This window comes from Coffea arabica, chromosome 3c (assembly GCF_036785885.1).
Source record: "Coffea arabica cultivar ET-39 chromosome 3c, Coffea Arabica ET-39 HiFi, whole genome shotgun sequence".
In the NCBI taxonomy this organism is placed as follows: Eukaryota; Viridiplantae; Streptophyta; class Magnoliopsida; order Gentianales; family Rubiaceae; genus Coffea; species Coffea arabica.
In genome coordinates, this window is record NC_092314.1 from 41162961 (window position 1) to 41307139 (window position 144179).

Consider the following 144179-nt stretch of genomic DNA (forward strand, 5'->3'; position numbering starts at 1 on the left):
GATTTTCTTCACAACGAATTTATTCAACATTACCAAGAACAGAATAGACAATTATCTAACGAACTCAAAGATGTTGTTTATTAATTTTGCAGGAACATGGATTCAAAAGCAGGAAGTTCCAGGCCAAAGACTCCTCAAGATTATGAGATGAGTCTAACACCTGTTACTCAAAATAGATTTCAACTTTTATCAGATTTTCCAGCATTGACTTATAGTCAAGCTGCTACTCCAATTGCTTCTCAAATTAGACCCATTCAACAACTACCAAAATCCCCAGAAAAATCCTCAGCAAATGCTTATTTCACTAAACCATTCACTCAACATATTACTCTAACCAGATTTCAAGAAATACCCATATACTCTACTCTTAATCAAGTTACCCAAAGGATCTTTCCTCCAAAATGTTATTGGCAACCAGATGATCCTTCAAAAAATTTAGATTATTATGAATTAATCCTTACAGATACTCAATCTGTAGAAATTTACCCTATTCCAGATAGAAAAAATCCAAATATTATTAGCCATTCAAAATGCATCATAAAGAAAGTTTGTTCACCAAATGAATGGACTTCTCTTTATTCCAAAAAAGCCTTTTCAGTAAATTTTATTCCAGATGGATTTATATATCAAGATTACAAAATGGCATGGTATCGTGCTTTCCTTTTTAGACCATTCAACCATTCCTGGTTCTTCACATTCAAAGAAAGTTGCAGTAAAGAAGTTCCAATTTGGTTCAATCACTGGTGGAAATGGTTTGGATCACAACCAGAGATTTTACCTCCAAATGTTCTCATGGGATTTCAAACCTATCTAAAAAGAGCAAAGGGGGAAGAGTACACAAGACCAATTTTATTTCATATGGAATTCAAAGTACCATGGATATTCTGTTGGAGTTTCAAAATTCATCAAGAACTAGAAAAGCCTCTTCCAATGTCTTTGGTAAGAGAATTCAAAATAAAATGGTGGACCGGATTCAATCAAGAGTTCGGTGATCAGACAAATGTGATAAGATTCCTGACTACTGGAGATAAATTAAAATGGACAGCTACTACCACTACTCAAAAGGAGACAAGACAGCCAATGATTACCAAAATTTTGGTAATCTTTCATGAAATTCTTAATGTTATTGGCAACCAGATGATCCCTCAAAAAATTTGAATTATTATGAATTAATTCTTACAGATACCCAATCTGTAGAAATATTCCCTATTCCAGATAAAAAGAATCCCAATATTATTAGCCATTCAAAGTGTATAATAAAGAAAGTTTGTTCTCCCAATGAATGGACTTCTCTTTATTCAAAGAAATCCTTCTCAGCCAGATTTATTCCAGATGGATTTACCTATCAAGACTATAAAATGGCATGGTATCGTGCTTTTTTGTATAGACCATTCAATTATTCATGATTTTTTACATTCAAAAAAAGTTGCAGCAAAGAATTTTCAATTTGGTTCAACCACTGGTGGAAATGGTTTGGTCCTCAACCAGAAATCCTACCTCCTAATGTTCTGATGGGATTTCAAACCTATCTCAAAAAAGCAAGGGGGGAGGAATATACAAGGCCAATATTATTCCATATGGAGTTCAAAGTACCATGGATATTTTGCTGGAGTTTCAAAATTCATCAAGATCTAGAAAAACCACTTCCAATGTCACTAGTCAGAGAATTCAAGATTAAATGGTGGACAGGATTCAATCAAGAATATGGAGACCAAGCAAATGTGATAAGATTCCTAACAACTGGGGACAAGCTTAAATGGACAAAACAGCCAGCTACTACTCCAACAACTATGTCACCTACTCCAACAAACATGCCACCAACTTCAACCACTATTCTACCCAATCCAACCACTCCAAAAAGAAGAGATAAAAAAAAAGTTACCAGTATAGCATCCGAGGCAACTACAAACGATTTTTTGATGAAAAAGATGATGCAAAATCCCGAGATGCTCAGAGAATATTTAGATTATTTACAAAGCAAGATAAGGATGAAGAAACTGACAAAATTGAAGAGTCAGCAGGATCATCCGAATCCAATTTTGATCCGTTTGGTGGACCATGCGGACAAGACCCAAATGACTTTTGAAAAAGATATCAACTACTTACTCAAGGATGTCGGCCACATTGCAAAGAAAGCAAATGAAATTCAAATGCAGATGAAATGCACAAATGAGACGAGTCTATAAATAGATTCAATCTCTGATAGCAAAGATATAGGTGAATTAGCAGAACAAAAACTTTGTTCTATAGAAAATTCCTTAGCAAAATCCCAAACTTCCCCTACCTACTCATGTATTCAACCTTCTTGTACACTTCTCCAAATATTTTAATAAGAAGATCAAGGATTACAACATTCAACAAGCTTCCGTTATCAAAGGCTACTCTAAATTTTCAGTAAGTCCAATTTTATACTAAATTTCTATGAACATTTCAATAGAAAGAAGTAGCCTGGGATTTCAAACCTATTTCAAAAAAGCAAGGGGGGGGGAATATACAAGGCCAATATTATTCCATATGGAGTTTAAAGTACCATGGATATTTTGCTGGAGTTTCAAAATTCATCAAGATCTAGAAAAATCACTTCCAATGTCACTAGTCAGAGAATTCAAGATTAAATGGTGGACAGGATTCAATCAAGAATATGGAGACCAAGCAAATGTGATAAGAAATCTCATCAAAACATTTGGAGGTAGGATTTCTGGTTGAGAACCAAACCATTTCCACCAGTGGTTGAACCAAATTGGAAATTCTTTGCTGCAACTTTCTTTGAATGTAAAAAATCATGAATGATTGAATTGTCTATACTAAAAATATAAGGGAATTATATATAAATTATTAAATTATAGGGAGATTATATAATAAAGCATCAAAATTTCGGAGAATAAGTGGCCGTCTATATTTACCAAAACTTTCTTTGGTGACATGACAGGTAACGCGTTTTAGCTACGGACAAGTTGTGGAAAAATCCCTCAGGTGGAGTGGTAAATGGCAACGCGTTTGACTGTGATTCATCTTTGATGTTGTAAGAACTAAAGCAACAGCCTTTTCAGATCTTATATTGTGTACTAGTTGGATTCCTCTGAAAGTTCAAAGCAGCTTCCATCACATGCTCAAAAATGGTGTATTATGGTGTACAAGTTGGCTTCCTCTGAAAGTTCAGAGCAACTTCTTGAAGTATTTCAAATAAGTAATAGATTCACCATTCAATAGACGAATTAGAGGCATTTCAATTTCGCTAAAAATCTTGTGCAGTAGGTAGAGCAATCTACGTATGTTTTTCTAGCGGACATCCGCGTGTTAGTAACAATTTGACAAGTTAATCACTAGCTTCTTTTGTTTCCTAAAGAAAATCTTGTGTTTGGATTGCATTTTTTAGGATTTTTTGTAGAAAAATTATTGTAACAATTTGATGTATATGAAAAAAAAAGATAATAGAGAAATGTGATTACGAAAAATAACGCAATTTTTCGACGGAAAATAGCTGTCCAAACAAGGCTAGGCTGATGAAGTTCCACACAATAATGATGAGGCATTTGACTATTTTATGGATTTTCATGTTTACATCCATCCTTTTGTCAAGTCGTGATTTTCAATCACTTTTTATAGACATATTTTTCCTTCTATAGTTAATCTCTCGTGTTTTCACCTTTTGCTATTGTCTTAACAAGGAGGCATCATCTCAAAGCCAATCTATAATAAAAGCAACTTGATAATTTTTCTTATTTAAAAAGGTAACGATTTACAAATCCTATTGCTTATTTAACTTTGCTGTAATTTTGTGCTTTACTATATGAACCCCATGTTTTAAAAATATGTTTCTCTGGACAATTTTATTTTCAAAATCTGTTTCAATCTCCTCCATGTCCAAGATTTTTTGTAGTTTTAGATAAATTTATATTGTCTGAAATTCGTTACATTTGCTGTAAGGGAGTAGTACTTCTTTATCATTGCTTTATCTAATGTAATGGAGGGTAGGTACATGTCCCTCTCCTCTCTTTTTTTTTTCTCAAATTCTTTAATAAAATAAAGGGTTAGCATCCCTCCGCAATGAATGAGGTCTGCTAAAAAAAAAAAAATGCACCCCCTTCCTCCAAAATTGTTTAATAAACTATATATAACCCTCTTATGGTTTGGATTAAAGTGTTACCTTTAGCTTCTCGTTAAAATTAATGGTCAATATTAAAAAGTCAAAGTCAAATTAATATTTTGATAAATTCACCCTTTAACTACCTTTTATATTTCCAAATACAAAAAAGTGAAAATAAAGATTGACAATTAGAAATAAAAAAATACCAAACCTTTAACATTTTAGTTTTCAATCAAATCTTTAATGACTGCATATCTATAGTGGTATTTCCTATTTCTTATTTATCTATTTTTTTCCCTTTCTTCTTCTTTGTATTTGTGGAAAATTATATTTTTTAGGGTTTAGTTGGGCAAAGTATAGTTTTCGAAAATCATCTATTTTCTATCCAATGGAAGGAAGAAGTGAAAGAAAAGGAAAAGATAAAAGGAAAAAAGTTGTAGTGAGAGGATGAATCTGTCAATTTATTAGTTTGACTCCGACTTTTTAATATTAACTACCTTTTATTTTGACACGACAAATCTAACTATATAACATTTTAGCCCAAAACATGAGGGAATTATGTATAAATTATTAAATTATAGGGAGATTACTAGATAATAAAGCATCAAACTTTAGGAGAATAAAATGTAATTTACCCTTAATTTTAACCAAACATTAGTATCTATTCCTTAGTATAGAATCCACTTACCAATAAGCCTTCAGCTGCAAATAGTGCATGTAAGGAACATTTATGGTCTATCGAGTTGGCCAATTCACATGGTACCAAGTCTGATAAGTAACGCGTTTTTGCCAGGGACAACTGGACAAGCTGAGAGTGAGACTCTGAGACCCCTTGCGTGGAAATGGATGTCTTTTGACAGTGGTTTATCTTGAAGTTATTGAGAAATAAAAAAGCTAAAGCTTTCTCCGATATTCTACGATTGCAACAGCGAAGTCTCACCAAACTACTCTACCACTTGCAGATTTCCACATCTAGAAAATGATGGATTGTTGTGTAGTAATTATTGGCTTCCTCTGAAAGTTCAGAGGAGCTTCCTCAAGTATTTCAAACAATAGATTCACTATGCAATAGACGAAGTAAAATCTTGAGTAGCAGGTAGAGCAGTCTATGCATGTTTTTCCAGCGGACATCCGCGTTAGCAACAATTTAACAAGTTAAGCACTAGCTTCTTTCATTTCGTAAAGAAAATGTTTATGATACTGATGAAGTTCCATGTCAAGTAGTTTGCCCTCGGCATCCACCGAAGAGGTACTTGACTATTAAGTACTTCTTACGTTCCATTGAAAGTGTCATATTTTTTATTTTAAAATATTTTAAAATATTTGTCATGTTGAAAAAGTCAAAATACCTTTTAGTCTTTGTTTTTTCAATATAATCCTTCTTTTTAATCATATACATGTTACCATTTAAATTTAAAATTTGAATTTGTACGGGTTGAATTGAAAAAAAAAGTACAACCATCATAATCAAACTACTATTCTTAAAAAGATGGATTCTCCGAACATGACTAAATAATTGAAACAGAGGGAATATCCAATATTTCCATCTCGGAAAATACTTGTTTGGTTTGTTTGGATAGTGAACTTATCCCAAATAATATTTCGCTTGCATCATAAACACATTTTTCAATCCATCTTTTTATCTCACATACATCACATCATAAAAAGTGCTACAGTAATTATTCCGAATAATATTTTAAATAATACCCTATCAAATAATACTATAGTAATGCCAGCGTGGGAGAGAGATTGGAAAGTGGAAAAAGACGGTAGACTGTTGAAGCGGAAATTTGCAAAGGTTTTGGAATCAAGTGGCATTGATGGACGAATGGGATAAAAAGCAACTAATATTGGACTGTTTTCCCTATTGTCTTTTCGACACTTATTCGCTTGGAAATTTCTTATTTTCATACTTTATCCCCACCCCACATGAGAAAAGATGTTAATAGCAAAGGATGTCCAAAAAATGAAAGAAAAGCGGAATGTAGAATATAAAATGAAAATGGCTTTCTTACTCTTAATGTAAGATATGAGACAAATAAATAAGTAAACATTAAATTCCTATTTTAAAAAATAATTAATTACAAAATCCAAAGAATAAGCGTATCATATTTATTTAGATTTACATGTTTGGATTGCAAATTTTCTCAAAAAATTATTACGTTTTTCGTGATCACATTTTTCAATCACTTTTCTACCTCGTATATATAAAAAATTGTGTCTCACTTTGGTCTTTCTTTAAATGTACAAAATCTGTCATTTTAATTCCTAAATTATAAAATCTATTCCAATTTAATCTCTAAAAAATGATATTTGTCTCACTTAAATATAAATTCTGTCTCACTTTTGTCATCAATTTTACCTAAGTGGGACATAATTTTTATTCTAAGGATTAAAATGTCTCATTTTAAAGTTTAGGAATCAAAGTAAAAATCTGAGCATGGGTAAAAGGTGAAAAGTGGAATTAACCCTACACGAACGGGCGAGATGTGTTTTATTTTATATTAATACTAGAGGTACTTGAGCTATGCAAAGCACAGCTTGGGCCCCCTAGAAATTTAGTCAAACACATAACATCAAATTATTTTGGCACATGATAAATCAATAGAAATATAGGAGAAAATTGGACCTCAAAACAATTAAAATTAACAAATGTTATTTGAACTCTCATTTTTGTTAATCACATTTTCACTATTATTTTTATCATATAGTTTTTATTTATTGTAGGAATAAAATATGGAGTATAAATAAAATTTCCTTCAAAATTTGTTGTGAAGAGAAATTCCATCTATGAAGTTAATACTCCTATTTATTGTGATTTGAATAAAGATTTTTGAACTATTATTATGATAATACCCAAAAAAGAGAGAAAATCAATACACTACAAGTGCATTGCTGTATTAATTAGCAGCATAGTCTTAGTTGTAACTAAATCAAAAGCAGTCATAATGCTTCCAGTATTTTAATAATGAGAAAAAGTTTAGAAAGCCACTAAGACATGTCACAATCTTCAACATCAATATAACTTACTCTAAAGTTTCACATTTTTCTTTCTTTATTTATTTAAATCCCGTTTAAAGGTGACAACATTATCCTGCAGCTCCAGAATATAAATAGCAAAGTTAGATAAAAAAAAAAATGAATTGCTACGCTTCCAGATCTACATATACAAATTAGAATTGAACCATTTTTTTATTGCAAAAACATCTTCCTAATCAAAATTGAATTTTCTAACAATTTTTAATTGTGACTTCTACCACCAACTACAATTTTTATATGCCAACCCAATTGATACTACAGAACCTGAATAATTAAAAAACAAACAAAAATTAACGTTAGTTTAAATATATACAAAATCTTATAGAACACAGAGGTAGAAGAATGTCTAGCTAGATTTATCTTGGTGGAAGCATCACATAATATATCTTTTCTCTTTAAAAAATACACAAAATTGTAGATAATTACAAAATGTAACCAAAAAACAAAGAAAAAGAAAAAAAAGTGAAGTAAGAAATCAAATCGTGGGAGGAGAAAAGAAAAGAAAGAATTATTGTTCTATTCTTCATAGAAAATGATCATTGGTATAAAATGAATTCTAAGATCTTTTTACATATTTTAATATTTCACCTTTTATCCATGAAAAATACCAAATAATAGCATCATCCTATAAATTTAACAAACAAATGCCAGTTGACTATAACATTATGATCAAAGAATAGATCAAGAACCACTTCAATCATTAGTCAGAGAATTCAAAATTAAATGGTGGACGGGATTCAATCAAGAATTCGGAGATCAACAAAATGTTATCAGATTCCTAACTACCGGAGATAAACTCAAATGGACGAACCCATCATCCACTGCACCAACTTCAACCACTACTCCAAAGATGACAAGACAAGCAACCACTATTCCAACAACTACGTCTTGTCCAACCACTCCAAAGAAAGATAAAGAGAAAGTGACGGAAATGGCATCCGAAGAAATTGCCAGTAACTTTCTGATAAAGCAAATGATGCAAAATCCCGAGATGTTAAAAGAATATCTGAACTATTTACAAAAGCAAGATAAAAAGGAGGAAACTGACAAAATTGAGGAGTCAGCTGGATCATCCGAATCCACCTTTGATCCTTTTGGTGGACCACGCGGACAAGACCCAAATGACTTTTGAAAAAGATGTCGGCCACAATGCAAATTCAGATGAAAAGCAAATTCAAATTCAGATGCAAACTCAGATGAAATGAAAGACAGACTGCTCTATAAATAAATTCAATTGCAAAGGATAGAGCATCGGCGAATAGATCAGAGATAATTTTAGCTTTCATCTAAAAACTCCTACCTACTCTCAAACCTACTCCTACCTACTCCAACCTACCTCTGTATTCTAGCTATTGTCAAGTGTATTCAATAAGAAATCAAGAAGTCTCCATTTCTCAAAAGCTTCCGTTGTTTACTCAATATTATCTGTAAGTCCAAATCTTTAAGTTAATTACAAGTTTATATTTCCTTAGTTTTATGCTTATCAAAAGAATTGCAAGCCTACTAGTTTTCACTCTCACAAGGTGGTTATGTGGTGGTGCAAGAAAAAGCTACCTAACTATGTTGTTCCAGATTTGATAGGCTTTAAGCTAGAACCATATATATCTCAGTGCCCAATTGAAGTTGGAACTATTGAGTGTCCTAATTCATCTAAATGATTTATAGAGTACATGCTATTGCACTTGGAATGTTAATGCAATAGGTTGCCTTATATATTATATATTTTTATCTTTTCTGCACTGTTGGGCATAGGATTTTGCCATGCGTTTGATTGATGAAGCCTATAGTTTTACAAATAAAAAAAAGTGTAACTTGATCACAGTCTGCCTTTAGCTTCTCTTATTCCTCCTGCGTAAATTCCTCTTTTGTGGGTTTAGTTAGTACAAAAACACAGCAAGCTGGCTGCTTGTTTGTTCCGACATTGGCTAGATCTTCTTCGGATATATTTCTTTCTCTAAAACACACAGCGGTGGGAAGAATTTGTGAGGACTATTTAGCATTAAAAATTAAATTTGTATGGAAGTAATGTGGCTTATTTATGTTCTAATGGTCCACAATCTTGCCGGTGGCCAAGCCTATGTAAGTTTTTGTCATATTCTAATTCTTTAATATAGACAGTGTAATGTAATGAGACAAATTTACTCCTAACTGATTGCACTAAATACGTAAATGTGGTAGCATTGCCGTAGAAGTCCTACATTGAAAAAAGGAAAAATAGTTTGAGGACTAAATTGGTTTTAAAAAATCATAAAAGATGAAATCGTTTTTAGTGTAAAAGTCTAGGGATCAAATTGGTGAATTTCCCTTAAGATTATCTTTAGATACATCAAACTCCAACATCTTAGTTTTATCTATTTCAATCAAAGCATGAAGGCCAATCACTAACACTAATACAAATTAGGATTTTCATAAATCAAAGATTTCAAGAATTTTTCTAATCAAATTTTTAAAGACAAAAAAAAAAAGGAATCAGTACATTTTATGCAAGTGTTAATCATACAGGTCTTATTCTGAATACATGAAAACATGTGATTACAACAATATATAACCTTATAAATTAGCACTTTTATAGGGATTAGAGTGAACAAAAGAGTTGATATATATTAGATACTAGACATTCAACAAAATCAAAATTTTTCATAAAATTAAGAATAGAAACTCTATTCTAACATGCCTTTCATTTTCTTTTATGTCATACAAAGAAAAAAAATATATTATGTTTATTAAAGCTAAATCAATTTCATGGGTTCTCTTCAAAGTCATTGATCGGAGCATTCTTTATAGCTATGGTTTCATCCACTGTACTAAGCTAAGTACTCAGCGTCAATGACAATATGAATCAATTTATAAGTTTAAATAATGGTCAATACGAATGATATACAATGATTTTATCATGATATGCTAATATTCATGAAGTTTAAATTGTCTGAACATGCAAATTATATTTTTGTGATAAAAGAGATGATGTGCATCTATGAATACAAAAATGAAGTTTTGAAATTATACATGTACTTATGCCCTTGTAAGTGAACAATTAGAATGGGTGGGTCTTAGAAAAAAGATCTAGGAAGAGCTCAGGAATGGAAGGACAAATTAGCACGAGCAAATGCAGATTGAGTAAAACCAATCTGCTTTATTCCAGATAGGCAAATCCTTGATAATGTGATCATTGCTCATGAATACCTACATTTTCTGAAAAACAAAAGGCAAGGAAAAGAGGGGTATACGGCTATCAAGTTAGACATGGTTAAAGCATATGATAGGGTGGAGTAGCACTTCCTTGAAGCAATGATGCAGAAAATGGATTTTTGTGAGAAGTGGATCAAATGAATTTCAAGCTATATGGAGATAGTCTCTTATTCCTTTAACTGCAATGGAGAAATCAAAGGTTTTGTAAGACCAGAAAGAGGGATAAGGCAGGGAGACCTACTCTCACCTAAACTCTTCTTGATTTGCTCAGAAGGTTTCTCTAATTTGCTTAAAAGGTCTGTAGAAAATAGAAGACTAAAAGATTTGAAATCAGTAGACCAGGTCCCAACATTACTCATCTTTTTTTTGCTAATGACTCTCTCATTTTTTGCAAAGTTGAGGAGTTCAAGTAGATTTCTGAAGATCTACGAAAAGGCTTCTGGTCAATTGATCAACTTAGACAAATCATCTATGTTTTTTAGCAAGAACCTGACAAACAGGTAGAAGCAAGAAATCTACACTACACTAGGGAATATGGAAGAAGTGAAACAAGGAAAATATCTAGGTCTCCCCATGGTTGTGTCAAGGACAAAGTATCAAATTTTTGGTTTCATCATAGACAACATAAAACGAAGGCTAGAAAGTTGGAAAAATAAGCTTCTTAGTTCCGTAGGAAAAGAAGTCATGCTAAAAGAAGTTACAATGGCTATGCCAACCTATGTGATGTCATGCTTCAAATTGCCTAGAAAACTTTACAAGGACCTTAGCTCTGCCATGGCAAATTATTGGTGGGGAGAAGCTAATGGGAAAAATAAAATGCATTGGATTTCTTAGAGAAAATTGGCCCAAGGAAGAAAGAAAGTTGGTTTGGTGTTTAAGGACTTGGAAGCTTTTAATAAAGCTCTGCTAGGGAAACAAATCTGGAGACTACTGATCAAACCAAATCTTTTGGTCAGCAAAGTGTTGAAAGCTAAGTATTTTCCCAAAAAGTCAACCTCACATGTAAAGCACAAAGCAATGCATCTTGGATCTGGAAAGGACTAATGGAAGCTAGGGGTCACATTGAAAAAGGATACTAAGAAGGATTGGTAATGGAAGAAGCACTAACATCTGGGAGCACAAGTGGATACCAGAATCTCCTTCCGGTACTCCCAGACCTCAAAACTGTGACTTTGAAACAATGCAGCAGCTCATCAACCACAGAAGATGGAACAGAAATACCATTTTCAGACTTTTCAACCAGGCTGATGCAGAGAGGATCCTTAACATCCCTATTAGCATGTTAGACATAGAAGATTCCAACCATTGGCAGTTTAGTGCATGAGGAAATTACACTGTAAGCTCCGGGTACAAGTGGATAATGGAAGACAGCTCAAAAATGAATGAAAGGAGGAAGGTTGCTGGAACAAGTTTTGAAGAAGACAGCTAACAAAGCAAGCAAATTTGGAGCACCCTGTGGAAGCTCAACATCAAACACAAAATCAAGATATTCATATGGCAATGTATAAATGGTACTCTCCCAGTCAGAGAAGCAATATATTGGAAAACATCAATTGGGGATCCAGTGTGTCAAGGATGTGGAGAGAAACCAAAAATAGTGAACACACACTGTTGCAATGTCCCTAAGCTAGAGAGATTTGGAAAACAGCCCTGATAACATGGGATGGAGCCAAAGATTAGTAAGGCAACTTTGGAAGATGATAGAGCACAATCACAAATGCAAGGAAAATATTGGATGGAAGAAATCCATTGGTTTCACTACAAATATTCTGTGGTAGCTATGGAAGGAAAGCAATAAAAGGGAATTGGAGAATCAGACCAGCCATCAACCATGCAGAGTCATTCAGAAAGCACATAAAGAATGGCTAGAATAGGAGGAAATAGTTTCAAACAGAACTAGACTGAGCATAGCAGAAGCAATGCTAGAACAGGATGAGCAATATCAGGAACATGAGGACCAGGAACTAACAACCTTGAGAGTGATAACAAGAAGTCAACAAAGGCCAGTATTACTTGGTATTGGAGTTATAGTCAAGTGATTGTCATGCCTAGGCACAGTTTTTTGGGCAATGAAAGAGAGAAGCTCAGGAAACAAGAACATTGATAATGCTATGGCAATCAAATTGGTCTTGTTAGAGCAGTGGAAAAATAGTGGAGCAAAATTAAGATACAAATGCATAACAAGGAACTTCTGAGGCAGCTCAAAAATAGAAGGACTGCTGATATCATAATGGCAACACTTCTTGAGGACATCTTAAGCCTAAAGACATTGTTTCGAATGTGCTCTTTTTGTTTAGTTAGTGATGATAACAATGATATTAGTGCAAACATTAGTTCATATGCTTTAGACATTCTTTTGGATGAGAAAGGTATCATTCCTCCATGCCTTTGAACACAACATGTACAGCTTATTGAGCCTTTGCTCAGATTGTAAAGTTCTATTTAAAGTTCAATGAAAGTGTTCTAACGTTTCGAAAAAAAGAATGTGGATTGAGTGGACCTAGCGGGTCCAACTAGCATGTTGATTAGGTGTCCTCTATAAGTTGGGCAGCGATACTAGAATTGGCAACTTGCATATGCCAAGTCGCACTAGGGACAAAGTAGATATAGCTATAGTTATTAAACTCGACTTGCTGATAGTTGAACCGTTCGACCTAATGAATTGATTATTAGGTCAGACTAGACCTATAGTTTGATTGGATAAGGAGTTTATCCAATCAAATCCATTGGACTCATTGGTTTAACTGGGAACCCGTTCGATTTTTCAGTTGACATTTTCTTTTCAATTGTTGGTCTATATTTTTGGAACAAAGTACATATATGCTTTTGACAAGATGTAAACATTGGATTTTTATTTCAATGTGCATAAAACTTTACCATGCACTTAGTTTTTATTTGATAATTAAATATTTCTTCAAATAAACTTGTTTAGTTTTTATTTGATAATTAAATGTTTCTTTAAATAAACTTTTTTACTTTTTTAACTATACTATTAATACTTTTAATTTTCAAACTAAAAATGTTATCATCATGTGACAACATTTGAGTAGTTAGAAAATTAACTTGGTTTTTAAAAATTAAAATAATAAAATAAAATGATATTATATCCTTGAAAATAAGTGACATAATTTTTATATTTGACTATATAATTTATTTGTATAAATGTAGAATAAAATGAAATTAAGTCTTCTATTAATATTTATATGTTCATTATATATCTTTCTAACTATAATAATTAGTATTTCAAAACACTTTATTAGATATTTTACGTATACTAAAATTACTTTTTGTATTTATAAATATTATTTTAGTGACCTATCGACTCAACTGTGATCCACAGATTGAACCTATGATCCATTGACCTAGTTTTTTTTATTGGGTTTCTTGTAAAGTGGAGTATAATAACCATGGATATAAAACCTTGCTAACAATGAAACTTGGCCTCCAAGAATGGTAATTGAAAGTATCTTGGTACGTGGGACTAGTGGAAGTAGGCCAATAAGAAAAGAAGTGAGAAATAGAAAGCACATGACATGACCTTAAGCTGACATTGGAGCGATGAAAAGGATTCATACTCTTGGATATTTTGACTTGCTTCATCTTCTCCAAGAATCCTGAGCTATCAGTGCTGCCCATCTTCATCCTTTTTTCATTGCTTCTTTTGTGCTTTTGATCTAGTATTATTGGACCCTTATGTTGTTAGATTTGTGCTAGATTGTAGTTCTATTATTTTGTTTTGGCCCTTTTAATTTCAAGTTTCCATCTCGAGACCCAACTTTTTAGTAGCTCACAAAAGAAATCCACAATATCATTTGAACCTTGTTTCTCTTAATTGTTTGCAAAGGTCCCTAATTTGTTAATTTTGTTGAGTCCTTTAGCTTACTAGAAATTTAACTTAAGTTCATAAGCTTTCTATATGGTTGCAGGTTGATCCTATTAATATACGGTTGGCTATGCTTATTTATGGATTTTGATGTTTGTTTCATAGTTATTTAAGAATGGTGAATATGTTTATTAGGTTATCTTTTAGCAATACTTAGTTTTTCCTTTTTTTTTCGTTTGATTTTATAATGAACTTATGTCTTTGTTTTTAAAGTCTAGCATCATTCTCTTAGTCATTTTGTGTGATATTGTATTAGATTAAATGTGCTAGTTTGATGATTTATTTGATAACTGTAAATAGATATGCTTTATTTTAGTTTGAAATATATGAAAATTCATTGCTATCACTAGATTTGATCATTTGGGAGATGGCTAAATGGAGGAGTTTCACCATGAATATTGGTGAGATTGAAATATAATGAGTCCATTGTCATGCCAAAATAAAATCATTTGATTTGATCAACATTGTAAGAGGTATAAAAAAATTGGTATGGACATATGAAACTTGAACATAAGGTGATAGTCAAGGGTAGTTTTATAAATTTAGTTTGCAGGGAAGCTATCAAAGCAAGATCAATTAATCTCTCAACCTAAATATTATTCACATTTCTCCATTTTATTTTTTTTTCTATAAGCATTTTACCACTATTTTAATTTTTTTTATGAAACTCCTCTCACTCTAAAAATATCTTGTCAATTTTTCCAACTCGATTTCTATTTGTCTTTTTTTTTAATTTTTCCTTTTCTTCTCTTCACTTGCTCATCAAACTATTGTCACCTCTCCTTCCATTAAACTTCTAGATTATTACTAGACTTTATTTGATACCTTTATCTTCTACTCATTTGAGTAGCCATAGTCTTCCTATCGTCTTTTTCCTACAAATCCTTATGTAAGTCAAGAAAATGTAAGGCATTTTGAAATCTCATTTTATAAAATTAATGAAAAGAAAAATACAGAAAAGAAAAGTCATTTTAGAATAGGGGTAATTTGTGAATTATAGAAAAAGAACGAACAAGAAAAATAAGGGAAAAAGAGATGGACGGGGAAAAAAGAAAAGAAAAGGCAAAAAAATGAAAAGAGCAGGGACAATTATAATAGCATTTCTATAATTGAAGTATCTTTCCTATGTAACACCTAAAATGCCCATAAGAAAAATAGGGGAAAAGTGAAACTATCCTAAAAGTCTAAGGAGTACAATGCAATTTGCCTGTCAAAATCTACGTAGGATATAAGTTGCAAAATAAAATCGATTCATTTCTAGAATTCAACCAACAGAATTCTTTTTCCTCGATTCATGCCCCAATAGAAAGGTCAGTCTCTTCTTCTACGTTTTCTTCTAAGTTATGCGTCGATTTTTTCTTGTTTACAATTTCAAGTGCTGAATTAGCTGAAATACTAAGTACTTTATAGATCTTTTAAGCTACCTATTATCATAGAGTATAATCTTATTCAACAAGTGTTGTATAATTGGATATGCAACTCAAATCTTGTGTAGACATTGGCGACTTGGGGATTTTTTTCGTGGGTTTCCTTGATTTTTTGCTGATAAAGTGATTTTTTTCAGTATTATTTATCGAAAATTCGTGAAAGGGTGAGAATCCCATTATCAGTGGCTTGATTTGGCATTCTGGATTGTAATTTTTTTTCAGTGGAAATAGGTGATCCAATGTGAATTATTCACAGAGCAGTGATTGATCGGTTATAGTGTCGAAAGAAGGTTGTCCTACTTATTTTAGCCGTTTCTGTAAATAATGCTGAAAATGGTCCACGCTTTTTGACAATATGGAACGAAATTAGGAGCTTTGTAATTGTGATCTTTTTTATTTTTATGTTTTGTTATGGAAGCTGAAGTAGTATGAAAATGATCGTAGCTGAAAAGGGATATGTTCTGACCATTTCTATGATATAATTTGTTGAATTGCCTTTGATCAGAAAGTTGGTTTTCTCGGTTGGAAAGTGTAGGCGCGAAGGCTCTGGACAGTGCCTGAATCAGTTCTCTGTGACATGGAATCACCTGGTGAGCTGCTGAGAATTGCTACTTCTTTTGTTATGATAATTCATATGAGGTTATTGTTATGGTTTAGCAGTAATAGTTAAACAGTTGTTGCCTGGGTTGACATTGGGTTTTCTGCCTAATACATGGTATGTTTTGTTACATGGAGCGATTTTACTCTGATTGCTAGGAATAATTTTGTCCTAACATCGTTAGCAATTTGGACATTTTTTTGGTAATGTAAACTGCAATTTATCATTTTTTGGGTTTTAGAATAAAGACATTTCCATGCCACATGAAGGATAATGAGAGAAAAGTAACTAGAATTTGAGAGATTGGATTGTGAAATAGCCTTTGTACATGGTGCTGCAGTTAGATGCAGGTACTATTTTTCTTGGTATCTCATGAATGTGTCCTGAATATTGGACTATATTAAGTTCCTTCTTGGTCCGAACGGCAGAGTTTGGGATTTTATATAGATGAGTAAGAATGGCCATAAAGTTCCTATTTATTTAGCAAATCACATGTATAGGAACATTTGCAACAACGTGATTTGGTTGATGACTTACCTTTTTTATTTGTAATCTGATCAATCATGGCAATCTTTTAGTTGAAAGCGAGACAACATCATGAGTTAACTGCTTGTTATATCATTTAAACCCCTATTAGTTTCTTATTTGTCTTCTCTATCTGTGCATTAATTATAAATCCTCAACTCAACATAGTAAAAAAAGTTACCCTCAGAAATCTAACAAGGTCCACTTGTTAAAAAGTAAGTTCTTGAATCCTACGTCCACTACCACTTTAGTCATGCGTTATTGATATAAGTGAGCTGTCCGGTTGGGATAGGCTGTGTCCTTATTCGCGTTAAAAAGATCATTTTCCTTGAACCTTACATAATGGAAATCATTTTGTTATCTTGCAAGGATAACCGGCAATAAGTTGCCCTTCAGAAAATATATGGTGCTTGTCTTTTTCCTCTGTCTCATTGTAAAGTCCCATAATTTTCTTTGTATTTTCAGAAAATTTTAGGATATGTATGGCTTTCTTCTGATGGATGTCATATATTTTGCCTCTTTCGTTTTCATGGTTTTCTGCCTGTTCATGCTCGTATGTCACAGTTGTTGCAGGTAATCATTTCCGGGATACATCTGTAGTTGTTGTCACTTTGGATTCAAGTGAAGTATATATTGTTGTCAGTTTGTCTTCCAGGACTGATACCCAGGTGATCTATGTTGACCCTACCACTGGTGCTCTTTGCTATAATGCAAAGCCAGGCTTTGATGTTTTCAGATCACAAAATGAAGCTTTAGATTACATAACCAATGGTACAAAATGGTTGTGTAAGAGCATAACTTATGCAAGGGCTTTATTGGGCTATGCAGCCCTTGGGAGTTTTGGTTTGCTGCTTGTTGCAACAAAGTTAACTGCCACCATTCCACGTTTGCCCGGTGGAGGGTGTGTACATACTGTTACTGAGAGCCAATGGATCAAAATTTCACTTCAGAATCCTCAACCCCAGGGAAAAGGAGAACTGAAAAATGTTCAAGAATTGACAGATCTTGACATTGATGGGAAGTATTACTTCTGCGAAACAAGGGACCTCACTCGGCCCTTTCCCAGTCGTATGGATTTGCAAAATCCTGATGAAGAATTTGTTTGGAATAAATGGTTCTCGAGCCCCTTCAAAAACATTGGACTTGCTCAGCACTGTGTCACTCTTCTGCAGGTTTTTCTTCACACTTGGTATTTTCACATAATGCTTCTTAGAATTTCCTTACTACTTTGGCATCTTTAACTTCAGTACCTGCATTTTTGAAAATTATAATAATTATGTCTACCAGAATTTTTAACTGTGCATGTTGTCAGTAATCTGGACTGATGACCCTATTGAAAGTTTTGATGTGGGGTATAAAAATGATATGGAAGGCGATGGTGGATTAAGTAGAGGGAAGTACTTGTTTTAGATACTTGTTTAAAGTAGAGGGAAGTACATTCTACTCTAGAATAATTTTCATTCTGTTCCAAGGGTGATTAAAGTTTTTAATTGACCAAGGAAGCTTTTGCAAAATGCTTGTTATCTTAGACCTCTATTAGTACATTTACCCAATTATGAAATGCTTAGTTCTGTCGTCCCTCACAATTACTGAGGAAAGTTGCCACGTAAATATCAGCATTTTAGTCCCTAGAGAATTTTAATCTAAAAAGACCACTTTTAGAAGTGGTTTTGTGTGCTTTGATACTTAATGGATAAAAGAAACTGAAGGAGGGGAACATAACGTCTTACCTCCATTAAAAGGTCTTGTTTGGCAAGATTCATAATGGATCAATAAAATTGGAGGGAAAAGTAATATCATACTCCATTAAAAGTTAAATGGTATTTTTAGACTCGACTTGGTTGCATCCCTGATGAGCTCAAAATTAGTTTCACTTTATAGCTGTCTGGACATTTTCCAACTTGATTCCAGTCCGTAAATTAAATATCTGTATGCTTTTGATTTTCATGCATCTTAGGATATGTTGACCCTTGTTAATTGAAAAGAATATTTGTGTCTAATTGACTCCAGTTTATAGGGCTTTGCAGATTGCCGCAGTTTTGGAAGCTTGGGCCAGCCGGAAGGAATAGTTGCTCTTCTTGCTCGTCGCAGTAGGCTGCATCCTGGTACTCGCTATTTGGCTAGGGGTATAAACTCATGTTATAGCACAGGTAGGTTGCTCTTCTTTGGCATAAGCAAACTATTCACTTAACTGTTCGGCTTGAAACCTGTGGACATTGATAGAATCTAAGTAAATCTAACTTGACAACTGGATATTTTTCCATAATTGGGACAAAATTTAAGTTGGTATAAGTTAAAAAATCTCTTTATTGGTACGGTTGTTTTGGGCATGGCAAAGAGGTGGCTTGGAGGTGGATGGTGGATTGTAGCTTGAGAGGAAAGATCAGTGCATGGCATGTTAACACTGATCCATCTCTATTCATCCCATCCCTTTCTACATTGTGACTATAGTTCCATGTCCTTTATATTGTATTTTCAACCCTTCCAGATTGTGACTCGTTCTTCCATTTTTGATGTACATTTACATGTTTGATGACTGTAGATGGACTTTAACATCTTTGGTGTGGATATTCTGTTCCATATTTTGTTATTCACATACTACCACTTATTTTAGTTTTATATTTTTATAACTTAACATGGTATGCACGCCTATCTTAGGATGGAATTCAAACCTGCTAGAGTGAATTTTGTTCTGTGCTCCTGAAGTATCCCAGACCATGCATGGTGCAGTAATCTTGTACCTTTGGTACCTTGTCAGTACTCAATGCACTGCACTATAAGGGTCATGCACCTTTGAGATACAGCCATCTACGATTTCTATAATTTTCCTTCTAAAAGAAAAAAATCGTTAATGTGGAAAACAGCTAATACTGAATAGGACAGGGAATCTTGAAGGAAATTGCCAAAAGTTGCATGGGAACTGCTCACTGATCTCTAACAAATTTAGTTGTGAGATTTAAGAAAATAAAATAAAATAAAACCCATGGTACAAAAGTTTGATAGTTGTCTACATAATAGGGATGATAGCTGGCTTTTGTGCTTGTATGTAGTTTGTTGTTAATGGGCTAGGATTGCCATACACTTTTTTTTAATGACAGGGAATGAAGTTGAGTGTGAGCAGCTTGTGTGGGTTCCTAGAAAAACTGGTCAAAGCATTCCTTTCAACACTTACATTTGGCGAAGAGGCACTATTCCTCTTTGGTGGGGTGCAGAGTTGAAGATCACAGCTGCCGAAGCAGAAATATATGTTTCAGATCGTGATCCTTATAAAGAAAGTCCTCAATATTTTGAAAGATTGACTAAGAGATATGATACAAGAAACCTAGACGTAGCTGTTGGTGGGAATCAGAAAAAAAGTGCTGTGGTTCCAATTGTATGTGTGAACTTGCTGCGATATGGGGAAGGAAAATCAGAATCCATTCTGGTTCAGCATTTTGAGGAATGTTTAAATTATATCAGATCGACAGAAAAACTTCCATATACTAGAGTTCATTTGATCAACTATGATTGGCATGCAAGTGTAAAATTGAAAGGAGAACAGCAAACGATTGAGGGACTTTGGTACCTTTTAAAAGCACCTACAGTAGCTATTGGCATTTCTGAAGGAGATTATCTTCCTTCACGTGAGCGGATTCATAATTGCAAAGGTGAAATCATTTGCAATGATGAATTTGATGGTGCATTCTGCTTAAGATCTCATCAGAATGGAGTAATACGTTTCAATTGTGCGGATTCGTTGGATAGAACAAATGCTGCTAGTTATTTTGGTTCTCTTCATGTGTTTGTGGAGCAATGCAGACGGTTAGGCATATCACTTGATAGCGACATAGCATATGCTTATCAATCAAATAATAGCTATGGTGGATATACTGCTCCATTGCCTCCTGGGTGGGAGAAAAGATCTGATGCTGTAACTGGAAAAACATATTATATTGATCATAATACGAGGACGACTACCTGGAATCATCCCTGTCCTGATAAACCGTGGAAGAGATTTGACATGACGTTTGAGGAGTTTAAGAGATCAACCATCTTATCACCTGTTTCTCAGCTAGCTGACCTTTTTCTGATTGCTGGAGATATTCATGCTACACTCTATACTGGTTCTAAAGCTATGCATAGCCAAATTCTTAGCATATTTAATGAAGATGCTGGAAAATTTAAACAGTTTTCTGCTGCACAGAATATGAAAATTACTCTACAAAGAAGATACAAAAATGCTGTTGTAGATAGCTCTCGCCAGAAACAGTTGGAGATTTTTCTTGGACTGAGGCTGTTTAAGCACCTTCCTTCAGTTGTACTCCGGCCTTTACATGTATGTCATTTCCAGTATTACATTGACGAGTTTATCGCTTGCAGAAACCTTACTTGTTGCATTTTGCACTTAAGCTATACCAAAATGTTTGTTTCTGAACCAAAGAATTTATTTACTGAATCTTGGTACACTTGGTGCCATTTGATGCTTATAGATTGTTTCTTGGTCGCTATTGACCTGTAAATAGTCTTATCGTTTTGCTTTTACCTTGGTGAAGTGACATCAATATCACCTATTCCAACAGGATAGATAAGTACTTGGATTTCTTGATATTAACTGTATAGTGTCTATTACTGGTTGACCCTACGAGCTTGAATAAGTCATTTGGCTATTTCCCATAAAAAGTAGTGCATGTTTTTAAGAAGTAAAATCTTTCAAAGTTTCTGAAATAGGAATCTTCTTCGGTATATGAAATAACAATATTCATCCTCCATCAAGGCTTTTTCTCAGCTACAGCTCTGCTTATGGTCATAGTGATTTTATATGTCAATACTTAAAAATCTGCAAGCGGAGATTCAAATGGATGAAGTTTTCTTTCCTCTTCATAAGTAGGTCTTAAATAGTAAATCTTTAGTTTTAGTACATTTCACTTCTTTTATCATTATTTCTCATATAGTAGATGGCTACCTGCTGGAGGGGAATCCTCCAAAGAATATCCCATCAAAGATTTAAAAGACTTGCACTTGGTGCTGCAGCATTCATGTCAAGAAGAGCTCTATTTTTTATGATATTCATTGTAATTTGACTCAAAATCAATACTTTAAACTGCATGTGAGGAGCTCAATGAATGCAATTTTCTTCCTCTTTATGACTGGTTCCAGCAAGGTAATCCCTTAGGTAGTGCATTTCACTTTATCTGTCTTAGTCCGTTATTTCTTGTGTACTAGTAGGCTATCAACTTGTGGAGAAACCTTCAAAGAAAATCCATCAAAGCTACAAAATTCTTGATACTCCAATTTTTTGGAGTTTATTCCATTGGTAGTTTTCTGAATTTAGTCTAAGTTTCTCTCTCAAGATTATTATTCAGCATTCAGATCCATGGAAAATGATATCATGACTCATGAAGTGCAAAAATGTACGCCACTGTGATATTAGTGTTTACTTGTATTGCATGTTTGTTATGTTTAAGTCCTTTTAAGTTGGAAGATGATATTAGTTTTTTGTGGTCCTATCATAAGTAAGTTCTATAAGTTTGTGGACTCAAAATTGATCTGTATTAGTCCAAACTGCAAACAAGTGTCTTTTAACTAATAAATCAATTGTGGTTGGATAAAGATGGTTGTGGACTTGTATTAACATAGAGCATATGTGACTGAACTGTCTATTAACATGGGATTTGAGTTTAGTCTATACGTATGGTTATTATTTGACATTTTTCTTGGTAGATGTAGAGTGATTTTTTGCTCTTTATAGTTTGATTCTTTAGCTGTCTCAGATGCCATTATAATTTGAATAATAGTCAAATAAGTTGTTTGCTTTTACCTACTTACTCTTTCTAATGGATAATGACTAAAAGGTCCAGTTTTTCAAGATGGACTTTTTGGGGGGGGGGGGTGTGGGAAAGCGATAAGTATGGCATTGATGGAAAGTAGGACAGTTGAAGAAGTATCCATAATGTTAGCCTTTATCCAAAATCTTGGTGTTGCACATGTAATCCCAATGAGATTTTGTCAACTGGCCTTGGTGAAACTTACTGTAGTCTCTTAAATGGTTGTACATGGTTATTGAAATAAGTTATGTTTTGCAACTGCAGATTTGGCTCTCAACTTTTGAGCCTGTTCATCATAATCATGGTTTAGATATTTTGGTGAGGTACTGTGATCCAGAAGATAAGCAAATGAAAAAAATTCCCTTTTGAGTAAAAATTTTGGGGTATAAACACGTAATATGAAAGGACGTAGCCTGAAGTAACACCTGATTATGTGATGTGCGAATTGCTCGACATCAGATTTTAACAGTCTATTGAGGCTTTGGGCCTAAAATGCCCATAATATATTTCTGTAATCATGTAGAGAAAGATGCCTTGTATTCATAATGACTCAATTACAACTTGTTTGTGAGCTGTTATTGGAGGTGAAATTATTGTTTTCTATCCATTGGTTGCCTTTACGATAGAATCTTTTGCATCCATGCTAAAACATTGTCTGCTTCTGTATGGTTATCATCATAGGTACCTTCGCGTCCATCTGGGTGCTTTCTTAAGCCTGTTGCAAGCATGATTCCAAGTTCTGATGGCGGAGCTGGCCTTCTTACCTTCAAAACAAAAGATCTCATATGGGTAACTATGGCATTTTTTATATTAATTTATCATGACAGGCTTCTTATCAAGTTTTCTTTAGTTTTCACATGGCCTTGCTCTCTCACTTTTTGTATAAGAAACTTGCTTGTGATATATAGGGTAAATTGCCTTAAAGCCCTTGAAGTTTTTCACAATATCCTACATATTCCACACTAGAAATTTTATAATTTTAAGTCCTTTTTAATATCGACTCAATTTAGTCCAAGTTTCTTGCACTTGTCAATTGATTCCTATACAAAACTGATACATTCATTTTACCCTTAAAATATCAAATAGACTATGTCAATTTTAATTAAAATATCATACAAATCCACTCTGGTTCACCTTAAGTAAGACTTGAACCTAAAAATTGTGACTTATTTAAGAGACAAATATGAGGTTAGGTATGATACACACGATATGACACATTCCTTTAAGTACGAATACTTTTACTGTGATGATTCCTGAAATACGTAGAGGTGATTAGATCTTCTAGACTTTGATTTCTAAGTTTTCAGAAATTCTTAGTAAGTTTTAGGGTCAGGTTGTTAAACCTAATCTTTTTGATTGCAGCCCAGAGACCAAACTGATGTATGAAATGAATTTTGAGGTCTAATAGTAGTAATAAAAGTTTAAAAGACTAAACGGAACCTTGTGAAATAATTCATGGACTTCCAAGATAATTAATGATGTTATTGAAACTACAACAACAACAACAACTACTACTATTATTATTGTTATTGTTATTGTTAGTTTCAGTTCCAGGGAGGCTCTAAGTGTTATAAGGGGGAAGGAGGGAAAATGGAGGGCTTGAGAGTCGAATTAGGGACCTGAAGGTTACATCCCTACTACCTAAGCTGGGTTGTTGGTTATAATTACTACTATTATTTTTTAGTTATCATTATCATGTGTTTGTAGGTTAATTCTAATGTAACATAATAGGGTAATTGTCTATATATCAAATGGAAATATTTATTGGGCTTTTTAGGTTGGATTGCTTTTATCATTACTTGGGTGAAAAGGCCTGCTACTGATACTTTTAATTTGTAGTTTTTTTTGTAAGAAAATAAATTTACAGAAGGTGTATGTATTTGACAGGTTTGTCCACTGGGGGCAGATGTGGTTGAGCTCTTTATTTATCTTGGTGAACCTTGTCATGTCAGTCAGCTTCTTCTCACAGTTTCACATGGAGCTGATGATTCAACTTTTCCATCGACTGTTGATGTGAGGACAGGGCGCTATCTAGATGGACTTAAACTTGTCGTTGAGGTCTGGTATATCTCTTTTTATGTTTATCTCCTTGAAGGGCCATACATGTGCTTCCACACTCGAGTGTTATGTGAGTTCTTGGATAGATAAATGGGATTTTGGAACCCAAAATCGTGCAATCTATGTAGTCCCTTGTATATCAATGGAAAAACAGCTCATGAAAAACAAAACTAAGGGAAAACAACAACGAACCAGCTGATACTATTTCCTCACCCACTTTTGGTCTCCCCTGCAGCTATGCTTCATCCTTTACTCAGTGTGAGAAAAACTGCTGATCTTCTGTTCCTTTCATGCATGACTTCTCTACTTCTTACCCCTTGTAACCATGTAGCACCCAAAAGCCTCTCTCTCTCAAGCCCCCAATACCAAGAAAACAGACCAAAAAAATGAAAAAACAAAAAATAAAAGATGAAGAAGGAACCAAGTTGTAAGAATAAAAAAGAATGAAAGCCAGCAATACCAGATAAATGTGGTTAACAAAGTAATCAACTGAAACACATGGGTTTGTTTGTGTTTGTGTGCACAAATAAATGATAATAGGTATTCACATAATCGTATGTTGGAGGCAGTTTTATGGATGCTGTTGAAGTACTCTTTTGAGAACATAAAAGTTGAACCAACCTTGTGCAGATGTGTTCTGTATTGGGCTTTATGTAAAAGAGCTTGATTTTTTTCTGGTCAATTCATGTGATTGATTTTTTAAATGAACAAAATGTGATCCTCAATCTTGAGTAAATCTTGGCCTTTTTGTCTCAAAAAAGCATGATGCCATGTTGGATGTTGACCTTTTAAGTTAACTCTTTGGAGACTTTTTATCATTCACTTTATCTGTTTCTCTTCTCCTAGACTCAGTCGCTGACTTTTCTAAGGAATTAGGTTCCTTGCTTGAGTTGATAGTCTCTTACAGGTGGTTGCTTTTCTTTATACAGGGAGCTTCTATTCCTCAATGCCCAAGTGGGACAAACATTTTGATACCCTTACCAGGATCTGTTAATGCAGAGGATATGGCTATTACCGGGGCTGGTGCTCGTTTACATACACAGGATACATCCTGCCTCTCTCTGTTGTATGACTTTGAAGAACTGGAAGGGGAATTGGATTTCCTTACTCGTGTTGTTGCACTTACATTTTACCCTGCTATGGGCGGAAGGAGCCCAATGACGCTTGGTGAGGTACAAAGAAATATGGTTTAACACTTACAGCTTCTAGCACCTTGTTCTTGACAATACCTAATAACCTATTGCCTGTGAAATCTCAGTAGGGTAAGTATGACCTTGACTTAGCTTAAAGTCTGCCTGGGGAGTGCAAATATTTCCCTTTGATGAGCTAATCAGATTGTCAAGTACTCTATTCTTTGCTCTTTCCTTGAAGTTGACATTGTAAATGTAATTCCAATTAGTAACCGATTTCTTGCACCGCTTGAAAGAAAATCCCTGAGTCTCTTAAATTTTTTTGCAAATACCAAAGAAGAATCATCATATTAAATCTCCAAGTTTTGCAGATAGAAATACTTGGAGTATCTCTGCCGTGGAGGTTTATATTTACTCGAGAAGGACCTGGTGCAAGGTTTTGTAAGCACGCCAATGCTAATCAAAAGGAAGTTAACCCGCTTCTCTCTGGAACGGACATGAATCCTTTTGCTGATGCTTTGTCTGATAATAAAGTGATGGCACATGTACAATCTGATAAATCTGCCAGCTCATGGATTGACCTTTTGACTGGAGAAGAAAGACATTCAGATTCCTTTTCAGAACCTGAAATAGAAAGTGCTATGCCCGAAGGAAGTGAGTTGCTTGACTTCTTGGATGATGCTACTATCCACAACCATAATGGTGTAAATAATGACGCAAAGGCCGTATCATATAATGAACCTTCAGATAGTAGCACGCAACAGTACATCAAGTGTTTCAAATTACTTTCAGGACCACAGATGGTACGTTACTAGTTTAGTAATGACCATAGGAGCACTTCAATTTTTTCCTTCTTTGAAAATTTTGCTTTTCCTTTGACAACTTATAGGTGTCTTAAGTTTTTTTTTTCCCTTTTTAACATCAAATATTCAACTTATTTTATTTAGATTATGGGTACCTTAAAGTTTGGAGGACATCCAAAAGTAACAATCTCTTGTCTATAAGTAGCTCTAAATTCACAATAATGTAGGCCTAGGATTTCTAAAGTGTCTGCAAGATTAAAATTCATTGATACTGTTTCATGTACTTGAAAAGGTCCTCCTGTGGCATTCATACCTGCTAGTAGCTTGTTGAACATTGCTTCTGCCATACTTGTTGGTTTCAGCTAAGTGGAAACATTAGCAAAATCTAGAACATGTAGTGACACTTTCTTTTTCAGTTGAAGAGATGACCTCTGCTTCGTCCAACATTTTATGCCATTGAATGCTTGTAGAAAGTCAAGACCCCTTTACTTTGTAGTGATGATTAATAACAGCAAAATGAATGGTGTTAAGAAGGCGTCTGATTGTTATTTGTGCTTTGAGGCAGCATGCTTTCTGTTTGGATACTTAAGGTTATAGGAACATCTGGTACTTCAGGGGGAAAAAAGAGTCGCTCATTCTCTGAGTTATGGTCATGCTGGTATAAGAAATTGTGCTAAAAGCGAGTAAGAGTATGTAGTTGAAGTAGTTAATGTTAAAGTCCTTAGATACTAAATTATTTTTATTTTGCAAAAATAGTTGATCTAGTGGTAAGGAAGTCAATAGACTTGACATGACGGCTGCTACACCTGGGGGAAGATTTTGTTTTGATTCATGTCTATAACAGTATGAAGCATCAACACTGAAGCTTATGTTTCTCTAACATGAGCACTGAAGCTTACATTATGAATTTGAAGTTACAGATACCATTAAGTTGGTGAATCACAATACTAGTGGCTGTTTCTTAAACTGCTGGGAAATTCGAGTGCTGAATGCATTATATTTTTTTGACAACCATACAACTAATTCTTGAAAAATGTTACTTTACAAGTTTGTGCTTTTGTTGGAATTAATAATAGGTATTCTTAAACATCTAAAGTTGATTTAATAGTAGAGACAGTTGTATATAATATCCAAAAAAAATTATAAACCATGTTAACCTGCAAATTGGAAAAGAAAATCTTATAGTAAAACTTCTTGTCAAGTTATTCAATTGCAGGTCATTTAACTTTCTTAATATTTGACATCTTCATTCCTAGGATGCTTCGAATTTTAAAGAAAAATCAACAATGTTGGAGCAGTTATGCGAACAAGGTCTTTAAAATTCTGAATTCCTGTTAACACCACCTTTTTAAATCATCAAACTTGACACTCATAACTTGTTCCCAGAAAATCATTAGTTGAATAACTATGCCAAATTTATTATTTGCTTGTTTCCTATCCAATCTTCTGAAAATCATTCTGGCACCATTGGAAAAGCTGTTTATGAACTTGGGTTGGGATGGGCATTCATTTGCAGTAGATAAGGGGTCTCTAGATTGTCATCTTTGAACTCATCCTCAATCAAGATTAACCATAGCCCAAAGAGCAAATAAAGTGATGACATAAGCTTATAAAGCTGTGGATTCCATAACTTGTGCAATTTTAGGTTGAACATTGGCTTTTCATTGCTGAAACCACTTTCAGGCAAATTCATCATTTTAAATGGGTATACTTTTTGGCATGTTAAATTGATTAATGTCTGACATATTGCACTTAAAGGGCTTATTTGCATTATCGGAACTTGAGTTATAAGGATCATCAATAGACATTAATCTAAGATGTTGATGACTGATGGTATTTTAAGGCCTAAATTGGTAAAGTGAGCTTCTAGTTGATACACGTGAGGATGTTTGCTTTGACATCTTACATTTGCTTGTTTGGAATGCTGAGTGCATCTACTGTCAAACTTTGGCCTTAAGATGATTATATTTGTATGTGGTATAACTTCATGAAGTAAACATACTAACCATCTCTTATAGACTTCAATCTTCTAATCATAGGGTGTTTGGTAAACTTTTTATTTTAGTTCAAGAAAAAAGGAAAATGGAAGATTAGAATCTTCAGATTAAGACATCACACAGGCAAGCCATTTCAGTCATTGAAATATTTTCCTTTTCTCCTAATGTTACAGGAAAGACAATTAGATTTTATGGAAGCTATGAAACTTGAAATTGAGCGGCTCCGTTTAAATCTTTCTGCAGCTCAGAGGGATAGAGCCTTATTAGCAGTTGGAGTGGATCCTGCAAGCATAAATCCTAATCTATTGCTTGAGGATTCTTATACAGGAAGATTATGCAGGGTGGTGCATACACTTGCATTGCTTGGGCATACGTCTCTTGAAGACAGAATTACTGCTGCCATTGGTCTTGAGATGATGGATAATGGTGTTGTAGACTTCTGGAACATAACGGGGATTGGTGAGAGCTGTTTGGGTGGCATCTGTCAGGTTCGGGCAGAAAGTGAATCATCTGCACAAGCATCCACCACCTCAACTTCTTCTAAAGGTTCTGAATCTTTCTTTCTGTGTTCTGAATGTGAAAGAAAGGTTTGTAAAGTTTGTTGTGCTGGGAAAGGCGCTCTCCTGCTTTCAAGCTATAACTCGCGGGATGCCTCAAATCCTGGTAGTGCAAGTGCACAGGGAGGATCAAGTCATGGAAGCATAAGTGATTCATCTTCAAACCGTTCAGTGTCACTAGATGGGATTATTTGTAAACTCTGCTGCCATGATATAGTGCTTGATGCATTGATTGTGGACTATGTTAGGGTCTTGATTAGCCAGCGAAGAGGATCACGTGCTGATGATGCAGCACATAAAGCCCTGGACCATATTGTGGGATTTTCTGCTGTGGATTGTGTTCCTCAAAGTAGTCAACATACAACAAAGGTTTTGAGACAGTTGACGAATGGAGAAGAATCACTTTCTGAGTTTCCTTATGCCAGCTTTCTCCACCCGGTAGAATTTTGGACCTTCTCCAGTTTTATTTACTCATATATGGATATACGCTTAATAGATGTATCCTTTTCCTGTATGCTCATGCTGATTCAGTTTTTGTGTCCTTTGCCTTTCCATCTCACTTCACTTTGGGATTACAAGACTACTTGGCAATTATCGTGATAGAAAGTGAATTTGTTTGTTTTTGTTTGTCTGATTGTAATATGTCCTATGTCCATCCTGCTGTTCAACCTTTTAAAATGGTAGCCCAATCTACAGATCTGTGGATCCCATACTGAATGTTGTAAAACATGGTTGTTGGGAGGCAACTCATATGGGCAGTTAAACGCAAGGAAAACGGAAACTTGCTTGGAAGAACTGCAGGATGCATCCCAAAAATGATCCTTGTAAAGATTTGGGACGTTAGAAATTCTGGGTAACCTTGGGATCTGTGTATATTGAAAAGGTTAATCTAGTTGACCAAGACAATAAACCTATAGTAAAGACAGTTTTCTGGATGACTGTTTCAATAACTGCTCCTGCATTACTAAATTTATCCCCTAAGACTGTTTGACTTCTGCTGAGAAAAGCAGTAGAAACTATAAACTACAACCGAGCAGCAGATGTCATGCTGGAGCTCAGATGTTGTGACGTTTATGATACTTCAGATTAGGAAATTAGCCTGCTGTTCTAGTAATTTCAACATTATGCAATTTCAACGCATGTATGGCACTTGAGATGTTCCTGATCATTTTCATCAATAGGTTGAGTTAGAGATGGTCAAAACCAACTTTTTCCTTGGAAAATAACCTCTTCCATCTAAAAAACCAAATTGTGCTTTTAAAATAATCTTACTTCATATTTGCGTTCTCAGATAGACGTACAAAAAACTGTTTTTCTTTCTACTCTGTAGGATATGGATATTTTGCCCTCGTAAAAGAGCAATGCTTCATAGTGATTTTTTTCCACAACTTTATCTGCACACAAATAGATATCTTTTTTTTTTGGGAGGGTACGAGTGGGAGGTCTTGAACCCAGGATATCCTATTTACAATCCCTTCTCCCTTGCCACTCAACCCAACCCTCCCCCCCACCCAAATATATATCTAAATATATGTTTATATTATATAGATGCTCTACCCTTTCTTTCATTCCTTGAATTCTCTAACGCCCACCGGTTTTTCACTCTCATTTGCAGTCCCCGTTTATTTTCTGTCACTTGAGAAATTGATTAATTTGGCAATATGAAACTCCATTAACAGTTATGTTTGTTGCAAATGTTTTTACATTTTTGTTCTCTAATGAGATTTTATGTCTCACATCTTGCTTGGTGGGGTTTACCTGGATCTGTTAAAATGTTTTGAGTAGCTGTAAGGACATGACCACTAGAAAGGATGTGCTATACCATATAAACCAGACAGTGGCATCTGGCTGGCAATATCTAGCGCCAGGTGATGCAGGACTGCTTTTGGGGTACCTCAAATTGAAAATTTCTTGCTAGTGAATTTTGGGAAATATGGTGTTATTTAACTGAAAAGGATGGGTACAGGTTGCCCTTTGGTTACGCATTACTAGCTTAAGGGGCATGGAATGTCCGAAAATTGGTCTCGTTTCTAACTACAGAATTTACATGGAAGACAGATAAGATCCACAGATAATGCTTGAGATTTGAGCAGTTTTAAAACCGATACTAGTTATTTTAAGGTGCTTAGCAAATTGGTTCCGCTCCTATGCTAATCTATTAGTGACCATGATATGACCAGCCCAAGAAATAATTAATATGCAGAAATGATGCAAATAACCAAAACATTGATTCCTCTCGAAATGTGTTTTCCAAGTGACAAAATTTGTATTTTTTGAAGTGCACCTGACAGTAATTGTTTGCGACTTTTGATATTGTGCATGTTATACTATTGAACCTTTTTGCTTGGCTGCATCTCAATTCAAACTCCGATTGACTTCTTTACGAAATTGTCTGTTGGTTATTATGTATTGAAGGTGGAAACAGCAGTAGGTTCGGCGCCTTGCTTGTCATTACTGGCACCACTGGATGCTGGTTCGCCTCATTCATACTGGAGAGCTCCGCCAAGTGCTTCATCTGTTGACTTTGTCATTGTCCTTAGCAATCTTTCTGATGTTTCGGCTGTGATCCTTCTAGTTAGTCCATGTGGCTATTCAATGTCTGATGCTCCTATTGTAAGTCTTCTCTGTGCAGCTTATTGTTCTATAATTGATGCAACTGCAGGCTATCCAATTATCTGCACAGATGATAATGTACAAAAAGGATGCTTAGTAGTGACACCATACAGCCGGAGCTGGCTTATGTGCAATTCTGTAGAGGATTTGCGATTAGGTATAGTTAGGGACATATAATCAACTGGATTCTGAGAAGGGGATGTGGGATAACTTGCTTATAGGTTCATTGTTGGAACAAAAATCGAAAGGCATGTATAGCTCAATTACTTGTGCTGATTTCTTTCAGTAGATACTAATAAAACCAAAAAAAAATTGTCCTTAAGACTTGATGTAGTGTTCTATAATTTTATATTTCTGTCTAACACTGTAAACTTGTGGATGAGAGAAGCTCCAAGGATTTGGAGACATAACTTAGTCGTCAATTTAAAAGTGCAAATCTTTCAGAAAGGGCCAAATGCTATTCATTTCTTTTTCTTTTCTTGACTGATTTTGTGATTGTGATCTAATTGCACAACACACTAATTGATATTCAGTAGTGATTCAAGTACATCATGTGCAAAACCCCCCTGGTCTGAGGAGCCATTTGCCTGTTTAACAGAAAGGGGAAAAGAGATTTTGGGGACTGATCGATTTTGTATGGAAAAACAAACTGCTCATAAAAGAGGAAGAGTAAAGTGTAGGACAGGGAAAAGACAAAGGTCCTAAATGACAGTATCTCCATTAAACTTTTAGTGGTGGGAGGAAGTCGAACATTTTCAGTTAATATTATATGCTTAATTTAGATCTTCCTTTATTTTGTTAAAGATGTTGAAGCCAAATTATGTGGAAGAAAATTCTTCAAAAGTTCTGAAGTCTGTTGGGTCTCTTTAACAATCTTCATTGTTCCAAAATTTTTGTAACATTGAAATGGTTCTCTTCATTAAGAGTAGTTCATGGATTGAGGACTTTGTCATATGATGGTTATTTAAGAAAAGTTCTGATCGACTTTGATCTAATGTCGTACGTGTTTACTTGACTTTTTTCTACTGTGAACCTTTTATACGCATGTAAAGAACAGTCAGTTATATTGATGAACTCCTCCATATGAAATTCCTTTGATTTTATGTTACTCTTCAGTCTTTGGTAATATCTCATTGCCAATTCCACGTGATTCACAACTCAGTCAATCAGCTTCTTTTATTGCTTATACAGGTCCAAATATGGGCAAGCAATAAGATCAACAAGGAAGAAAGATCATGTGTGGGTAAATGGGATGTGCACTCTCTGATTAAATCTTCTTCTGAACTTTGCGGACCAGAAAAATCTCAAGAGGAGAAAGTACCCAGACATGTAAAATTTGTCTTCAGGAACCCTGTTCGATGCCGCATCATTTGGATAACTCTACGCCTTCAGAGAATGGGTTCAAGTTCTGTTAGTTTGGAGAAAGATTTTAATCTGTTATCTTTCGATGAAAACCCCTTTTCTGAACCTAACAGACGTGCCTCTTTTGGTGGACTGGCTGAAAGTGATCCATGCCTTCACGCTAAAAGAGTTCTAGTAGTTGGAATCCCTACAAAAAAAGAAACTGAGGTATCATCTGGAGGTTTGGACCAAACAAGTGTACGAAATTGGTTGGACAAACCCCCAGCATTGAATAGATTCAAGGTGCATACACTGCCTGATTTTTAAAAAGAAAATATGAAATTTTACATGCAAGTGTAATGTTAAATTCCTATTTCGATTTCAGGTTCCTGTTGAGGCTGAGAGGTTAACTGATAATGATCTTGTTTTAGAGCAATATTTATCCCCAGCTTCACCTACATTGGCTGGTTTTCGATTGGATGGTTTTAGTGCAATAAAACCTCGGGTCACACATTCACCCTCATCGGATGTAAATATGTTGGATATGTCGTCGTACATTTTGGACGATAGATTGATATCCGCTGCTGTATTGTACATTCAAGTATCTGCTCTCCAGGTATGACCAAGAAATAAGTTATTGAGCTGCTATTTTTGGTGCTTTATTTGCACTGGATAGTTTTTTTTTTTTTGGCGGGGGGGGGGGGCAGTGATTGTGGTTTTTCCTGGTATTCCTCCGCCTATTCTGGTATTAGTTTTGAATCATTTCTTCAAAGCATTGGAACTACATTACTGTATTTTTGGCTTACATAGCATCAGACATCAGCAGGGGTGCAGAACCACAAGTTTTGTAAGCCAAATTTGATAGCAAAAAATTTGCTGGTATTTTAAATCAATAAAGTTGTAACACTTGTTGGGGAATCAAGCTATACTAGCTATCTCTACAAGGTTGATTATGATATCAACTTCTTAGGCAATAAAGTTGCCAGTTTTAGTTTCATTCTGTCCTCCAAGAATATGGCATATCCAAGGCTTGTAGAACGTTATCAAGATATGAAATCCATCTCCAGACAAAAGAAACTCAAATTTAACTACGTATTCAATCTGATGCAAAGCTAATTTGCTCAATCAACATACCAGGAGTCTTTCGGCCTTCTCTGTACAATTAGCCAGTCTGTCGCTTTCAAAGGTTTATATGTTTCCCGTGCTGTTATCCAAACCTCTTACCAGTTTTATATTGGAAATTCAGGTTACTAACCATGTTAAGCACCTGTACCCCTTGATGAAGTTACTGTTTTATTTTATTAGTAAAATCTAAAGGCCATGCCATTTCCTTAATCATTAAAATAGTGATGAGTGGTTCATACGTTTAGAGGTTATTTATTGATCCAATGCTGTAATTAAGTGCAATCAGAAAGGTTTAATGGGAGATTTAGCTGCTTTGATTTTAATTATTTGGTAACAAATCTCTATGTATCTCCATGCATCTTTTTGTTTCCTTCTTAAAGAGTTTGAGTTTTACAAGTGAACCTAGTTAGTGGTATGGTGGAGAGTCAAGCACGCTAGAAAAGAAAATATAGAGATGCTTGGAGGCGGTGTGTTTCCTCCTGTTGCTGACATAAATGATATGTATTATGCATGAGCACCATTTATAGTGCATACGAGTTGTAGATAAGTTCTCTCTACCAGTCTACCTTCAAATGATAAGATGTCGATGAGGAATGGGTCTTCATATATATCTTATTATGGACTCAAGGATTCCAAATTGAATACTTGATTTCGTGAAGCTGTGTTGACAGTGGTTTGTTTAGGTCTAGTATTGTCTGGTATTCTGTTGAGTCAGCTGCTACAAGCACCTCTTTGCCGAGAGACAACGCCTCTAATTTTTTGCATTTTTTCTTTATTAAATGACTTGTTTTTCCCTGTATTTTGTTTTCTTGGTCAAGCTAATAATGGCTGTTCTTGTAATCTTGTCACTGACTGTTCAACTGAGATTTTTTTTGTCACTTCTGTAGGAACCCCATAATATGGTGACAATTGCAGAGTTTCGGCTTCCAGAAGTGAAGGCATGGACGTCCATGTACTTTGATTTCCCTAGACAGATAAATACTCGCCGTATTTCATTTCGACTTCTTGGAGATATTGCTGCATATGCTGATGACCCAGCAGAACAGGATGACTCAGAGTACAGAGCTCGGCAACTTGCATCTGGGCTGTCTTTGTCAGGTAGGGTTAAACTTTATTATTATGGTGATCCATATGAACTTGGTAAATGGGCGAGCCTTTCAGCTGTCTAGTTAAGGAGAAGACATCAATTCAAATACTCAGAGTTGGTTTTTGGTAGGGTAACAAATTACATAATTCTTTCTTGTATTTTTGGGATCTGCTGTAGCAGTTATTAATTGATTGATGTTTACAGTGTATAAAAGGAGTAACTATATGCCCCTCTTGAAACATCAAGAAAAGCTAGAGGAGGAAAACAGGTTTCCCACAATATATGAAGATGATATTGTTTGTGTACTGTTTTAAGTTTAATGTGGAACCAAGTTGTGAATCTCTCCTTGAATAAACGTTAAAATTTGCATGCTAATCTCATGTTTCGATTAACACAAGATAAACAGATATTTGTTGTATGGCAACATTGGCAACAGACAGCCCAACTCGGGTCTGTTGCATGGAGAAAAAGAAGAATCATGAAATGTTTTGGAGGAATTCATGGCTCCACGAACTCTCAAGGGCAAGTAACAAACAAACAAACAAACAAACCAGACAGGCTTTTGTTTGGAAATCAGAAATTCAATTGAGCAAAAGAACGTTAATCCACAGAAATAATAGAGACTGAACTAATAGTTTTTTTTTTTTTTTTTTTTGTGGGAATGAGACTGAACTAATAGTTGAGTCAAGAATTTCACCGAAAAAGAAAAGCAAGAAAAAAAAAAAAGAGGTTTAATCCAGACAGTGTTCATGATAAGTTCAATCAAAGGTCAAAAATACACTTATTCTTGAGTCTTATCTTGGTATGGGAAAAATGCAAGGCAAATGATTTCCCATCATATGTCAAATTCCTTCCCGCAGTCCAGGATCCAAACAAGGCATTAAAGTCAAACCTCCGAAGGAAAAGGTGAACTCAAGCTCCGTTTGATAATTCAATTCAACACTTAAACTTAATAAATTCAAATCTTAACATATTCAAACTATTTGATAATCAAAGATTGAACATTTGAATTAATTAGGTGACACTGAATTTCTTAGACAAAACTTACTTCCAAAATTAAGTGATAAATTATTTACTTATCACTTAATGTGATATGCAATCAAATATATTGAATTTAATACTTAACAATTCAACAACTCAATGAATTCAAACTTCAGATTTCAGACTTCAGTTTTATCAAACGCACCCTAAATTAGCAAACGAACCCCAGGAATTAGAGATTTTAAATTCTAATCCTCCTGTCCCCTCTTTGGAAATTTTTTTTTTTTTAAAAAAAAAAGCTATCTAGCCTTTTTTGAATAGATATCTGCAATTCTAAGCCAAACTTCTATCATATTCTTGAAAAAAAAAATTACAAAGATGCCAAAAAAAAAAGTGTTACTTCAATCAACTATTGGTACTACCAAACTTTTGAATAGCCAAAATCATTTTGCCGGACAGGGCACAAGAATCATAAAGAGTCAAGGCTAACCAGGAAGCAGAACACAAAGGCAAATAACTGATTTTGCTGCTTGGGCATCATAACATCAAGCTATCTTGTAATCAGATGCAAAAGCGGACAAAATTTTGCTGTAAACTTCTATGATGTGCAAAGAATATCGAAACTAAGAAGCTCTGCTAAGTACAACACAGCCAACAACGTTCCAATGATGGTATACTTCTAATTCATATATGGAAAAGAAATTTCTAATTCATATACATCCACCAAAATTTTCCAATTTATTCCAACAGTGGTAACCTCCCTCATGCAATAGACTAAATGCCAAAATCTTTCAAGACTATGTGAGAAAGACCAGCACAAACAGAATGATAAACAAAACGAGAAGGAACAAAATCATCATAAATTGACCCTTGGCTCCAGCCTTCTTCATTACCATGCCAACCTTTTTCTGCAGGGAAGTGTAACTTCAATTAAACAAGATTCAGACCAAAAGAGAGAGAGAATTTGGGGGGGGGGGGGGGGGGGGGGGGTAATAATACTTGAGGCCAATAAGTGGAATATCAGCTCTTACATTCAACGATAGGAATGGAACAAACCAAAGTAAGATGCAGAAGTCATATGATGGCAATACTAACCTGAACAAAATCAAGGCGATTTGATGTTCCCTCCATCTCTGTACCCAAGTCATCTATAATCTTTTCCTGCACACCAACAAAACTGGATTTTAGGAGTGCTGTTTGATTTTCGTAATATTTGACTAAAGAAAATCTTTGGACAAAAGATAGGTAACTACACAACAGAGATGCAGCAAATTTCACTCTAATAGCAATTCTCCAGAATGGAAATGACAGTTCAAAAAGTGTCAAAAGAAGTACATGTGCAAGAAGTTCTTCATGTATTGTAAGGCCAACACCTCCAATTCTTTCTACACTAGCACTGAGCTCATCCAACTCTTCATCTTGTTGCCTGCATAAGCCACACTATTACACAATGGAAATGAATAAAACACCAAAAATACGACTATAGATTGAATGATCTAGTAGTTGATCAAGTAATCAGGCCATAATTTTGAAATCTTGAACATTCTAAAAAATTTTATTATTCTTGCAGTTTCACACTTAACAAGAATCAAGCTTACTTTCAATTTTTTTAAAACTCTTTTCAGTAATTATGTAAATCTGCATTCAATTCAATAATTTAGAAAAAATTATCAAAAAATATGAAATAAGGTCAATTAATGGACAAAATAAGTTTCCTTGAAATGCTGACAAGCAATTACTAAGGGTGCATTTGATCAGTCTTAAAACTGAAATCTGAAATCTGAATCCATTAAGTTACTGAATTGTTAAGTACTAAATTTGATACATTTGAGTGTATATTACATTAAGTGATAAATGAATAGCTTATCACTTATTTTTTGGAACAAGTTTTGCCTAGAAAATTCAGTGTCACTTAATTAATTCAGATATTCTACTTTTAGTTATCAAACGTATCTAAACATGTTAAGTTCCGAGCCTATTAAGTTTAAGTGCTGAATTAGACTATCAAACACGGCCTAAAGCATGTAGTATAATCACGTGATGCATAATTTAGCAATTACTTGCTAATTGATAAAAAATGTCCTAAAAACAAATTCTTAGAGCTCGGCCTATTGTTTTACCAAATAATCAAAGTATTAGATGCTTAATGGGGAATAACCTTCTAATGAAGTTGCCAAGTTATTTTTCAGATTCTTGTTGAGAGAGAGAATTAAAGATGTTAACCAAAATCACATTCAAATGTTGCGAAACCAAAACTTTAAATCCTGGGAAAACTAACCAGAAAAATTCTATATATTCACAAACAATCATTTGTATTGTAATTGTTGTTTGGTCAGGCATATTCATCACTTGAGGAAAGAAACAGGAACACAAACAGATCATGTTCAAGACAAGGAAAAAAAAAAACAAAGAATATAGCAAAAGAAAATAAATCAAACAGAATAAGCTGGGAAGAGGTTGATAATGAAACAAAAGACCATACTTTATGAGAAGTAGCTGTCTGTCTGATTCTGAGGAAATGAGATCATCATTAGCTTGTGTAACATACTGGTTGGATCTGTCCGTCTGTTGCGAATTGGGCATTCTCATGAGTTCCCTACGCATTCCATTTACATTTGAAGAGCTTATGCCATTAGACTCCTTCCCAGCTACTATTGCCTTCTTCATATTGCCGACCTAATTACCCAACACATAAGTCTGTTAACCTCAAGTGTCTGATAAATCCAAAGCAAATCCATCCAGTATATAAGTTATTCATTGGGTAGTATGTATTATGCCTAAACAGCAGAAGAAGATTCCTGTACAGTAACACAAGGAATAACAAGTTGCAATTATAGCAGCTATGGAACAACTTATAAACAAATACCTGACTTCGAGCATTGCCGGTCCATCTTCTTCTTTTCTCAAGCTCTGGTTCATTGATACCATACCATGAAGGATCTCTTGCTGCTACGGAAATTGTTTTATCCAATTCATCCACCTTCCTATCACAAAAACAGATCTTCAGTATTTATGAAAGATACATGTGTACCTTTATGCAACCCAAAACCTTCAGAGAAAATCTGGGGAAATAAACTGGCATTTAAAAAAAAAATCACACCATGACAAGAGGAAGTTACAAAATTTAACATTTATATAAGTTGTTGAATTCACAAAAAACCATGTAGTATAAGATGAAAGGAGTCATTAAGCATTACGAAATGCATCTTTCTGAGTTTCAAAGCAAAATCGTAACCATGCTACTTTCATGGACAATTACGAAGATATGTGATTGATTGTCATTTTAGGCACATCAAAAAAAAGAAAAGGAGAAATCCTAATTCAATGATTACAAACTGCAATGCATACCTGCCACTGAATGCTCTCACAACCAGCAAGAAGTTCCTTGGTCAGATTTAGTTGCTCTCCACTATCTGGAGCAAGACGCTCCCATTTGTGAAAGCTAGATAGCAACTTGTCAATCTGGCCAAGAAAGTAATTCACAAGTTAAATATCACATACAAGAAAATTTCAATGCATGACCACACAAACAGAACGCTCAACAAAATTTTTTTTCCAAGGGAGGTGGCTGAGACCCAAGAGCATTTGAAGATAAGACATCATCAACAATTAGTAGGACATGAAGTGATAGCTCTAATTGCAGCAAGTGAAGAATTAACTATCTTTGTGCTCCTTCAGACGTATACAAAAACCAAGTACATGTCTGTCTGCGTCTGCATGTATCCACCCAAGCAAATGTACTTATGTCAGCACAAATGACATCAAGGCATGGACAAGTGGGAAAGAGTAAGGTTTAGAAGTGTGTGTTAGAAGCAAATCAATTTTTGGTCTTGGTTCTTGAAATCCTTAAAACATCCTGTATGGGAGTATCAAAATCTTCTGTGGCAACTCTGCATCTTATTTACCTAATGTACTTCAGATCATACAAAAGGTAAAAAGTGGAAAATGCTAAAAGAGGTAGAAGTTACAGTTCGAATTCAGGAGAGAAATATCTAAAAGTTAAGAGACCCCTTGAACAAAAGGTCATGTTATTCTTCTATCCCGATTTTCAATGCCATGGAATACCTACTTATACAAATGACCTCCAAAAGGATTAAAAACAAGCACATTTTCTAACACTTTTATTGAATAAGTAGGAATTTTTCACTTTTAACCCAAGAAGCCACTTTCTCTGTCTTTTACTTCCCAGGCACTTTTAATTTTGGATATTACGACCAACATAAGTAGCTCATCATGCATACCCAGTCAAACATGCCCACGAAGCACAAACATGATCTCACAAATATGCTACTATTTTTAGATCTTTGCAGCTACGGAAAACCCTAAACAAACCCAAACCCAATTTACCCAATTTGAGCAGATTCAACAAGAAAGTTTCAATGATGACGTTCTACATTGGGGCCTCCCAAATTATCCTAGCAATAAAGCCAAATTACGATATCCAGCATCTTGGCCTGCAGTCTTCTAAAACATAATCATTCCAGATTTCAGGCAATCCCCATAGAACTTAATTAAGCAATAACCATGTCACTGTAATTAATCGTAATCATCCAAATATCTACAAAAAGAGAAGCATAAATGCCTCATTCTGCTTGATCTACATTGATAAGAGAAACATTAGAACAAAGTAATGGTAATTATCAGAATCATAAAGGAAAAACAATCATGGACTTTATAAAAAAAAAAATTGACAGCATAATTAACTAAACACTGATCCGAAAACGAAATATTAATTTCTGCAAGAAGAAATAAACTTACAGAATCTTGGATCTCTTCCTTAACAATGTAGAAAGGGTCCTGAGCTGAAGATGACATTCCTTTTCTTTTACTATTTGTACCCAAAAATTCAATCTTTACTCCGTATAAACTGTATTCAAGAAATCAACAAAAACCCATTTCAGATTTCAACTTTGAAGACCTGAATTCCTCAAAATCACACAGTAGACACCTCCCATCACACACAGTCACATACCTGGAAGTTCTATCTAATATTACTATCATTAGAAAAGTAATATTATAAATATTAAAGAGCTAACCTGAAAATTAAGGAAGAATTCTTCTTAGAAGAAATTGACAACAGACGGAAGACCAAAACTTACAGATTTGTTCCTTCACCAACAACTTGATGGGGGCCGTATATTTATTTATTTTTTCAACAAACGGATGGGGGCCGTATTCGTTATACAGCGTTTTTTAATGTGGATTATTTTATTTTATTTCCCTTCCCTTTAATCATATTTGTATCATTTTCTGATTACGGTTAAAGACTGGGCTTTATCATCCTTTCAATCAAACTAAAATGAATTGGGCTTTTATTTGTATCTGGGCCCTTGTGGTGAAAGCATAAATCGGGCTCTAACTCGTCTGCTTTTGTCCGAGTTTAGAGAGAGTAGGAAATTTTCTTGATTAGCAAATTGGAATAGTTTGAAAAATAGGCAATTTCATGCATAAAACTTTATTATCAGTGTTATCTGGCCAATTTGATTCTTGAACTCATTTTGTAATTCCAATTAAGAACCTTTGAGATGATAACACTATCTACAATTGATTTCATTCCTAATTAACTAATTAAAGAGGAGTATTATGGAAATGTCACGTACGAAATTGTAATAAAACGAATGAATCATGTAAAAAGTCACCATATAAAAATTTAAAATCCTATAAAAAAAAGATGAAATTTAAGAAAGTTTAATCATGTGATTTTTTATACAATTTACTTGATTTATTACAATCCCGTAAATAATATTCCTACAATAACCCTGTTTAGTTGGACAATTAGAAGTCAGATTGGTTTCAAGTAGGGGTGGCAATCGGGTCGGGTTCGAGTTGGCGGGTCGAGTTGAGGCTTAAGTATAACAAAGAATCTGTTGACCCGAACCCGACCCGTCAACCCGAAACGAGTCAGGGTACTTGACACGAACCCGAAAATTTCAGATTGGCGGGTTGGCGGATCGACCCGAAATGACCCGAAACTTAATTTTCATTTATTAATTTATCACTGTAATTTCTAATAAATTCAATTTTTCACAAAATTAATTACATCATCAAGTAATAAAAATTTAAATAAATAATTTCAAACCAAATCTAAAATAAATTAAACACCATAAAAGCGTTTTATCCCAAACCAAATATAAAATAAATTAAAACAGCATAAAATTAAAAAATAACATAATATATTATTTGTCCAAATATAATAATTTTAACTTCACACAAGTTAAATAAATTCATTTAGGATTAAGTAATTAATGCCTTTGGAAAAAAAGAATGATTTAGTTTAGTTAGATAAAATAATTTTTATGTTTATTAAATTAGTTTTAATTCGTAAACGGGTCACATCGGGTCATATCAGGTCATCACGGGTTGACCCGAAAATTGACCTGTTTTCTTTTCGGGTTCATCGGGTTCGACCCGATTTCGACCCGAACTCCCGAAACCTCAACCCAAACCCATTAATTTCGTATTAGATTCGTATCGTATTTTTGGGTCATGTCAGGAATTGCCACCCCTAGTTTCAAGTCGTCGTGCCACCAGAAGGTGCTTAATCAGACCACAAAATAAGTTTAGGTGTGAAAATAGCTACAAATAGAAGTTTATAACTAAATTGACCGAAATTGGTCATTTACCCTTTAAAGGTTGGCCATATTTTAATTTTCCCGCTTAAAACGTCGACGGTTTGCTGGTGCAAAAGTTGCTTGCGTGGTATCATCCCCACTGTCCACTGAGCACCGGTTCATCCTAGCCGTGAAATGGTTGGAAATGAACTTGCGAGTCCCCCTTCCCTTACCTCCAAACTAATAATCCTTCCCTTCTTCTTCTTACGATCTTCGTCGTACGTACTCCTCCGGTCCAGGCTAAACCCGTTCTCTAGCATTTTCCTCTAACATCTCAAGAAGCTTAAGTCTTCGGAAAATCCTCCTGATCCGTTTGTGTCTTTCGATTGAGACTTGATTAAACGAGATGGAAAGCCGAGGTGAGTAGCGAGAATCATGTTGTCCAGAATCCCACTGAAGAAGTGTGCCACTAGTGGCTCCGGCAGCGGCGGCTTTTCCAAATATATTTTTCAGAACAACTCCACTCTAACCTCTCCCCGAAGGTAACTCATTTTTTGTATCTCAATCTGTTGTCATTGGTTTTTTTTTTTTTTTTTGGCTGCAATTTTCTTGCTGAGGGTTGAAGTAAATTTTTCCTCTTACTTTTCATTTAGTTTGGCATATGCTTATTTATTTTCTTTTTTTGGTGAATTTTATTTGATATGTTTTGTGTGTGTGTGTGTGTTTCATGTGTTTAATTTATGATGTAGTAGTGTTGCAGTGGCTGCTTAAGATACAATGTGATGAAAAATCTAAAATTGTAGAAAGTAGTTCTTTTTTGCTCTTTTTTTCTTTTGAACAAATTTTCAAAATTCGGTTAAGCCGCTTCATTAACCATATATAATAGGTTGCAAAACTTCTCTTCCTGTATAAAAGAAGAAGCTATTATAGTGATAATCCAGCGCTTCAGCATCGTGGCTGTTGAAATCGGTTTAACTTTCATTAAGCAACTACATTCATTGGCATGAAATTCGAACTCCAATTTAACTTCAAGTAGTTTTAGCCTGGCACTACAGTGCGAGGTTTTGTGCAATGACTAGTCAAGCGAGGAGAACACAAATTGGATAGTTCAGGGAAGAAATTATGCAACATAAACAGCAAAAATAAATCTCTTTAGCAAAAATTGTATTGTATTTATTATTGCTGAATTAGGAATTACATTTGTTGATATGTTCTCTATGTCTTTCAAGTTAAGTTTCGATTAAAATTTTAACATGTTCTCGAGGTTTATAGCTGCAGAAATAGTTTTACACTTAGCTTTGTTGCTCTGAGACATATATGCTTGCCAATGCATATAAACACACCTTAAATCTATGCAATGCATATGACCCAAAGTTAAAGAAGCTTGTAGCTTTGAGGTAGTATAGCATTTGCTCATAAAGAAATGAGGATGGACAAATTTCTGTACACAGCCATGTGGCCAGGTACATATAGGCACGATAGCAACAGTATGTATACTTTGTCGGAATGTAATCAAAATTTCCCATCATCTTCCTTTGCAGGAAATTTTGGAACTCTATTCTTTGCTTTGTCTGTGTTAGCTGAATCTTCTTATTTCCTTCTACTCCAATTGTTGTCAACTCCTTGCCTTGTTTCTCTTTTCCTGAATTGGTTGAACCTGATGTCGATGTTTGTTTTTGTGCAGGGGATTGTTTCTTTGTGACTTCCTAGTCCAAAATATTTCTAGTTCTCCATGTTTTCCTGAAGCTACTTCATTTTCTCACTTTCACCGTCATTACACAAGCGCACACCAAGGAGATTGCTGGCTAGAAAAACCTTTTCCTGAATCTAAACCTTCTATGAAGAAAAGCTCATTATTAAGTAATAGATTGCTGGCTTTGCAGTCACATAATATCTCTTCAAAATCCATACAAGTTAGACACATCAGTAATCCTTCGATTGAGCTGAAGACAGATAAAGATGGTGTCAGGTTTAATTTTGGTAGTCCATCAGTCAATGGTGGGTCACAAAGAAAAGCAAAGAAGGCAGGCAAGCAGGTTAAAATGTCCAAAAAAGCAAAATTTAATGAGCTTAAGTTCTACAGGTTGAAGGCAAAAAAGAAAATGAATTCTCCAAACCCAGAAGTTAGGATAAGATATAAACTTGAAAAGGTTGGTGAGATTTTGATTTATACTTCTCTATGCCGTGCCTGTCTTTGCAATTGTTTTACCATTCTTTTAGGGCTATTTCAGTCAAACCTGTTCTTTTCTTTTCACAATTGTTGCCTTTCCATTTTAATCTTTATTGCGTTCAAAGGAGTGGGGATACATACAGAGATGTTGCCAATTATATGTATCAATGGTACCAGGAAAAAGATCTTACATTATTTATTTTCTCAAATTGTTCACCAAGTTTTTGTGGTTTTCTTCTTCTTCTTCTTTTTTCCCCCCTTTAACTTCTCGTTGATAGAATTTTAACATTTTAAACATGATAAAGGCTTAAGTACGTGGTGCACAAAGTTAGCAAACAAAGTCTCACTTAGTATTGTGTTTTTTGAAAATGAAAAGGAAAAGAAAATCTCCATGATAAATGGATTGTAGGCATTGATTGTGCCATTGAAGCTTCTTGATCAACTAAATGAGCAGAATTATGGACTCAAATGGTTAAATAGCCAATTCCATCTTTTGGTTTGTAATGTCTTAGTTCTTTTTTTCCCCTTTTTTATTAAGTAAACCTAGGCTAAACCCTCACCTCTACCCTGACACATGCACATGAAAAATATCCTTTGGGAGTGCACTGGGTGGAGGATTTTATTTATTTGGTGGGGGGATTTTTATATGGTTTGGTACTTATGGTAAGTTTCATTGAAATACTCCAGGCGAAAAGAAAGGAAGCTTGGCTGATTGAGAAATTGAGGAAATATGAGGTATCTAAAGTTCCTGTGGAAACATATGATCCTGAAATTTTAACTGAAGAAGAGAGGTTTTACCTGAAGCGTACTGGTGAGAAAAAGAAAAACTATGTTCCAGTTGGGAGACGAGGTGTATTTGGAGGTGTTGTTCTTAATATGCATCTCCATTGGAAGAAGCACGAGACGGTTAAGGTCATTTGCAAACCTTGCAAGCCTGGACAGGTTCATGAATATGCTGCAGAGCTAGCTCGATTAAGTAAGGGAACTGTTATTGACATTAAACCTAACAACATTATAATCTTCTATCGTGGGAAGAATTATGTTCAACCAGTTGTTATGTCACCTCCAGATACACTCTCTAAAGCTAAGGTAATCCCTACTTCTTTAATCTACATCTGATAATTTTTTAAAAAATTTTTGGAAATCAAGGGAACACAGAGGGTTACTCTTCCCCTTTTCTTTTTCTTCTTACATGTTCCTTCCTTTTTCTTCAACCTCTAAATTATCTTCTTCCATTTCCTATCTACTTCTCCAAAGTTTTTTTTCTGCCTTGCCCAAAATTTTTTGCCTTGTTATTCATCCATTCCTTGCTCTCCTTTCTTCTCTCTTCTTTCCCCATTCCAATTGCTTTCTACCATTTTCTTTGGGGGGACTGGGTCTGAGGATAGAAGAATGCAAGGAAATTGTATATGTTACTTATAACATTTTCTTAGGACTGGGTTCAGGAGAGTGTAATTATGAAAATAGGGGCCTAACTTGAAGTCTTGAATGCTGAATTGAAGAATCAAGCTAATTGGTTCCTCTAGTTGTGTCCTCATGCAGCCTACTTTTAGGTTGAAGGATTTTTTGGAGCATCAATCTAATTGGGTTCCGCTGATTGTGTTTCTCATAGTGCTTACCTGTCCTTCAGTTGGTGATCATTTGGTTTTTGCTCAAACCCTAGTACATCAGTTGCCACCTCCTACTCTCTTAGGAACTTAAGTTTAGGATGTTTCTTGACATGTATTGATTTTAACATGGTGACTCGTGGAAGATTAGACAGAACGGGATCCACATTGGTACCCCATTGGAGCTTTTTGCAAATTAAATTTGGGGTTTACCTAAGAACAAGCATGGAAATATTCTTTGCAACTTGCTTCTGTTTTGATATATTGTGTTGCATGAGATGAGTGGAGTAGTAGAATGTTGAACATGTTACTTGGTACTTACAACAGTGCCTATAATTATAATCTTGTTTTTTGCTTTGCTTTGAGGTGTGGCAATAGATGTTTGTTTATACATTTTATTGTCTGGTATTGCAGGACTATTAAAAGGTGATCCTATTGTAACTTGCTGGGTTTATCCTTTGGCAGTTTTTCTTTTTCTGATTCATAGCTGCTTCTTAAACATTCTTTCCTTGAAAGGAGATGATATTTGTTGATTTCCTTCAAATCAGCTATGTATAACTTTATGTTAGATGAAAATTTTGGGTTTTACAATGAGCTTAATTTTTCAAATCAGCCTCTTGATTTCTTTGCTGCAGGCCTTAGAAAAGTATAGATATGAGCAATCCCTGGAGCACACAAGTCAGTTTATCGAGAAATTGGAAAAAGAGCTTGAAGATTATCTTGAACACCTTGTTCATTACAAAAAAGAAAAGGAGAATATGCCTCCGAGTACAACTATTGATACTTGATTGTTTGCTGAAATATTTTCCTGTAAGAAAACAAATATTGCTTGGCCCCCTAAATTACTTATCCACGTGATCCACATTTATCTCAATTTTCTCTTTCTCTGGGATTATGTTTTGGATTTGCTGATGGGAAATGATGATTCATGTATTTTTTGTGGTAGAGGTGTCAATCTTGTTAACTCTTCTTTGCTGCTACAAGTGATTCTACTCCTACCTGAAACATCCACTCCCCTATAAAGTCCCCATGTCCAAAAAGATCCCCTGCCTGTCTAGCATTTCCTTGACTCTTATAATGACAGATTTCCCTAAAAAATTTCCAATGTTGGGTGAAAAGATAGCCCAAAGAAGCCAAATGGTACCAATTGCTCTAATAATTGCAGCATAAAAAGAAAAAGCAGAGAGATGATAGCAAGAGAAGATTGAGTATTGAACAAACTGTAGCATATAAATCCCAGTGAATGGGTCTTCTTGGACCATTCTGCTGGTTCTTCATCTACCGCTGAAATTATGATGACTTTGGGGGTGCACCGGAATGATCTGAAGAAGTTGGTCTTTTACCTTCATTTTCATTCGATTCACAGTGATGGGATATTATCACCTACCAAGCTTGTTGAGAGAGCCCACCAAAATGGGGTAAGATTTCTCCGAATTCAATTTTTGTCTATCCTAGTAATTCTTATATGTTAAATTTGGGAATTTGTGAAAAGCCATGTTATGAAAATTGTTCTGTTTGTGTTTTGAAGAATCTGATATTGGAATTGTTTATAATTTATGATTGCGTTCAGAGGATCATGTTTTGCTCTATAAAAAGTTGAAGTCTTTACATAGTTTAACAAGAGACTAATGCCTTTCCTTTTGTTCGGTCTTTTTTAGTGTATGCAGGTGGTTCGTAAGCATATTTTAATCAGAGAGAAAACAGGGAGAGTTTACTGTGATTACCAGTTTCTGATTTTGGAATCCATCAATGGGGCAAAACTGATTGGAAAGTTATCAAAACACTCTGAGAAGCATACTGCACAGCTTAGATTTTGTGAAATTTCAGTGGTTTACATTTGGACCGCTAGCACTGTCCACTAGAGATGTCTGTTTGGAAACTGTCCCCTGTGCTCGTTTAGAATCATTTTCCAATGTTTGCAATTCAGCATCACTGATAATACGTGTTATTTACCTTGATGGACTTATATGCCATGAATACTTTTCTTTGTCCCCTCTCATGGATTTTATAGTTCAATCCTTTATAAGATCTTTGCTCCACTATTGTTCTTCTAATATTATTAGCATGAGATATGCTAGTAGTCTGCGCCTTTTTAAAGAGTACGATGTGGTTAGACTATTACAACTTATTAGTATGTATATCCTGAACAGGTGAAAGTAATTGCGTTGACAGATGATGATACAATGTCTGGTATACCTGAAGCCCAGGAAGCAGCTTTCAGATTTGGGATCAAGATTATTCCAAGAGTTGAAGTTAGCACAGTTTTCTGTCCAAGTTAAAGTCGTCTCTTTGGCTTAATTATATCTAGCATTAAAAAACAGTAGCTAAAACACATGTTTTAGGGGTCTGGTAGTTCTCCTATTAACTTTACTGGCTGTCTTGTGGCACAGTTTCATTGATTGTTAATGGATTGCTGATTTATTTATTTCCTGTTTGCACATTTTATTTTCTTTCTGATATTCAACATAAATAAACAGAGGAGAGACGGGATCAGAAGAACCAGTTCATGTTCTCGCATACTATAGCGTGTGTCGACCATCAAGGATAGAGGAATCAGTGAAGCTGATACTTGGTACAAGGAATGGGTGTTTCCTAAGTGCAAAGAGCATAGTTTCAAAATTAAACAAACTGAAGCTATCTCTCAAGTGGGAGCATATGACCAAGATAGCAGGCACAGGTGTTGCTCCTGAGAGGCTGCATGTTGCTTGTGCTTTGGTTGAAGCAGGCCATGTAGAGAACCTAAGACTGGCCTTTTCAAGATATCTTTATGATGGTGGACCTGCTTATTCTAGGTAATTAGTGTGATATAGTTAAATTTTGTGCGTTTCTTAAGTTGGTCAATATGACTTCTGTATAGATTGATTGAGAGTTCTTGTTCAGGGAAAGTGAACAAAATGCAGAGGAAGCAGTTGAACTGATATTTGAAGCAGGTGGTGTTGCAGTTCTGGCACATCCCTGGGCGCTAAAACCCCAAGTTGCCGTGATCAGAAGGCTAACAAAACCAGGCTTGCATGGAATAGACACCTGCAGAAGTGATGGAAAACTGGCAGGTACTTCATTCATACTCTGTTGCCTTCATTTACTTTCTTTTTCATCTATTGGATTTCCTAAACTTATTGCTCACATCTGCAACTTCTTCAAAGAAGATTTTCATTTTGAGTATAACAATACAACGTATTCACTTTAATCATCTTTTGGCGCATGTGGGCTTTGTAATGGTATCTTGTATCACCTTTTGTTGATAAAATAGTGTACTGCGATTGTGCTGATGCATATGGTCTTGTGAAGCTTGGAGGATCAGATTACCGGGGGAGAGGTGGACAGCATGAGTCTGATGTTTGTGTTGGGAGGGGGGGGGGGGAGTGTGAGCCTTCCCATGTCATCGGTGCGTGAGTTTCTTAAGGTCGCCATACCAATTTGGTTCAAAGGCTATTGTAGATAGTCTTGGAAAAATGTCAAAGATCCCAATGATGTAAATTTACATTTTATAATCAATTGTAGCTGCAATCACGCAACGTATTGACAATCTGCATGTAATGTATTGACAAGTTTAGCCACAATGACGCAATGTATTGACAAATCTGCACGGAAATGCGCTCTATCTCTCTCTCTCTCAAAAATCTGGGAGGGAGAATGTTGAGGTCAAATTTGGAATACTAAAACTAATGTGCTAATTGCCTTTGTAATTTGTTTGGATAGTTTATGGGTTTTTCTAATTGTTCCTTGTAACACACCTGGAATTTACCCAAGTTATTATGTGTGTGTATGTATTTATATATACTTACTCTAATAAATATTTCATTTCAAATTTGATGCTTGAAATATATATTAACAAGTATCTAATGGGCACTTATAAGATACTTTTATAGTTTATTATTGAGTAAATTTTTTATATACTGACAGTGTATACATTCGCGGGTCTAGATATATGTTACATATATAAAATTTGGTGTTTAAATTCAAATTCAGATGATGTGACATTCATTCAATCCCATTAGTTTATACACTAATAGTGTATAAGAAAGATTAATCATTTATTATTTGTATAATTTTATTTGTTTATATCATAAATGTATTTTTTAATCACCTTTTGATTTCATATATATCACATAAAAAAGTGTTATAATATTTTTTTTAAAAAAAAACTTATCCTAAATAATCCTTTTTTCCAAACACAAATGAATCAGAACAACATGCAACGTTATCCATCAATCTGGGATTGTCTATATTGAAGTGCATTCAGTCTAAAACAATCGCCAACTCTCAAATGAAATACCTCATATTTTGAATTAAATTATAACTTAACAGAATTCGTTTAAACTTAACAGAATTCGATAAACTTAACAGAATCCGGTAAATTTAATAGTCGAGACCGTCATTTTCGTTAAATTTAACGAATTTTATTAATTTGTAATTTAGTTTATAACATGAGATATCGTTTTTTATGTTTTGAAATCATGGGGGATTTTTCTGTGTATTAGATATATCACAGGGGTTTTTTTTATTTTTAACCCATTTTTTTAAAGATAAATCTCTAATCCACATCGTCCAAATAGATGCCTTCAGTGTAATAGTTTTCTAGACAGTTTTTTGTTATTAAAAGAAACTGTAGTCGTTTGGATTAATTGCACAAGACTTCCTGCACCAGAGTACTGGAGAAACCGATCTAACCTTAGTAGGAGAAAGGTCATAAAATGTAGGAGAAAACCCCAGCAAGTGTACGAGAATGACCCAACAGAAGGGCCATAATTATGATATGTATATATATAAAAAAAAAAATTGTGCACTGAAACAAGATGTCATGGAAGAAATTAAACAAAGCTTATAGGCGAACAAAATCCATAAATTATGCTTTTAATTTTATGACCGCATGGTTGTTTGAATTATTTGACATGCTTATTCACTTATATATATATATAGAGAGAGAGAGAGAGAGAAATGACGGAATTTAAGAAATAAGAAGGGGGAATAGGAGGTTTAAATCCAAAACTTCTAAATTCTGGAGTTTCAGAATCAATCTTTAGACGAAGACTTTCTTGGCATTATTTGACATTTTCTTAATCTTTGTCAACGGGAAACTTGGGCAAAGGTTAATTGATGACACATGTTGACCTTAAAAAAAAAGGAGTTGCACAATTCAACATGAAAAAAATATCAAGTAAAGATGAGCTTTTAATTTTTTCCAAATACATTTCTTTCAATAATATTTGTCCTTAATAATAATATTGATGTTCTTTAGAACAATAAACGATGAAAAATATGTAAGACTTGGAGAAGCACGTGCACATAAGGATAAAAATTGCACCAAGTCATTCAAAAAAGGGAAAAAAAATAATGTTGCGATAATAACAAATAATGAATATCCTCATTCGTAATATGCTTTTTATTTTGAGTGTTTTTTTATAAACATCTGAGCAAAATACCATTTATAATATTTCATAATTTTTGATCCTCTATACATCTTTGCAATTGCAACTTCAAGTTTAAAATTTTGGCAATCGTAGTATTGGTTTTTTAATTGACCATCTATAAATTATATATTGGTTTAATTCTATCCAATTACATGGTTCTAGTAAATTAATAAAAGAATCTGTTGAAATCTGTTTAGTGAAAGGGCTTATTAGCTGAGTTGTTTTTTTTTTTATCTCTGCATCAAGAAACTGGTTGAACTGAGTTTCCTCCAGATCTGTTTTACATCCAAATTCATAAAACGAATACAACTTCTGAAATATTCTTTTGATAGTCATTGTTATATTAATGAGTTGATAAGTAGTAATGCAAATAGCAGGGGATAGAGATTAGTGTCAAAGTTACTACTTTTATTTTAATTTTTATTTTTCACAAGGGAACACAGGATTTAAAAAGCAGGGAAGTGACAGAGGGATTAGAACCCAGGACCTCTAATTCCTAGATCTCGAGTCAAAGTTACTAACTAATACACTTTTATCGAAAACGACATAAGACACACACACACCCAACTAATTAAATTTGACTGAGGGTTAAAGCTAAGAGGACCTAAGAGGTAAACCTAAGGGGGACCCCAAAACCTTACCTATCCAGCCAATTGGTAATTGGAAGGCAAACCTGTGGACCTTAAGTCTAGGTTAAAGAACCCACATCCTAGCGATGTGGGACGGATGCCCATCCCCCCCCCCCCCCCCCCCCCCCCGAGCCATTAAATTCTAAATCCAATCTCTTGGCTGAGATCACTTGTGACCAAATGAAAGGAACATTTTTACTAGTCATTTCAACATTGCAACTTGTCCAGCAATACCTGTCTTTCTACATACACCATTAAATTCTAAATCCAATCTCTTGGCTGAGATCACTTGTGACCAAATGAAAGGAACATTTTTACTAGTCATTTCAACATTGCAACTTGTCCAGCAATACCTGTCTTTCTACATAGAAGCATTAACAAATCAAAGAATCATTTTCCACCCCGTAAACTAATCTACAAAAAATGAGAAAGTACGTATTGGAAAATTTTTTTTAGCATCTGCAGTAGAATGAAACTTAAAATTATGGAAGATGCTAGAAAAGGTCCATGCAAAGAAGCAAAATCCAATTTGGATGGTAATTCACAAAAGTCCAAAGTCAAGATGTCCATCATGTTTTTTTTTTTTTTTTTTATTACTTGTCATCATCTACATCTACACTTACTCCTAATCCTAATCTAACCTATACTAGGGAATGAACGACGGGACTAAACTACCATCGAACCATACGAGTGCACAGCATTCATATGGATCTTAAGCAAAGCTACATTAAGTGGCACTTTTTTGATGGGAGGCCAAGGGTTCACCCACACTAAAGGTGGTGGCCAACTCCACTAAAGGGGGTTGGTTATTTGTCCATCATATCATTATCATATTTCTTGCCAAAATTCAAATTGATGACTTGTTCTTTTACAAGTTTATATATACCAGGGTCTATATACTTATTGCAACTTCCAAATTTCTCAAGTCTTCAGCTCTAAAATGGAAGAAACTGGTGGGGTAAAGCTCTTAGGATTCTGGGTAAGCCCATTTGCTCAAAGGGTGAAGTGGGCACTGAAGCTAAAAGGCGTTCAGTATGAATACATAGAAGAAGATATATACAATAAGAGCCCTTTGCTGTCAAAGTTGAATCCTGTTTACGGAATGGTTCCTGTTCTTGTTCACAATGGAAAACCAATTTCAGAATCCATAATCATTCTAGAATACATTGATGAGGTGTGGAAACAGGCTCCCCTGTTGCCTCAAGATCCTTATGAAAGAGCCCAAGCACGCTTTTGGGCTAAATTTGCCGAAGAGAAGGTATTGACTGCTTATTTATTACCGGCTACTTGATCCTTCTTGTGGCCTAAAATTGTGCTGTAGCATTAAAATCTGATCACCCTTTACTTTGGTTTCAAGCCTAATTTCATGGCTGTTCTTTGATTGATGTCCAGGTTAGACAATCCGTGTGGGAAGCTATGTGTTCTAGTGGTGAAGAGAAGCAGAAGGCAGTGAAATCAGCAGTGGAGGCGTTTGAAGAGTTTGAGAAGGAGCTAAAACGAAGAGGGACAAAGTTCTTTGGAGGGGAAACGATTGGTTTTGTGGATATCGTAGCTGGCTGTATTTCTTACCAGCTGGCCCTGCATGAGGAAGTTGGATCCATCAAGATTCTTGACTCATCAAAGTTCCCAGCCATTTCTGAGTGGATCAAGAATTTTCTCAATCATCCACTGATTAATGAAGGCTTACCACAGAAAGATCAGATGTTTGCTTATTTCTCCAAACGTAGCAAAGAAATAGCTTCTCAGAAAATGTCTCACAAGACTGCTTAGAAAAAAGTTGAATCATTGGAACAAGACAATGTCCTATAACATGTATGTGTTGGAACACATTACCCTACTACTAGATTAATGATGTGACGTCATATTATATTTTGCCTATTATTGTATTTTAATCTATATTTCATTGTTTTGTGTCATGCCTTGTTTGGATTGCTGTTTTCCGTCGAAAAATTGCGTCGTTTTCCGTGATCACATTTCCCTATTACCTTTTTTCCTCACATACATCAAATCGCTACAGTAATTTTTCCGTGAAAAATGACGAAAAATGCAATCTAAACACAATTGTGCAAATATATTAGTTAAAACTAGTATTGAACTCGTAATTAGTAGTTATTTTCTTCCTTTTCTTGTACAAAATATATTGGTCGGCGGTGCCAGAATACACTAGTAGTTTAATTGGCATACGCCTTCTTATTAACTAATATTCGAACATAACAATCAACTTTTTTTTTTTTTAAAAAAAGCTCAACAATAATTACGCAAATAATTATTCAACAATCAACTTCAACAATAATTATTCAAATATTAGATAACGTGCACATATACACACCAACAAGGCTCTAAAAAAAATTTCTGTACCTTGCACGGGTTAGCAACTAGTTTTAGGTTTTAAGGAAAATACCGGAAATGAAAATGCAAGGTGAAATGGAGCCCCTGAAAACTATTGAACCGGGTCAGAACAGTATAAAACGGATTCTTTTGTAAAATCCGGGTAAATAGTATAGTATATACTGGGAATGGGTCCCGACTCCCGACCCAGACCCTACTTATTTCCAGCCCTAGAATGAAGAAGATATTTAAGGAAACAGCGTCGTTTAGCAGACACCAAAATTATAACACTCTTTTGCAGAAACAGCGTCGTTTCGGAGCTCTCCCTGAGATCTCGTCTACTCTCTCCCTCTGTCTCTGTCTCTCTGGTCATCTCCCTCTTTCAGTTTTCAGGTCACTCGATAATATATATTCTTTCATATTTACTATTCATTTTTTCTATTCTCTTTTTTTTTTCCCTCTAAATTTAATATTTTTTTCCATAAACAAAATTATCTGGCTTCTTTCGGTTTCCAGTTTTGCCCTTCGCCGCCGCTCCCCAATTCGCCGGCACCGGAATCTGCACGCCACCGGTTTGTATTCCCCTCCTGTATATTTCTTGTTTATACGTTTGTGTTTGCATTTTGATAATTTGTCACATTTTCATTTTCATTTTCATTTTCTTTTTTTGCTCATTGAAAAGGAAAGATTTTTTTTTTTGGCTAAGAATTTTTGCTTAAGATTGAGATTATCATGCAGTTGGTGTTTAACGTTAGAATTGTCGAAAATTAGGCTTAGTTTGAGAAAAATGTGATTTTGGGATTAATAATTAGAGGTATTGAATTTGGAAATTGAGGAAAATTATCTGACAGAATTTGAGGGCTTTGATAGCTCAGTGGAGGAATATCATTAATTTTACGTTGGAAATTGAAGAAATTTAGATTTTTGTTCTGTTTGGAAGTGTTTAAGTTGAAGACTCACGTTTTCAGAAGTGACATGATTATCATGAGGAGGGCATGAGAAGCTGTATTTTCTCAGGTGGGACTGAAATTATAAATTTTGACTTGTTGGTTAACAAATTTGGAATTTTTAAGGTAGAGGAAGATTATTGTTCCATTTGATTGTGTCACATGGGTGCCAATACAATGCAGGTTTATAGACCTAATTTTAGATGGATTGGCTAGCTAATTATGTATAGAAAGTTAAAGTATCAGGTGGTGCATGATTAGGGCATGTTAAGAAGGAATTTGATACGTGGCTTGTAGAGATGTGGTTTAGACGTGGCTATGACTGGATGTAGATGCATTTATGTTACATGATATGGAAGATGGATGTGCTGCCAAATTTAGAAATAGAGATATGAAGGGCTAGGGCATTGAAATTTTTTAGAGGCAGAGAGTTTTGAAGTTTTAATAGACACATTACACTTATAAGGTTATAGTAATAAGTTGATTTAGTAGGTCGTTATTGGTGTATGGCGGATAATTGACGTGTGGGTTGTTTTGCATGTTGGCCAGCAACTTTTAGGTTTGTTGTGCTTGTAGATTGATGAGTGTGCTGTATTTGCACATAATCTTGTTTTAGTGTGCTGAAGTCAATACTTTTGCTATCTTGTGTATGAGTATGAATTGGTTGGTATGTCAAGTGTACAAAAATCATGTAATGTTCTTGGTCATTATTACAAGAAGTTGCGCTTGACTGTTGAATTCAATCACTGTATATGTCAACTATGGCAAGACAGCTGGACTGACTTTGAAGTTCTGTCAAACCATAAGTGTGGGTAAATGTCTTGACACGTGGTGGGATGTCAGATATTTTCTGTAACTGAGACATTTCGTACTTGCAGACAGAAATTTCAGAAGGCTTACAAATTGGAAAGAATTTATGTTTTTCAGTGTCCAAATATTTCTACGCTTGTAAAATGTTTTGATTGATGGATATGCATTTGGTGGCTTCTGAAGGAAGTCGGGCTATGACATGTATTGATAACTTTTTTTTTTTCTTTCTGGATCTTGGAAGTTGAAAGGAATTTTATCCCTGAGGTTCCTTATCATGTTGGGTTTAGTTTCTGAAGAATTCTAAAGTATTCCAACCTTGAAATTTCATAAATGAATGCATTCATGATTTTCTTCGTTAGCAAAGCATTTGTACTTTTTTTTCTTAGCAAAGCATCAATTTGTTGTCAACAATTTCAATTATTCCGATCGTCTTTGGCTTGTTTGTATCGGAATAGATGTAACTGGAAGCAGAAATGGATATGCATTCAAGCAACCCTGGTCCAATTGATGATTCTGTCCTTTATGATCAAGATAAGCATGTCTCAGCTGCTGTTTGGGAGGGGCAGGTGACACTGTATATGAATAGTTGTCCATCTTTGATTTCTTCTTTTGTCGAAATATATCTGCAGATTCTAATTTTAATATCAAACAGGAACGAGGTGCACTTAGGTGCCATGAACATACCTCAAAGCTGGATCGCTGGGTTCTTACTGATAAGCAAATTGAATTGGTAAAGAAGGCTGGATTTGGTTTCTTGAGATTGATACCTGCTATTAGTTTGGATAACCCACTTATCTCTGCGTTGGTTGAGAGATGGAGAAGAGAAACAAACACATTCCATTTCACTGTAGGAGAGATGACAGTGACTCTGGAAGATGTCGCATATTTGCTGGGGCTACCAATTGATGGTGAACCAGTTATAGGTGTTACATATACCACATGTGATGCAGTATGTGTCAAATATTTAGGAAAAGGACCAGATTCTGGGTACACGAGTGGTGGAATGGTGAAACTTAGCTGGTTGAAAGAGAGCTTCTCTCATTGTCCCGAGGATGCTTCAGATGAAGATGTTGAGTGTTACACCCGTGCCTATCTTCTTTATCTTGTTGGTAGCACAATATTTTCAACAACCACTGGTAACAAAGTCCCTGTGATGTACCTTCCGTTGTTTGAAGACTTTGAAGAAGCAGGGAAATATGCATGGGGTGCAGCAACATTATCTTTTTTGTATAGAGCGCTTGGTAATGCCTCATTGAAATCTCAGAGCACAATTAGTGGTTGCTTAACTCTGCTACAGGTCAGTTGAAGCTGACTAGCTCTCTTTCTTTTCTTGGCTTTTGGTACCTAGATATTAGGAAATTCAAGCCTTAGAGAGCAAGCATTGCTGTATTTCTATTAGTTATTTGATGTGGTATGTTGCTTTTCAAAAGATTTAGTTGACAGATTTACCTGTATCTGGAAATCACCTGTTGCAGTGCTGGAGCTACTATCATCTTAATGTTGGTAGACCTCGACTTAAGCATGATCCAATCCATGAATGTTTTCCATTTGTGCTCCGTTGGAAAGGTAAACAAAGTGGTCCAACATCAAATCGTGATGTAGCCTTCTACCGTAAAGCATTGGACTCCCTCAAGGCATCTGACGTAAGTTTGTTATGTGATGCATGTTATTTAATGTTAGAGATCCTTGTCTATTTTCTTGTTATGTGATGCTTGTTGTTTAATGTCACAGATCCTTGTCTATTTTCTTGTTTTGTGATGTAAGTTTGTTATGTGATGCATGTTGTTTGATGTTACAGACCCTTGTCTATTTTCTTGTTAATTGGTGTAACAAGTAACTTGTTCATGTACAGGTAAATTGGTCTCCTTATACAAATATCGGTCATACTGTTATACCAGTAAATATTATAAATAGTCTCATTCTTGGGAGATCAAAGACAATGTTGATATGCTTTGACAAAGCAGAGAGACACCTTCCAGACCGTTGCCTGAGGCAGTTTGACATGACTCAAACAATCCCAGAAGATGTACAAAAGTGGGAGAGGAAGAGCCGTGGAGTAGATGGCGGGGTAGACCTCTCTTTGAAAATGGAATCAGAGCTCAATGAATGGTCATATCGCCGTCTCCATATTGTTGAGGCTGAAGAAGATGTCGAGGAAAGTGAATACATGCACTGGTACTTGAGAATAACACGCAAGTTGGTTGGTAGGCCCATACCGATCTCATCGGAGTTTCAGAGAATGGTAAGCCTTGTAATTTTCTTATAATGCATGCAATATTAATAAAAACATCACTTACTGTCACTGGCAATTCAATTCTGTTAGTTCAGGATTTTTTGTCCACTTTTTTTTCTTTGAATTAGAGCTGTGTACGATGCTGACATGCATATATGTGGTAATACTATGTATGCATTGATTCTTTGTGCATCTTCTGATTTATTCTTTATCTGCTGATGCGGACTATAGAATGCAGCACTGAGGGACATTGCCCATGTGGCAGATACTCTTTCCACGCATGGGATGGATGACCAACAGATACAGGCAGTGTCAAGAATCAGGTATGTTGCACATGAGTGCTTGAGGGACCAGTTTGGGGTTTCATTGGTGGTGGCCTCCGTGCCAAATGAAGTTGGGAAAAGGACAAGAGGGAAGGAGAAGGTAAGGAGGAAGGGCATGGGAAAACGGAGAAAAAAAGAAGACACAGATCATCATAGTTTGTACCGCTTGAATCCCATGGCCAGTCAACTAGTTTCATATCCTGCAGAAAATGAGCTTGATCATGCGCTGCAGTGTCTTCCTCCAAGTGAGACAGAGAATGTACGGGCATCTCTTATGGTTCACAAAGTTGATGAAGTAGAGGTTTGTGATGATTCTAATGAGGTTGATGATTTGCACTTCCGCCATACAGCTGAAGAAGATGACGATGATCAACCTTCACAGGGAGCAAGTGAAAGTGCTGCAGAGTTGCCTTGTACAGCTACTGAGGTTGTTCAACAACCCTCTCTGGAAAGCACTGAGGATGTTGCTCGGCAAGTGGAGGCACATTAATCTGTGTGTCTTTTAATGTTGACTACAAGAGGTATATTCTTTTGAATTTTATCTACCGTCTTACTTATGGATTCTATAACCTCTTTTCTTCGTGGGTTAATGACTCTATCAATTACATTGTCATTTTTGCAGGCATTCTAGGATGATCATCTGCCATGATGAATTGCTCTTTCGTGGAGCCTCGAAATCTTTTAAGCCTCCAAATATCTTGTTATGCCAGGCTGTCTCTGATTAGTTAGGTAGACCGTAATAGTTTCTTCTGTTTACCTGTAGCCTTTCTGGTTGTAATTTAACACAGAAAGGAATGTGATTGTAATTCATTTTGACTTGTCATGTTTTATATTTAAATGATTAGGTATATTCTTAGTGATTAAGGAATTTTGGTAGCTATTTCTGGCCTTTAATTCATCAATCCCCAGAAGTGGTTTGATGGCATTGCTAAATTATGATAAACTGCTGTGATAACGATGTGATCACTTTCGTTGCTTACTCTCCTTTCACCTCTTCAAGTTGATAATATAATTTATACATGGCTCACAAAACAAGAATCTGTTCATCACTGGGTTCAAGGCTATTAACTCGATAGCCAACCATCGTAGCTGGTATCGTTGCCAATTTCGTCCTCTGCTCTTTTGAGACAGATTTTCTGTTCTTTCATCAGTTTAATAGTGCAGCCTTTTTGGGTCAACCTGGTTTCCTGAATGTCTAATGTACCATTGCGTAATTAGTCTTAATGAATCTCCAAGCTAATATGGACGTAGCTCCAAGGTCCCGATCCTCGAAATTCTCTTTAGCTTTTGACTTGAAATTTTCTTGTGCAAGTGTCATGGTTTTAGAAGCAATTTTCGTGTTAATGCTGTTTTAGAGTTCAAATGTCATTTGATATACAACACTAAGGGTATGGAAGTTTGAATGCTTGCGATCTGATAATTGTTGAAGGAACAGGCATTGTATGATATTTTTGTGTTCATGTAATTCCAGTGAAATGGAGCTGGAGCCCGGAAGGGAAGCTTATTTGTTGTTCATTAAACGATCTGCTAATGCAAATGGCAACACGTTCAAGATTATCTTGGTGTATTAACAGAAATCTGGTGAAATGGAGCTGAAAGGGAAGGTTATTTCTCGTTCACAGATCATCTGATAACTGCAAATGCCAACGTGTTGAAGGAACGTTTGCTGTCTTTGTATGTGAAATGGTGCTGGAAGGGAAGTTCAGAAATAAAAGGGATACCAGAATATGCCCAAGCAGGGGTCCACAAAATGAGACCTTATCAAAAATCAGCCAATCAACTTCATATCTGTGTTCCGCTCAGGGATCTGCTGTCCAAACAAGCACTATCCATTTTGTAGTTTTTTTTCGTTCTTCACAGAAGACTTTAAAAGAAAATGTCAATTCATCTGGATTCAAACATAATTAACAGGTGATTCAAAATTATGGCCCATTCATTTTTAACCCAAACAGCACCAGCAACTACAGCAACACCAATTTCAACGAGATCAAAGCAGAGTAATGCTACTCAGTCGTCTTTGAGTTTCCCTAGAGTTTCTGCATTTCATCGTGGTTCTGATCAAGCTCCAGGCCCCAACCTTCTCTACCGCAGGTTTGCTTAACAATGCAGTTTGGTTCTGTTTCTTGTATGTTGTATGCCTTAGCCTAGACAGTTATGAAAGCCAAATGTTCCTTCACTGCCAAAAGAAAATCCATTATAAAGTTCTTCTGTCCAAAATTAAAGATTTAGATAGTTAACGCATTCTTTAAAAGAAGAAAATAGAAGTAAAACCTAAGCACGAAATTCTCTAGGGAAATGAACTAACTTAACATGTTGGAAATGCCAAACTTTTCAACATTGTCAAATGGAGTTCAACCATTAAATGATTTTTCCAATTCTCAGTGGCACTTAGGCTTTGCCTTGGCTGGTTTGAGCAAAATTTGCTATCTTATCTAAGCGAAAATGATAGATTGACTCAGTTACCACGCCTAATAATAGTTAATCGATGTGTATAAGTTTCCAAGAATGCTTTACTTTCATCACTTCTCTGTAAAAAAAAAAGACACAGGAGCAGAAAAGAAGTACTATCAGTTTAGGGATATGGACATCTTCCTGAATCATGGGGCTTTTTTCTGTCATGCAGAAATCTGGCATTTGGTTTGGTTGGTGCAGTGCTAGGCTTGAACTCGGCTGAAAAAAAGGCAACTGCTGCTGCTAGAAGACCACCACCACCTCCGCCGGAGGAGAAAAAGGACCCCAATGTGAGCGGCCTAACGGCCAAAGTTCTAGCAAGTAAGAGGAGGAAGGAAGCCATGAAAGAAAATGTGGCCAAGCTGAGAAAGCAAGGGAAGCCTATTATTACTGAACCATCTGAATAGCTTTTTTTTTTTTTGGCATTTGAGGAATAATTTCTTGGTATAGATTTCAATCTTTCCTGTCCAATTTCAAGAATTGTCCTTTACAGAAGAACGAAAACTATTATCCAAATTGTCATGAATTAGAGAATGAATCCACTTTCACTCACTTTTGGAGAGATTAACAGTCAAGCCAAAATCCATAACTGAATTATCCAATCCGGCTAAAAGCTTGGTAAGTACCCCCTCCTCCACCTTGTAACCAAAACCTGGAAATTCAACGACAAACCTACTAATACACTATACATAATGAGCGAGAATAATCTTTGACTGCAAATGAGTTGTTGCACATTCTGAGAGTGAAAAATTATAATCAAGCGATTTCGTTCTGAAGCTCAGGGCAGCCAGACTCCTATGAATGAGATCAGCTGGGCTTGGTAATGGATAGAACAAATAAATGATGCTGATTCTAGACAGTTTTGAGTTGGTTTTGGCAGGAGAATAAGAGTCTTTGTTCCATGTCTGATAATTAGGATTCAAATGTCACTGTCTCTGCTTCCTCTTCTTCCTTCTTTCCTCCCTCTTTCCTTCCAAACAATTTAAGTTCAGGAACATAATTGGTTTCTCCTTTCGTTTAAAGAAGATATGCGAGATTATTCCCCAAGAAATTTGTTTCCCAGTCTTGTTTATCGCCAATATCCATCCCATTGAATTTTCTTCCTTGTGTGGTATATATTCTAACCTATAAACAAATTAGCGTGAGAGTACGTGCTATGCATGCGTAAGAAAGGAAGTTGCTGTAAAAAAAAATGGAGAAATGGTGAATTTCATCCTTAAACTTTTTCACTAGTGCCAATTTAATTTCTAATTTTTATTCCTAACCAATTTGATATATGAACTTATTTTGAAGTTTCAATTAAGGATGTCCGTGGTTGCAAGAACTTCCGTGGCGGCGCTACCACCTACAAGTGATTTTCATTAAATAGGGATAATTTGGAAACGTCACTGATTGTTAAAACTCTAGGGGATTTGGGGGGATGCTTGTCCACAGTTTGGAAGATCGGAACTAGCAAGGGAAGGGGAGGGACCACCGCTCCCCAAGTTCTAGATATTCATATTTTCTCCCTTTTAAATTTTGATAATTTTGAAAATAAATCTTATGTATCTAAATTCAAACTTATGTATTTAAAATTTTGATAATTTTGAAAATAATTTTGATAATGTGAATTCAAATTCAAATTCGAATTATGTGTTATGCATCTAACTGTGAAAATGTATACGCTTTCGGTTTATAGAAAATTAATTCATAAAGTTATTGTCCTTTCAGAAAGTTTCAAAACATAATATATTGTTTGGGTTTTATCACTTTACCCACTTAATATTTGGTTCCAATATCAATTTCTCCCTTAACATTATTTTTTTTTTATCACTTTACTCCTAAGACTAATGGTGAAACTTAATGGAGTTTGTTAATTTAAATGAAAAGATATGTTTAGCCTTTAAAATTATTATCACTTAACCCTTATAAATTATAGCTTTATTATCAACTTATCCTCTCGAGTCATTTTTTAAGATAATTTATCCTACCATTAAATGTTTCCTCACCCGCCTCGCCCCGTTGCCATCTCTAATCATAAGTTACCCAGAAAAGGATGATTTCTGGTAGCACTCATGCTATTCCTGGAAAAACATGTTTCATGAGCTCTGCCATGTTCTCTTCATTTGTTCAAACAGGCGTTGGCAATGAATAAATATGCACTAGAGATTGGAACTGGAAATTTTAATTTGTGGGGAGCAAAATACATATGCATATAAACCTTCGTATCAATATAACATGTTTTGAAAATTTCTTAGGATACATTAGTAGCTTAAACTATGTATGAGTTTTTCAAATTTGTCAAAATTTTAAAGGAAAAAATATGAATATTTGCAATTGCGGGCCGCTAGTTCCATCCTTGGGAACTTTCAAACAGAGGACAAGCATCCCCTCAAATGCCCTAGAGTTATGACTCTTGTTATGAGTTTTGGATGGCTATTGGACTATTATGGACGCTCAAGATGTTGGTTATAGAAATAAAATTTTATTAAACAAATCCTTCATTACGCTACGTGAATCGCACGTACTCTCATAGACTCGTACTAGTTTGTTTATAGAATAAAAGATATATCGCACAAGGAAGAAAATTCAATGGGATGGATATTGGCGACAAACAAGATTGGGAAACAAATTTCGTGAAGAATAATCTCGTGTGTCTAATTTAAATGAAGGAAAATGCACCTGTAACCAACGTTATCGAAACAAAATTTTTAGCTGATATTACAAGTTATCACAATTTTGATGACCGTTTGATTGATTGTTGGATCCATCCACCTAGAAAGGATAATACCTAAAAATTTGTTAGTAAGTTTCTCATCTAAAATAGTAAGTTAACGTTACAAATTAGTAACTTTTATGTTTCAAAAAACAAATTAGAAAAAATATGAAACTTACTTTTTTTTTGGAATGAATTACTACTTTATATCCCAAAATTACTTTTACTTTTTAGAGAGTAAGTTTGGTACAAATAATTGTAAAATTTTATAGATAAATAATAAATCTTATTGATAATATAGTAAATTTGATTAATGATCAAAACCTACTAGTTTGTGGCACAAAATTTAATATTTTACTTAAAAAAACTTATATCAAACTAGCATTAGGTTGTTTATCTAAAATAACGCTATGATTTTTTTTAATAAAAATTGAAACTTAGTATTATAGTTAGTAAGTACTCATAATATACTTGTATAATTCATGATTGTTTGTATCATTTAAAATCTTCTGCATTTTATTACATTTTAAAAATATTGTGAAAAATAATTTTACTTTTCACATAACCTTATAAAATATGCATTAAAATTTTGTTGTATTATAAATTCCAAGCTATTTTTCAATTTTTGAAAAGTTTGAAAGTTTGGATAACAATAATAACAAATTTTCCTAGTTATATATACAATAGCACTTGTTTATGTATCACAATTTCTATAATTTAATATCTATGAATATAATAAGATGATAAAGTTTTAATATATTTATTGTCTGGGACACAAGAATAAAATTTAAACGTGTATTAAGGTAGCATAGCCTTTGAAAATTATAGTAATTATACACATATATTAAGTTTCATAACTTTTAAATATATTTTGTAATATTTACATGGATTTGTATGCATTTTTTGCCAAACTCATATTTTTTGGGTTGAACTTTTAATTATATGTAATATAGACACATATTATATATTGTATTTTATGTGTTCCAGATTTTTAGTTAACTATGCTATTACTTTATTGCAAAAACTTAACATTATGGTTGTGAAGCTTACACTTAGCCAAAATTAGTAAGATTTATGAGAATAACCTTAAATTTTTTTGGATAAACGGTACGTAAACTTCTAAAATTGTCATTTTATAATAATCTTAACTTTTTATGGGTGAATGGTATGTAAACTGCTAAAATTGTCATTTCACAAATGACTAAAACTTACTACTTTATGGCTTACATTCCTTATATTAGTTTGATCGACCTAAAAATTTACTGTAGTCATGTGTACATTGATTATTGTTTTGAAATTTGCACCAATCTTACTATTGATATTATTATTGGTACAAGTACTACTAATTAAAGCACAATAAAATCAAGTCCTTTTGCCTTTTTAATGTTGCAGTTATTTTATCAGAAAATTATTAAATCATTCTTACAATACACAGTTTCCCCTAAAAGTAGTAACATTTTGTAAAAAATTGAAATAATTTCATAAAATTTTTTAAATTTTTAGAAAAAAATTTACATGAAATAATGCTTAAAAATTATTTTGATCTTGACAAAATGATACTCTATATTTGATATTATACAAAATCTAAATCAATTACCATTATTTTTTTTATAAATTACATGCCATAAAAAAGGGAAAAAAAAAGGCAAACTAACGTAACAAGTTTATCATTAAACCACAAAAATTAACAAGAAAGATATTATTATTTTATCATAATAAAATATCACATTATCAATTTCATATTATATGCATATAATTATATTATATTATATATTATATATATATAATACTAAATAACTTAAGCGAGCTGGGAATTCTAAGAGTTAATTTGATGGAGGCACGTATGGAGCCTATTTCCAAGTGGAAGTCGAATTCAGGGCAATTTTTGATGAAAGACTTTGAAAACTTTAATTTTCATTATTAATTCTTGTAGTGGATTAAGGAACTTGAAATATTATCTTCGTAGTTACCCTTTTCTATTTAGGAAACATACGGTGTTATTGGTAGTAGAGACCGATTAGGAAACAAAACGAAAAAGCAAAGTACGGACCATTTGATCACTAATTCGGCCAACAACAATTTCGGGTGGGGACTCTTGGAAGTACAACACACACGGGTGTCACTTGTTTTGGCTCTTCTTCTGGCTTTTTCGTTAGTTTTAGAGAAAAAAACCAAACAAAATTTAATCAATGGAGTCTTGCGAATTTCCCTTGAGGATGCGTGGTTAAATCTTTTTTTTAGTCAAGGGCTAACTTAAAGACGTGGTTCTAAATATCTATGAGATCAAATTATTTTTATTTATTTATTTTATTCATTGATATTCGCACGTTTCTGTTTAACTTCTTATGATTGTTTTGTTATTTGAATGTCAAGGATCCAATATTCGAATTAATCTAATAATCTACTGTCAAGTTAACCAATTAATTCCGTAATTATTTGATTGGTTAATACTAGTGGCAACTACTGTGATTGGTCTCATGTTAGAAAAACATATGATCTAATTTAAACAAACCCTTGTAGCGTATTTGTTAATTAGGGTTTGGCTTTTCTAATTCTTAAGGAATCGAAAAATGAAATTTTACGATCGTACCTAGGGTTATTTTTTTGTTAGAGAAATAGTTGACGGTCGTACATTGGTTATCGAAAAAGTAAGAAAAAGTTGGTTGTTTATCGCATGTATGACAACTATAACCAATCTATTAATGAATAATTGAATTATCTTTGCATCGATGATCAGTTGAACGGACCGTGTTTGAAAAGTTGTACATTTGGCTAGAGTCATATCTATTATTGATTCATTCATATTTAATTTCGTGCATTACTTTGATTTAGTTAATTGTTTATTTTATATTTTCCAAAAATTCCTCATACTCTGAAGTCTAGAAGAAACGAATTATCCCCAATCTTTGTGAATTCAACCCTACTCACCGCTATATATAGAAATTATATTTTTATCAGGTTGGTATTTATTATTGTATAGACTTGACACCTGTCAAACTCAAAGAACAAATGACTGATTTTCATTAAAATTGCTATGTCATATGGAAATATATACAATTGGAAAAAAAATATGGAAATATATACAAATGTATTAAAATTGCTACTTCATATGAAAAAAGATATAAATGTATTGCTTAAAACTTGGCAAAACTATTACATTAATTCCATCAATAAAGATATCTAATTTTTTCAATTGTAGTACACATTGACAAACTAAAAGTTTTTTTTTTTTTGGGGGTTTCATCTTCCAGCATATGTCCTCAATGATTACCTTTTTCCATGGCAATAGATGGAGCAGTGAGTTATCTCCGAATCGGAAAAATCATGAACAGGGATTTAAAGAACTTTTTCTTTACTTTTTGTTTCTCTACAAATCATATCTATGAATCTGAAGTCGAATTTCTTTGGTTGCCATAAGAAAAATCCCCATATGGGTTTTGGATAAGGGTGACAATTTTTGATATGACATGGCAACACGAATCGAACATGATTTGAAATAGAAGTGGCAAAATGGATTCATATCCACCAATCCATCCATATAAACCAACCTTAAATGGATTTGGATGATCCATATAAATTCAATGGTTTTAAATGGATAACCATTTAAATCCAATTATATTGGTGGATTTAAATGGATTATCCATCTTATCCATATACATCCATTTAACTTAAAAAATAGAAAACACATTTATAAAAATGTGAGATAAAATCTTGTGGAACCATCTATTCTTTTCTTCGTAACTTTCTCATATGTCAAATTAATTTTGTGGGACCACCTATTCTTTTTTTCATAACTTCCTCACATGCCAAGTTGTCAATAACATTAATTGCATTTTATTTGCTTCTAGTTCCTAGGCTTCTTCCATCCTTTTCAAAATTATATTTAAGTCTCTACTCTTGTTTTTTTTTTTTTAATTAAACTCTCATGTAGTAATGATTGCAAACATTTATATTCTTAAGTAAAGAAAAAGCGAGAATGCATCATGCAGTGTCAAAATATTTTTTATTTTTTTAATTCTTTTATTTATAAAAAGAATTTTTCTAACGAGTGTCCCCGCAACATTGGTTAAGATATGTAAATGACACCTTTTTTTTTTCCAAATCCTCATACTTGCAATCCCTCTCCCCTTATCACCCAACCCAAATATTCAAAAAAAAAAGACACCTAATTTACTAAGTGATATAAGGTAGCTTGTATATCAATGGTATAATAAGGAGTTTCATATATTTTTAGTTACTACGTGCACATGTGATGAAAATATTTTACTTGTCAAATAACATACTCAATTGGTTAGACTTACTCAAGTATTTAGACTTACTCAATTGGTTATGAGTAACTGAGAGGACAATGACAATTCATAGGTTGCTCAATGACCATAGTAAAACTTACTTCCACGCTATCCCAACTCGCCATCATTCCCACCAAAACATAGCATACCTCATTACCTTCCCTTACATACCATTTGTGGATCTTTTCTCCATAATCCACAATGCACTTCTACATGCATAAATGATATTTGTCAAACTTAAAAATGATCTTGTATTTTTTTAATAAATAAAACACGAGTCATTGATCGAGATGTGGATTGTCGAAAATGGATAGGGAATCCATTAGAGAGAATCCAAATCCATGGTGTTGTCTAATCAAACTTTTGTCCTTTTTTTTTTGTTTTTGAAATGTTTGGTACTATGAACCAAAACACTTAAGTCCTAAAATATAAAAAGCATTTTATTATTTTATCTTTAAAAGATTAAGAGCTTTTTTTTCTCCTAACCCAAAAATAGGAGTAAAGAAATGTGAATTACAAAAAGAAATGAGATTTTACATTTTCAGTAAAGTTAAAAATGAGGATAAAAGACAAAAAAAAATGAAAACGAATCTGTTGGGTGTGAAAATGAGCGAATGATTTGTGCAGGACGTATGGAGCGGTCCCAGTAATGAGGAGCCCCTTGTCCCAGTAATGAAGTGCATTGTAACAAATTCGACGCTGGCCGTTCGATTGGCTACGTGGAGTCGTACACAATCACAGTGCAATGACGACTTCACTCTTCAAGTTAATGAATACTACAAAGAAGATGAAGGAAGAATTGCAAAACTCAGCTCAGGTAAATAATGGGTTCATTTCATGTTATGGGTCTTGATTACCACCATGTTTGCTTGTTTGTGATCTTTACAGTTTTGTTTGAACATTCTTGTAAGATCTGTCATTCTACCTATGTCCAGAATTGATTGAGCAATAATATGCGCATTCTGAGCATGCATAGAAGACTTCTCTTCAGGTTTTTTTAGATCTGAGTTCTGACACACTCAGTCACACACATAAACACAAGCACTTAGTGTATATGCATGCTCTAGCTTCCAAGAAGTTAGATTATGGAAGAAAGGTTCTTAGGAGGTAGTAGTATTATTCTTGCAAAGCTTGTGGGTTTTTCTTTCTTTTCTTCTCTTTTTTGGGTAGGAGATAGACTTGAACTCTGGTGTTTAAACTTGCAAAAAGGGCTTAGCTTTAGTATTGAAAAGTTTACCAGTTGGTAGTACCTCTTGAAAAGCTAGCTAGGGAATTGGCAGATTAATCGCGGTGACAAATAGTTTTTTAAGTTTTATTACCTGCTCCTTTGATGATAGTAATTGCACTCTGATACTCAAACAATGATGTTCTAACAATGAAAAACATAATAAAACATTTAAATAGAAGTGTTCAATTTGCAGCATCCTCAAAAGTCATAGGGCTTGTGATGTTGCCCGGCCTTATAAACAGAAACTATTGGCGTGAGATTTAACCAATGAAATTAACCTGTTGTAGTGCCATTTTAGTTGAACAAGAAATCTAAATGATTTTCACTAGCACCTGATCCTTACAAATGGATGACGGAGTGCCCGAGAGGTTGTGGTTATGATGGTGTGTAACAAGATGGAAATTCAGCAAGGTACAGATTGCTAAATTGTTTGACTAATATAAATTAATATTTTCTGCAAATATCCTCTAGAAATAAGCGATAGTTATTTGGAAGTCGTCAAGGTGTCTTAAACACTTTCATTTGCCAGACATACTGAGGACAGACTTCATGCTAGACTAAGTGCTTGCAGAAACTGGTAATAGAGTTCTTACTGGTATTCAAAAACTTTTACTTGTAATAGTAACATCTAACAACCGAATTTCCTGTTTGTTTGCTCTTCGAGCTCTACAAGATACAATTAATTTAGAGAAATGCATGCATTTTTTTTTTCAGAAATCTCAAATTGGCATTTAATTTCATGTTGAAATTTGTCTTGACTTCCCTCCAGTTTCTCTGGGCTAGCTGGATTGATTTTATTAGAGAAGAAAGAAGGGAAAGAAGCAAAAAGAATACATGGCCTCCCTCATCCCTGACAGGGTAAAGAGGCTATGGGATGATTGGAATCTTCGTGCTGCAGTCCTTATTAGTCTTTTCTTCCAAATGGTGTTAATATCCTTAGCAACATCGCGGAAACGAACAGGAAACAGAATAGTGAATGCCATAATATGGTCTTTTTATCTGCTTGCCGATTGGCTTGCTGCTTTTGCTGTTGGACTTATCTCTAATGGCCAAACTAATGGCAATCCTGATAAATTCAGAGTCAATGAAGATCTTGCGGCATTTTGGGCTCCATTTTTATTGTTACATCTTGGTGGCCCTGATAACATCACTGCTTTCTCCCTTGAAGATAATGAGTTGTGGATCCGGCATCTGCTTGGGCTTGTCATTCAGCTTGTTGCTGTTGCTTACGTCTTTGCCCAGTCCATCGATAATGTACTCTCAGTTCCAATAATACTCTTGTTTTTGGCTGGAGCTATTAAATATGCTGAGCGAACTCGTGCTCTATATTTAGGTTGCTTGGGTAATTTTAAGGCTTCTATGCTTCCAATGCCAGATGCTGGACCAAATTATGTTCAGCTTATGGAGGAGTACTCATCTAGGAAAGCTGCTGATGTTCCGGTTAGGATAAAAATAGAGAACGAACCTGAGAGAGGCTCTCAGACTTCTGGAATTCCAGATTGGACTACTGAAGAAGAAATAACTCACCTAGAAGTTGTGCAGAAGGGGTATGAATTTTTCACCACTTTTAGGGGGCTGATTGTTGACCATATGTTTAGCTTCCATGAACGTAATCAAAGCAGAAGCTTCTTCTCCCGAAGATCTACCGATGATGCTTTCAGAGTGATGGAGGTGGAGCTCAATTTCATGTATGATTCTCTCTACACTAAGATGGCTGTGGTACACGGTTACATAGGTTTTGTTTTCCGTTTCATCTGCTCTGTACTTATAGTGCTTTCTTTTGTGGAATTTGAATCACATCGTAGTCCTGAGATCAACCATTTTGATGTTACTGTTACCTACATTTTGCTTTGTGGTGCTGTTGGCTTGGATCTTGTGGCTTTGATTAAGGTCATTTTCTCTGACTGGACTGTAGTTGTGCTTAAGAATGGCAGAGTTAAACGAATTGTATCTGCGGTCCGTGACAAGCTGTCATCTGTTCGAAGGTGGTCTAATACAATCTCGCAGCATAACTTGATCAATTTTTGCCTGAATCAGCGGTGGAGATGGTTAGATATTGCAGCTGAAACCGTTGGACTCAAGGCATTTCTTGACGAAATGAAATACAAAAAGGACTTTGTCATTCAGGATAATTTGAAAGAATTTATCTTTCGAGAGCTCAAGGGTAAAGCCAGCAAAGCAGAAACCAATAAAGTTGCTAAAGAAATATACTCGGCAAGAGGTCAACGGGCTCTGTCAGATTACATTCGCTGCAGATCTGAGAACATGTCATCAAGTGAGGAAGTTGATTATGAGACCATGTCATTAAGTGTAAGTGAGAAAGTTGATTATGATGAAAGCCTGCTGCTGTGGCATATTGCCACAGAGCTATGCTATTCCACAAGCCCTGTTGATAAAAATCCCAATCGTGAATTTTGCAAGCTTATATCTGATTATATGTTGTACCTCTTGGTTATGCGGCCTACAATGATGTCTGCAGTTGCTGGCATTGGACAGATTCGATTTCAGGACACGTGTGAAGAAGCTAAGAAGTTTTTCAGCAGGTGGAAGACAGAATCAAGGCCATCAATTTCAACAGCTTTGGATATCTGCTCGAAATTGAACATCTGCCGCATAGCCAAGAATACATCCCCTGCAAGAGAGTCAAGTTCAGCAACAACCCGACAAGGAGATGCATGTGAAAAGCTACTTCATGTAAATACAGAGGTTAAACCCATTGATGTGAAGGGTGACAGAAGCAAATCAGTGTTGTTTGATGCCTGTAGGCTCGCAAAGGAATTGGGAAAACTGAAGGATGATAAAAAAAGGTGGGAGATAATGAGCAAAGTGTGGGTGGAACTGTTGTCCTACGCTGCCAGTCACTGCCGACCAAATGCTCACGCTCAGGAGCTCAGTAAAGGGGGTGAGCTGATTACTTTCGTCTGGATACTGATGGCTCATTTTGGATTAGGAGAACAATTTCGGATTGAGGCTGGGCATGCAAGAGCAAAACTGATCGTGGAAAGCAGGGATTATAATCAAGTAAAGGCCAAATAAGAATTTTCTTGTTGACTGTGGAATCAGATAGAGTTCTTCAGCCAGGATTACTTCCCTGGCTTGGTGAGTGATTGTTCTTGTGGCAGAAAATTTTCATTTCAGCATGATAAGTCAAGCTAATATTTCCTTATTCATCGAAAGCTGTTTTGTAGATTCATCTTGTTTGACATTATGGCACTAGTGAAACTCAGCAAGTATGAACATTTATGAAGCATGTATGCAGATAACAATTGGTATGCGTTCCATTGCCTGTCACGGTCTACCATTCCCTTCCCTTTTGAAGGTATCAAAGAGTTTCATTGGGAGAAGACAAAAGATGCAAGACCACTAAAAGTTAGAGGTTTATATACACGGTAGAGACATTTTCAAAACACGATATTTGCAAAATATTTAAGAGTATGTAGTTCCTAAAAATGCATATACTTGGGATTAGCGCTTTTAATGAATCGAGTTGTCGGTGAACATCTTCATGTTCAACTCGTTTGAATGCAGAAAAACGTTTGATACGTAATAAACAAATCGAATTTGAATACAAAATTAGACTCATTTAATAATCAAGCTCAACATGAACCTATTTTGAACCATTCGAATAGATTCTTGAACACATATACTCCCTCCGTCCCGTTTTGTTAGTCTTGATTTTTTTTCCACACAGATTAAGAAAGTGCAATTAATTTGGTTGGAAACATAAATTTAGATTAATAATTTCCTAAAATACCCTTATGCTAATCACGAAGAGTGCCAATTAATATCAGTTACAGCTAATGGGTTAGTATTGGAAAAGCTCAATGTATTCAATGTAGTGGGTTAGTATTTAATAACAATGTATTAATAACAAGATATTTAATAAGGGTATTTTAGACAATTTGAGAGATTACTACATTTCTTAATGGGAAAGTGGATTACAATTTGGGACGGACGAAAAAGGAAAACAAGACTAACAAAGTGGGACGGAGGGAGTAATTACTAGTAATGGAGCACGTGCTTTGCACGCAAACATGATACTGAAAATCAATTATTTTGAAGGAATAAATATAATTGAGGGAAAAAATGTGATATGTAATATTTATATTATTTTATATTTTTCTGAACTTAGTTTGCCCTGACCAATACAAACATACAAGCAATAAATCATTCTTTGTTCCAAGAGCACTTTTATTTTGTAATAGTATTGATATTTTTGTCTTTTGGTTAAATTCCGTTGATCTAAATGCTCTTTTTTTATGCCATTTGAGTTTAAATTTTCAATTTTTTGAATAATTTATTGCTGCCCTTTAAGTCATTCTATGAATTGTTTATTAGTTTCAGTGAGTTTTTCTAATAATTATTATTTTTTTGCTAATGGTGGATTGTAAAATGATCTATAATGCTATTGTAATTATAATAGTATATAAACATATTAAAATTCCATAATTCAAATTTAAATAGCTTAACTTTGAAGAAAAATATTTTGATTTGGTGAAACTTATTTATATTTCTCACTGATGACATGCTTTATGATTATAAAGTTTATATGATTACAATTTGTAAGACTTTAAGATTATTTATCATGTAATAGTCAAAATGAACTTGGATATATTTTTATTCACTTGTAAAGTACTCCTTGAAATTGATATTTTATATAAAAAAAAAAAATTTAGCTTAATACATCATAACTCAAAGGGATGTTTCACCTTTGTAATTATTATTATGATTGCTATTGATGAGTATAATATTCATTAATTGTAGTTTAATACTGTTAGTTGTTACAAGAATATGATTGACAAAGTTCATTAAATTTAATCTTTATTGCAATTTAAATAAATAAATTTCCAACATTAAACTCTTTGCCTACTTGGTACTCTGTTTCCTATTATATTTTGCATTAAAGTTTTTTTACTCAAAACTAATAAACGCATATTAAAAGATGCTCTTAAGGCTTAATTTTTTTGTATCCCAAAAATAAAAAGACTCGTGGTACTTTTTAAGGGACTTATAGTACCAATTTATTATATTTTGCTTCATGTTTGAAGTACTCTCTAAACTTGGATTTTGTAAAAAAAAAAAAATTTTTGTTCTTTTTTCTTCTGGTAAATTAAAATGTAAGGAATCTTTCATTTTTATAACTGCTAGCATGTTAGATATTATTTGTTAATGATGAAATGCAACACAAGTTGTCCATTTATTAGAGAGGAATGTAATTTTGGCATCACAAAAACTAATATCATTTTTTGTTACACTATTAACCACTAAGATTCACCATTTTATTTTATAAATCATACATAAAATTTGTTCTTCTTTTTTCGATTCAATTCACTATAACTCGAGGGAATGTTCTTCATTCTTGTAATTGTTGGCATAATTGGTATTAATATTGATGAAATACAATGAATTCATTGTTCTTTTTTTTTTGTTTAATTCACCAAAATCATCACAATTCAAGGAATGTTTATTTGTAACTGTTAGCATAAATCTAATTAATTATTAAGAAAATGTAATGTAATTTTGTCCATTTATTAGTGTCAAGGACAATATTGGTATTACAAAAACTAAGATTGGTCTTGCTTACACTCGCACTAAAGATTCATCATGTTTTTTATATAGATAATAGATAAAGAATAAGTAAATACAAATATCTGCATTGTATATCTATTACCAGACAAAGTAATTATACACCGATATATATTACAAATATGGGTATACACACCCATATTTCCCCTTAACAAAGTAATTATCCAAAAATTAGTATTATTTATTTTCTAAACAAAACCAATATAATTATAATTATTCTAGATATGTATTTTAAAAATTAGAATTAAATCATTTTCAACCTCGAATTTGAGCTCAGTTCGACTCTATTTGACTTGTTAAAAGCTTTATAAGACAACTATAGCAGTTGTGCATGATTAATTATCAACTCAACCCTTCGTGTCTGAGTGAATTGTGAGAGACTGTTATGTGTCACAGACTTACAGGTAATATATCGGTAAACATGTGGATGTGTTCTCGTCAAGTTTGTTAGCAAAGAAAAATATTCCAACAATAATTGTGTCACCTCATCAGATAAACTTTTTGACTTTAGGGTCTATTAATTGGATGGTATATATTTTCTCTATTTTATAAAAATAAAATTTATTTAAAACAGCATCTACAGTCACAGTATAAAATACCCATAAGCTGTAGAATAGGATTATAATAGCATGAAGCTTTAGATAAGGTGATGGGTATCGAATTCTACCTACACGAATTAAAATTTGCTTTTGTGTATAGTGATCATAGGAATTGATTGATTTATTTCGTTGCAGCAACTATCAATAAGAGGAAGAGGGGTTTTGAGAACTTAAACTAAAGTGCCTTAAATAAAATAAAATAATAACAGAAATTCAAAATCATAGAGAATTGGATTAATAATATACAAACTTCTGGTCATAGGAATAATCTTGATTTCGGTTTATTCCGCCGATCATCGATGTAAGGATAAATTCATATATTAATGAATAAATTGGTTATGGTAATCAATAAGTTCTGACAACTGCTCACTTCTTAGTTTTTCAAATCCAAAATAAGTTTTTTGATTATTTCTCTTGTTAATAGACAACCCTAAACAAGTTCTGAAGATTTAATGTATCAACAACGTTAAGAACTAGAAAGTCCACCAATTCTAATCAACAAATTCACAAGTTAGGTTCATTGAAATTAGATCATATATTTTCATGACATATAAACAAATATGCCACTTGTCACAGATATCAAAACAATCAAACAATTATAGATTTTATGTTTCAATTGACAATAGACTATTTTGAATAATGAAATATTGACCACCTATCTAATCACACAAAATGCTCATCACGCAGGTAGTGCAGGAAGTATATAAATACTCATTAATAGGTTAATAAGTAACAAGACTCTATATCCAATCTATTGGAAGGTTGTAAGAGATGAACAAGTTATTGAAAACCTTATTCTTTTAATCATGTAATTTTGATAATTAGAAAAATAATAAAAGTGAATTGATATGTTAAATTGTTAATTGACTAGAAACACGTGAGAAATGAAGCATAGTAGTTATGCCTTGCACAGAGAAATCAATAAAGTAGATGGCGACTGAAGATCGTAGTAGGTAGTATTTAATAGTCAAATTTCGTATGGCCAAATAGTCAAATAGAAACCCAAATCCTTGGCCAGAACATATTTCTCAAATTCCAGAAAACCTTCCGGGCAAGTGTCGTTTTCCCTGATCCCCCATACCCCACAATTCCAAACCCCTTCAGTATGGTATTAGTGTCATCTTCACATCCCTCAACTACAAATTTCTCCACTCTTTCCGCTGCTGGATCCAATCCTACAAACCCACCTGAAAAGCCTGCTTCTTCATCATCATCATCATCATAAGCATCATCCTCGTCGTCCTCATTATTGCCAGCAATTGAGGCGGGATCTGCCCCTGTTGAAATCTTTAGACTGAGAACTTCTTTGAGTTTATTGTCTAGTTCATCCAACCGTCGATTCTTTTTAATAATGAACCACAAATGCTTGAATCGCAAGATCCTCTTCTCGTGCCCCACGGCCGCGGCCCTGCGATGCTGCTGGGCGAAAACACGGCACTCCGTCTCAAAATAAGTAAAAAATTTGTCATCATTTAGGGGATGAGATGAATGTGATATACATCTATAACATTAATTATTTCATAATAGTATCTTTTTTTAAGCCATACATATATGTATTTGGTCGACTTTCAGCTAAGTCAGGGCTTCCAGAGAAGAGGTATACAAATTTGAGGGAAAATGACGCCCAAATGTTGTCTTTTTTTTTTTAATCTAACAATAATAATCTACATTACTCCTACAACATGAGGAAATCTTTTTTTTTTTTTTTTTTAAATCTAATGGCGGCAATCTACAATACTACATTATGGGAGAAGGGGAACCCAATTGAGGTTGTATTGGGGTTGGAGGGTGAACCTCAAGATCAGGTAAATACACTGCTGCACTCTTGATTTTTCTTTTTTTTTTTTTCGGCCCAATGGTTAAATGTTGCCTTATCAAGTGGGATTGATAGTTTAACCAAAGCCTTTCTAGACTCTGAGAGCACAAGGATTCCAGCAAGATTTATCCTTCAGCATTAGAGAGCACTTATTAACCAGTAAAGACTTTTTGAAAAAGCAAACAAAGACGAGAAAAAAACATAGAAATTTCATTGGTTAAAGGGAAAAATTGCCTGAATTTACATCAATGGTTGGACGAAATCTGGACTCTCCAAGTCAAGATAGACAAAAAGCGAGAAAGTTTTGTCTATTCCAGCTCCACAACACACAAGTATGCTAGCTTCTATGAAATCACAACCACAACTAAATCGCAAGATCAAGTGCCATTAGAAACAAATTAGAATCTCATTAACATCATTTTTTCCCCAACAACAGAGGGATGGGACTTAAGGGATGGGAGAGGGGGATTATAAATTAGAATCTCTGATCACGTCCTGCTGAAAATCGAGCGTACTGTCATTCTCCCAGACCTCCCGCTCCCCGGCCTCCTCCTTTAGACGAGCCTCCTTTCCTCGCTTCTCGAGTCGATTGATTATAGTATCTAAAATTTCCCTTCGTCGCATGTCATGTGAACGAGCCTCCTCCTTTTGGATTTTTTCTGGAATTATCGTTGCTAAAGTCCTGGCAACTAAGGGAAGGCCAGCACATTCTTTGCTGATCATCTCCTTCATCTTTAACAGAGTGCTGTTATTCACAGCAACTCTTCGATTTTCACGGACATCCTCAGAAAACACTGACCAGCCAATCTCTTGGCTCAGCAGAGTATCAATTGGCATCAAGTTCTTCTCACCTATCATTTCTGTTGCAACACTCTTTCGCCTAGTTGTGACAATAATTCTCCCACCACTGTCTTTGGGCAATGCATGAGATATGCAGTCCCCGAATGATGCATCATCGCCTTTTGGCAGCTCAGAGCATAAATCCCCATACCAACCATTAACATGCCAGGCCTCATCCAACACAATAAGATACCTCTTGCACATCAGTCGACGGTAAAGCTTCTCAGTGAGATTGGGAATATCGCCAACATTAGCAGTCGGCATTTCCGAGACATCACCACCAGCCTGCTCCACCATTTTCCTTAAAATCTTCACTCTCAAGTCCCCGCTCACCGGCGCATCATAGAGGGTCCCAGACAAAGAAACCCAAATCCTTGGCCAGAACATATTTCTCAAATTCCGGAAAACCATCCGGGCAAGTGTGGTTTTCCCTGATCCCCCATACCCCACAATTCCAAACCCCTTCAGTATAGTATTAGTATCATCTTCACATCCCTCAAGTATCAATTTCTCCACTCTTTCCGCTGCTGGATCCAATCCTACATACCCACCTGAAAAGCCTGCTTCTTCGTCCTCATTATTACCAGCAATCGAGGCGGGATCTGCCCCTGTTGAAATCTCTCCACTGAAAATTTGTTTGAGCCTCTTGTCTAGGTCATCCAGCTTTCGATTCGTGCGACTAATGAACCACAAATGCTTGAATCGCAAGAAACCCTTCTTGTGCCCGACGGCCCCAAAACCACGGTGCTGTTGGGCAAAAACGCGGCACTCCGAGAGTTCAGAAATGAGGTCATAAATCAACTTCCGGATGTCAAGATCCGTACCAGAATTAGCACGGGTGGTTATTTTGCTATTATTGATAGCGTTGGCGTACTTGGATTTGATGCGGGTCTCTGCACTTCGCAAGCGAGAGATGCAAGAAAGTTTGCTGACATCTTTATCTCTTTCTGCTTCGTCAAGAAGGGCAGAGAACTTAGCTAAAAGATAATGGGATACTTCTCCAAAATCCACCGATCCCATTTTTTCTTTTTCCCCCACTCTCTGGAGTAAGAATCAATCCTAAAACTGGAAGAGAATCGGCAGATGGAACCGACGGAATACAGAGAGATGGAAGGAAGAAGACTCGAACACTCTTGAGGCTGAATTTAGATAGATGGAAGGAAGAAGACTAGAACGAGTGAGAAAGTCCTTATGCTGAGTTTGGATAGAGAGATTTGACAAAAGTCCTTTCAAATTTCTCTAGTTGTTTAGGAAAGATTTACTCTATTTAGCTTATTTAAGAGGTATTCAAATTTGTCAATCACAAATTAAAATTATTATAGCATTTAAAATGTGAATTATAAATTCAAAAGCCTTTTAATTTAGACATTTTCTTTAATTTAAAAAAAATTCAATGCCTTTAGGCCTTTTAAATAAGTCAAATAACTAGAGAGATTTGAGTGAATTTCAAATCTTTTATCAAATTTCTTAATCCAAACGAAGCCTAAAAAGAAATTGATATGTTCTTAAGGGAAAATTTTCAGGAGCAAATTTAGTCATCTATGTTATTAATTTGACGCAAATTTAGGACAATTGATTGATGTTTCCACATATTGGTGGAATTAATTACGTGCGTGTGGATGTTTGTTTAATTAAACTTTAAAAGGAAGAAAACTAGCGAATACTCTTGAACAATAAGAACAACTTATATGGTGGCACGTTAGTAGCTAGTTAACTAAAAAATGAAAGAAAAATTTGTTAATCTATACGAAAAGTTAAATTACGAAGCTTGGAATAGTGGGGTTTGAGAAAGAAAATGAGTTCTATATTAATGAACTAGATACTCTTGACTAGTTTTAGTTTAAATTTTTTTCTTTATTTTACTAGTTAATTAGTTTGCACTAGTTATTAGTTCTTAATTTTGTTGTTTAAAGTTAGATACTGTTTTGCTTCTTTTGTTTTGAAATTTAATTTCACAAACACAATATTAGATGTGACTAGAAGTGGCAAAATGGATATATGGTTGATAAATGGTTTTAGTTAAATGGATAGTGGATCAAATTGATCCAATCCAATTAAAACCATTTAATAAATGGATCTAAATGGATGTCATTTAAATGGATAGTGTAAACCATGATCCATCCATTAATCCATTTACTCTCCCAAATCCTAAATTTAAAATCCAAATGTTTTTTTCCAAAAAATACATATCCCCAAAGTTCTATCCTTAAATCACCTAAAACCTTTTGGTAATAACAAATGCTTATACTATTACTCTATTTCAGTTTTTCATAAAATTAGTTTAGTTCCAAGAAAATTTAACTGTTGTGGTCAATTTAACCTTTCATCATTACATTAAGTATCATTTTGTAAAGTAATGAACAATTAAGAACTTGGCTACATTTTTATAACTTTTGGGTGAATTTACGGCTTTACAGTGAAAAGAAGTTTACGTTTCCAATTTTATGCACTCCTGTTCAAGAGAGATGCCTTGAAAAAAAGTGGAGTTCTAATAAGAAATCTTATGTTATTTGACAAGTAAAATATTTTCATCGCATGTGCACGTAGTATCTAAAAATGTATAAAACTCCTTATTATACCATTGATATACAAGTTACCTTATATTACTTAGTAAATTAGGTGTCCTTTTTTTTTTTTTTGATAGTTGGGTTGGGTGATAAGGGGAGAGGGATTATAAGTATGAGGATTTGGATTCAAAACCTTTCACTTATTAAAAAAAAAAATGTGTCATTTACGTATCTTAACCAATGTTGCGAGAACACTCGTTAGAAAAATTCTTTTTATAAATAAAAGAATTAAAAAAAATTATTTTGACACTGCATGATGCATTCTCGCTTTTTCTTTACTTAAGAATGTAAATGTTTGTAAATCATTACTACACGAGAATTTAATTAAAAAAAACAAGAGTAGAGACTAAAATATAATTTTGAAAAGGATGAAAGAAGTCTAGGAACTAGAAGCAAATAAAATGCAATTAATGTTATTGGCAACTTAGCATGTGAGAGGAAAGAATAGGTGGTCCCACAAAATTAATTTGACATATGAGGAAGTTAGGAAGAAAAGAATAGATGGTCCCACAAGATTCTATCCCACGTTTTTTATAAATATTTGCAAGCACTATGTGTGTTTACTATTTTTTAAGTTAAGTGGATGTATATAGATGACATGGATAATCCATTTAAATCCACCAATATAATTGGATTTAAATGGTTATCCATTTAAAACCATTGAATTTATATGGATCATCCAAATCCATTTAAGGTTGGTTTATATGGATGGATTGGTGGATATGAATCCATTTTGCCACTTCTAGATGTGACTAAATTTTGTGAATAGTTGGAAAAAAAATTTCAAATATCCTAAATTTGCTTTAAATTGGATACATTAGGAGCCAGATTTACTCTTGCTAAAATTTCAAGGACCAAAATTGTAGTGGCTAAATATTGAGGACCAAATTTGTTTTTGTCAAAATTTTAAGGACTAAACTTGCATTGGGGCTAAATATTGGAGATTAAAACTGCATTTTTCTCATTTTAAAGAATAATTTTTTGTACACTATATCATTGTTATGCATGACAACATGTGTATGTGTCATAACAATTAATCTAAATTTTAATTTGAAATTTAGATTTAATTTTGCATATGTGTTCATCAAACTGTGATAATAATCTAAATTCATCAGTGCGTCCAACTATGATTGCTATCAATATACAGAAGAAAAGGTGTTAATTACACTAAGCCCCTATAATTAGGGGTAAGTATCACTTTGCCCTCTAAGATTTTTTTTATCATCATTTAACAGCCACAACTATCCATGAGCCATTATGGTTAACTTTACCATTTGAAATATCATATTTAGTATCACTAGCAGCTATGCCTGGGCCCATTATTTTTTATACCTAAAAATTTCTCCTCAATTAGGTAAATTATACGAAACTATAAAAGAGGACATCAAAGTTCAACTTTTGTGGATGTAGAAAAGTGTGTATTCAAAATCTGAACAATTTAAACTACAAAACTTCAAAGTTCAGTCTTTGGACCTGCACTCCGGAAGTTAAAATGATGAATTATAAGAAATATGACAAATAAATTGTAATGACTGGAGTATATTTATTTCGAGAAAGTAATCTTTGCTCCAAATAAAAACAAAAAATACAACATAAATGGCATAATAAATTTTAAACATTCTGCACCATGTCAATTAGAGAATGGATTTGCCATGATATGAGATTGGAAAAGTGTATTAATAAGAGGAATAGTAGAAGTTTTTCCATTAATAGCAATCAAACATTAGAATAAAGCATGTCGAGTGAATCAATCCTAATCAGTTGTGTCTTAACTACATAAAACGTGCTGATTGCATTGCCTTGAGAAATTAACATTTCCCTATCCATAATTCATGTTATCATCCATAAATCAGGCAGGTTTTAGTTTGGAGGAGTAAAAATCTGAATCTGCTTGGTGGAGTAAAAATCTGCTTGTCACTAGTGATATCTATCCAGGAAACATCTTCAAGCGCCCGTTTCATGTCTTCATACGCAGTCCTTAGACTAAGACGGAGCAGTTTCTTGCTCGTATAAGCTTAACAGTGCTGTGTCACTTGCTTATTTGCTCCTGGAAATCTTTGACATGATGGCGAACAGAGCAAAAATGGAATGGTTCTCAAAAGCTGCTGCAAGCTGACCTTCCAGTGGAATATCCCTTTTTTTTTTTTTACTTGTAAATGAAGAAGAAACATGTTATATGGTATGCACTTTAATCTGAAATAGCATAAAACTTAACAATGATGATATCATCTTATTATGCCCTGTTCAATTTAATCTTTCTGATTTGCTTAGTTATCATAGCAAAGATTTATTGCATAGTAGTGTAATGAGTGCATGATTTGGAACTTTTATATGATAGACAACTAGGGTGTTAGTTTTCAAGAATGTTCTTTTGGAAATAGATTTTTTTGCAAAACTCCATAGTTAGCAACAACAACATCCAAAAACTTAAGACTTTATGTGCACAATAATTTGCAGAGTATTAGTTCATAATTTAAATTTTCATGAGCTTCTTTAAACTAAAAAGTAAAGAACGGAGTCAGTTTTCTAGCATCTGGAGAGAATATTGCTGCATTAATGTTAGCACACAAAAAATCACGTATAGCGAAAGCAATTTTGATACATATAAAAATATGTAAGAAGAGGAGGAGAATAAACACTCAAACAAATATTTAACTGTTTATTAATCCAAAACTCAACAATAGCAATATTAAATCGTAGCTTTTTGCTCATAACAACTCACAAGTCTCAACTGTGAAGTTTTTCCTCAAACCTATTCTTTAAAACTCAACTCGACTCTTCAATTAATAATCTACTAGATTGATAGTATTTCTAGATTCCAAAACTTTCTAAAACAAATACAATTATAAACCGAAACATACTTGAAAACTGATTTGGGATTTCCTAATTTAATATGAAGACTAAACAAACAATACATCAAAAATAATTAGAAAACTAAATATTAAGATAGCTTGGTTTAATTTCCTTCATTGTCTTCCTTAAACCAAACTCTTAATGTTGTTATCTCCAATGCCATCACGAGCTTGAATTTTCATCAAAAGCTCAGTTGTGGTAGACACAACATTTAACCCCAACTTATGATTGGTTTTCATTTTCATCTTTAAACGTGGTAGTGGATGAATATTATACTTCTAGGACAATTTTTTCACTTCATCACTCTTATAAAAAAAATTCAAACATATTTACCCATTCTTCATCAAATTCTCCATAATTTAATTCATCCACGTCACAAAAAAAAAATCTTCCAACACTAGAAAATCATAATTTTCCACCACTGGGATTTTCAATGTCACTATGCTTTTCCTTTACTTTTTCCACACTAACAATCGCATCAATTTTAGTAGTACCACAAATTTCAATTAATTTATCCAGTCCACAATTCATTATCAACCAATTCTAACACTAGATTTTTATCTTCAAAAAATTCACCAACTTCGATAAAATCAATAATATCTACGTCGTCACGATCTTAGCCACAATATCATCCTGTAAAAACTCCAATAGCCACAAAGGGAAAGCTAATCTTCCACTTTACATCATTAATTAGTTTCTGTTGCAAACATCGCTAGCTTATGACTACATTCATTTCCTGTTCTATAGATAAAAGAAAATGAGCATTGTTCAAACAAGTCTCTCAGGCTTTCAATATCTTCCAAAGTGTTGCAATCAGAATACGTTTCCATCTTCTGCCAGTTAGCTTCCTACATGCTTGCATTACCTTTTATTTTTCCTGCATCTCCCAGGTTTTAAGCAGTGACCCTGTCCAATTTCTTGCAATTATCCCTATTCCTGTTCTGATCATAATGACCACTTGGTCTAGTGGTTTTCAATCCCTTGTCTTTTAATGTTGACTTGCTTCTTCAATGCTCGCATTTCTTGAACTCTTTTCTACTTCTTTGTAGTCCAACCATTCATGCTGAGCCTTCCGTAATATAATTGATGGGTGTCAAACCACTAAAAATAAAAATTCCTACTCTAAAAACTTAAATTCAAGTATAGCGGTGAGTAGGGTCGTCTCCTTACGGACTGAATGATTTATTTCCTTCCAAACAAGAATTAAATAGGGGGTTTTAGAAAATTAAAGACAATAACTAATTAACTAACTACTAAAGAAATTCACAAAAATAAACATAAAATTTTCAATAATAACATGACCCTAGTCAAAGGTGTAACTTTTCAAACACGGCCTACACAACTGATCATCGATGTAAAGATAATTTAATTACTCATTAATAGATTGGTTATAGCCATCAACAAGTTCTGACAACCAACTTTTCCTTACTTTATCGATAGTCAAGGTACAACTGTTAACTATTTCTCTAACCAAGAAATAACTCTAGATATGACCGTATGATCTAATTTTTTGATTGCCTTAAAAGCTAGAAAAGCCCAATGTTACAAGAGTTTGTTTATATCAGATCACGCTAGTCACCACTGATATCAACCAATCAAACGATTACGGATTTAATTGATTAATATGGTAGCAGATTATTAGATTAATTCGAATATCAGACCCTTGACATTCAAATAATAAAACAATCATAAGAAGTTAAACCAGAAAATGTACGAATACGAATGAATAAAAGAAATAAGTAAAAGTAATTCGATTTCACAAATATTTAGAACCGCATTTTCAAGTTGACCCTTGACTATATTAGAAATTTAGCTACTTGTCGTTGAGTTAAATCCCAATGTGAAAGCTTTTACAAGTGATAGAGACATTCAGCTCCCCACCTCCCCTCCCCAAAAGAAATCAAAGAGGTGCAAACGAGTCGAGTCGAGTTGAGTCGAGTTTTGACCTAATCAAACCGAATCTCCAATTAATTTTATAAAGATCGAACTCGAACTCGAGCTCGATGAGCTCAAAATGTCAAGTTCGAGTTCAACCTCGACTCAAATTCGAGTTGAGCTCGAGTATAAAAAATAAAAAAATAATAATAATTTTATTTTTAAAAATGAATAAAATAATAATTTTTCTTAACAAATAATAAAATATTAGAGATATGTATATAATTTTACTATTAAAATAAAAAATTTAAAAATATATATAATCGAGTTCGCGAGCCAACGAACTTAATATTTTTGAGTTCAAACTCAACTTGATTAGCTCGAGCTCGATATTGATTGTATCTAGGGCTGTAGAGCAGCTCGAATACGAGCTCGATATTGACCGAGCTTGAGTCGAACTTGTATTTGAGCCGCTCTACAGCCCTAAGCACAAGCCATCATTTTCTTTTTTAAGCCAAAAACCCAAAACTCTTGTTTCCTTCTTATCTAATGAGTCCCAATGCCACCCAATTTCTTTTTGGAAGTACTAATCAATCCAATAGCCAACCGACCCTTTCTCCTATTTTATCTCCTACTTTATAACTTTTTAAAATGAAGTAAACTCCTAAGTGGAAAAGAAAACTACCAACGATAATACCCAATATTTCCTAAATAAATAGTCTGCTAACAAAAATATGAATCTTCTTAATCTTTAGCTGAAGTCTTGCTCATGGTTCGATTTGGATTAGTAAAGCTCCACGCATGGGAAAATCTTGAGTCTTCCGAAGAACAGGTTCATAATCTTCTGAAAAATCGTCCTTTCAACCACTTTTGCTTCACCTCCCTACAATTAACACCATGAACTAAATATAAGTAGAATTTATCAATTAATATAATATTTGGCTAAAATTAAGGGGAAAACAATCATAAATTTAATAACAAAAATATAACCTATCAATTTTTCCCACATCTAAGTCGCGCTTATTTTCAAGTATGAGAACAACAAATCAAACAATTAAGTTCAAACAATGACTATCACTAAAATCATCTATTGCTAAGATACAATTAAAACACGTGTCAAGCATTAGTGGCTAGATTCTAAGAAATATCTCTCCAGTTAAAGTTCAAAATCAATGACTTTTTCAATTTTTGACTAACTAATTTAAGAAAATAAAATACTCAACCAGCATTCATCAGCAAATGGTTTGACAATTAAGCAAATTTCAACATTAAAACCCTTGAATCAGCAGGCTAATATAACTATTCACGTACTCTTACATTCATTCATATGCACATTTTCATTTTTCACTACTAGCACAACTTTTTTCTTTTCTAAAATGTTCCCCACACTTGAGTTCTTTTTTTTTAGGATAAAAATGTTTAGTCCTTAACCATTCAAATTTTTTTACGTGAACTCTGACATCTCCCAAATGATGGAATCCGGTTTCTCAACTCTTATCGTTTAAAGACATTTGAATATATTAAGTTTAAGTATTGAATTGAGTTATCAAACAGACCTTAAGTCATCGTTTTGTTTAGTCAAAGTGTTTTACACTTTTTGTACTCTCCTTAGTTGGTTTTTGGGATAAATTTGGAAATCTCACCTGAGATTTTTCTTAATATTATTTAGCACCTCTAAAGTTTTTAAAATTTCACTTACTTCCTTTGTCAGCTTGATAAGGCTAGATATCCTTTTCAACAATCACAAATTGATGACATTACCCTTACAATCTTAATAATTATTTAACAAAAAATTCCAAACAAAAACAGAATTTTTTATCCAAAAAAAAAAACCAAATGACCATCCAATATTAGTCCATATTTCTATATATCCAAATCGTGGCAGGGTAGCAAAGGAGGCGATTAAGTTAAATTTAGTAATGTCAACCATTTAAAAGGATTTTGGTAAATAATTTACACCTACGTAAACTTTGTGGTACGGATATAAAGAAGTCAAGCAATGTTTTCAGGAAATATGTTTTAATACATAATGTAATTCAAGTTGTATTCAAAACTAAAATAATCTTTTTTTCATGCGGTTTGTGCCTACTTATATAAAAAAAATATTAGTAAGCTAGTATTAAAAAGATTAATCAAAAAATGATCTTATGATAAAATATCAAAAAATTGCCTATGCTATTTTTTTCTATGATAACAACATAGGCAATTTCTATTTTTTTTTAGCTTGGCTTTTTGGCCTTATTGTAATTTTTATTATCGATGTAAGTTTCATGAATAGGTTAATATAAGAATAATATTAGGAGTAAAATTTTATCTTTTGTGGTTTTCTCCCAAAAGAGTTAAAATGTTACAAAAAAAAAGTGAATTCAATAGAGATAAATGAAATTTTAGAAACCTTAAAAGTGCTATGTGATATTATGAAAAATCTCAAGGGAGGTTTCTAAAATTATCCCTTATTTTCCATACAAGTCTGTCTACTTATGAAAAGAGGAAACGACTTAGGTCAATCCGTAAATTAAGTGGTTCAAAATTTGTCATATCATCTTATCAACTCAAGCATTACATGCACAATGAAGATGTGTCAAAATTTGCACATTAGATCTAATAAATCAAGTCTATCCAAGTTTTTGCCATAAGAAGAGAGCAGAATAAGTTACCAAATAACAAATGAGCGTAACATCTATTCCAATGCCAGCCCAAAAAGTAAATTCAAGCTGTAATTTTTCAAGGTTAGACCAAAAACACAAAAATAAAAAATAGCCTAAAAAACAAAAAATTAAATAAAATGCGTCTAACAAAACACGCCTACCATGGATGACTATGGGGAAGGGTTGTAAGTTCCCTTTCAATCCAGCTAGAATGAATTATTGAAATGGCCCAGTAAGTTAAGACATCTGAGCATAGACTCAAATGATAAGAATCCAACGAAGGACTAGTCACCACAAGATAGAAAAACACATGGGTAGACTCAATCATCCTTTGTATAGTCCAAGTCTTTTGCATATTTTGCTTTAGTCATTTTATTTCGTACAAGTCTGTCTAATCGTGAAAAAGAAAGCAGATAAATAGCAAACAACAAATAAGTGTAATTCTTTTTCAATGTCAGTCCAATTAGTAAATGCAAACTGTAATTTTCTAAGGTTAGATGCAGAGAAATTGAATTTCAACTTCCCTTTTTTGTTTTTCCTTTTCTCAATTGAATGGAATTCCATCTTAGATGGTAAATTCATATACCTTATTGATCTTTTGTAGACCTTCAGGAACATTCAAAATTATCCTGTATTAGCTTTTGTTTAAGAAACCATCCTACTAGTGTTCGTCCGAATATTTAGCATCTGATTTTCAACTCAACAGTAAGATGATTTTAATCTTCTATAATCTAAGATAAAGTAATATTTGGAAATTAATCAGTACATATCACTTATTATCTATGTCATCTAGTTTTTCTAGCTTTAACAATCAACAATATTAAGTCCATATAATGAGGAATAAGATTATTATACGGTGACTAAAAACGAAAATTTCAGAAAAAAAAAGAGATTAAATTTGGATTAAATTTCACCTTTTCTACTTTTTTTTTTCTTTTTTGTCATTTGTGTTTTAACAAAGAGAAAAAAAAATGAATGGAGAAAGAAGTGGTAAGGGTGGTATTTAGCGGTGGTGGCAATGGCACAGGTGGAAATGGAGAACCAATAATGTCTAAGTAGATAAACATTGACAAAAATAGGAGGCGTTGGGCTTTCAATCTTTTTGCCTTTATCTTCCTCTCCTCCTCTTTTTGTTCTCCTTTAGATGGTTTTCAATTTTGCAAACAACTTTTTTTTTTTGGTTGAATTTAGTTAGTGTCCTGCCATGTCTTTGGCAGGATGAACCATGCTGACGAAAGCATTCTCCAAGTCCATGAGAAGATCGCAGGGTGACGTTTGTGATGTTGGGTGATGGAGATGATGATGAACGATGGGAAATGATGATTGTGGATTATTATGGCAAATAGCTCTGCTCTTTCCCATCTTTTTTCCTTCTTCTTTTTTTTTTTTAAATCCATTCCCTTCATTTTTTTTCCCTCTTTCTTTTTCCCCCAAAACAGTTGATTTCATTTATGCTCTTTTTTCTTAATTCTTGCTACTCCACTATTTTTTTTTATATTTGTTTTGTTGTATTGGGATCTATCTTTCCCTTTTTTTGACCTTTTGTTAAAAGAAATGTTCATTTACTGTGTTTCAAATATTATTTTTTTTAATTCTCTTACGCTACGATTTTTTAGTCATTTTCACATATCTATTAACAGGGCTTGGCAATAGTTATTAACCGGGGGTAAGCATTATTTGATCAAACTATAGGGTTCTTTTAGTAATATAAACAAATTCCAGGGAAGGTAAATACAATTAACCCCCAGAAAAGTAACAATGTCACCTTTTCCAAAGCACAAGAAAGTCCTTTTCCAAATATAAGGAGGTTTTGTGTGCATTCGTCGTACTCTAAGGGGTTCTATGTATTTAACCCAGTATCAAATGAAATAGCAGAAAACATTCGCCTAGTGCGGCAAGCTAGCAAACATGTGTTCGAATCCCCTTTCCCATTTATTCAGCCTTCAAGTTTCCGCTTGCACCAAAATGATCAGAATAGGCTAAAGCGAACAGTGAAAAACAAGCAAATGGTTTGTCTTGAGCATAAGGTTCACAAAGTTTATCGTCTCATATCATGCAAAAGGTGTTTCATCAATTAACAGATGCAATATAATTCAGTAGGGGTTTCAATAGCGGCGTCAATCCGGTTTTCTAAGCCGAGCTTTAACAAGTTGAATTTTTATTAGTTCAAACTCTGCTCATAAATTGAATAGGATTTTCAGATTTTATGCTTTCGAATTTTGGGCTCAAAGCAAAATGCTCAAACTTAGCTCACACTTTTGTATGACTTTCAGGCTCAAATTAGACTAAACCCAAACTTATAATGAAACACATAATTATATATAATATATATTTAATAATTATGAATTACCATAATACATATTTAAAAATTTTATACTCACATGCATACATACGTACATATATATAGACACAAACGAGTAGAGCCTTAATCGGGCCTGAGGCTTGCAAGATTCGAACTCAAGTCACATTTAATTTGGGTTTAATATTCAAATCCAAACTATATCCGACCCAATTAAAGATTAGATTTAACGGATCTTATCAAGTTGAACGAATCGATCTCAAGTAGGCCGAGCCCCATCAAGAGTACCATGTTTCAGTACCTAATAGGTCCACCAGCTAGTAGGACGGAGTTGGAACCTCCCTTGTACTGAAAAGATGAACATCCTGGGGGCACAGGCATTCTCTAAACAAGGCAGACTATTATCCGCATCTACAAGCAAGGAACTTCTCTAGGGGAAGAATGCTGTGACATGACTTCATAAACTGGAAGATAACATCCTTTGTTTCATGTACAAAGGGGACGGATTATAGATCTCAATCGAAAATATCCAATTGCGCATATCATAAGTTATTTCATTATCCCTTTAATTTCTCTTTGAAAGAGTGTCTTAACAAATCGACCCTTAGTTTCCTCATATCAGAATCTCTACTCTTAATACATAATTAGCATAACTCTTATGTGAATAACTTCTAAAGAACAAAAAGTACTCTATATAGACCAACTCTTTAGTTTTCTTGCATTAAATACTATACAAGTAGTAGGAAACAAAAGGACAAAGAAAGGAAATTCAATCAACAACTTTATTTATACCAGACGCTAACCACGTAAGGGCCTTTGCTGTCCAGATATCAGATTATCAGACCAAGTCACCAAAAGTTTGTGATCCAAGTCTGACCAAGATGATTGATGAATATCAAATTCCACATTGTCTCAGGTAAATAATGCAAATACACAGATACATCAGGCCTCGTACTTTTTCGTAAATAGCCTATTCCAAACTACAAGGCAGGTTAGGCAGCTGCAATTGCATTCACTTCTAGATTTGGTTAACTTCCAGGAGCCTGCAACAGTGAAGAAATTCTAATGCAGAAGGAAAGTTGAAAAGCCCAGAAAATGGATCCATAAAACATTAAGCTTTTCCCCTTGATCTGAGTCACCACTAGGAGCAACTCATCAACAAGATCAATCACCGCATTAAATGGGCATCGCGTCGAACATTGCCTCAAATTACACCATGCAAACACTTTGCGCATGGAGAGACTGGAGCAGTTTGAGACCTGCAACATAGGCAAACGTTCACTCACTCACACACAAAATGGGGAATCATTGACAGCAAAAAGCCAAAGCATTAGATAAGAATCAACAGATGCTAAAGAAGCTATCAAAGGTAGCTTTCGTTTTGTATATTTAGTGTACCGACATTCCCCATCGAATCAGCTATCCTTTTATGCACAGGTATTCCATTTCCAGAGGTCAAGTTTAGTGAGTCCCAAGCCCCCTTGCTCGTGGGCGAGAAATTATTAATCCAAAGGTCAAGTTTATTCAGTCCCAGGCTCCATTGCTCACTGGTTAACAGATGTCAGACCAAGTTTAGCTCCAAAGTACTTTCTTTCCTCACCAGACCAAAAAAGTTGCTGATAAACTATCTAATTTCTTAAATACTTACTTTAGAAGTACAAACACAATAGTCCAATACAAACGAATATTTAGAACACATTTAACGAGCTGAAGTCTGTCTACATGATCATTGTCTTGACAGTCTATCATAACCTTCCAATCAGCAAAAAACAGCCTGAAGAGGTTATTGAAAGTCCTAGATAAGTCACAAGCAACTGTCCAAGAGGCATACAATTAAAGACTATCACACAGCTGCATACTTCTCCCGAAAACACTGCAAATTAGGACACAGATCAGACAATCCCCATATTCTGTTGAAGTACCCTTAACAACTTCAAAAGCTTTATCAGAGGTAGCACATAGAATAAGGAAATAGTACGAACGTACAGTATGTGACAATTTCATATCAGCATGCTTAGGATGGTAATCAAATTACTGATTATTAATATTCCATTCAAACAATTGAACTGAAGATTTGTAGTTATTCTAAAACATCTCAGAGGCTTTATTTAGACACATCAGATTTCCCAAAATCATTTAATGCATTTTATATTGCACTTTCCTTTTCTTCTTAATCAACTATCAAATCTTCATTTTCTACTTCAACGTGATGCTGGACAGAGGTCTGTCATCATCCCAAATACAGCACTTGGACACTATGGAATCTTGAGAGGAAGTAAATCCATGATATTGCTAATTTACATTGCAAGGTTTAAATGTTTGCTTGCTTATACTACTATAATTACTCAAATAAGTTGTGCATAAGATATTTAATAAGAAAGGTGAAACACTTGATGAATGATGACTTCTGTTGAAGGTGAAACGCTTGCAAGGTGTAACTGTTGCTCACTCATTGTTTTTTGTCTCTAGTTTTTCTCCCTCCCTTCTTGTCAGATGTCATTGCAGGTAGACTTCTACAACTGTACAAGAAATTTTCTTTCTGGCTGAACCTGGATTTTGACATGTCAGATGGCTGGCCTATTATGTATGTCATGTCTATCAACAAACCAAATCCAATCCTGCATCTTGTGACAGGAGATGCTCAATAGTTTTATAACCAGTTGCAAATTCACAATTCTCTTACCAGAGTTTACTTACCAAGTACTCCAACTGATTTAATGCATAGAATTGAAAAAGATGCCTGCATATGGTTCTATAAGATTATTGGTCCTCTAGTAATTTCCATTTTAATTTTCACAAAGTTGTGGCACCCAGTAAAAATAAAATAAACAGCATTGTAATGTAGTGAAGACAAAACTGCATTTGTTATAGACACTCGAGCAAATAATTACTGCCAAAATCTCTTTGATCTAAGTAGCCAAAGAAATTCACAGGCGTGGCAGCACTCTGAAGAATATAGCTCAGGTTTCTGGGGGCTGATTCAAGATAATTGTTGAAGATGACTGACTCGCTTCATTGGGAATTTGGCCATTGACCCCTTTATGCAACCAAACAAAGATCCAATTGCTGTTTCTTCAATTAAGACTTTTAGTTCAGTTTCCTAATTACTCCAATCAAGAGGACAGAATGTCAATCGGTTGGCTATCACGAGAGGAATGGAAACTGGAAAAGGTGTAGAATATGTTGTAAATGATACTAGTGTAGTTTGGGGCGAGTGTAAGAAAAGAATGGAAATGCACATCACAAGCTGGAAGGCACCATTGGAGAGCTTATCTCATGATATTGCATCTATAAAATGTAAAGACCTGGACAGCAGGCAGCATTATGTTGATCTCATGGACAAGAAAAACAATCCTTAAATACATAAGACAATAATCCAATTTTCCCACAACAGAGGAAAAAATATTTCAATTGCAATCGAGGCAGCTAAAGAAGGAAACTCGAGAGGGTCGCCTTTGGAAGTGTTCGCCGGCAAAGCCTGGAGCATCAAATGATTCATTAGTTCTTTGTTTCACTCTACTTCATCCTGTTTTTACTTTCAACCTGCACTCAAAATTGCTTGGATCAAAGAGGCATGCTGAAACCTCACAAATATCCTCTTTTCACCTTACAAATTTAAAGCAGGAGGAGTTATCCAAGCAGCACTTTCTCTTTCTCCTACTCCTGGGACCATGCAGGTTAGATTAACTTTGTCTTGCCAAAATAAGAGTAACAGTAATTTCATATAGTTTTTCCTCAGATTATGTCTTTCCACTATTCATCAGTTTTGAGGGTAGTCTACTTAAAGATTGAAACAAGGACCTTGCTCTGACAGGTGGAGTTAGGACGAGAAATTTTAATTGAGACTAAAAACACGAGATTTCAGCACTAACAAGAAAATTTCAGTTACTTCTGGAAATAATATGCTCAAAATATTAACAACAAAAAATCTTACAAGGATTGTAGGGAAAATAAAAAGAGATACACGTATTACCAACTGACACTAGAACACTCAATCATGGTCCGAAACAACATAAGCAATTGATTCTTAGAATTTGAGTAATATAACTCGCTTTAAAAAGGGAAGATGAGGGAATATAGGAGAAATCAGGAGCAATTAACAATGAATAGTAAACAAAACAGTAGCAGCAAAACTCACTCAAGTATTTGCTACAATTGCTTTCTCATGTGACGTTTCGTCCCATTTGATATCTGGATCATATGTACCTTGATCAGTCTTGTTGCATTTGATTTTCTCCAAGTACACCACTTCAGGAAACTTGCGTTTTAATTCTGACTCGTCAACTTTCAATTGCTTCAGATACTTCAAAAGGACAATTTTAACTTTCCAGGTTTGTTTACCTTTATTCTCTAAGCTTTTGAGTTTACCTCCCCTAATGTATAATTTTTTCAAATCTTGTAATACATCAGGCTCTAGCCAATCAGGCATTTGTTCCAAAGGGATGCACCGGAGGTCCAATTTCTTAAGAGTCAGTGGGGCTGAGAAGGTCTCTTAAGCAGCTTCTGTATGTGCTCCACATGATATTACCAGAATTTCAAGGGCTTTAAAGTCCTTCAACTTTGAAAACTCCCCTTCTCGTACAGCTTCATTCCCAATTCGTATACTCAATTTCCTTAAACCTTTTAACTGAGCAAGTTGACTTAGCTTGCACGGATTTCTTCCAACACTTCCTATCACAAAACCCTTTAGTACTTGGAGAGCAGAGAGCTTATGGATACCGTCTGGCATGCTTTCGAGCAGGTAACACTCTGACACGTCCAAGTGAGTAAGATTTCTGAGTGCTGATATATCAGAAGGCAGTTTCTCTAGATTGTGACATGCACGTAAATCAAGAATCTCAAGGCTTATTAGTTTAAGCACAGAACGAGGTAGGTTAGTCAATTTAGAAATGCCTCTGAGGCTTAGATATCTTAGGGATGTCCGACTTCCCAAACCATTCAAAGAGACTTCATTTTCCACTTCAATATGATGTTCGACAGAGTTTTGCCACCGGCCCAACTGAAGAACCTCAACCCTATTCAACCTCGAGAGCCAGTCATTTTTAAATCTAAGATATTGACAATTCACATTGAAAACCGTAAGAGTACCGTCAGTCATTGCACTGGCTGGATCACCAGGACCCGCAAGTAAGAGTGCATGACAAAGATCATTGCCATGATGATCATTGCTAGGCATCCCTGAGGAAGTAAATTCAAAAAAGTGAAGTCCTTTTCCAACCGAGATCAGCATTCTTCGAATCCAAGGGTGCACGATAAAACTGTTTATCCTGGAAGAAGGATTCCCAAATTTGGGGAATTATGAAGCTTTCGTTTATCAATTGTCCAAAGACATCTTCTCCAACCTCCTCTGCAGTCTTTTCTGAGGTTTTAGTGACCATACCCTCTCCTATCCACCAGTAAATAAGGGGTCTCTTCTTTATGATACTATTCTCTGGGAAAATTGAAAGGCACAAGGAGCATACTTTCAATTGATTGTTCTCCAGACAGTCAAAACTTTTCCGAAAATCTGATATTGCTTTGCTAGCATAAATTTTTTCCTCCACACCAAGTCTCGACCACTCTTTAGACATTGGCTGATCCTTCCCTATAGCCTGATCTTCAGACATTGTCTGATCCTTCCCAGTAGAAGGTTTTATTTCTGTCACCTGACTTTCTTCTGCCGGAAAGAGCTGTTTTACAGACGCAACACTCTTTCTGATGAGCTCCAATCCATTAAGAATATCATCAGCGTTGCCATGCTTCAATCTATCAAACCAAACATCATTATCGATGTCTTGCACCAAAGTTCTGAACCGTGTTATGAGTTCCCCTTCCCAATCTTTCATCTTGTCAAGTTCAGTCTCAATTTCTTTGAATCCTGAAACTATTTTCTCATCTTTCTTATGGATGGGTTGTAATGCATCCCAAGCTTTTCCCAGACAAGCCAGTAGTGTTGGGACAATTTCCTCAGGTTTTCTTTGAGCTGGCATTCTTAACTACAGAAACAATACTTCCTATTAGCTAAGAAAACATTAGCAATCAAATCTTCAAAGACAAAACTTTTATATACTTGAAACAAACCAAGACAATCCATCGTACTGCTGATTAATGGAATCCCAAATTGCAAATCAAGATTTACTTGAAGGTCAAAGAACAGTTGCATACAAAACTTTACCATTTCAAAAAATGTCAGCTTTTTTACCCCCTATACTTATCGTCACAATTAATAAATGTCTGAGCAATCAATGAATCAAGAAGAAATTTAAACTGGTTGGGAGAATATTAAAGTACCCGGGAGCCTGCAGTTTGTGAACTTTTAAGAGGGCTTCTTCTTCCTCCTCCTCAGTTGGGGATCTTCAAATGTTATGTCAATAGGCAGACTAGATGGGGAGTAAAGAATAATAGAATATGTACATTTACCGTATAGACTATGCTATTACTTTGGTTGGATTGGATCTGGACAAAGACATGGAAATCTTCTCTATTTTCTAAGGACAAAACCAGGTTCTCTTGCACCGGATCAAGGACCTCTACAATTTTCAATGGCAATTATATTTGCAAACATTATTATAACTAATATAAATATTAGATTACTAACTTGTTGAAAGTGGTGCCGAAAAATATGTTAGTATCTATACTTGTTGTTTTAACTCCTGTACACTGCAGTTACCAGTGACAAATTGTACATATCCATCACAAGATAACTGCGAGAAAAAGATTTTTCTCCTTTTGGTATAGGTTAATAAACTGATAAAGGTAATGACACAAATAAATTCCAAAGAAATTTTTTGTGGGATTCCACTGATCAGAAGAGGAAATTCCATGTAGAAGGGTGGGAGACTGTGACTAGTGCTAAAGACCAAGGAAGGTTCGGTATAAGATATACTGACAACATGAATAAAGCAGCCATAGCTGGTTCACGCTTGAGAGTCAAATGAACCAATCTCAACTTTGAGTAAAAATTCTGAAAATCAAAAACTTCAATAAAGCTGGTTCTATCCAGAGAAAGGAGATGGTTGGGTCTATTAATAAAAAAAAAAGCCTAAAATTGGGGTGGATTCGCTTAACAAAGATACCGGCTGGATTACAATTTACAAGGAATGTTAATGTGGAGGAGAATTTGTCTAGATAACTTGACTAGTCTAGTAGACCCCTGAGACACAAAAGACAAGGGCCACTTAGATCTAGAGAAGAAGATTTACTGGTCAATCATCCTTTTGGCGAGACGGGTTCTTGGAATTTAGAGAGGTTATCTTTTTTCTTGCTTCCCCGATTGTTCAAAAGATTCAAGTAATTCCCGAACAACTTCAATCTAATTCTCAAGATTTCTATAGGTGGAAGGGCCATCATGATGGAACCTTTTATTTCAAATCTTACTTCTCCATGATGCAATTACCCCTTGGACGTAGGTCGAATGAGTTAGCTATCAGGGAGACACTCAAAACTCTTATTGGGTGGCGTAGATCAAGGGATCAAATCTCACGACTTGTATTATTATTTAGGTTTTCCTGCAAATTTCACCAACAGGTGCATAGCCACTCCTTTGATCCGGTGGCAATTCAATCCTCTCTACATTTCACATTGACTCATTCGATCCACCTCTTCCCTTTAGTATAGAGTAGGAGTAGGAGTAGGTGTAAAATAAGAATTATCATGTCGACAAAAAAAAAATGATGCAATTACCCCATATTATGTTTGACAATCATCCATGTGTTAATCCCTCTTAGATGTGGAAGCTGCAAGCAAATGAAAGAGTTAGGAATAATCTGTGGCTTGCTTCTCAAAGTAGACTTGCTTCTAAAGAAACTCTTCATAGAAGAAATATCAGTCAAGGGGGCACATGTCACGTCTGCCCAGGGACAACATATTTTATGTTTCTACCCTTTTGTCACCTGTATCTGGCAATAGTTGGCCAGTCCCAATTGCCCTTCTTTTGAAGAGGATTTATGTTGATAAGGGTATATTTTGTGATTATTTTTGAGATGTTTCATGTTGCTTTTGAGTCAACTTGTGAAATGCTATGGTTTAAAGTGCTTATTTTGCCTTGAATTATGCATTGAGTTGATAATAGGAAGTATTTGTGATTGTGCCATTTTATTTGCAAATTCTTTACGTATTTGTAGGGTTGAATAATCAAGCCTTAATTTGGAACTAAATGAGAGAATATTAAAGAGTGGAAAGAGGCTTGAAGCACGTTTGAAGTCACAAATGCTATTGGAGGAAGATGCCCGACACATGGAAAAAATGATGAAGTGTTGCACTTGAATAACCAACTTGAAGATGAATGGAATGGCAATGAGCTGCCTCTTGATTAGAGTTACAGGTCTGATTTCGTGGAGTGCGTATGAATTTCTTTCTTGGCACTGACTGAGAGTATTGCTTGAAAATTTTGTTTGGTCAAGAACTAGGTACCAAACCACTGAGCTTTCACCAAAGAGGGACTAGATCGCACCGATAGTGAAAAAATCCAAAAAAGGTGTCAGAACACCCTTTTGATCTAATTAGATTCTTATTTCTACTAGCCTCTTATACACAGTTTCTTTAGGCTCCTCTTCCTGTCATTAAAAAAAAGAAAAAAAAAAAAGAACTAGGTACCAAGCTTGCAAATTTGTTTGATATCACTCGTAAGTAATGGTAGGTGTCATCGTCATGGGATTATTTTTCGCACAAAATTTGTGACGCAGGATTGCAAAAGGCAAAATGGTAAACTAATCTACAGGCTAATTTCTCAGAATATACCCAAAAAAAAAAAAGTCGGTGAAATGTATGTCTGACAAGGGCTATGTACAAAATTATATCTGCCGTGCTGACTGGGTACGATAGAAAATAATTTTTTTTAATCGTTGTAGGGTAGTAGCGGCTGCAAATTTTTTTTAAAAAGGGTCGGTCGCTACCGTGCTGACACTGTGTCAGCGCTACCAAGGGCTAGAATCCGCAATTTTAGACCAAGGGCTTGCACATGGAATGGGCCACTTAGCATCAGCCAATGTGCCCTACTTTCCCCTGGCAACTGGTGGACCTCTCCAGCATGCAGTCAACTCAGCTTTGCCAAACTAGGACAGATGAATTGGATCAGACAAAAATATATGACCTATGACTACTGCAAAGATACCAAGCGTTTCAATAGACTAATGCCAGCTGAGTGCTCGTTGGCACAGTATTAGAAATGAGGATCAGTACTAGGGTTGTAAACGAATCGAACCGCTCAAGTCAATCTCGATTCGAGCTCAATCAATATCGAGCTCGAGTCGAGTTCGAGCTGGCTCGAGTCGAAATCGAGCTCGAACTCGAGCTCAAAATATTAAGCTCGTTAGCTCACGAGTCGGCTCGCGAGCTCAAGTATATATATATATTTTTTATTTTTTTATTTTAAGTATATATATTTTTTATATTTTTTAATTTTAATAGTACAATTACATATATATCCTTAATATTTTATTATTTATTAAGAAAAAATATTATTGAATTTATTTTTAAAATATAAAATAATTATTTTTCATTTTTTTCGAGCTCGAGCTCGAGCTTGAAATTGTCTGCTCGTCGAGGTCGAAGTCGAGTTCGAGTTCAATGAAACTAAGTCAAGGCTTGGCTCGATTAGGCTAAAACTCGACTAGGCTCGTTTGCAGCCCTAATCAGTACTCAGCATAATAACCCACCCTCAGTTTATAGGGTAATTTGACAATAAATCACACATGTATTCCTGTTTAATTTTCTTGATTTTAATTCCCTGGAGATATTCCACAAGTTTAAATTATTATTTTGATGCAAATTTGGATTTTGATTGGTTTCAGAATGTATTTTTCCAGTTTTTTCCTTTCCAAGTTGCAGATTACAATTTCTTTATTTTTTGAAAAATGATTGTCCATTTTCTTCCTGTTTTTCGAAGTTCATGAGCTGTGTTTTGTGCTTTAAGGGTCGAATTTCACTTACCATTAAATAGACTCATACCACCAGCCAGAAACAAGAGAAGAAAATTGCCTTTTAATTCATGGTCTTGAGGTTTTATGTTCCCAAATCAAGGGCAGAGTAGAAACCACAAAGTTGGACAGTTATTAGACAAGTTTGTAGTACACAGACTGAGCATAGACAAAATTATGCTGACGGATATAAAATTTTAAGCAACTTTGTAGGTAATCCTGAATCATAGAATGATAAAATTAAGTAGTCACTATTGAGCAACTACAAGTCTGCAACATCAATGGCAAATCCACCGGCAAGATCAGACTTAAGTACCAGATCACAGATATGACCACTTTTAATTATCTAAATAATTTCTATATCGGTGACTGTTTTAGCCTGTTATGAACTGTTACTTCAAATATGAAAAATCATGGAAAGCTAATTTTTGACTCATAAAATCTCAAGATTACCAAAGGCGCAAGGCAAAATTGCAACTTTATGCCCAAAAATACATACTGCACTTCGTATATTGACATGATGCAGAATGATAGTCTAACAAATTCAAATGCACACAGTTAAAACTTTTGGATTCCAAACAGCACACATCAGGTGATGTACACTTATTTGATGTTCACTATGGAGATTAAAGTGGGACAAGGTTAAACCTTCTCTTAATATACATCATCAGAGAAGTGCCATCAAGAAAATCTATGGAAATAGCTACTAGTTTACTAATCACCATTCTTCTAAACCTGAACATATTCAAACCATAGGAAAAGGTTTGATCGCTCAATTCTTCCTTTCCTTCTTTTCCTTTTTTTTTTTTTGGTTAGCTTCCAATCTTGAGAATACAAAATTTGGAAAGGAAGAAGCTGGAAGGCGATGGGGAAGATGAAAATTGAACCATTCTTCTAAGAGGAGGAACAAAAATCCCTCTGTTTGATCACTTACTTGCCAAAATCATACTACCGAGAACGTCAAACTCTTAGTCTGAGAAACAATCCATGGTAGACAAAAAAATCAAGAAGCAAAAGCAAAAGGACGGATATAACCATTTCCGTCAAGCACCTGGCACATGACCGCCTGTCCCCTGTCGTGTTGACTGTGCACGGTCGGGGACAGTCGATTTTTTTAAAAAAAATTTAGGCAGCCGCTGCCGTGCACAGCCAGCCCGGCAGCGGCTGACCTTTTTCAAAAAAAAAAATTTGTGACTCAACGATTTAGAAAATTTATTTTGCTGCCGTGCTGATTATAGTTTGAGAAACACCCCTTGTCAGAGCTTCATTTGGCGGATTATTTTTTTTTTCACGTATATTCTGAGAAATTAGCCTAATCTACATGACTTTAAAAATGACTTAAAGTAGGCGCTTCTTGGTAAACTAATCTACATGAATTCAACATCACTAGCAAAGCTTTGCTAAACAATGTAAATAGCAGATATAGCTGATGCCTTGACTTACCCTGTTAAATAGCAAATGGTGATGCAGTAAAGTTGAAATTGATAGGTCATACTTGTATCGTTGTCTGGCAGGAGCTATACCTTCCGGTTAATTAATTATTGGTCGTACTACGATTAAAACTGTGAAACTTTATTAAGCAGGTATGATCTCTTTCTTGGAGTGCGTATGAATTTCTTTCTTGGCACTGACCGAGAGTATTGCTTGAAAATTTTGTTTGGTCAAGAACTAGGTACCAAACCATTGAGCTTTCACCAAAGAGGAACTAAATCGGGGTTCGAATCTCACCTGTAGTGAAAAAGAACTAGGTACCAAGCTTGCAAGTTTGTTTGATGTCACTGTAAGTAATTGTAGGTGTCATCGTCATGGGATTATTTTTTGCACAAATTTTGTGACGCAGGATTGCACAAGGCAAAATGGTAAACTAATTTACAGGCTAATTTCTTAGAATATACCAAAAAAAAAGTCGTTGAAATGTATGTCTGACAAGGGATATGTATAAAACTATACCAGCCGTGCTGATTGGGTACGGCAGAAAATAATTTTTTTTAATCGCTGCAGGGTAGCAGTGGCTGAAAATTTTTTTCAAAAAGGGTCAATCGCTACAGTGCTGATTGTGCACGGTAGTGCTTTTTTTTTTAACAAAAAAAAAAATACACGAGTGTGTTTGGATACAAGAATATTTTTTAATATTATTTTACTTGTATCATAAATATATTTTTATATTATTTTTATATTTTAAATTATTTTTTTATTTGATCAGGGTTCAAATCTCACCTGCAGTGAAAAAATCTAAAAAAGGTGTCAGAACACCCTTTTGATCTAATTAGATTCTTATTTCTACTAACCTTTTATACACAGTCTCTTTAGGCTCCCCTTCTTGTCATTAAAAAAAGAAAAAAAAAAAAAGCACTAGGTACCAAGCTTGCAAATTTGTTTGATATCACTCGTAAGTAATGGTAGGTCTCATCGTCATGGGATTATTTTTCGCACAAATTTTGTGACGCAGGATTGCAGAAGGCAAAAGGACTTAAAGTAGGCGCTTCTTGGTAAACTAATCTACATGACTTCAACATCACTAGCAAAGCTTTGCTGAACAATGTAAATAGCAGATATTGCTTATGCCTTGACTTACCCTATTAAATAGCAAATGTTGATGCAGTAAAGTTGAAATTGATAGGCCATACTTGTATCGTTGTCTGGCATGAGCTATACCTTCCGGTTAATTAATTATTGGTCATACTACGATTAAAACTGTGAAACTTTATTAAGCAGGTATGATCTCTCCTGGATTTTGCTTGTAATGGGTTGATTCATGTTGTAGTAGACAAAGATTTTTTTTGTGGAATCACCAGTTTGAAAGTCTCAAAAATTACCTAATTTCGAACATCCTGACACAAATCTTGTATATGGGTTGGGTATGATGAACCCAGGTATGATTATTAAGTGTTCCAAATTCGTCATTATGGTAAGACCATGAAGGGGCATACTAGGCTTCATGTTTACAGTAGAAACACGAGTTCTTGGAAGACTATTGAGGATTCTTGGGGCGGTCATCCTGTTGGGGAGATTTATTATGTTAATTGCAAGCTCCATAGGAAAAAAATGGAAGATATGACTGTTAGCCTTGAGTTGACGAATGAGATCTATGGAGAGGTAGAATAGCAAAAAAATGACGAGGGCTGTTATGCCTGGACTATATTGGTTATAGGAGGATGTCTTTCTGTGTTTTGTCACTATACACATCTTTGGATTATGAAGGAATATGTGGAAGGAATTTTGGACAAAAGTGATTTTGGTTTTTGGATTGTCTTATGATCCTGCATCATACTACAAATCATTATTTGAATCAAGGGACGGCCTAATTTTGAGCATGTTTAAGAGGTGGTTGGCACTTTACAATCCGAAACGTGAATCCCTTGCATATTCTTGCATAATTTGGATTGCGATTTTCCGTCGGAAAATTATATTGTTTTCCGTAATCACATTTTCCTATTACCTTTTTCCCTCACATACATCAAATCGCTACAATAATTTTTCCATGAAAAATCATGAAAAATGCAATACAAACACACTCTTAGTTTTGCTCTCAACAACCATGGCAGAGTATATAAGTCGAGGGCATGAAACAGGAGAAGAGCACAGGCTAGCTAGGTGTAAATGTTTACTGCTTCACATTACCTGTACATGTTGAAGATCAAACTTGAACCTGTGGTCGGTCAAGTTGGACAAATGTTTTACTACAGAAAAGCTCACTTGCCAAACGGGTGTGAAGGCCGAAGGGAAGGAAGAGTGAGATGAATTTTCTATTTGAGTGGGGTTTCAAAGGGGAACTAGAAGTCACAGGGAATTTAATTTTCCCCTAGGAACTTTTTAAGGGTAAAGCTATCATATTGTAAAAGTAAACTTGAGTCTTCTCTTTTTACCACCGTTTCAGACGAATTTTGGGCGGAAAACATTTTTGCTTTAGGTGGGAAACGAAATTCATCCAATTCTTTCGTTAACCTTCCCATGGTTTCTTCCAAACGACAGAAATTAAAAAGTATCTGACTAGAGATGGCAACGGGGACGAGTAACCGCGGGGGGCTAATGGGGAGGGGGCGGGGGGAATTTTTTTCCCCCCTCTTAGAAACAGGGCGGGGGGCGGGGGGCGGGGGAGTGTACCCCCGCCCCATCCCCCGCCCCGCCACCCGCTTTAAAAAAATAAATATATAAAAAATATATATGTATATAATTATATATATAATATATAATTTAATTAGTTACAAACTTATGATAATGATATTATTAGTTATATGTATTATATGATTCTATTAGTATATATAATATAATTGATATTATTAATTATACTAATAATTATATATGTGTACTAATACAAATTATTAATTGGTTATACTAAATTTACTAATACATTTATACTAAATCCCTAATTACACTTAATACAATAACATTTTTTTCTTAAAAAAAGCACAAGTACAATAATGAATTGGTGATTGTATTTGTGCCAAAAGTGAAAACTTGACTACTTTAGTTATATTTATTTCATCATGTTGGATTGTATTCAAATAATTTTTGTTTGATTGTTTTTATAAGTTTCAATTGTAAAATTATAATGAATAATAATTTGATGATGTGTTGATATTTTAGTATTTGATTATTTGCTAAAATTTAATCATAATAAAATTATATAACAAATTTTTATTAGCCCCACGGGAGCACCCGCAGGGGAAGCGGGGTGGGGTGGGAACGGGGGATGGGGCGGGAGCGGGGGCGGGGGGAGTTTGTAGGCAGCGGGGTGAGGGATGGGAGAGGGGTCCCCCGCCCCAACCCCGCCCCGTTGCCATCCCTATATCTGACCAAAACCCTTTTCTTTTTTGACCGCTTCTTGCCTCCCAAATGCACTATTAGTTTTTTCCCAAAGAAAAAAAAGAAAAATGTTTTGTTGTTGAAAACAAATTTATTTTGTCTCAGAATTAATTTCTCTAAATTTCACAATAGCCTTAAAGGAAATTTCAGAAGTCAATTATCATTTGTACAAAACAATTAAAATTTAATATCAAGGAAGATTTAAGACAATAACTTGTCAGGTGTTCTTACTCTGAAAGTTCATTCTAGATGCCAAACTTATTTTTTCATTTGATAAAATATTGAAATATCACTCTATACATATAATCAAATTGAGAATAAAAGTTAGAAAATATATTACAAATACAATAGCAACCAAAAGAAATTACTGAAGAACAAGATCTGCTTTACTTTCCAAACTAATAGTTGTTTGGCAATTGTGCACAAAATACACAAAATCAATAAGAAACCATCCCATATAGAGCTTCATTTTCAAGAATCTACATGATTTTCATTAAATTCTTGAGAATTGCATTGAAATACAAGTAGAAGAGTGTACTAATCTGATTACTTATTTATGATTGTCAACATTTGTCGTGTCCATCACCCATTATCCAATGATGGCGATCACATAGAGTTTGGAGTGATTTAGTGCTGTCTATGGCCTTGTTTGCAACTTGAGTTTTTGTTGCCAAATTTGTTCGTTATAAGTTTTTTAAAAACTTTAACTACAGTAATCTCAAAAATTTTTTCAAAAATTTTAAATTATACACTTCAAAATATTCAAAAATCTACACACTTCAAAAAATTTTTTAAAAATTTCTATTGCAAGTTACAGTAAAATTTTAGACAAATACCCAAAAAATTCACTTGTCAAACGAGACCTATATTTTAGCATAGACAATAGTGCTTTTTTTAACAAAAAAAAATACACGAGTGTGTTTGGATACAAGAATATTTTTAAATATTATATTACTTGTATTATAAATATATTTTTTTATATTTTAAATTATTTTTTTATTTGACACACATTATATCATAAAAATTATCATAATAATTATTTTAAATAATATTCTATATAAACATATCAAAAAGTGCTATTCGTTTTTTTTTATTGGTCCTCCATTTTTTTATTTATTGAGTTTTTTTTTTTTGGTAACGAAAGAACTTAACAATAAATTAAAAAAAAGTTTAATTTTTATTTATCAAATTCGCATGATCGAAGAGTTCGAATCGCAGCAATTCGCTGTGATCTACCGAAAAGACGCGCGTCAAGTTTGCGATGGAATTCGTACATTTGCTTTTATGGGTTCATCAGGACCACAAAGTCTGTCCTGCAGATCCCAACTACAGGCTTGTTCGGATTCCATTAGAAATCTGCCACCTATATCTGTAGGATAATGCGGCTGGCCCTTTAGGCTTTGGAAAGGCTAAAAAACGAATAAGCTACCTTGTAAGGCTCATAAATGCACTCCACGTGATAGACAAGAATTGCAAATGAATCGTTCACTTTTCTTACATTTGTCTTGTTTATTTCTAGCCTATTCCATACTCGTCCGAAATTAATTAGGATCTTTTCATTTATTTCGATTGAGGTTGACGCCTACCGGAGATGAAAATCCATCATATTTATTCTCTCTTTTTTCTGAAATTTTCGTTTTTAGTCAGCTTATAATAATCTTATTCCTCATTATATGGACTTAATAGAGTTGATTGTTAAAGCTAGAAAATCTAGATGACATAGATAATAAGTAATATGTATTAATTAATTTCCAAATATTATTTTATCTTAGATTATAGAAGATTACAATCATAGAAAAAAAATAGCATAGGCAATTTTTTCATATTTTATCATAAGATCATTTTTTATTAATCTTTTTAATATTAGCTTATTAATATTTTTTCATATATGTAGGGACAATCCACGCTCAAAAAAAAAGGATTATTTTAATTTTGAAGACAACTTGAATTACATTATGTATTAAAACATATTTCCTAAAAACATTGCTTGACTTCTTTAAATCCGTCCCACAAAATTTTCATAGGAGTAAATTACTTACCAAAATCCTTTTAAATGGTTGACATTACTAAATTTAACTTAATCACCTCCTTTTTTTGCTACCCTGCCACCATTTGGATATATAGAAATATGGACTAATATTGGATGGTCATTTGGTTTTTTTTTTAAATAATTATTAAGATTGTAAGGGTAATGTCATCAATTTGTGATTGTTGAAAAGGATATCTAGTCTTATCAAGCTGACAAAGGAAGTAAGTGAAATTTTAAAAACTTTAGAGGTGCTGAATAATATTAAGAAAAATTTCAGGTGAGATTTCCAAATTTATCCCAAAAAACAACTAAGGAGAGTACAAAAAGTGTAAAATACTTTGACTAAACAAAAGGATGACTTAAGGCCTGTTTGATAACTCAATTCAACACTTAAATTTAATAGATTCAAATGTCTTTAAACAATGAGAGTTGAGTAACCGGATTCCATCATTTGAGAGATATCAGAGTTCACGTAAAAAATTTTGAATGGTTAAGGACTAAACATTTTTATCCTAAAAAAAAGAACTCAAGTGTGGGGAACATTTTAGAAAAGAAAAAAGTTGTGCTAGTAGTGAAAAATGAAAAAGTGCATATGAATGTAAGAGTATGTGAATAGTTATATTAGCCTGCTGATTCAAGGGTTTTAATGTTGAAATTTTGCTTAATTGTCAAATCATTTGCTGATGAATGCTGGTTGAGTATTTTATTTTGTTAAATTAGTTAGTCAAAAATTGAAAAAGTCATTGATTTTGAACTTTAACTGGAGAGATATTTCTTAGAATCTAGCCACTAATGCTTGACACGTGTTTTAATTGTATCTTAGCAATAGATGATTTTAGTGATAGTCATTGTTTGAACTTGATTGTTTAATTTGTTGTTCTCATACTTGAAAATGAGCACGACTTAGATGTGGGAAAAATTGATAGGTTATATTTTTGTTATTAAATTTATGATTGTTTTTTCCTTAATTTTAGCCAAATATTATATTAATTGATAGATTATATTTATATTTAGTTCATGGTGTTAATTGTAGGGAGGTGAAGCAAAAAGTGGTTGAAAGGACGACTTTTCAGAAGATTATGAACCTGCTCTTCAGAAGACTCAAGATTTTCCCATGCGTGGAGCTTTACTAATCCAAATCGAACCATGAGCAAGACTTCAGCTAAAGATTAAGAAGATTCATATTTTTGTTGGCAGAATATTTATTTAGGAAATATAGGGTATTATCGTTGGTAGTTTTCTTTCCCACTTAGGAGTTTACTTCATTTTAATAAGTTATAAAGTAGGAGATAAAATAGGAGAAAGGGTCGGTTGGCTATTGGATTGATTAGTTCTTCCAAAAAGAAATTGGGTGGCATGAACTCGTATTTGAGCCGCACTACAGCCCTAGGTACCGTCAATATCGAGCACCCCAATAAATACTTTTGAAGATTTTTCATCCCTGTCTCAAATATGGGATAACCCTTATTCCAACATATATGATTAGGGATGGTGGGACAATTATAACTTTCATCGTCCAGCAAGGCCAATAGATTTTTAACATTAATATCAATAGCAACAACCATCATCCATATTAGGGATATCTCCTAAATAAATGATTGAATCACTTACTATTCACACATATCGATTTCAACAGGAGACAGATATGAACATTCATAATCTAACGGATCAAATGTATCTATTGATATCTAGAGTGACATAATTGACTTCTCAAATGTGTGAAAAATTGTTCTCACAAACCATTATCAACCTTGAAAAAGATAAGAGTGCAATTATCCTGACAAGTAATGAGGAATTGCAAGAGTCTCAAGAAGAAGGATCTAGAGATGCAGTTGAAAAAGAAGTTGAAAATGAAGAAATGAAACCCCAATCTCAAATCGCTCAAGTGAATGAATCTAGTGAATAATTCTCAAATATTATGATTGTTAATCTTATTCCGCATTATATGTACTAATTAATTTCCAAATATTACTTTATCTTAGATTATAGAAGATTAAAATCATCTTACTACTGAGTTGAAAATCAAATGCCAAATATTCGGACAAACACAGTAGGATGGTTTCTTAAACAAAAGCTAATACAGGATAATTTTGAATGTTCCTGAAGGTCTACAAAAGATCAATAAGGTATATGAATTTACCATCTAAGATGGAATTCCATTCAATTGAGAAAAGGAAAAACAAAAAAGGAAGTTGAAATTCAATTTCTCTGCATCTAACCTTAGAAAATTACAGTTTGCATTTACTAATTGGACTGACATTGAAAAAGAATTATACTTATTTGTTGTTTGCTATTTATCTGCTTTCTTTTTCACGATTAGACAGACTTGTACGAAATAAAATGACTAAACCAGAGTACGATATACGTAAAAGACTTGACCATACAAAGGATGACTGAGTCTATCCACGTGTTTTTCTATCTTGTGGTGACTAGTCCTTCGTTGGATTCTTATCATTTGAGTCCATGCTCAGATGTCTTAACTTACTGGGCCATTTCAATAATTCATTCTAGCTGGATTGAAAAGGAACTTACAACCCTTCCCCATAGTCATCCATGGTAGGCGCGTTTTGTTAGACGCATTTTATTTTATTTTTTGTTTTTTAGGCTATTTTTTATTTTTGTGTTTTTGGTCTAACCTTGAAAAATTACAGCTTGAATTTACTTTTTGGGCTGGCATTGGAATAGATGTTACACTCATTTGTTATTTGGTAACTTTTTCTGCTCTCTTTTTATGGCCAAAACTTGGATCCACTTGATTTATTAGATCTAATGTCCAAATTTTGTCACATCTTCATTGTGCATATAATGCTTGAGTTGATAAGATGATATGACAAATTTTGAACCACTTAATTTACGGATTGACCCAAGTCGTTTCCTCTTTTCATAAGTAGACAGACTTGTATGGAAAATAAGGGATAATTTTAGAAACCTCCCTTGAGATTTTCCATAATATCACATAGCACTTTTAAGGTTTCTAAAATTTCATTTATCTCTATTGAATTCACTTTTTTTTGTAACATTTTAACTCTTTTGGGAGAAAACCACAAAAGATAAAATTTTACTCCTAATATTATTCTTATATTAACCTATTCATGAAACTTACATCGATAATAAAAATTACAATAAGGCCAAAAAGCCAAGCTAAAAAAAAATAGAAATTGCCTATGTTGTTATCATAGAAAAAAATAGCATAGGCAATTTTTTGATATTTTATCATAAGATCATTTTTTGATTAATCATTTTAATACTAGCTTACTAATATTTTTTTTTATATAAGTAGGCACAAACCACACGAAAAAAGTTATGTTAGCATACCTTGAAATTTCATCCTCTTTTATTAAAAATAAATTGAGATTTACGTTCTTTTATAGAACTAAATTCATGTATAATTGAATCAATGCTAAATTTTCGAACAACTTTCTTTTTTTATGTACATTGTTAGGCAATTATTCAAGAAATTATCTTTTATCTTGTTTTAGAGCTTTGTTTTGATTATCTTCATAATTGAAAATGTCCATTATATAGACTATAGAACGGAGCCAGGATTTTTCCCTTGAGAGGGGGGCCAAATTTTTTTAAATAAAATTATCTTAATATGTTATATTCAAAATAATTTTCATCTATTTAAATATATGACATCTTAAAATATCAAATATTAATTTTAATTATAAAAGTATGTCTATTTCATAAATATGTAGCATAGTCATAACAAAAATTAGGATAAGAAATAACATTTGATTAAATATCTTATAACATCACAAACTACCCAAATTGTACATTATTAAAAAATGCTCCAATATGTCACTTGTGCAAAAACAAAAATATAACTATGCAATATAAATATAACTATTTTCAATTAATAAAAGATAAAAGTTATGTTAGCATACCTTGAATTTCAACCTCTTTTTTCAAAAGTAAACTAAGCTTTACATTCTTTTATAGAACTAAATTCATCTATAATTGAATCAGTACTAAATTTTTGAACAACTTTCTTTTTTTTATGTACATTGTTAGATAATTATTCAAGAAATTATCTTTTATCTTGTTTTGGATCTTTATTTTGATTATATTCGTAATTGAAAATGTCTGTTCTATAGTTGCAGTTGACATAAGAAGAGTGGAAACAAATGTAATCAATCAGTCAACAACAGGATAGATCATTTAATTTCTTGTTTTTACCAAGCCTTCAAGTAATTATTTGTACATTTGTATATGGGTCAAAAAGAGTATAGATCACTAATTTTAAATTTTTTATCAATTAGGTTAAGTTGTATATTTGTATATGGACCAATAAAATAATTATTTTTGTTTTAGCCCGTTGATAATTATGAGTTGAGTCTTTTATTATAGTATATCAAATTGGGTCAATTTACTATGAATTATCAAATTATATGTTTAATTTTTTGAATGTTAAATAATTAGCACAATAAAAAAATAAATAATTTTTTTGAAGAAAAAATTAAATCAAAGTTGGCTAATTTATACACACACACAGATATATATCTATATATATATATATATATATAAACTCTCATAATATAAACTAAAATTATAAAAAATTAGGGGTGCCAATTTTGTCTTATACATATATTTACATATTATGAATTAAAATTTTCAAAACTTTTTTTACACACCTCAAATTATAGAAAATTAAAAAAAGGGGTCACAGAACTGAATCGAATTAGAAAATGGGCGTTGAACGTCTGTTTTATTTCTCAAGAACTAGAAATAGGCTGAACAATGTAGCCAATGTAGATTGTCATTTTTCTTTTATTTATTAATATTTTTTGGTACATTTTTATCCTTAAAGACAACAGTTTCTTGTGCATCTTGGGTCAGTCAGATCACTATGCCAACAACCCTCTGAGGTTTTTTCCACAAATGAAGGCCCCAACATTTAAGATCAGTCAATCAGAAACAACTGTAGGCCTCAGCAAAGCATACTTGTTTGGATTGTAGTTTTCTAAGGCAAAATTTTTATATTTTTTTATAAACATATTTCTTAATTATTTTTTATTTCATATTGATCAAATCGCAAGCCATGCTAGGATTGCAGTCTACTACGGAAAATTTTTAACGTGTTTCATAAATACATATTTCAATTATTTTTTTATCTCTAGATATTAAATTTCTACAATATATTTTTCTATAAAAATTTCAAAAGATAGCAATTCAAACGAAAAAGTCTCTATAAGAAACTTTAAAAAATAACAAAATGGGACCTAAGAGCAATTAGTTTCGGTCCTGTAGAAGTGCACCTTTCTTTATCAAATTTGTATATTTATTTGTTTTTCTGTTTATTTGCCTACAAAAACACCACATTGTCATCACTAAACTATAACACAACTCTAAAAGTTGGATTTCGTGCATTGTGTTTTCCTCTCTCTTATTGACTGAATTATTTGCAATAGTGGTGTGCAAATTTACCTAATCTAAAACACTAATTGCATGGTGTGCAACTTGCAATTGCTATCCATCTCACCATAGTTATCATTATTATTATCAACCTTCGTCTTTGCATGCATTGTTTTCACCCTGTCGTTATCATCATTACGCAAATATATGAAAAAAATTATTTATATTTACCTGAATCATTTTTTTATTTTACCAGCCATCATTCTATCTCATACACATTATATCAAGCCACAAAAAGTGTTATGACATTAATCTAATTTTTTTGTTCAACTAAACCTCTATCCAATCACACTTTTATTTTAAATCATATGACATCTTTCCCTCTTACAGATCATTCATATTTTTTTCCTTGGTTTGCTATTACACTGCACCAAATTAAGAAATATTTCTTATTTTAACGAATGTGTCATAGCTTTTATGAATGTATTGCAACTGATATAGGTGTGTTTGGATCCCTTGTTTTTAGAGTTGTTTTTGAAAAACTGTTTTTCACATTCCAAATGCTACAGTAAATGTGTATTTCCAAAACAACTCTAAAAACACCATATCCAAACATTATATCAAAAACAACTACATATGTATATTTCAATTATGTATATTATATATATATATATTAATATAAATTGAAATATACAAATTGAAAATTATATATATTATATATTATATAAATATTTATATACATTAATATTATACATAATATTGTATATTATACATAATATAATATAATATACATAATATGTAATATTGTATACATAAATGTGTAAATATTTATACATAATATACGATGTACATTATATTATAATATATACATTATTAATGTATAATATTATTATGTACATTATTGTGTATAATAATGTATAATAATGTTATGTATAATATATAATATACATAATATGTAATAATGTAATAATGTATATTATGTATAATATATTATATTATGTATATTATATTATATATATACAATATTATGTATATTATACAAACTGAAAATTATATATTATATATTATATGAATATTTATATAATGAAATATACAATAAATATTACAAATTGAAATATTATTTAAACACCATATTTATAATATTATAATATTTATAATTAATATTAATGTATATTATATATATTTAATATTTATATATTTATTTATACATATTATTTATTTATTTATTTATATTATTTATTTATACATATTATAAATATTTTTTTTATTTAAAAATATTTTTATATATTTATTATACATTTATACATAATATATATTAATGTATATTTATAATATACATTTATATTATGTATTATATATAATATAATACATTTATACATTTATATTAATATACATAATATTAATTTTACATTTATACATAATATTAATACATTTGTACATTTATATTAATATATATTAATACATTTATACATAATATTAATATATATTAATAAAATTATAATTTATACATTTATATAATATTCATTTGTAATTTATACATTTATAATAATATACACTTATACATTTATAAATATATTTATATTATGTATTATATATAATATAATACATTTATATATTTTTATATAGATACATAAATATATTTATTTATAAATATTTATAAATGTATTATTAATGCATAAATGTATATTTATATAAAAATTTAAAATTTATACATTTATGTAATATTCATTTATAATTTATACATTTTCAATAATATACACTTATACATTTATAAATATATTTATATTATGTATTATATATAATATAATAAATTTATAATACATTTATATATTTTTACAAAATATATAAATATATTTATTTATAAATATTTATAAATGTATTATAAATGCATAAATGTATATTTATATAAAAATATAAAAATTATAAATTATAAATTATCATTTATACATTTATATAATATTCATTTATAATTTATAATTTATAATAATATACACTTATACATTTATAAATATATTTATATTATGTATTATATATAATATATAATATAATACATTTTTATTTTTTTTATCTAATATATAAATATATTTATTAAATGCATAAATGTATATAAAAATAAAAATTATAAATTATAAAAATGCCCAAAAATATGTTTTAAAAATACCTCTAAAAATAATCCAAAAAAATAACAGTAAAAGTTTTTCATATAGTTTTTGAAAAATAACCCCAAAAACAACTAATCCAAACGGACTTGTATTTCAAAAATAAAATGCTACAGTGCTGTTTTTGAAAAACAACCCTAAAAACAGCTAATCCAAACGGAGCCTCAACCTCATTTGCTTTCGCTCAATTGCTTTACAAATCTCCCACTTTAATGTAAAACTTGTCCTAATACTTTAGATGTCCCCTTTCGTCTGCTAGTGCACCAAACCGTATTGTGACTCCTATACGTGTACAACATTAATTTGAACTAGCATCTTGCATGTGCCTTGGCATGGTTTATTTTTTTATTTTCTTATGAATTCGTGCAAGCATGAATAATTTAAATAAAAAATTAATGATGATCTTACAAGTTCATTCATATTAATTTTCGAAAATTAATGGAATAATTATACTTAACTATCATACTAATTTTTAAAAACTTCTTTACATAGTTTTACTATAATACAATAATATTCATCAAATATTATAACACATATAAAAAAAATCAATAGATATTCTACCTTTTTGTGTACGGATATTTTTTAGATAATGACAATTTTTATAATAACCATAAACCTAGTTACATTTTCCTACTTAACTAAGTACAAAAGATTTTGCGACTTGTTTTCTACATCAACAAATATTTAATTTCCAGCAATATTGATAAATCTATTAGCTAACAGTTAAAAATTTTTTAACACTAATTTAATCCATATGGATAAAAAAATTTATACAAATTAATCATATTGTTAGAAGAGAGAGGAACCATAAGAACAAATAATTCAAATTTATCTTTTTAGATAAATTTGTTAGGAGCGAGAAAAACTATAAGAAAAACTAATTATAAAAGAGTCGGATACAAAAATAGGTATCCAAATAACTGGTTAATTCCCCATTAATTTCCACTCATTTTCAATTTCCACCTTTTGAAGTCTCCTTTCGAGAATCTTCTATTAACGCAACTCCATTTAAGTTAAACTTGTGATCATATCATAGGCAAATAATTCAATTGTAAAAATTGAAATCCGCAAGAACACGCTCATTTCCTCCTTCCCAAAACATCCAATTCAGTTAAAGTTTATAATCATAGTGTGAGTTAAAGGTCTATTTCACTTCTAACTTCAGTTAATTGTATATTGTACCCCAAAAAAAATATAGTAATAAAGAAACTCGTTAAACTTTCACCACTTAAATTTTGTATACTGTACATAAACAAGACATTTTGACACAAAATGTTTGAATTTTTAAAGTGCTAGAAAGCTTGTGGAATTACGAGCGACTGTTTTGGCAATTTCACAAGTGTAAAAGCTGAGAAAGCACCCAACCATTGGCCAATTATGTCGCTACATGCCAAACCAGATTGCTAATTCCACTTCATGTTTTTGATAAGTGAACCACGGATTATTTCTTAAGTTTTTCCCCACAAAATAACGTTTTTAGTCTATTTCCCAAGGATTAATGGCTGAGGTAATTAATGTTGCAAAGTCACCGGCTATGGTTGTCATTTCTTCTTTCTCCTTTTACATTTTTGTCCTTGAACATAGTTTTTTTTCTTCTTTTTTTTTTCTTGCGGGGTCAGCCTTGGGTCAAACCACTACTCCGACAAACTATTGAGATATTTTCCACAACCAAAGGCCCCAGCCAGCTTTCAATCAGAAAAAGATGGAATACCTAGCCAAGCATTGATCAATAAAGGCCAAGTCAATAATGGCATGCAAACTTCTCCATGGCAATTAATGGCATCCAAGTTTGTCGAAGATGTACTACTGCAGCACTTCTTTCTACCAGTGGTTAAAAAGCTGACAAAAGCATCCACTGTAAATTTCTAGCTATTCTGAACTAGCCAAAAGGAAAATACATAGCTAGCATGGGAATGGAGAACTTTGGGGGTCTGTGGATTTTAAAGAAATTGGAGGATTTTTTTTTTTAAGCAACAATGTGTTAGCATAATCCCCTGCAGAAAGCAAACAAAACAAGGAGTCCCCATCCGATGGCCCCTCCAAGCACGTGGAATGTGGATCAAAGGCAGCTGAAGAATCCCGGCAACTACTACACTACAAAGAAAGGTGAATTGAAAATGCCAGGCAACTGCCGTTGCAAGTTGCAAGCACTGGGCCAACTGAGCTTTGGCTCATGGGAAACCAAAAAGAGATTAATTTTTTTTTTAGATTGTAAATCTGGAGTTCAAACTCTACATATAATGAAACAAATTTAAAGGAGTTGTCAAATTACCTCTTTCATCTAGTCAGGTCCGTATAGTATAGTTTTTTTAGGCTCCCCTTCATATAGAATAGAATAGATTAGGCTCCTCCTTCTTATAGAATTGGATAAATTAGGTTGTAGGAAAAGTTATTGTTGCTATAAAAAAAAAAAAAAAAAAAAAACTTCCTTGCAGAAGCATCCGATTCAGTCATGTAGGAACATGTTTGATGTATTTGCTGCCATTAGTACAAATATTAAAATGAAATTGTCTTGTTATCAACAAAAAAAAAAAAAAAATCATGTTTGATGAAGCCTTTCCACATTCACCCATTATTAATTGAAGGCTTGAAGTTGCTCGCATATTCGTATAACTTAATTGGCATAACCTACTTTGGCTAATGGGTGCCAATTTGAAAACTCATTTAGAGTTGTTTTATGCGTTAGTCTTTTAAAAAAATGTAGTTAATACGAAAAAGCATATAATACAAGGAGTACATTAATTGTGATTGTGTGTATTAACATAATAAGTTATGCTTAATTTAAATATGTCAAGGAATGCCCATAGTAAATACCGGATTAATATGTTTTGTTATATTTCTTTGAATTTCTTACTTCTAGTGATGACCCTAGATCTGTATTAATGCTGAAGTTAGGCGTAAGAACAAGTAAAACTTCTTCTCTGATCTTCAATTGAAAGCTGTTGTAGCATATATGATTGAGGATTTATGAGCTACGGCCCAACCTGCCCAACCTTCTCAAATATTTTGGCAAAGAAAAATCTTGTGTGTGCTTTGTTCTGATTCTTGGCCCTGCTTCTTTATGGTTTGAGAAGCTACCAAGAAGATTCAAAGAGAATGATGAATGAATTTAAGGGCTAACTATGCTTTACCTCCTTGAACTTGGGAGTAAGACGTAACACTTTGTCCTTTTGAACTCAAGATATATACACTTTGCTCCCTAAGATGACTTTGTAAAATGTTTAACACAAAGATTAGGTCCAAAAGCTGAAAGAAATCACGTTAATGCCCAGAAATGATTAATCCCCAGAAATGATAGCTATATGGGTGGCATTTCCCTTCAGGCAGGAATTTTGGGTGCCTATTGGCACACTCAATGTACATGATTGAAAAAAAAAAATTAATAAGGGACTTGGGTAATAGTTGCACGGCCAAAATCCTCAAAAGTGTCCAAAAATAAACAACTACACCAGACTTGCACGGCTCCTCTTTCTTTCAGAAAACTAGGGAGGGATAGCCCGCGCGACGTGCGGGAATTTGGTGCTTGTGATTCAAGATAATTAATAATTATTGTTTAATATTTGTAGTATAGGAACTGAAGTATGATGATTTTATCATGTGATTTTAATAGAAAAATCATAAGTTACATAGTGAGTCAATAAAAATAATGTTCAATGAGACATCCTTATCGTTATACTATATAAGAATCCGTTGTGATTAAAGGTTATGTTTGAATTTCAACTGCAAAGATAAGGGTAGTTTGAAAATGTTAGAATATTTGAAGTGCAATTGAAAAGTATCCAAAGGTCTCTTCTAAAACTTATCCAAGATGATAAAACATTTTAAAGTATCAATTGGACCCTTCATCTCTCGAATCTATATATATATGTTCGTGAAAAATCTCTCAAGCAATGCTTCTGATTTCTCCCTCGACTTAAGCTCAACCTGAATTATCAAGTCAAGTTTATCCATCAATCACTTTGCGTCCAATCTAATCTAAAATAATTTTATTTTTGACTAACTATTTATATAATTTGGTGGGCATAATACGACTTAATCACATGTTTCTTACAGAGATAATAATGCCCAAAAGTGATAGATAGATAAGAAACTTAAGTGATCTTTTTCAAAGTTTTGTAGAAACTATTCAGATTTGGTGTTTTTTGTTAGGGGCATTTCTTTATAATCTCATAAATAAGTTCAAATCTGCATAATTGTTAAAGATCTGAATTGAAACTATCTTGATTATAAAAAATTGGTGCAAATAATATTTTCTAAATTTGAAATTGTAGAAAAATGGTAACTAAAATCAGAAGAAATTCCTCATATGAATTCGAATTGCAAACTATAGGTAGAAGCTGCTTAATGATATTTTCCAATGTTTACTTTATAAGTATCCAATATAGCATTTCTACTTAATTGACTCGTTTGAACTATGGATAATAGTTGCTTCAATCAAATCAAGAAACATTATTTATCATTGTACAACATACAATTATGAGTAAATGAATTAATACAATGCAATCAAAATGGTGCTATAGCGAAAGCATTTAAACTCATCAAGTTCCATTACAAATTCTTTTAGATAGCATAAAAAGCAAATTTTTTGTATTTGAAACGATATAAACAGTAGAAGTTCTAAATTCAAAACTCTGGTTTCTTAAATCTCACACCTCGCCGATTGCTAATATTTTTTTCTAGTTTTTTGAAGTTTCTTTTAACTTTTGGAAAAAATGTAGTTTTTGTCCTTAGTGTTTTGCACTTGCACGGTTTTAGTTCTAAAGTTTTAGCAAAAACAAGTATGGTCCTCAATTTTTGGCACTTGAACTATTTTACTTCTAAAAGTTTGATCAAAAATAATTTTTGTCCCAAAATGTTTCCATTTTTAAGCAAATTTAGGACAATCGACTAACTTTTTTTTAATTACTATGGGAATTTAGTAACGTTCAGTCATGTGTACATTAAATTAATTTTGTAAGCAAAGATGCAATTCAATGGCTTTTTTCGTTTCTTAGGGTTGGTAGGGATAGAGAGAAAAAATAAGTTTTAAATTGATGAATTAAGTGATTCAACTAATTTGAATTTTGTACTTTTAACAAATTTTTACCAGTTAATTAGTTAGCAAATGAATTGTTTGTCCTTAATACTGTTGTTTAGAGTTAGCCACTATTTTTTCTTTATTTTTATATTTAATATAATGGAAACATGAATAAATTCTGCCAATAATGTAAAAATATTCAGTTATGCTAAATCTACTTTATATTGGATACGTTAGAGACCAGAGTTGTTCTTATAGAAACTTTAGGGACTACAATCGTGCTTGAGGACTAAATTTGTTCTTGTCAAAACTTTAAGGACTGGAGCTCCACAGGTGCTATATATAATGATATTTCTTCCCTTTTTTTTTTTTTTGTAATGCTTAAAATACCCTTCCTCATACTGGTCATCTAATCTAATTTTTCTAATGCTTCTGTTCGAGTCCTACATGATTAGAGTTCTGTTTGAGTCCTACATGATTACCATCTTCCTAAACAAATGATTGTGAGAAATATAATTAAGTATCGTATGTTTTGTGTAGTTCCACAAAACAATCTTTCTAATCTGATCTTATTAAACTAGTTGATGTTCACCATGCCCAAGTTGAGAGTACAGTAAATATTTATTTCTGAAGGATTTGTTGTACAGAGCACTTATTTATCTTGGTTGAATTTTATTTTTTAATCCTACAGGTTACTTTATATTTAAAGAGATAGTCAGAACATTTAAACTAAATTCGTACATCAATGATGTTGTGTTCTGGGCCATTTCAATCAGGTGTTTGTTACTGGCAACCGGAAGTTGAGGTGGAACATGGAGTTTTCAACATCTATGCTATGCCACTTGAAATTTCTCACCAATTAGGGTAATTGTTTTTCCAAATAAAAGTTAAAATTTATTAAGTCACTTGAAAATAAGTATAAGATGGAGGAGGGCATAAAAGTTCAAATGTTTTGGTTAAATATCATTTATATGCATTACAAGCATGAGTTTGTTTGTTTATGTGCTAATCAATCTATATAAATCACCATCGCACTGTGGTTGATTTTTTTAGATAAATTTTCTAAATCAGCAAGGCTGAATAATTGTTTAGGCCTCTATTTGCCGAACTTCATTTCAGAATATAAAGTTTGAAGCAAATCCACATTTCAAGTTATTCTTTGCCAAACTTCATTCACCACAGCTCAGAATGTGGCACCACCTTGATTATGCAAAGTTGAAAAGGCTCGATGCTCAACATCAACAATATCAAAATTTGAATTAACAAATAATTAGAAGCCTAATAGATTTTTGTATTGACTATTCACTTAATATACGTCTCTAGCTAACAGATTAAGGTGTGCGTTAAGACCAAATTATGTTCTAATTAGTTCATCTTTCAAGGATTAACGAATGGATGAAATATATGTTAAGCAAACAGCAAATGTAATTGTCAGCCCTCAACCGAATAAAGGTGAAGGCCCCAGCAAGAAAGTTAAAGTGAAAATCCCATGCGAGGAATTTCCATTTCAAAGCATCCAAGAAATTTAAAGTGAAGATGCCGAGCAAAGAATATATATTTCCATTGCGAAGGAAGGCATCAAAGTCAAGAATAACTCTGCATTTCAAAGCATCCAAGAAATTTAAAGTGAAGATGCCAAGCAAGGAACATATATTTCCATTGCAAAGGAAGGCATCAAAGTTAAGAATAACTCTGCACTTTTAAGCGACCAAATATCAATGCTCTTCTCTCTACCCTTTTGTGTATGGATAGTTTTTACATTATTGCAATTTTTATATTAACCATAAACATAGTTACATATTCGTACTTAATTAAGTACGAAAAATTTAGCAATTTATTTATGCATCAACAAATATTCAATTTCCAGCAATATTAATAAATCTATCAGTTAATAGTTAAAGTTTTTTGACACTAAGTTAGTCCATATGGATAAAAAAAAATTAAACAAATTTATCATATTGTTAGAAGAAAGAAGAACCATAAGAAAAAATAATTCAAATTTACCTAAAAAGATAAATTTTTTAGGACGAGAAAAATTAATTATAAAAGAATCGGATACAAAAATGGGGAAAACTCAAGTATCCAAATAACCGGTTAATTCCCCATCAATTTCCACTCATTTTCAATTTCCACCTTTTGAAGTCTTCTTTCGACAATCTTCTATTATCACAACTCGATTTAAGTTAAACTTGTGAACATATCATAGGCAAATAATTCAATTGTAAAAATTGAAATCCACAAGAACATGCTCATTTCCCCCTTCCCAAAACATCCCAATTTAGTCAAAGTGAATAATCATAGTGTGAGCTAAAGGTCTATTTCACTTCTAATTTCAGTTGATTATATATTGTACTCCAAAAAAAAAATAGTAATAAAGAAACTCCTTAAACTTTCACCACTTAAATTTTGTATGCTGTACATAAACAAGACATTTTGAAACAAAATGTCTGAATTTTTAAAGTGCTAGAAAGCTTGTGGAATTACGAGTGACTATTTTGGCAATTTCACAAGTGTAAAAGCTAAGAAAGCACCCAACCATTGGCCAATTATGTAGCTACATGCCAAACCTGATTGCTAACTCCACTCCATGTTTTTGATAAGTGAACCACGGATTATTTTTTAAGTTTTTCCCCCACAAAATAATGTTTTTAGTCTATTTCCCAAGGATTAATGGCTGAGGTAATTAATGTTGCAAAGTCACCAGCTATGGTTGTCATTTCCTCTTTCTCCTTTACATTTTGATCGTTGAACATAGGCTTTTTTTTTTTTTTTTTTTTGTTTTTGTTTGCTGGGGTCAGTCTTGGGTCAAACCACAACTCCGACAAAACATTGAGATATTTTCCACAACCAAAGGCCCAGCCAGCTTTCAATCAGAAAATGATGAAACACCCAGCTAAGCATTGATCAATAAAGCCAAGTGAAATTGCCAGGCAAACTTCTCCATGGCAATTATTTGAGTCTCAATGATGATTGGCATTTTCTTTTCTTCATCATTCAATACGGTTTCTTTTCCTTCTTGGGTGGAATTTTCCACATCCGCTGGCCCCCCCAAGCATGTGGCATGTGGATCAAAGGCAGATGAAGAATCCCGGCAACTACTATGCTACAAACAAAGGAGATTTGGCTCAGCGGTAACAAAAAAGAGATTAATTTTTTTTGGATTGTAAATGTGGAGTTCGAACTCTACATAATGAAAATAATTTAAAGAAAGCGTCAAAATACGATCTAATTAGGTCTGTATACCAACTCTCTTATATAGTCTTTTTAGGCTCTTCTCCCTGTAGAATCTAATAGATTAGGCTCCCACTCTCTATAGAATAGAATAGATTAGGTTGTAGGAAAAGTTATTGTTGCTATAAAAAAAAAAAAAACTTCCTTGCAGAAGCATCCGATTCAGTTTGTCAAAGAAGCGTTGCACCAAATTGGATCTAAATTCTTTACTAATTTCTTGTGTTTCAGGAATCAAATTAAATAATTAAACAAGAATACACATAAGGAATGAGAAATTTCTTGTGTTTCAGGTATCAAAGAAATTGATAAGACATATCTTATAAAGTTTGGCAAGATTTGCAACCAGGAAACATAAGTTGGGAGAAATTCGAAATAGATGAGAAAAGGAAACTAATTAGGTGGTGTTTGGATTGCATTTTTCTAGATTTGCGGTAGAAAAATTAATGTAGCGATTTGATATATGTGAGGTAAATAGGTGATAGGGAAATGTGTTTACGGAAAACGTAGCAATTTTTCTACAAAAAATCGCTGTCCAAACAGGGTGTTCGTAAAGCAATATATATATAATTACTGTTTGGATAGGGTATTATTTGAAATATTATTTGGAATAATTACTGTAGCACTTTTTGTGATGTGATGTATGTGAGATAAAAAGGTGGTTGGAAATATAAAAAGATGGGTTGGAAAATATGTTTATGATGCAAGAGAAATATTATTTGGGATAAATTGGTTATCCAAACAACATGTGAGACAGTCTATTTGTATGAAAGTAGTTACAAAAAAAAAATTGTATATTTTTTCGTAAATACATTTCTCAATCATTTTTTTACCTTATATACATCAAATCTCTACAGTATATTTTTCTACAAAAAATTCCTAAAAATAACAATCCAAATGGGACAAGTTGCGAGGAAAACTATTTAATTGGTGGTGAAATTTTGAATTCTTACGTGCAAAAGTGATGCGCAAACCAAAAATTTTGCAACAATTCTGGAACTCAAATTGGAAAATGTTGCTTTAGGAAAGATTCAGAACATTCCACAAGAAACGGAAACTATATATTAGTAATAATTACTTCAAAAGAATTCTTATATACTGGCACTTTCTGGGTTATGCTGTGAGACAATAATGGGATTAAGGAGAGTTGATATAGAAAAGAAACACTGGAGGAAAGAAGGATTAAGGTTTGTGATAAATAAATGTCAAAGATATGAAATTAGTGTGACCCATATGAACTTTAATTCTTTAAGTGCAAACTTGATAATGGCAAAATGAAATTCATCTTAGGGTCCGTTTGTTTCGGGTGAAAATGTTTTCCAAGAAAATATTTTCCTAATTTCCCATGTTTGGTTGCGCAAAAGTTACTGAAAATATTTTCCTATGTAAAATATTTTCACTCATCTTATGGAAAACAACTTCCCTTCCAAACTTACTGAAGTTGTTTTCCGAAATGCATGCGGGATGCCTATAGTATGTTCCAAATTTACTGAAAACATCTTATAGTATGTTCTTTTTTTTTTAAGTGTAAATAGGAGGACTCGAACCCAATACCTCTTTGTTACACTCCCTCCCCCGTACCACCCAACCCAACCCTCCCCCTAGTATATTCAAAATAAAAAAAAAAACCTTATCCTTCTCATCCTATACTAGTAATTAATTATGTATAATAGGGACATTCTTTTCTAGAAAAACTTTCAGCAGTGAGAGTGCAAGATATATGTCACAATAAGCATTGCATGTGATTGATATTTGATACTAAATGGCCAGCAATTTGTTTATTGCTTAAGGAGATATTTTTATTCATATATACATTTCTCCAAGATTTTTTAAAGTTAAACAATGAGATAAATTTTCTTATTTTGCATGGGAAGAAATATGTAGTTATAATGTATAGAAAGTAAAAATAGAGATAAAAGTGAAAATATTTCAAAAGTTAAACAAACACCAGAAAAATGAAGTAAGAAAATATTTTCAATAAGCTAACCAAACACCTGAAAATGATGAAAGAGAAATGATTTTCATTGAAAATTATTTCCACGAAAAATATTTTCCTTGGGAAAATATTTTACTTCCAACCAAACAGACTCTTAAAGTACGTTGAATTCCCACAAGAGATCGAGAGACACCCAGTTTGAGGAGAAACCAGTATACGCGTCAGCAAAAGCTAAAGAAAAAAGTTAGAAAAGTAATAAAAAAAGGATCCAAAATCAACTAGAAAAAGAAAGTAATAAGAAATAATATAACAAAAAGGATTAATACCGATCTGAATTAAAGACTATCAGATTTTAAACAGAGGAGTAGAAGGCTAGGGATTTCAAAAGGTAATTTAAAATCTCAAGCCTGATTACTAAGCCAGGAAGCAAAATCTCAAACAGAGAACATTATTGCTTCCCTTTCATAACTCACAGTTTTTTGTATGAGTGTTTCGATAAATGGAGTGTGGTCGCTTCCCAAAACCGAACAAAATTCAGACCAAATTACTGTATGTCATAAATTCATTTTCCAAGGATTAACAATGATGACATGCATGTAACCAAAACAGAATCTCACTCTCCTTTTTACGATTTGATCGTGGACAAAAACAAATATGGTCCACAACCAAAAATTCTGAAGGCCCCACCATTTAATCAGAAAACATGATGCCCCAACAACTACAATAATTGAGAAAGTTACTCTGTAAACATGCCAATGCAAAAGCCTACAAATTTGTCAGTGAAGAACTCCACGTCTACGCGCAAAAATTATTAATGCTCCTTTCTTCATAACCAATTATACTAAGCCTAGATAAGACTACCAGTTCCTCGCTGCAAAAAACCTTCCATAAAAAAAAAACCATCTTGTTCTCAGAGCTGTATATCCACGGAAGAAGAAATGGCCGACCCTGTTATCAGTGCCACTGTCCAGGTTGCCTTGGAGACGGCAGTATCTCTTGCCTCTGACAGGATGGGTATGTTAGTTGGCTTCAAGAAGGATGTGGCCAGCATGAGACGTTCTCTCCGCCTGATCAATGCTGTCTTGGCTGATGCTGAAGCAAAGCAAAACCAGAACGAAGCAGTGCAAGAATGGTTGAAGAGTCTCGAGGAGGTGGCTTATGATGCTCAGAATGTGTTGGATGAGCTCCACTATGAATCTCTTCGTCACCAGGTGGAGTCCCGAAACCGACCCAAGCTCAAGGTATGCTGCTTCTTCTCCTTCTCTAACATTAATCTTGCTTTTGGGAGAATGGCTTCCAAGGTCAGGGACGTCAAACTGAAGTTGAAGGAGATAAATCAACAAGCCCGTTTTTTGGGACTGGTTGACAGGGCAGTCGTGACGGCTGCCCTCCCTCCTGCTGCTGGAGACACGAGAAATCGGCAGACCGACTCTGTTGTTGCTCCAATGGTTGGAAGAGCCGATGATGAATCAAAGATAGTGAAGATGATGTTGAGCCGGTCCGAGAAGGTTGTTTCTGTTCTTCCCATAATTGGTATGGGAGGTCTAGGCAAAACAACTTTGGCTAAATCCGTATACAACAACAAGCAAATTGATGAACACTTTGACATAAAGATTTGGGTTTGTGTATCGAAAAAAGTTCCAATAGTTGAGCTTTTCAAACTCATATTAGTGCAATTGACGGGAGAAAAGGTTGAAGTAGATGATAGGAATGTCGTCGTTGGAAAAATTGGGAATCAACTAGGGGGAAAAAGATATTTCCTAGTGCTTGATGATGTGTGGGATGATGATGAGGCATTGTGGGATGACTTTTTCACCACCTTGAAGGGGCTCAATCCAACCAATGGAAGTTGGTGTCTTGTCACTACTCGTTTAAGGATGATGGAAAATGAAGCCTATCCATTAAGAAAACTACCTGATGATCATTGTTGGTCTATCCTAAAAGAAAAAGTAGTTGGAGGGGAAGAAGAAACTGATGAACTAAAAGCAATTAAAAAGAGAGTAATCAAAAGATGTGATGGTCTACCATTGGCTGCAAGTGTAATCGGAGGTCTATTGTCTTTAAAGAGAAAAGAGGAGTGGCAATCAATTTTGAAGAATAGGCTTTTGAGTTTGAGTACAGGTGGAGATCATGTGATGCAAATACTTAAGTTTAGTTTTGATAATTTGCCATCTCCATACATTAAGAAATGTTTTGCATATTGTTCTATATTTCCTAAGGATACTGAGATGGAAGGAGATATGCTAATCAAACTTTGGATGGCAGAAGGTTTCCTCCAAGCAGATCTCAACAGCCAAATGATGATGGAGGAAATTGGAATGAATTATTTGAGAATTTTATTGCAGAGTTCGTTGTTGAAAGAAACAAGAAATTATCAGGGAACATGTTATAAGATGCATGATCTGGTCCACGACCTTGCAGAGTCAATGTCAAAGTCTACCAAAGTCATTATTGATAGGGATACGAGTATAGTAGACAATGGTAATCAGATTCGTTACCTTGCAACAGACTCATTTGGTGGCAGAGAAGACAGAGAAAAACTTTTGGAGAGTCTATCAACTTCACTTCATACATTGCTTGTATTTGGTGACTTATCTGGTGATACGTTAATGAAGTTGAAGAACTTGTATGTTTTGAATTTGTCTCGTACAAGAACTCGAGAGCTACCAGTCTCAATTGGCAAACTGATACATTTGCGGTACGTTAACCTTAAGTGGTCTGCAATCAGTATTTTGCCAGACTCCCTTTGCAAGCTTTATAATCTGCAGACATTGACGCTAAGTGAATCTGTTGAAGATCTTCCGAAGGGGACGTGCGATTTGATTAGCTTGAGACATCTCCACTTTCACACCTTTGATAAAAAATTTCAAATGCCGCTAGAGATGGGACGGCTGACTTGCCTTCAGACGCTAGAGTTCTTTAACGTGGGTCGAGAGAAGGGTCGACGAATTGGAGAGCTTGGAAGCTTGAAGAACCTCAAAGGCAAATTGGAGATACGCAATCTGGAACTAGTAAAGGGTAAGGAAGGAGCTGAGGAAGCAAAACTATCTGAAAAGGCAAATCTATTTGGGCTGGTACTTAAGTGGGCCCGTGAACGAGACGGCGACGACTACAACGATGAAGATGTGTTAGATGGCCTTCGACCCCACCCAAATTTGGAGCAGTTGCTAATCTTGTATTTTATGGGCGATCAATTTCCTCGATGGCTAATGGATTTGCCAACAACACTCCCCAAGTTAGCGCGTTTGAAATTTAATTCCTGCCCCCGATGCAAAGAACTCCCTCCCCTACAAAACTTTACATCTCTTAAAGAGCTGGAGATTTTTGAGTGCCATGGGTTGACGAATCTGCCCGGTGACATGCTACACTCTTGTACCTCTCTCCAGAAGCTTCAGGTGAATTTTTGCTACAATCTTATCTCCTTTCCGCTTGATTTGCAACAAACGCCTTCTCTCTTGGATCTGGTATTATGCGAGTGTCCCAAACTGAAAACAAGTATGGTGCCCAAAGGATTTGGTTTCCTAACCAGCTTAAGGGAGCTTATAATTGGTCCCTTCTCAGATGATGATAATGATCATGAAAATTCTTCAATTTACTATGAGTTTGATTGGTCTGGATTGATATACTCCTCCTCCTCTTCGTCATTCGCACTCCGCGGACTAGGATTAATTGGGTTGCCACACATGGAGTTCTTGCCACATCAGATCCAATTCTTGACCACTCTCACGTCACTAACGCTAGCTTTCTTTGAAGGCATAAAAGCTCTGCCAGATTGGTTTGGAAACTTCGCTGCTCTTGAAGAGCTATATTTATATGATTTCAAAGAGCTTCGAGATCTACCCTCTGAGGATGCCATGAGACATCTCACCAAACTAAAACGTCTGCGGGTTTATGGTTCTCCTCTGTTAAAAGAAAGATGCACTCGTGAGAGCAGCGGCCCCGACTCCCAGTGGTTCAAAGTTTCTCATATTCAAGACCTAGTCATAACTAATTATTAACCATTCATCTTCGGATCAAATTCAATCATGTAAGATTGCCTCTTACCAACTTTTTAAATTTGCTTTACAATCAATCTCCCCTTCTCTTCACTTCCCTCTCTCATTAACCTTTTCGTGAGAAAACCTAAAATGTCCTCATGGTTATTTTCACAATTTTCTCTTCTCCCTTTTTATCGTCCTATTTATTATTTTTCAAAGCTACAGCATTAGCATTTCTTATAAGGTCCAAAATATTGTTGCTCCTCATTCACTCCTTACAACATAATACTCTTGTAACCATCAATTAGAATGACACCAAGCACCTATCCTATTTTACTGTATCTCTGTTCATATTCTGTTCTATGCTTTGTTTTTATAGGATTGATAGAAGAATAGCTTCACGAACAGGGGTCAGAATTTTGAAGCTTCTTCAGCACCGTCTACATGGCTAGTACTCAATAACTTTTGGCCTGCATTTCCTACAAATAGCCAATCAATGTTTAGAACAACTAGCAGTGTATTTTTGTCTGTTTTACATGCTTTGCTTCTGTGGATTTTAAGTTATTATTGCTAAAGTCATCTCACTCTGTTTAAAGTTGTGATTCTAAGGGGACTGAACTTTTGCCTCTTGATAATGGACTTGCATACTTATCTGAACTATTTGACTAGTAATTTCTCCATCAGAGTCATATATGATGGTTTTCTGGCTAACTTTTCCTTGATTTTGGCTTTTTAGCCATGAAGACAATGGTCAATTGAGGAGTTTTCGCAGCTGTTAGTCATCACTTTCATGTTTTGGTTCAAAAATTCTGGTAATTTTAGATATGCTTCTCTTCTTTCACTGCTCAATTTTGACTTTTAACTGCTTTAATATCTAATATATTACGTATGAAACAAAAGAAATCTTGTCGTCACGAAGATATTTTTGAGGTAGCCAAGGAAGGTGTGCACTGTTTGAGCAATGAAGTTGCACAAAATTTGGTGGAGTATCTTCCAACATTCAACTCAAGCCTGCTTGTTGTGACTTGCTGATCTTAATGAATCCACCTTGATAGAGGCTTTCAAGCTATCTCTGATTTTATGATTGTCGGTTGCTTCTTTTTGTATGGTAAGTTTCTCCTTTTGGGGGTTTTGTCACAATGACAGAAAACCTGCAATTATCTAAAAATTTCCACTAGCTTTATTCTATTTTGAACGCCATCTTGATTTTGAGTTTTTGTGCTTTGCAGCGATTTTAGGGCCAAAGCTTAACAGGGAACCTCATCGATTGCTCTTACTTACTGTCTTTACTATTTCAAGGTCCTACAATTCCTTACTGAACAAGATCCTGCTTCAGTTGGATAGCAACATCTAGGATGGCATTCTCTTTTTCTCTGTGCCTCAGATGCCCAAAGTCTGAGATATCCATTGGGGTATGGTTCTTTTAAACTGTCCAAACGATTCTGTGATTTGTAGTCATGCTAATGACGTGCTGATTTACATGTTTTAGAACTCAATTTGCATCTCCGGCATACTGCTCATAGTTAGAAGTTAGAACTAACTGGTGTTTTGGTAGCAATTAAATGTGGATCTCTATTGTGCCTCAGTGGCCCACAGCTTTAATTGTTCCTCAATGCCTCAATGTGAAATGCTTTGCCTGCGCTACAAATTGCCCATTATTATTTTCATTTTATGAGTTGTAATTACTTGCTTTGTGGTTGGAACCAAACTACTGTAATTGTAAATGCGACTCAGGCTCAAATGTCAACTAGAATCTGCAATTGCTCTTACTTACTGATTGAATTACCCAGCTTGTAACTTTCGAAAACTTTGTTGAATCAATCCTGTTTCAATTGGACAGATATGATTAGAATAGCACGCTGCTGGCACACTTTTCTTTCTTCCTAGAGTCTAAAACCTGATAAAATGCTCTATCTTCGTCAACTGGCCTCTATAAACTGCTCGCCAGAGTTTCTTTCCCCAACTTATGTAATGTCTCTCAAGATCAAGAGCCATCATTACCATGAATTTCTGCTGATGATCATGGGCGGTTTGGTCGGTGATAGAGATTGTTTTAGAGAAACTGACCGAGAATGAGAAGCTTACAAATTTTCAAGTAAGTACTGTAAGGTTAGTGATTTTATTTCAAATGGATTGGTAGATGTACTTAGTATCAAGTCTTATTTCCTGCTCATTAGTTTTAGAACAAAGGCAACAAAAAGAAACCCTTTCTTTCTGTAAGATTCTCAGCTCAAAAATGACAGGGAATTTGCTCCTCTCTCTATTTTAAAGCAGGCGAACATGCCTTCTTGAATTTTCAATCTAAAATCTCCTCATCCAACTAAGTACTCTAAAAGTTCATTTGGTTATCAATTTGCTAGAAAAGAATGATAATGTGTTTACATTTATGAAATAGATTGTTAAATCAAAGTTTGACGGAACACAGAAAATTATAAGTAGGCAATTATGGACAAAGGTTTTAAATTCAATTATGGAATACAGGTATTCAAGAGCAGATTATTTGATGTGGACAGTTAAGCAATGTCAAAGCTGAAAACTTTTGTATTTACATCTACGGTACAATATTCTTTGTGTTAACTAAGAACTAGCAGTTTACTTTTGCACAGCTCATATGTCTGCTACCTCCAGTTGTATATCATGACTGCTGAAAGGAGCTAATTCTCTTTAAACTTGAGATTCTACCGGGATGGAAATGCTTGCTCTGAACTTCCACCTCCTGGAAATATATTTATCATCTTTCTCCAAATTATCTGATGATTGGTATTCTTATTATGTTTCTTAAATGATGGGATTCTACTTTCTTCAGCTGTGATCTCTTTACATAAATCCAATGGTCAATCGAGTTACTCTGACTGCCCTTGGTTGTGAGATTGGTAGTCTGATAATTTATAATGCCAACTATCTTCTTCCACCACTTAATATTGGGTTTTAAGCAGTTTAATAACCAATACATTAACTAAAACCTTAAAAAAATTGTCATGTTTAAGACATTTTCAAGCAGCAGAGACTTGGTAGACCATCCTCTTCTGAAGTTTAAGTTCAAATGCAATGATATGAGATTTTAAGGTTAAAATAGTTGTAATTAGCTCTGCTTGTTGCATCTTGCAGTCTCAAATAGTTCGCTTTCATGGCAATTCTGGGACTCTCTGCCTCTCCTGCTTGTGGGTGCTAGTCATTATTGTTATAGAACTTTTCTTTTTTCAGTGTTTTGAACAAAAGCTAATATAGTTTTTGTGATGCTTCTGGTACTTGCGGACTGAACAGAGATTTACGTTAGAAAAGAACAACAAAAACAAATATTGATTTAGCTTTCTGAATAATTGACTAAACAAAAATGTCACGCAATTTCGAGTTAGCCTCATGATTTGCTATGTGAAGTCCTGAGTCTGAGTTTTCTGTTTTGCAGTGACTCTGGGTTTATAGCTCTGTCGGGAACCCTGATGGCTCCTGATCACCGCCTTTACTTTTCAAAGTCCTTTCTTTCCCTTAAATTATATCAAGTAATAATTGGAGCAATAACAGAGCAGGTCTGCCATGTTGGATGCAGAGTCGGTCCTCTCTCTCTTCATCACGATTGAAAGTTACAGGTAACTCTTATCATGAATAAGCGCAATATTTCATAACCTTTATGACTAATAAGCCATGCATGGTTCCATACCAATCTAAACTAACGGAACTAAACAATCATTTTGGTTAATTTAAAATGTCAAATTGGTATTTCTCCCATTGTAGCGCATCTCATTTGCTGTTGCAAAGATCAAACATGGCAAATGGTGATCCAATTCAATACCATCCATGTTTCAGTACTACATTTAAAGCTTCAGTTGCATATTTTTTTCAGTGACCAAAATGAACAAGATTTTCTTTGGTTAACTGAATAATGTTTTGGATGAACCAGCACTAAACAAATCCACTAATATGGGTGGAATTAAGTATTTGGTTTTGTTTATGATGTATGTCAGTTACAGTCCTTTGTACATTGTAATTGCTAAAATCAGCGCAGTCTCTTTAAACTTGTGATTTCACGAGGATGAAATGATTGCTCTCCCTGAAGTTTCACCTGTTGAAAATGCAAATTCTGCAAACCTTTTCTATAAGACTTTAAACCCGCAATTCTCTACTGCACTCCTTCCTTCTGCATTAACAAGCAGATTTTTGAGGTCTCTCCCCTAGATGAACTTAGATTAGATTTTTATATCTGGTATTAATTAATTTTTGTTTTGCATTTCCTACAAGTTACCCATCCATATGAAATAAGCACTAGGAGTCTCGTTTTGTTGATTTTATATATCTGCTTTAGTGGATGTAAGATGTGATTGCTAAAGTGATCAGCTCCCTAACTTATGTTGCTAGGGGAGTAAATAGTTGCTCCAAAGTTTAATCGCCTCTTGAAGATGCATTTGTTAATATGGCTTCGTCCCACATTGACGGAAGCCAAATGAATTCTTTCCTTATTTACCATAAATATAGAGGTCCTATGATAGGATTAAGTGCACCACTCAAGAGAGCCTTATATGAGCTATTAGTTTCTTGGGTCATTTAGTCCATTTGTAGTCAAATATTTTGGACTCTCTTTTTTGAGTTTAGGAATATTTCCTAAACTTTTTGTAAGTGCTTTTTTGGCCTAGGAACCACTTTTCTATGGCTTTTGTATTTCCTTCTTTATAGTAAAATTTTGCTCCTCCTTCGCTTGTGGAGGTCGATTTGATCGAACCGCGTAAATTTTTCATGTCTCTGTTTCTTTATTATGTCTTTGTTATTTGTCTATTTCCTGGGCCAGTCCTAACAGCATTTAGCAAGCTTCTCGAACCATTTGATTAGTGATTTGTTCGATAATCTCGTAGATGGTGGGTTTCTGTCTCACTTTTCCTTGGTTGTGATTTTCTAGGCGTAAAGATTTCAGGAGTTTCCAAAGCTGTTGGTTGTCAAACTGGTTTTTGGTTCTAAGAGTCCGGTAAGGTCAGATATTTACTACTCTTCTTTTACTACTCAATTTTTACTTTTAAATACTTTGATTCTGATTATATTACAACTAAAACTTGAGAAGTCTTCTCCTAATGTAGATGTTTCTTAGAGCAGCCACAGAAGATGTCTGTTCATGCAATAAAGCTGCATGGACTTGTTAGAGTATCTTCTAACACAATCAAGTCTAAGCTGCAAGTTTTAAAGCATATCGCCGTATCTTCTAACACAATCAAGTCTAAGCTGCAAGTTTTGAAGCATATCACCGTAGTTAGTCAAGGCTGTCAAGCATACTCGTTGGCTGCTGCTACTTGCTGCAATTATTTCATCCGCTGTGATGAAGCCTATTAAGCTCATCCCGCCTTCTATACTTGTTGGTTGCTCCTCTCTTCATGGTAAGTTCTTATTTTAGTGTTTCAACTTTCAAATACAACAAAAATGTCATGCAACTATGTGTTGGCTTTATTCTTGACTACATGTTGTCTCGAGTTTCTTGAGTTTTTGAGTTTTGCAGTGATTTTACGCTCAAAACCTTCATAGCTCTTACTTACTATCCTTGGTACATTATTAAAAGTCCTATGATCCCGTACTGAACCAGATCCTGTTTCAATCAGATCAGATGAAAACATCCAGGATGGAATTCTCTTTTGCGCTCTGCCTTGGATGGCTAAAGCCTTAGATCTTCTTGTCGGCTGGTGACTTTAAACTGTCCAACCATTCAGCAATTTGTAGACATGTTAATGAGGTGTTCTTTTACTTCTTTTGGAACTCAATTTGCCATATCTTCCGTGCTGCTTGTAGTTCAAAGTAGCCAGTATTTTGCAGCAGAAAGATGTGGATTAGCTGAACCCTGGTAGCTGCTTGCATCCTTCTTGAAGTTGTATCTTAGCTCTATAACAGGCAACATATTTTTTCTCAGTGTTTTGCAGTTGACTACATGGTTGTGTCCCATGATACTTTTCCATTGCTTATTGTATCTGTAAAGCTCAGACAGGACTCAGAGCACAAGAATCAGTCAGCTTGAGCCCTTCTATTTATGTTAAATCAGAGGGCAGTTTAGAAAACTGAATTGCTAAGGCGCCAATTTCTATTCAAGAAAGGATCCCACTTGGTGGATGGGAACGTTGGAGAGATGAAACTATGGAAATCAATTGAACAGGATTATATAGGAACATATAAGGTCAACCTTAGTTCATCACACTGACATTTTACATAGCATCTATTTGTAAAATTACTTCTATGTGAACTTGTCTCCTTGTACGTCAATATTGTTCCATGAAGCAACAATGTGACACGGATCTTACACATCTTGGCTGCAAATCCTATTCATTCCTAGCTCAGGATATGTTACAAGGAATGCATTTCTACTTTTCTATGCCTCTAAGACTTTGACGGTCAATACAAGTAAATCTTCTTATATCTGTATCAGTACAGAAAGTAGTCCCCCCTTCATTGCTAGCACAGGATATGTTCCACACTGATCATATTGTTGTGCCTTCTTTTGGATGTGTAGTCCCCCCTTTCATTGCTATTTCTTAACTGCAACAATTGCTGTCATTTCTCAAACCTCAGATATTTGGCTATTCGTGTTGAATGTCGTCATGTTGGACTAAATGTTACTTTCAAGCCTCCCTGTATGATGCCCTTCTTGAAGGTTATGTGGCTGATTATGATTAGTTGATCATCTTTATAATCTCTCTGTCTCTTTGGAATTTTGGAATGGCTCTGCCCTTCACTCTTCACTATCTTCTCTGTTAATTTAATGAAACTAACAGCAACTTCCTGAATAAATCAAAAAGATAAACTCAGGTTTGTATGCCATTAATCACAGCTTGTCATGCTTTATTTGTTGGATTCACTGTTTCATTTGAAGCATATTGACGCCTTGTGTCAAATAACCAAATATACAAGGTTTTCTTAAGCAATCAAGAATTATCATATCTGATTCTTATTAGTCCATGTTGCAGTCCAGTTTCCTTCATCATATTTCTATGGATTGAAATGGTAGCCATTTTGGATTCAGGGCATTACATGCAGCCAGTAGTACATTCATTCGTCTCAAATTAGCATCTCAATTCATTTTTCATGCGGATTCAGATCAGCAACTCTTGAATTGAAGATCTTATTGCTTTGCTTGTGCTACAATTGCCAATGCCTAAAGGCCTCTCGGAGAAAATGTTGAGTTTTATTGCTAATTTGCCAGAAAAGGGAAGATAATGAGTTTATATAAAAGAAATGAAGCTTTATGCCAAAGTATGTCTAAGCACAGAAAATTGTTTCAGGTTTAAGCAATAGAATCATTGCTTCTACTTTCAGATTCTCAAGGATCTGACCATTTTACTGAGTGAACATTCAACTGCTATGTACACTCCTCGGGCCAAAATCAAATCGATTGACATTGCTTTTTTCTTGTTAGTTAGCCTTATTCTTAGTCGGACCTCTCTTTTTTTTTTTTGTAAAAAAATAAATAAATGAATACAAAAGTCTAACGTGTTTCACGTGGTGATAACTAGAGTTGAAATCACTCAAATTCTTTCTTTCAAAAACAAAAAAAAAAAAATATTTGTCTAGGACCTAAAAATAATATGGAGAGTTTGAAATGGGTAGAACATGGACTATATGCTCTACAAATGAAATTTGTCACTCATTAATAATCAGGGAGAGTTTATGTGTTTGTGTGTCAATGAATATGTAATTTGAAGTCACAAAGCCTGATTATTTGGCCAAGAATCAGAATGTAACACAGTTAGTGCAGAAAGGAAAACTTTGACCCCTAACAAAGAAATTTTATTACAATCACAATCAATTATCTGGCATGTACAATCATTAGCAAATGAAATTAATCAAACAAACATGGAGTTCATAATCTTATTTGGATTGTATATGAAATTACTTAATTTCACTATCTTATTTAGAATATTTTCATTAGTCAAAAACTAACCATTAATTGATCCGATAAAAATTCTTGCTCCGGCGCTTGAGGGAACCAAAAAAATAGGATGCGTGTTCTAATTCCAATTCTTGTGGATCAGTAATTAAGACCAAATTATGATTCAAGTTGGGGGAGGGTTGGGTGTGAGTGATAAGGTGGGAGGTGTTGTAAGTAAGGGGTCATGAGTTCAATTTTATCTTGGACATAAATGATTCTCCTTCATAAATGCAACAATCATTGAGATATTGTCCACAATCAAAATAGTTGAGAAAGTTAAAGTGAAAATGTCAATACAAAAGTATCCAAATTTGTCAAACTACCACAGCCATTTCAAAACAAACAATAATATGTTTTAAGTAATTGAGATGACAACACAGACAAGCGATTGAAATTTTTTTTAAAAAAATAGAGAATCCCAGCATTCACCTGGGAAATTTTTTCAATAAAAACCCAAGCAACTTCCCAACATTTAAGTTTGTACTTTAGTTAAACTAACTCGTCAAATTTGACAACACTTAAATGTTGTACATAAAACATAAACGAGACATATTGAGTCTGAAAACTAATTATAAATAGGATAGGAGGCTAATTGAAGAGTACGGTCTAAGATATGAGTTGTTAAATTCCTTCTTTCAAGTTTCATTGATGCTTTAGAAAACTTCCTAAAGTATGAGAAATTATTTGAACAATTTTCACAATTTAAAATGCAAACAATTTCCGGCCAATTACGTGATTTATGACCAAGTCTGATTATTGAGAATGAGATGGACATCCATCATACACATTCCTCCGCACTAACCCAGCCAACCAAGAAGCCAGATAAGCAGTATGGAATTGATTACCTTGTGGTCTCTGGATTTTGACCAAATTCTAAAAGATTTTAAGCAAACAAAATATTACTTATGCTGATAGCCTAATTCTCAAGGATAGTTAGTAAGACCAATTTATTATTTTTTTGAATTTATTTCTGGATTAACAGATTACATGATTGATCACCAACCATGATTGTCATTTCCCTTCTCATTTATTTTTTGGCAGTTTTTTTTTTTTTTTTTTTTGTCAAAAGTCAACTTCCATGTATAACTTTTTGGCAGTTGAAACATAGCAATTTGGAGATAGCATCCAAGTTTGTCCAAGATGTATGCCTCATGCACTGTGTTTTAAAACTCGGACCGGACCGGTCGAACCAGGAACCGTTCACTTGATCGGTCCGAGTTATGCTAAAAAATCGGGTAAGTAAAAACCCGGTGAAGCCCGGTCAAAAATCGGGGTTGACCGGGAAAAAATAGGATTTTCTGGTTCAATCAAGCATTTAAAAAAAAAACTCAAAATTTTTCAATATTATGTTTTGACCCCTAGATTGTTAAAAATTATTAATATACCTCAAATATTTCATACTTTATCAATGTTGTCTTAAAGTTTGGTGTTATTTTTCAATTAAGTCCATAATTTTGATTCTAAACTTGTTAATGCTCATTAAATAATATAAATTGCTACTTGATTGTTCTAATTTCTTTGTATTTTCTTGTTAAATATATTTGAAACATCAAATATATATGAAAATACCTTTATTAATATTAACATGTTATTAGGTATTTTACATATAATATTTTAATTTTTAAATAATTTTTATTTATGACGTCATCCGGTTCAACCCCGATTGAACCCATTGACCCCTGACCCCTGAGCTTGACCGAGTCGATACCCGGTCCGGTTCTGAAAACATAGCTCATGCATTGATTAAGAAAGGCCACATAGTGAAATTGCTAAGCATCTTCTATGGCAATTAATAGCATCCAAGTTTGTCAAGGAATTATTATTAATTTAGCTGAAGTCGGTTCTATCCTTGTGTCCCAAGAATTAGCCGGTTAGATTAAAAAAAAGAAAAGTGTAGCCTGAGTTGCAATTATGATTGCCATTTTCCCTTTCTTTTGTCATCACAAGTCCTACTATTAGTATGTAAGCTTATAAGTAAGATAAGTAGTATTATTTTAAAATTGAACAGAGGAGTTTTACTTCAATATCGACACGTGTAACGTAGTCCATTTTTCCAGTGAGTATTTAAATTTATGAAAGTTTGAGGTGATGGAAAACTCGCAAATATATTAGAGACTCTTCTTTTAACTATTTCCACAAGTGAAAAATGCAAAGAATTCCAACCAATCTGTGGCCAATTTACTTGATCAGAATTTGGAAGCTTGAATCTTAAGATGACAATCCACATCATATACATACAATGCTGTATAGTGTAATAGAATCAAACAAGAAGCAAAATAAGTAATACTAGGGAAATGGACAACACAAAGGACACCAGATTCTAGCAAAAAATGGAGCATTTGATAAAGCCCGGTGCGATGCATTGCAAAGAGCCAAGATAGTGAAATGGTTTTATTTTGTTTCTCTGGAACTAGAAAAAAGGGATGAATAATGTAGCCAAAATCACAACATCATTGTCATTTTCCCTCTTTTGTTTTTAATAACAATCTAATTGTTAAGGACAATAATTTCTTGTGCTTCTTGGGTCAGACCATCATTCTTTTCAGATTTTTTGCACATAGAATGCCCCAGCAGTTTAAGAGTAGGCACCTCAGCGAAGCATTAAGTAGGAAAGGTGAACTGGAAATTCCATGGAACTTTCATGTCATCTACAGATATATAGTGTCATAATGGAGACAAAAATAGACGTGTATACACTAAGATATTAAATGGAGACAAAAATAACAATATACAAAAGCACAATAAATGTTTCATTCATTAAAAGTTTTGTGTGCTAATCAATTCTATTCATCCAATTTCAAATTTACCTAATCTAGGATATAGATTGCATGGTCATCAATTGCAAGAAGTAATTGCGCGTTATCCATCTCAACTCGCCATACTTATCATTGGTATCACCTTCGTCTTTGCATGCACTGTTTTCACTCTATCATTATCATCATTAGACAAATATAAGGAAACAAATTGTTTATACTTATTCCAATCAATTTTTTTTTTTATTTTACCAGCCACTATTCTGTCCCGCATGCATTATATCAAGTTACAAAAAATATTACATTGTTAGTCTAATTTTTTTTATTTAACTTATCCTCTACCCGATCACACTTTTATTTGAGTAAAATGATACCTTTCCCCTTTCGGATCATTCATGTATATTTTTATCTAGGTTTGCAATTAGACTGCACCAAATTAATAAATATTTCTTGTTTTAACAAATGTATCATAGCTTTTGTGATTGTATGGCGGCTGATATAATTTTTTCCTCAACATCATTCGTTTACTCTGAATTGGTTTACAAATCTCCCACTTAACGCAAAACTTGTTCCAATAACCTTAGATGTACCCTTTTGTCTGCTAGCACACCAAACCATTTTGTGACTCGTACACATTTGCAACATTAATTTGAATTAGATGTAACGCTTACAATCACAGATTTTCAATTAAACACCTTCCAAAGTCTTCTTTCGGGTTTAGACAATTTTCTATTATTACAACCCATTTAAGTAAAACTTGTGCTCATATCACAGGCAAATAATTCAAGGATAAAAATCAAAATCAACAAAAACATGCTCATTTCCTCCTTTTGAAACATCTAAATTCAACGAAAGTGTATAAATGTAGCATAAGATAAAAGGTCTATTCCACTTCTAATTCCAGTCCATTGTATATTGTACACCAAAAAATAATAATATATAATAAAGAAACTGCTCAAATTTTCACCAGTTAAATTTCTTATATGGGACATAAACAAGACATTTTGCGTCAAAATGTGAGTTCTTAATTCCTTCTTTGTAAGTTCAAAGAGCTAGAAAACTTTTGGAAATATGAGGGACTATTTTGACAATTTCACAAATGTAAAGAGCTAAGAAGAGCATCCAGTTGCTGGACAATTTACATCGTTTCTGCTTACTGATTCGACTTCAAATTTCAGGTATTTTCCACAACCGAAGGCCCCAGCTGGCGTTCTTCAATCAGAAACAGATGAAAACCTCAGCTAAGCATTGATTAACAAGGCCCAATGAAATTGCCAACCAAACTTCTATTGCAATTAATGGGATCCCAGTTTCTCAAAGATGTACTGCTGCAACACTTCTACACTTGCGGAAAAGCAAAAAAGTTCAGAACTTTGAAGTCTTTGGACCGTAAATAAATTCAAGGATTTTAAGCCACAGTTAGTGTTAGCGTAATCCCTTGCAAAAAGCCAACGAAAGGTGTACTTGTATATGTTTTAAATCTGATCCCCAAGGATTAGCAATTTAGATGAAATTAATACTATGTTTGAGTCCCAAGAATTAACTAGTGAGATTTGTCGGAGTCTCAATTTTTTCTCCCTTATAAAAAATTATTTTGGACCTTTCATTTTTCAGCACAGTTTCTTGTCCTTCTTGGGTGGAATTTTCCACGACCAGGGGCCCCAAGCATGTGGAATGTGGAACAAAAGCAGATGCAGAATCCCAGCAATGACTATGTTTTATTTTCAACTGAAAATGCCAAGCAACTTCCGTTGCAAAAGCATCCGATCCAGCTTGTCAAAGAAGCGCAGCATCAAAAAATCTTCGTAAGTCTTGTAACTTGCGTTTGAGTAAAGCGCAGTTCCTTTCAGCTTCTAGCTACAGCTAAAACCAACCGCTGCAAAAGAGTATCCTGATCTGAAGACTCGCCCAAGGAACAAAAAGAATGGCTGATGCACTTATTACTTCCACAATAAAGGTGGCACTGGAGAAGACACTTGTCCTTGCCAATGAAAGGATTGGCAAGTTATTCCAATTCAAGAAGGATTTGGAGACCCTGAGAGGATCCGTTGCCATGATCCAAGCTGTCTTGGCTGATGCTGAGGAAAAGCAAACGCATGACCAGGCCGTGCAACTGTGGCTCCAGAGGCTGGAAGCCGTGGCGTTTGATGCTGAGAATTTGTTGGACGAGCAGAATTATGAAGCTCTTCATTGCCAACTCGTGGGCAAGGTACGCTCCTTCATCCTGTCCTCTGACATTAATATCGTTTTCCGATGGAGAATGGCCTCTAAGATCAGCGACATCAACAAGAAGTTGAATAAGATCAATAAAGAAGCCAATGATTTTGGACTGATCAGAAGGGCAACTTTCCCCGCTTCTACTACTGTCTACTGCTAAAGTCACTCTAAACAGAGAGACGGATTCTATTGCTGGCCATTATGTTGTAGGAAGAGCTAAGGATGAAACAAGGCTGGTGGAGACCTTGCTAAGCTTGTCAGAAAAAGCCGTTTCTGTAATTCCCATCCTTGGGATGGGCGGATTGGGAAAGACAACTTTAGCTCAATCTATATACAACAATCGTCAAGTTGATAGCCATTTTGAGAAAAAAATTTGGGTTTGCATGTCCGACAATTTTGAAGTGACCAGGCTTTTGAAAATGATTTTAGAATCACTCACGCAAAGAAATGATGAAATGACCAGCAGGGATGTCATCGTCCGGAAAATTCGGGAACAACTTGTGGGAAAAAAAATATCTTCTTGTTCTTGATGATGTCTGGACCGAAAGCCATATCTATTGGGATGACTTTTTACATTCGTTACGGGGGCTGAATGCAACTAATGGAAATTGGTGTGTTGTGACTACTCGTAAACAACAAACTGCATCCATTTTGGCTACACATGATCCTTATGTGTTAGGAAAGCTATCTGATGATGATTGTTGGTCTATTCTAACAGAGAAAGCCAATGCAGGTGGAGAAATTCCCGAAAAATTGCAAGTCATGAAAAAGGAAATTATAAAAAAATGTGGTGGCCTACCGCTAGCTGCAAGTGCAATGGGAGGTTTATTGCGCATGAAGAGAAAAGAGGGGTGGAAATTGATTTTGATGAATAAGCTTTCAAATTTGAGCGGAGATGAAGACAGAGTCATGGAAATACTTAAATTGAGTTTTGATTGTTTACCATCACCGGCCATTAAGAAATGTTTAGCATATTGTTCTATGTTTCCTAAGGATACTGAGATGAAAAGAGATATGCTAATCGAACTTTGGATGGCAGAAGGCTTCCTTCAAGTAGATCTCAAGAACAAAACAATGGTAAACAAAACAATGGAAGAAATTGGAGAATATTATTTGGAAATTTTATTACAGAGTTCTTTGCTGGAAGAAATAAGAAAATATCGGAGAAGGTATTATAAAATGCATGATATGGTGCACGACGTCTCAAAATCAATAATGTCAAAGTCTACTAAAGTCATTAATTCGGAGACTGGTTCAGAAGACAATAGTAATCAGGTTCATTGTCTTGTAATAGACTCATTTGGAGAAGGCACAATAAATCTTTTTGAGTGTCGGTCAAATTTGCTTCATACATTGTTTCTAAGTGAGGGTAGCTTATTTGATGATATGCTAATGAAGTTGAAGACTTTGCATGTTCTGAATTTGTCCGGTGAAGAAAATCAGAATCTGCCAATTTCAGTTGGCAAACTGATACATTTGAGGTACATTAACTTTGAGGATTCCACAAATGAAAATTTGCCGGAATCCGTTTGCAAACTTTATAATTTGCAGACACTGAGGCTAAATAGTTTCGCTCTTAAGGTTCTTCCGAAGAGGATGCGCGATTTGATTAGCTTGAGACATCTCCACTATTATGCAAGGGATGAAGCATTTCAAATGCCGCTAGAGATGGGATGACTGACTTGCCTTCAGACACTAGAGTTCTTTAAAGTGAGTCGAGAGAAGGGTCGACGAATTGGAGAGTTTGGAAGCTTGAAGAACCTCAAAGGCAAATTGGAGATACGCAATCTGGAACTAGTAAAGGGTAAAGAAGGAGCTGAGGAAGCAAAACTATCTGAAAAGGCAAATCTATTTAGGCTGGAACTTAAGTGGGCCTACAATCGAGAAGGCGACAACTACAATGACGAATTTGCCAG

The 144179-nt window shown here is 34.0% G+C and overlaps 11 protein-coding genes and 1 pseudogene across 36 annotated transcripts in view; 10 read left to right on the forward strand and 2 right to left on the reverse strand.

Annotated features, from left to right (window-relative positions):
* The first annotated feature begins 8389 nt into the window (after positions 1–8389).
* Positions 8390–35568, forward strand: LOC113735087 (probable phosphoinositide phosphatase SAC9). 6 transcript variants are annotated; one of them, XM_072082748.1, is made up of 14 exons: positions 8390–8553; positions 16131–16215; positions 17313–17920; positions 18766–18898; positions 19847–21063; positions 23234–23341; positions 24440–24610; positions 25540–25782; positions 26112–26543; positions 28714–29535; positions 31513–31710; positions 32902–33354; positions 33437–33667; positions 35064–35568. In XM_072082748.1, the coding sequence occupies exons 2-14, from the start codon at positions 16203–16205 to the stop codon at positions 35343–35345; spliced, it is 4911 nt and encodes a 1636-aa protein (XP_071938849.1). In that variant the 5' UTR covers positions 8390–8553; positions 16131–16202; the 3' UTR covers positions 35346–35568. The 6 variants fall into 6 exon arrangements, with proteins under 6 accessions (XP_071938849.1, XP_027117809.1, XP_071938851.1 ...); XM_027262008.2 differs by lacking the exon at positions 8390–8553 and adding an exon at positions 15380–15508; XM_072082750.1 differs by lacking the exon at positions 8390–8553 and adding an exon at positions 15380–15508 and having other exon boundaries at positions 17322–17920.
* A 1332-nt stretch (positions 35569–36900) lies between these two features.
* Positions 36901–41484, reverse strand: LOC113735088 (syntaxin-61-like). Of its 2 annotated transcripts, none has more exons than XM_027262010.2 (8): positions 41344–41484; positions 41003–41111; positions 39593–39706; positions 39111–39224; positions 38727–38920; positions 37580–37670; positions 37340–37405; positions 36901–37152 (listed from the first exon to the last, which is right to left on the reverse strand). In XM_027262010.2, exons 2-8 carry the CDS (start codon positions 41057–41059, stop codon positions 37042–37044), a joined length of 747 nt encoding a protein of 248 aa, XP_027117811.1. In that variant the 5' UTR covers positions 41060–41111; positions 41344–41484; the 3' UTR covers positions 36901–37041. The 2 variants fall into 2 exon arrangements, with proteins under 2 accessions (XP_027117811.1, XP_027117810.1); XM_027262009.2 differs by having other exon boundaries at positions 41281–41448.
* Positions 41485–42996: 1512 nt separating this feature from the next.
* On the forward strand, positions 42997–48997 carry LOC113735089 (uncharacterized CRM domain-containing protein At3g25440, chloroplastic). Of its 2 annotated transcripts, XM_072082754.1 has the most exons (5): positions 42998–43337; positions 44480–44945; positions 45653–46054; positions 47208–47382; positions 48723–48997. In XM_072082754.1, exons 1-4 carry the CDS (start codon positions 43231–43233, stop codon positions 47358–47360), a joined length of 1128 nt encoding a protein of 375 aa, XP_071938855.1. In that variant the 5' UTR covers positions 42998–43230; the 3' UTR covers positions 47361–47382; positions 48723–48997. The 2 variants fall into 2 exon arrangements, with proteins under 2 accessions (XP_071938856.1, XP_071938855.1); XM_072082755.1 differs by lacking the exon at positions 48723–48997 and having other exon boundaries at positions 42997–43337; positions 46987–47446.
* Positions 48723–50164, forward strand: LOC113735090 (uncharacterized; annotated as a pseudogene).
* Positions 50165–53465: 3301 nt separating this feature from the next.
* LOC113735091 (glutathione S-transferase U7-like) lies at positions 53466–54528 on the forward strand. Its single transcript, XM_027262013.2, has 2 exons — positions 53466–53870; positions 54005–54528. Exons 1-2 carry the CDS (start codon positions 53553–53555, stop codon positions 54380–54382), a joined length of 696 nt encoding a protein of 231 aa, XP_027117814.1. The 5' UTR covers positions 53466–53552; the 3' UTR covers positions 54383–54528.
* A 616-nt stretch (positions 54529–55144) lies between these two features.
* Positions 55145–60133, forward strand: LOC113735092 (protein MAIN-LIKE 2). Of its 2 annotated transcripts, XM_027262015.2 has the most exons (8): positions 55145–55333; positions 55457–55512; positions 57153–57263; positions 57350–57994; positions 58173–58340; positions 58550–58939; positions 59162–59774; positions 59876–60133. In XM_027262015.2, the coding sequence occupies exons 3-7, from the start codon at positions 57171–57173 to the stop codon at positions 59741–59743; spliced, it is 1878 nt and encodes a 625-aa protein (XP_027117816.1). In that variant the 5' UTR covers positions 55145–55333; positions 55457–55512; positions 57153–57170; the 3' UTR covers positions 59744–59774; positions 59876–60133. The 2 variants fall into 2 exon arrangements, with proteins under 2 accessions (XP_027117816.1, XP_027117815.1); XM_027262014.2 differs by having other exon boundaries at positions 55145–55512.
* A 967-nt stretch (positions 60134–61100) lies between these two features.
* On the forward strand, positions 61101–62256 carry LOC113735094 (uncharacterized). Its single transcript, XM_027262017.2, has 2 exons — positions 61101–61344; positions 61877–62256. The coding sequence occupies exons 1-2, from the start codon at positions 61178–61180 to the stop codon at positions 62109–62111; spliced, it is 402 nt and encodes a 133-aa protein (XP_027117818.1). The 5' UTR covers positions 61101–61177; the 3' UTR covers positions 62112–62256.
* Positions 62257–69414: 7158 nt separating this feature from the next.
* Positions 69415–73082, forward strand: LOC113735095 (uncharacterized). Its single transcript, XM_027262020.2, has 2 exons — positions 69415–69505; positions 70686–73082. The coding sequence occupies exon 2, from the start codon at positions 70751–70753 to the stop codon at positions 72950–72952; it is 2202 nt and encodes a 733-aa protein (XP_027117821.1). The 5' UTR covers positions 69415–69505; positions 70686–70750; the 3' UTR covers positions 72953–73082.
* Positions 73083–91752: 18670 nt separating this feature from the next.
* On the reverse strand, positions 91753–98189 carry LOC113735096 (uncharacterized). Of its 3 annotated transcripts, none has more exons than XM_027262022.2 (3): positions 97270–98189; positions 95138–96969; positions 91753–92258 (listed from the first exon to the last, which is right to left on the reverse strand). In XM_027262022.2, exon 2 carries the CDS (start codon positions 96966–96968, stop codon positions 96192–96194), a length of 777 nt encoding a protein of 258 aa, XP_027117823.1. In that variant the 5' UTR covers position 96969; positions 97270–98189; the 3' UTR covers positions 91753–92258; positions 95138–96191. The 3 variants fall into 3 exon arrangements, with proteins under 3 accessions (XP_027117823.1, XP_071938857.1, XP_027117822.1); XM_072082756.1 differs by having other exon boundaries at positions 95206–96974; positions 97270–98188; XM_027262021.2 differs by having other exon boundaries at positions 95138–96974; positions 97270–98188.
* Positions 98190–126159: 27970 nt separating this feature from the next.
* On the forward strand, positions 126160–135783 carry LOC113735097 (disease resistance protein RGA2-like). Of its 16 annotated transcripts, none has more exons than XM_027262027.2 (10): positions 126160–129452; positions 129782–129849; positions 130139–130214; positions 130303–130510; positions 130632–130814; positions 131243–131511; positions 132809–132989; positions 134291–134361; positions 134466–134759; positions 134979–135783. In XM_027262027.2, exon 1 carries the CDS (start codon positions 126364–126366, stop codon positions 129421–129423), a length of 3060 nt encoding a protein of 1019 aa, XP_027117828.1. In that variant the 5' UTR covers positions 126160–126363; the 3' UTR covers positions 129424–129452; positions 129782–129849; positions 130139–130214; positions 130303–130510; positions 130632–130814; positions 131243–131511; positions 132809–132989; positions 134291–134361; positions 134466–134759; positions 134979–135783. The 16 variants fall into 16 exon arrangements, with proteins under 16 accessions (XP_027117828.1, XP_027117826.1, XP_027117838.1 ...); XM_027262025.2 differs by having other exon boundaries at positions 131243–131497; XM_027262037.2 differs by having other exon boundaries at positions 131243–131497; positions 134291–134356; positions 134984–135783.
* A 6187-nt stretch (positions 135784–141970) lies between these two features.
* Positions 141971–142423, forward strand: LOC113735955 (putative disease resistance protein RGA4). Its single transcript, XM_027262914.1, has one exon. It carries the CDS (start codon positions 141971–141973, stop codon positions 142421–142423), a length of 453 nt encoding a protein of 150 aa, XP_027118715.1.
* Positions 142424–142731: 308 nt separating this feature from the next.
* The window catches only part of LOC113735956 (putative disease resistance protein RGA3), a 1452-nt gene continuing 4 nt past the window's right edge, over positions 142732–144179 (forward strand). Inside the window, exons 1-2 of the mRNA XM_027262915.1 lie at positions 142732–143844; positions 143956–144179. The exon at positions 143956–144179 is cut by the window's right edge and continues 4 nt beyond it. Of these exons, the coding sequence (XP_027118716.1) occupies positions 142732–143844; positions 143956–144179 (1337 nt within the window). The remainder of the gene's footprint in view (positions 143845–143955) is intronic.

Coding starts and splice junctions, on each gene's coding strand:
- LOC113735087 (XM_072082748.1), top strand. Junction 17,921..18,765: donor ACTGTGTCACTCTTCTGCAG/GTTTTTCTTCAC, acceptor TCCAGTTTATAG/GGCTTTGCAGATTGCCGCAG. Junction 23,342..24,439: donor AAACAAAAGATCTCATATGG/GTAACTATGGCA, acceptor TGTATTTGACAG/GTTTGTCCACTGGGGGCAGA.
- LOC113735088 (XM_027262010.2), bottom strand. CDS start 41,059: ATGTCATCTTCAGCTCAGGACCCTTTCTACATTGTTAAGGAAGAGATC. Junction 37,671..38,726: donor AGACAGCTACTTCTCATAAA/GTATGGTCTTTT, acceptor TGGCTTATGCAG/GCAACAAGATGAAGAGTTGG. Junction 37,153..37,339: donor ATCGCCTTGATTTTGTTCAG/GTTAGTATTGCC, acceptor ACTTCCCTGCAG/AAAAAGGTTGGCATGGTAAT.
- LOC113735089 (XM_072082754.1), top strand. CDS start 43,231: ATGTTGTCCAGAATCCCACTGAAGAAGTGTGCCACTAGTGGCTCCGGC. Junction 43,338..44,479: donor ACTCTAACCTCTCCCCGAAG/GTAACTCATTTT, acceptor GTTTTTGTGCAG/GGGATTGTTTCTTTGTGACT. Junction 44,946..45,652: donor TAAGATATAAACTTGAAAAG/GTTGGTGAGATT, acceptor GAAATACTCCAG/GCGAAAAGAAAGGAAGCTTG.
- LOC113735091 (XM_027262013.2), top strand. CDS start 53,553: ATGGAAGAAACTGGTGGGGTAAAGCTCTTAGGATTCTGGGTAAGCCCA. Junction 53,871..54,004: donor CTAAATTTGCCGAAGAGAAG/GTATTGACTGCT, acceptor ATTGATGTCCAG/GTTAGACAATCCGTGTGGGA.
- LOC113735092 (XM_027262014.2), top strand. CDS start 57,171: ATGGATATGCATTCAAGCAACCCTGGTCCAATTGATGATTCTGTCCTT. Junction 57,264..57,349: donor CTGCTGTTTGGGAGGGGCAG/GTGACACTGTAT, acceptor AATATCAAACAG/GAACGAGGTGCACTTAGGTG. Junction 58,940..59,161: donor CATCGGAGTTTCAGAGAATG/GTAAGCCTTGTA, acceptor TGCGGACTATAG/AATGCAGCACTGAGGGACAT.
- LOC113735094 (XM_027262017.2), top strand. CDS start 61,178: ATGGCCCATTCATTTTTAACCCAAACAGCACCAGCAACTACAGCAACA. Junction 61,345..61,876: donor CCCAACCTTCTCTACCGCAG/GTTTGCTTAACA, acceptor TCTGTCATGCAG/AAATCTGGCATTTGGTTTGG.
- LOC113735095 (XM_027262020.2), top strand. CDS start 70,751: ATGGCCTCCCTCATCCCTGACAGGGTAAAGAGGCTATGGGATGATTGG.
- LOC113735096 (XM_027262022.2), bottom strand. CDS start 96,968: ATGCCAGCTCAAAGAAAACCTGAGGAAATTGTCCCAACACTACTGGCT.
- LOC113735097 (XM_072082759.1), top strand. CDS start 126,364: ATGGCCGACCCTGTTATCAGTGCCACTGTCCAGGTTGCCTTGGAGACG.
- LOC113735955 (XM_027262914.1), top strand. CDS start 141,971: ATGGCTGATGCACTTATTACTTCCACAATAAAGGTGGCACTGGAGAAG.